Raw genomic sequence first — 126,514 nt, forward strand, 5'->3', positions numbered from 1 at the left:
TGCTTTTCCTTATCTCTCTGGCTGTAGCCACAGTGTGTGTAGATGTTTCTTCAGGCCGATCTGGCTTTGATCCTTTTTGCCTTGAAGAAAAAAAAAGCAATATAAATGTATTCTACTGCTACCTTCATTAAAGGTAGGTAGAATGAAACTCTAAAGGTAACCTTTGCCTTAAGTACTGCAAAACTGCTGAACAGCAAAGTAATGTTCTTAATCAATAACCACTACCAGTGCAGTTCTCTTCAGCTTTGACATCGATTTTTTTTCAGCACTGTCTTTGAATTACTTGCGGCAGCTCTTGTTTACCTTTGAAAAGTTATTTCAACAAAGCGAGAAAGAGAGCCCTAACAAAGAACAGCTTCACGATAATGCCTTTAAGCTCCTTTCAATCTTCCCTTGTCACTTAGGAGCGGGCCAAGGAAGGAAATGTGAGGGAAAACAGAGCAAGGGAGGAGAAAGTGGAAACTCGGTCGGGGACGCAAGAGAGAACAGATCAAGACAGATATGCCACCAGGAACTAAAACCTTTCCAATCTGGCAAAGGGTATTTGTCTGATTTGAGTCAATCTGCCGAGGACGACAGTAGAGGCACAGAGAAAGCCTCTCTCAAGTGTGACCTATTGATCATGCCTTGCAGCACATCCGTAGGTGGGGCTTATATGACCAGTTTAGGCAGAGCGGCAACGACAACCACAAGAGACGCATGGGATCTACCTATGGCAGACAGCTATAGTCAGCAGGGAAACAGCTATGACTTGCAATTACAGTGGTAACCAGTCAGGAGGATTCCAAAGCTGTGAAGGGTGCTCAGAGCGGAGGAAGAGGATGAGGATGAGTGTGCTTCCTTTGGTTCCACATGCAGGCAGCACAACACGGCACAGCACAGCAGCAAGCTGACAGACACTTACAGGATGTAACAGCGGACAGAGAGACACGGAAGCAAGATTTTCCCATGTGGTGCCGCACATCTGCTGTCAGCCTCATTAGTGTTAATGGCATGTATGTGTGCATCAGTATCTGTGATATATTAATATACTGTATGTATTAGATGCACAGATTTTACCTTTATCAGTGTGACAGCAGAGGTTACAGTATTTCATCATATAGCGCTGAATACTAATTCTGTGGGAGCTGCACAGCTTCAGCAGCACATGACAGGATAGATTATTGTTGGTTTAGTAACTCTGAAATAATCTGAAAGGTGTAAGGTGTGACTTACTGTAAGTAAGTACTGTGGTTAATTGCAACCAATTACCAAACTTGCACATTACAAGAACAGTTTCTGAATTGATTAATTAAGTTCTCAAAGTAATGACATTTTCTTTGTAGAGTAAAAAAAAGAGCTGTGAAATGGGAAGTAAATGTGACATCTAAATGAACTGCAACACAAATAAGAGTTTCACACTTCGAACACTTTAAGACTTTCCTCATTTTGTACTAATAGAATTTGCATAATTAATATAAAAAAACAACTCCCATTCTCAACAAACATAATTTTTCGGTCCTCATGACCTATATGGAGGCATCCTGAAATAGTGCAGCTCTACAGCAGCGTTTTTTTTTCGTGGTCACCACATTGAATGTGCTATGTTGGTTACTTATGATACTGCAGCCGATTGGTTAAGTTTAGGAAAAGATCATGATTTTGGTTCAAGTTAGTGTTTCCTCAGCATTTGATGACCTTTGTTGTCATGGTAGCTATGATATTGACATTGTTGATTCGGTTGAAAATCCTAATTTCATAGGGAAATCTAGTCTTGTGATTTACTGACACATTAACATCCTCCTAATGACTAGTTAAATCACTAGTTACATAGTATAGGCTACACCATTGCCCATAAAGTTGGAATAATTTTCTTTTCAGACACATTCTTCTTTTTATTCCTATTTTAAAGGTTAATTGTTATTTAATTTTCACATTGGTATGTTTGGAAGAAATTGATCAATAAAGTTTTGAGAAAAAAATCAAGAATAGATCACGTTGTCACAATCATTTCATGAGAAGAGGAAAAAAGGCCGTTAATTACATGATAATGTCAAGAAATAGCCAAGAAATAACAGTCACAGTAATGTCATATTTTACATAAAGCAGAAAAGATTACACATGTTTCATGCTTTGAATTTTTTGGGAAAGGCCTGAACTTTTCTTGCCATTGTTTTTTTTCTGAGCTATTTCTATACAATCAATTGTTATTTCTCGGTTGTATTTCTTCACACTAATTAACTGTTATTTCTTGGCTATTTGACAATAATTAACGGCCTGTAAATTAAAGGGTCACCAAATATTTTATTCCAATTTTATGGGTAACAGTGTCTTCACGGAGGCAACTATTATCCATTAATTCCTAATAACTCATTGGGCATTATCCCTTACATTTAACTGAATAAAATATAATAATGTTTATAATATATATACTATAGTATATAATATAAAAATATGTGTTTTTAAATGTGCCTGTATTTTTAATCCAGCATGAGTCTGCCATCTAGCAGACTGAGAGATAAGAGCAGCCCAGTCTTAAATTATTGTCCCATCATTTTCCAATAATTGTTGTTATTTATGGCTGGTTTGTCATCATCATTTTAAATGGAGGCTGTTCCAGTTCATGGACATATTTACCTCAGTTCAAGTGAGTCAATTGCACTACAATATAAAGGGGACAATTCTTGGAACAAAATAGTGTTCATGCACATCATGGTTACACCAGACCATCTTCAGATCGTCTCAGTTGTTTCCTGCCATGTCCCCAACAAGCAATAGCTCATTGTTCTGATTTTACAAGAGCTCCAGAGAGAGACCTAAAGATGAGATGTAAAACTACCTGAAACATCTGATACAATCCCAAGAAACCAAACCAGGAAAATAGGATAACATTATTGTAATATCCTAAAAATGATCTTTTTAGATAAGTGCTACTGCTTCTCAACCACTTACATAAGATTTCCTTCAGGTGTTCCACAGCTCCCACCAATACTGTACAGTCTAATCTAATCAGCCCGGAAACATGGAAGTGTCACCTCTCAAGCACATCCTATGATCCATTTCATCCCATCATTAACTCGCTCAGAAGTGAAGCGATGAGTGGACAGCAGTTGATTCTGAGGGTCAGTCTATTCCCCTCTTAATAACCTGTGTCAGAGCTCATATCAGATACAGTGTCATGAGCTCACCCTCTCCACTCTGGCTCATAAAAGATACAATGAATGTAACCTTACCAATCTCACCTAGTTACACACTTCCCCTCATCAAAATGTGTGTATTTTAAATCCCCAGAAGCAATTGTGACATTTATATGGTGAATGCAATTATCAAGTTATTTTGCCACTGGGGAACCTGGTGATGGAGGAGGAGAAAGAAAAGAAAACATGACATGAGCTAAGATCATCTCAGTCTTGAGATGCTTTTGGGGAAAATAAAGGTACCAGGTCAGTACAGGGACTGTGTGGGTGTGTGGAGTTGGCATGGCTTCTCTCACTGTCTGGCACACTAAAACAATATGACAAACTCAATTATGTAACTGCAAAAGATAAAATACTAGAGATGCAATAGTTGGACCAAACGTATTAAAAAATGAATCCACACGGTAATGAGGAGGCAGGAATCACAAAATCATAGGAGTCTGGCACTTCAGGGGCGTGTTATTAGCCGCGGAGAATTAATAATGATTACAATGTTTAATCTGGTAACATGGATTGTACCGAAGAGAAGACAAGGAGAGCAGAGCAGCACCTCAGGTGGAACCGTTGGCATGGGAGCAATTGCACCCACTTTGCCTCAAGGGAAAACCTCCCACCCACACCCCGAAGCAATCTGGTGTGTTTGCTGCCACTGAACTTTACTTGTGTTTTACATGTTGGCGCTTGGTGGAAAGAAAAAAAAACAGAAAAGAAAGAAAAATACTACCAATTCTTCCATTTAAAGAACAGAGTTTATCATACATGAGAATTTGTAACATCATTTTGAGCATTTTTGTGAAAATATTACATTTTGAGAACTTTTGACCGGGTTTGATAATTGTGGGTTAGCGTCACTGTAACATGCCCCTTCTAAGTCTTGCAAGTCTAGATTGATTTACTTTGTGTTGATGATGGATAATGATGACAATCATGACTGATAATGATGGATAATTACATATAATGGAAAAAGATAAACGTTTTGCTGCATTAGTACAAGTACATTTTGGAGAGTGTAGAGTTGGTTTTCATCAAACGCTTATGACTGTAAAAATGTGAATGTGAAGATTTTGATCTTATGACAATGAGCTGAGAAGGGGTTCCTAATTGTGTGGATTATGTGTGAAATTTTAGTACTCAGGAAAGGTGCAGTTGCCCACTTTAAAAAGGAACGATGCAAGATTTTTACCTTAATTAGTTTCAGAGTAATTGTGATGGTTAAATGACTTGTAACAGGGAGAATGGAAGCTCTCTTCCTTCCACCTCTTGGCAAGGTGGAAGGAAGAGGAAGAGGGTCCAACCCGGTGTCCCATATTTAGTCTCGGCAGAACCGCGCCACAAATGCCCCTTAATCTACAATGTCTTTTTTATGACAATTCAGACCACACAAATATACACAAACATGACATATAACATTATCCACCGCTCCATGGATTGCCTTGAAAACAAATGCATATTTTGTTCATAATAATTGTGGAAAAAAACGTGCACGTACTGTTTTTGTATGCACTTGAAGTTCACAAAGTTATTGTCATTGTGAATGGGATGTAGAGTAGCTCTCTGTCTTCAGCGTTGTCATTACAAGCACTGTGTCTTTCCATTGCCGTTGCTGTGGTGGACCTGGCTGTAACAAGGCATGTAGCCTACTACGAGCAGCAGGGTCGGGTTGCCTGGCCTTTATTGTTATGGAAACAATAAAAAGACACGCAGGTAAGATTGCAGAACAGTAAGAGATGGGATTAACAATAATGACCACTCACACAGGAACCAAATGGCAATGTTCTTGGGTTTTGGCTAATCTCTGCTCCTAACACAGGCCTGCTTTGCTCCCGTCATAAATACTACGGCCACTAGAGGTCGTCTAAGAATAAAACAGGTCTACAGGTCATAGTAATAAGCTGCTTCCACAAATGACCTATCGGCTTATTTTTTCCAGCATGGCAGTTACAGGTTTATTTGGCCAACTGCTAATGAGAGACCATAGTACATGTTTCTCTCTCCAATTAGAAAACCATTTCATATTCGGCATCAGGACAGAGTGTATATTCCTTCACCATACAAGATGGTTGAAATGTTTATGCAAATACGCTGTGATTTGTATATGTAATGCATTCTTAAAGCTCTTTGAAATTGTTCTCACCAAATTGATAGGAATGCATGAGGGATGCATTCATGTGTACATGTGAGTGCAGGCACCCTCTTTTCTCATGTTTAAGCATGCAAGAATCACGCTCATACCAATTTCCATACTGATTGTGGTTATAGGTGGAGGACAATCTCACATATTTCTGATTTCTGCAAGATTACTTTCCCAGTGGTGAAAATGAAGCCATGTCGTAATAGCTGAAGTTGTTTTTGTTCCAAAAGGCATTTCGATGGTGTGGTCTGTAACAGATTGAAAGTAAATGTCACATCAGCTTTGCCACAATAGGGGGTCATTTTTATTCTTCTTTGTCTTGTTTGGATTGGATTACAAAATCCAAGAGTGGATTTTTTTCAGTTTGTCTTTAAAAAAGTTGGGAAAAAGATGATACTTGATGCTAAAACATTTACAGTCTCGGTCTTAATGAGTGCATCAGTCTTATAAAGTTTAGATGTTGGACAGCCTCAGAGTCTGAGACAGGTGTTTCTGCACTTGAGGAATTTGAAAAGCGAGAGGAATGTGATGGATCACTGATCGCTTTGTGCACAGTGTCATGAGGAGGGAGTGGTAACCATGGTGATTTTTGCAACAGTATAAGTTGCCACTGGCCTAAAGAGAGTCATCTCTGATCATATATATATATATATATATATATTGATCATATACAAACATGTAAATATGTATGTGCTATAATAATCATGGACCTAACACTGGGGGATAGTGAGTCTAGGGATTTCTCGATTACATGCTGTCATTCCGACATACCACCATTCCGACATATGGTACCACCTTACCACCATTCCGACATTCCACTATTCTGAAATATGGTACCACCATACCACCATACCACCATTCCGACATACCACCATTCCCGCCCAAGTCCCGCCTTCCCCGCCTCTGATTGGCTGGATGAATTCTCCTGCGATTGACGTCATCTCACAACAGTACTGTAGTAAACTAAAATGGACACAACTGAATCACTTAATGTAATCAGATGCCATGGTGTAGTGGTTTGCATTTTCGCCTGTGGTGTGGTGAATCCGAGTTCGATCCCCGCTGGTTTCACATTCCGAAAAATGTAGTTTTTAAATTTATATTCCAAGTTTACATTTTGAGTTTGAGAGAAGTGTTATTGTGCCATTGGTTAGGTTTAGGCAATGAAGAAAGGAGTTGGTTAAAGGGATAGTTCACCCTAGAATGATATTTTTTAAGCTTGTTTGTAGCGGAAGCTTCTCGAAGCTCCTCTTCCTGGTCCGTCCAAATCTCGCGTGATTTGCGCCGGCGTCAGTGCGGTTACTGCGAATCACGCGAGATTTGGACGGACCAGGAAGAGGAGCTTTGAGAAGCTTCCGCTACAAACAAGCTTAAAATATAGACTTATTTAATTTTTTTCGGGACAATTACGCAATTTGGGGCTTCAGCACAAGACGGACATTACATACGAGCAGCATGGAGGTATTTGGATGTTTTTTTGTGTGTGTTTTTTTACGAAGAGCTCTGGTGTCCCTTTACAACCGTTATGGACATGCACTGCTACGCTGAGACCCCCTGTAACTCAGAGAAGGGACGGAGGACTCTGAAACTTCTTCCAGCCCTTAGTCCACATGAGGGTGAGTAGATAATGAGCGAAATATCATTCTAGGGTGAACTATCCCTTTAAGTTTAGTTAAAAGACCAGGTAGAGTGTAGACAGGCCAGATAAGTAGAGAGAGTCCAGGTAGATCTAGGCACTTATCACACTTTGCCGACAGCCTGCGTTTCACAGCCGTTTCACAACCAAAACAAACAACCAATCAGGCGAGAACCCTTCTAGCCAGTCGAAAATGGAGCCCATCTAGCCAGTCAGAGGCGGGAACGGCGGGAAAGGCGGGACTTTCCCGGACCCATCCTACGAAAAAAAATATTGCATACGGTACCACCATACCACGATGCCGACATGCCATCGTCCCACCATTCCGACAAGGCTTTCAATGTAAGGAAATGTGCGTTACTCAACAGGTGACTCCCTTCTTTAAGACATGCTGATAGAGGAATATCCACATTTGGTTATCTGGACTCTCTACTTATCTGGACTTCCTCTATCTATCTGGCCTGTCTAGTCTCTACCTGGTCTTTTTACTAAACTTAACTAACTCCTTCCTTCATTCCCCAAACCCAACCAGTACAAAATGTTTTGGGGAAAAAATATGCTATTAAAGGAATTGTCGGAAAGACAGGTGTTTTTTAAAAAAAAGAAAATAATACCGTCATTCCAACCATAGGAGGCAAGAACTGTCAGAATGATGGGATGTTTGATAGAAAATTAAGTGTTCTATTGGGACAATTAGAGGCCAATGTCGGACTGGTGGGGTGTCGGAATGGCGGTTGCCGGTTGCCCCCCGGATTTCTCACAATGTGAATTTCAAACATGGCGTGATTGTCAATAACAAGTCATGGGCATGATCATCACAAATGTGCTGCCATTGTGAAGGTGAAGATGTGTCTGCATGCATGGATTAAAAATGTTTCAACTTGAGCGAAAGACTTGCGAATCAATCTGTGTGACTGGCTTCATCGCTGCAGAGGTGTCTGAAGCAAAAATAACGCACACAGTCGCAGACATGCTCAATACACTGCTGGAGTTATTGTTATACTTATAACACCTGTACAGTCAACACACTGTCTGTCAGGGGTGAATAAACACAGATTGCAAAAACCCTTGACAGTGTTTTTGCCTTTACTATAAAGCAAGTGATATGGCTTCATGTCTCGTCAGCACTGGTATAATTTAGTTTAAATCTAAATTTCATAGCACTCTTGCTCTACTTGCATCATGAAATCATGACAACTTCCCCACAATAAAAGATGTTCTGAGCCATAAGATGAGCCCAGGATGTTATAATTAAAGAATTATTTCACTGGTGCGACTCCTCAAGTCATAACTCCGTCACATAATCCTTTCATGTTATGAAAATGGATTGTGCTCATTTCACAAAAGATATTTGAAGGCGGTCTCCGCTGATTACTAAAATTACTCAGCAGTTTAACTTAAAAGGAAAAGGTGCTTTGAGACTTAAACGACATAACTCGTGTCTTCCCTTCTCTTTAATCTTTCAAAGATGTTTTTTTTTCCTTTTTTCTCCTTTAATTTACAAGCAAATTACAAACAAAATCATCTTCACACTCATTGAGTTTGTGTCAGCGCTCTGTTCAATATGTCACGCCATGAAGCCTGTGCATTGTTTGTTTAGGAAATGCCAGAGAAGTGGAGGGCCAGTCATTTGTGTTGCTAAATTTAGGCCCTTTCGAAGTCTCACTTCATCAAAGCAAATGCACATCAAAGCAGCCAGCTGTCTAATTCACCTTTTGGAATACATTGCTTCTCTATGACTCTCTTCAGAGATTATTGACACACTATAAAGCTAAGTGTGGACTAGTTCCATAAAGAGCACGTGTGTTTGGTTAATGCCTGACTTTCTTTTAATTGTCTTTATTAAACAAAACAAAAAAAAGCGTGTATGTGGTGTTTTCTCTGTACGGGATGAATCGCTGACGCTGACCTTGAGGCGCAAACAGTCAGTGAGCAAACCTGACTGACTGCAGAGATGTGTATCACATATGGATTTCTGTGAGGCCCTGCAGTCTTATTGGAATGTGAGATCATCCTCACTAAAGAGCATCTGCCTCATCATAACTTAAGGCTTGAGTTCTCATGTGTTAAATCAGATATGGGCTCATGCAGCCAACCCTGAAGTGATCAATGCGAGTCACGTGACGACAGCTTGTGTCTCGCCTCTGCTACACAAAAAAAACTGCAGGATGATTATGTACACATGAATACATTTTAATTTGTGGTGCAAATGTGAAATCATTTTTCTCTATACTTTCACTGGACAAATCCTCTGCGTGGATCATCGCTCACTGCAAACGTATAAACCAGCTCCAGCTCAGATTTCATTCATTATCTGCCTCCCTGAACTCTTAAAAGCTGCACCGATACTCTGTCACGACAAACACAGTCGGAGAAGTTTCGCAGAAAAAGAAACTGTCATTATCAATCACTCTCCTGATGTTACAAAGATCACTTAACTTGTTATTCAACTCATTTATCCACCCTTCACACATGTGAAAAGAGAACAGTGGAAGAGGGGTGTGTGGTGTGTGGCGTCTGGTGTGTGTGGGAAAGTAGGCTAGAATAAAGAGTGTTTTCTCTTTTCAGACTGATGTCAGTCAGGACTACATCACAGTAATTGACCCCTTAAATTAAAACAACATCCGCTTGTGACCACTTGTCATAGGGTGTTTGATAACTTCTCTCTCTTAGAAAAGAAAAAAAAAAAAAAAAAACTTAAAAAGTTTCCCCCATTTCCAAACCAGGGCAGCAGTTTGACTACCCATAACATGAGCTGTAGCCCTAAGCCCACAGTTGGAGTCCCTGCACTGTCCGGACATGTAGTAGCTTTATATTCAGCCTTTGTTTGAAGAAAATAAAAATAAAAAACGTGTGCCAACTCATTTTGAAAGAGCAACAGCTAAGTTCAGAGACAGGGCATTTGTTGAGCAATGATGGAAATATGATCTCTTGATTACAGGGCTGAGCTGCAGACAGTAAAGCTTTGAGTATCTAATGAGATAGATTACATTTTATTTAGTGTATTTTATGATTGTCATCAAAATTATTATTAATATTTCAAGTGCAATACACACAACCACTGATGTGTCGACTGAAAGTGAAATGGTGCAATGTCACCGTGTTTGTTCAAAGTACTAAAATCAGTGTGTGAGTTTGACAGAGGCGGTGACAGTGAGAGCTGTTTTTCTGTGAGGAGGAGCAATCTGTGGGTCTGCAGTCTGATGTTTTGATTGGTGTCACGCTAAATCTTGCAAGTTCCAGTGAGATCAGAAGTTCTGATGTCAGAGGAGTCCGCAGAATAATCTCACTTATTATGTGTGAAAGCCCATCTTCGCCTAATCTTCCTCTGTGACCATTTTCATAACTTGGAGACGTAATCAGACAGATCCACGTGCGCGTGTGTGTGTGTGTGTGTATGATACAGCGCTGTACACATCCATATTTGGTTGAGACTGTAACATTGGCAACCCGGTGAACTAACCAGTTGATGATTTCAAATGCATGTCATGAGGCCATACACAAGCCCAGGAAGCTTTGTCTTGATTAGCATTGCATTAATGTTGTTCATCTCAAGGGTTATTGTACTGACAACACAATAGAAAAAGCTTAGAAAAAAAAAATCTTGATGAGGGCAAAAAAAGACAGAAGATTTTAATATATGAGGAGGACAATCAGGCAAGTGGCAACAGTATACAGTAAGTAAAAGTGACTGAGACTTTTCATTAAATGAAAGTCTGTGAGGCACTGTCACCTCACCTCACAGAAAGAAAGTTCTGGGTTTTGATCACTGGGGACTTTCTGAGTGGAGTTTGCAAGTTCTCCCTGCGTCTGATCTCTCCATGAACTCATGTTCTCCTTGTCCCACAAGATAAGACATGCATGCATGCTGCTCGGAGAATCCAAGCTGTGAATATGAGTGTGTGTTGGACTTGTTTGTCTCTATATGTTTGGGGCCTGTGATAGACTAGTGTACCCACCCTCACACTCTGGGATTGGCTCCAGCCCCCCTGTAGCCCTGCACAGATAAGCAATATAGCGATGGATAGGGATGGATGGATGGATGGATGGATGGATGGATGGATGGGTAGAAAATCTTTGAGAAACAGAAGATGAACTTGATGTTTAGACTTGAAGGACAAATATAGAATATAATGATGTGATTAAGGCAAAAACAATGATCATTGATATCTAATGATAATGAAACTGTGTATGCTGTGTGTATGTGTATATATATATATATATATATATATATGGGGCTAAATGAGCTTAATGTGGTTCATCCTGGCATTAACTACCGTAAAATTAGTCAGAATTACATTTTTATTAACCCATTTTAATCCCATCGGTCAGGAGTACATGGGGTCAACATAAGGCCATGCTATGATGATAACAGTGTAACTAAGGCGTAACAAGAAACAGTTTTAGGCCTGGAGCAGTGCTCACTATCCCGGTACAATGTGGTGCAGTAAAGGAAAAAAAAAAAAAACTTGAGCTCAAAGGCTTTTGTGTCCCTTACATGGCCTGTTGTGCATCACTTCATGTGGTTTTTGTTCTCGACTCACAAGGAAAAGGGTCTAGGGGAGTTTTGGTATAAGGACTTTTCCTTACATGATGACTTGTCGGAGTTCACAGGTGGCTAATTCAGACACCGTGAGTGAACCACAAAAATATTGGTTTTATATAGGCTACATATATACAGTGTATATATAGGGAAATCTTGCCTTTAACTGATAGGTGAGTGGAGAGGGGGAGAATGACATGGAGCAAATAAAAGGGCTGCCCGAGTCAGGATTCGATACAGAGCCGGCTGCAGCAAGGACTATAGCCTCTGTATATGGGGCACCTGCTCTACAAACTGAGCAAAACGATGCCCCATTGGTTTATAATTTGCCAGTGGCATTTAGCCTTGTCTGTCAGAAAGGTTTTCAGATGTCAGGAGGTTTTGGAGGCAGTGGTTTTTCCCACACTGTTTAGCCTGCCATTCAATTATCCCTATAAGGGAAAAAAAATATTGAACTGAAATACTGAACATTTATTTATACAGAGTGAAGCTCTCTAAACAACCCTGTCTTATATGATGTTTTCTGTCCAGCTATACACTGCTGTAGATGTATTTTCTTGGAAGCGTAATCACTGGCTGGATCATGTTCAGAGAAAACACTTTTATTTTGATTGAAAAAATGTTGCACGAATCAGTGGCAGCAAAGTCACCAGGAAGTGGTTGGTTGCAGTGATATCTCAAATATGTCATCTTTTTTCAGTACAGGACCAACAAATGGTGGTGAGCACTGAGACATGACTGATATTGTGGCCCTGTAATAGCTGTTAACATACTAAACGAATGACAGTTACTGTGGAGCTTATTACCAGTGTTTGTTGACTTAACATCAAACTGTGATCGCCGTGCAAAGAATGACCTTTTATGGTGAGATGATTGGAGCAGGAATGAGAAATGGAGATTGGCATAACATTGCAATGGGGGATATTTAATTTTTCCGTTTATTTAGCTGGCATATTGTTTCATGCGCAGATGAGCAGGTACCAGATTTTTCATTATGATAAATCCTGGTAATATGACATGTGTAAGCGGAGGCCCACGACTCGGTGAGTCAAGTGGCATTGGTTGAGGTTGCTCTGATCTTTAAACATGCAAAGGTGACTACGGGCAGAGCAGGGTAAATATTCAGTTTCTGAGTCTGCTTCCAAATGAAGAGGGCATACTCACTTTCCCCCAATCATGCACAGTTAACATTTGGCCAAACATGGCTGCCAGGATAAATACTCCATGGCAGGGCTGTTTGGTCAGGCAGTTTTGACCCATCACATCTCTCCTCTATTTGCTGTTAGATTTTACATCCTCTCAAATACACTCAAAAAACACGGAATGGATACAACAACCATGGCAATATCATATTATTAATGTTTTATTTGTCTTCACATTATATAGCACAGGACTTTTTTTTCCCCCAGAGTCAAAGCAGCAGCATTAGTAAACTCACCAGACGGTGGAAGGGAACAGTTATTCTAATTAAATCCTTGTGATTAAAGAAGAAGAAATTGCTTGGCAGGGAAACAAAGCCAGTGGTTAGAAGGACCCTGCAGCTAAAGTCATAATATCCATCTTTGGAGACCATGTTCAACTTTTGGATTAGAAAATATGTGAGGACCGTTCACCTAGAGTCTTCAGCATATATGGAGCTGCAGGGCTGCTAAGGATTCAGTTGTGCGTTAACCTTGCAGGCTTTAACCTTGGCCCTCCTGTGCCTGTCAGGCCCTGCTCATGATTATGCCACTTTGCTCCTCTTAACACACTCCTCTGCCCTCTAAATGGTAATCACCCACTGCTCACTAGTTCAGGGCAATTTTTGGATGCAGCCCTGTCCGTTCTGCATGCAGCCCATCTCTCTTTCTTCCCCTCTTTCCTTGTGGCCAAAGGGAACCCCGGGGGCTTGTGGGGGAGCCAGTCATGGAGAGCCTGATAAGGTGCAAACTTTGAATAGCATGTGAAACCCTTCTCTTTCTCTCCGGCTGTCTGTTTTTTTCTCTCCCACTACAGTAGGGAGAACCTGCGCAGAGGTCATCCATCACATGTCCCTCTGTATTTGTCCTTTTCCGTACTGAGATTGAGCTGCATGTGTGGTTTGACCGATAACTGAGCTTTTGTAGCAATACTGGGGAGACTTTCTCAACGCATTTTGATTACTGTTTTTTTCTTTTTTCTTTTTTGTCTACCTTGAACGTGAAAATCCAGTTATTTATAGGCTACATTGCATGGTAAGGTTTTCTTGCATCAGGCCATCCAACAGTATCCCTGCATGAGATAATTTTTACCCCCGTCTTTTTATTTTAGCAGCACTAGACAAAGGCTACAGCGGCATGGGTGACAATGATGGGTGGGAAAAATACAGAATATACCAATGGAGAAATGTAATTAATTAACAAGCTTCCAGACATTAACATGGTAGTCACTGACTTGTTGAATAGGAAAATAGTAATCCATGCCCCAATTGACCATATTTCCTTACGTCATCACACAGGGTGGGTAAACAAACCGTATAATTGCTGCGTCCCTGGCTGCAAGCCATACAGACGTCGGGAGTTTGATGAACTGCTTTCCTTTCATTGCTTTCATACTTTCAGTGGAAGAAAATGTGATAGAGAGAAGAGTGTTTATTGGTGTTGTTTTACAACTCTTGGTGAGCAAGGAGTTTGATGCTGAGCTTGAAACATTTTTCTAAACTGCAAAGCGAGTTGTGTAGCAATAGGAGAAGCTACTCTAAAGCTCCTTGAAAAGTTGACTCATGTCACATGTTAACGATTTAAGACCGATTTGTCCTTGACTGACCTTCATTTATACTGCGCACAGACACCTTTAAAGGTGTTCAGAAAAGAAAATCAAATTTGAGCCCACTGTGGGTCTTAACATTAGTGTAATAGCCTAACTCATCTATCAGATGATGGAGCCCAAACTTTGTGCAAAATTCTATCTTCAAGTAAATCCGGGATGGAAGTGGGGTTGTTTTTTTTCCGCATTGGATAATGCAGGCACACAAATTATGCGTCACGCTGCACACGATTCATCAGCCACTGATATTGGATCCGTCATCCGTCAATCCAAACGTCTGAGACACACACACCGAGCTTGGTCTCGCCCTAAACATTGAATATCCCACCGGCTCGATAACGACCAATCAAATTAGTTTTCCTTATTCGGGTAAACTCGTGCGGCAACTCGTGGAAACTCATAGAAGGAGGCGCGACAAACAGGACAAACGGCCATCTCTGAACACCTTTAAAACATATTAACAATTATTAGGCCTACTATTCATGCAACACCAAAAAGTTGGGCAAAAATTCCTTTAAAGTGCCTTTTTTTTTTTGGACTTCTCATCAGTCGCTTCAACAAATTGTTTTGACCCCAAAACTCCTGTGTTTACCTGCGGCTGCTTATAATTGAAAGTTAACACACAGTATGTCCAGAGACTGATTAATGAGAAATGAGTAGCCTATAGAGAGATGGTTTCAGAGGTACAAGAGGGACTGAACACTGATACACGGAGCTGCGTCTGAGTTTTAAGTCTTACCCCACTGTAGTAAAATTGGAGCCATGACCTACATTTCAAACACTTCAGCTGTGAGATTAAGTATTGGTGTACTTCAAAGGAAGTGAAGAATGTGTGGCCTTAGCGCCTTGAGCAATGCACGCTCGTCCACCACGAAGTTGATGCCGATGTGTTTCTATGGGAACAAAATGACACATACTGTAGATGGGTTTATGTTAACCCAAAGAAATTCCTCCTTTTCTGTGACTGCAATCCTCAGATGATAGTTGTTTAAGACAGATTATCACGTCTGTGTGGTCGTTGCCTCTGCGCTGATCCTCATTTTCAATTTGTCCTTCCTTTTAGACTTCCCATGCTTTCACTCAGCCTGGCATCTCATTTACGTTCCCTTCAAATCCCACTCATTCACTGTTCCTGTTTCTCTCTTTCTCCATCCTCCATGCTGGATGACACAATCCTGATCTGAGTTTGGTTTCTAATATAGGGACGTTCGCTCAATGTAAAAACAGATTGAATCGAGGATGGATCGAGTGGGTTTCTCCATGAGAGCTGGTGTAGCGTTGGTGTGCAAGTGTGTGTTTGTGCACACATATGTGGGGGGGGGGGGGTTGTGTGTCATGAAGGTCCACGCTCAGTCAGATCCAGGAATGCTGTCACATCCTATCCTCTTCAACACTGGTCTCTGTGCTCTGTGGGCTAGCATGGTCTATAAGAGATGTAGATATAAATACTACACCGTCTTGGCTACACCTTCTTCTAGTGTCCCGAGGCAGCTGCAGCCTCAACCTACAGTACTCCATTGATCGTAAGAGGCCATTAAAAATGATTTGACTGTTGTTTTAGACAAACAGCATCAATAATCTGAGGGTTAATTCATAGTTCATAAATCACTTGAATGGGTTGGTTTAACCTGGGTTGGTTTAACCTAGAATACAGCACAGTGAAAATCATGCATGCAAGGAATGTACATTTATTTTTTTCAAAATACCTCTATTTAATTGCATCTATTTGTCACTTACAAATCCAGTTTCCCTTTTCACTTTTTGTTTGTGTTTGTATCATTTAATTGTAGCCCAATTTTCCACAGTGGTAAATTAAAATAGTCATTTATTTGCTCTTTCAGGATAAGGCTGGCCTTTTTAATTTGTTTTGCGTATTGTTACCAGTTCTGCATTAGTGCCCCCACCCCCACCCGTGAGCATGGTATGATTGTTGGTGCCACACAGGTTCTCAAACTGCTCATCTCCTGGGATTTTCAGCAGTCCCAAGAGTTTTAACTCAGAGTGGTGCCAAAAATAGCAAGGTGTCTCTGTCCATGGAAAAACCTAGTTGATGAGAGAGAGCAAAGGAGAACGGCCAGACTGGTTGGAGCTGTCAGAAGGGCTACGGTAACTCAGATAACCAAGAACAGAGGAGCATGTCAGGTTCCACTCAAGTCAGGTTCTGTCAACCAAGAACAGAAATATGAGGCTGAAGTGTCACTTAAATCAGACAGTTGAAGACTGGAGAAACATAGCCTGCTCTGATAAATCTCAATCTCTCCTCAGGCACAAAAAAGTGTCAGACTTTTTGCTACAGCAGCTTGAATCCATGGACCCAACCTGCCTTGTGGTCAAGCTGCTGCAGGAGGCATCATGAGTGTCTTCTTAGCATTTTCTTAATATGAGGCTGTCATCATCTGGAACTTTATTTGTGGCTATGATTGGCTTTTTTGATGGCGGTTTGCTGGTGGAGGAATCAACAGCAGTGTATTGCTATTGTGTGTTCTTTGCTGAAGTTGCTACAACTAGATAAGATAGCGGTCGGCAAACTTAATCTCTCGAGGGGGGGGCCTTACTCAGTGTCATGGCGTGTTAGACCATGGGTTAAATTTACGCCGGAATATCCCTTTAAGTCAAATACAACAGGAGTCAAACCAAGAAAAATACAGTAGTGACTCAAGAGTACCCCCATGTTAATATTACTGTAGTATTATCATAATTAGTAGCTGACTCTGAGTCATAGCTTGAATTAAACCATATTTAATTAACGCAGGTCTGTCATTTGAGCTTTATTTTTATTCCTTTTTCTTTTGCTCACCATTGTGAAATTCTTCTTGTTAAATATCTTAGCATCTTTCTCTCTGTATGGTTTTGTGTAAGATCTCTCTCAAAAAGGGGATGAAAGAACCTTGGTTCATGTTGTGGATCAGGGCTGCAGTGTGTCTGTGATTGGACACGTGTTAATTGACCATTTTTAAAAGAACATTGAACATTTATCATCTGTCATTCAAGTGTCAGACTGCTGGAAATCTGCGGCTCACAAGCTATAAACTGTAAACATGCTGAATACTGCTGTCACTCACATTAACACCAGGCTGCCGGGCACAGAGACAGGGAAAAGTGCTGCTTTTCCATCCCCCGCACACACACACAGACACACGGACACACACACACACACACACACACACACGTGCACACTGTACAACAGAGTGAACTCGTGTTTATCTCCCTGCACTCACTCAGAAAAGCAGACACTGCTGCCTCCATCTGGACATCAGTTTGAACTACAGCGTGTAAAAGCAGGGCGGTTTAATGACGGCCAGCTTCCACAGCTCCTCCACATCTTGTATGTCAGGACCTCGACCGTGGCCTCAAAGCACAGGGCGACTTATTTTCTCCACGGGGTCACAATATTTCATGATCCATTCAGCAAAATCTTAATTTGCGAGGTGAAATTGGAAAATCTATCATCATTTTGTTGCTCAAAGTGGTCTCATTTAATTTCATCACCGAGCCCAAGGGCATGTGTGTGTGTATGTGTCTCTTGGATGAAAGTCTGATTGAAGCTTCTCGTGTTTTTTTTTTTTTTTCATTGTTATTTTTAGTGTTTCTCGTGTGTCTGGTGGGTTGTCTTAAAGTCGTGCCACAGCATAAAAGCGTCAGTGTGGGGACTGTTGTGACAGAAACTGTCCTTGTTAAAACTGCAGCATTTATCAGCTTCTGTTGTTGTTTCTCCTGATGCAGTCGTTTGGTTTGTGACTCCTCAGTCCTCACAACTGATAAATGTGTTGTTGTAATACTTTGTTGCATAGCTGAAAGTACACGGAGGTCATGGCCTCTGTATTTTTTCTGTTCTGAGAGTATGGGAGCCTGAAGTGCAGTTTAAACTTTTTAAGTTGCACATAGTGGGTTTTTAAAGGCAGATAGCAAAATCTCCTACACTCAGTGTCCTTATACTTGACCTTCAGTCCATAGAGAATTGCTTTTAAACCTTCTTTTGGAGAATTTGTGGATATAAGAGTTACATGAAAAATAAAAAATTAATAAGCAGAGAAACATTCAAATTCAAAGTAAGTATGGCTCTTATATTCAAACATCCTTGCTGTGATTTTCTGTGAGCAGTTTCGCTAAAGGGATGTTTTTTATTCTCAAACTGTTCTTTATCAATAATCTTTACTGGGTTCTGAAAAGATAGAACTATGATTATGTAAGAACCAAGCAAGATTGGAGAAATCTGAAATATAAATGCCACTTAGCAATAATGTTTTTCATTCTGTCGTATCCTGTTAAACATCTCATGACCTCTCAGATTCATCTTATGAGCCCTTGTGGGTCTTTACAGGGCTGTTTGGGAACCAGTCGTCACTGGTTGATACGCGGTCTGTTTTCCAACTTGAAGCTGCACACAGACTTTGAACAGACTGCTCTTAATGGGCAAACTTTCCCTGGCTGGCGCTCCTGCCAATGACCTAATGCCCTTTGCCATGTTAAACAGTTGGGTAGTCTGTGTTTTCCTTGTGTAACAGAGGAGCTGATACAGCCGTACACATGGAGCTTTCAGCTGTTGCTGCGAGCGGCTAAAATATTATTGAAAATGATTATATAACTGTGAGAATACAGTAGAAAAACCACCCAGGCAAGGGATGGGGTCAGCTCTGTGCACCCTCATCTTTTTTTCCATTTTAATTAGTTTTTTTTACACTGTAAAAAAAAATGTATTCGGTAAAATGAATAGATCTTGTCAGGAAGTCAATGTTTACAAACACTGACCAGAACAAGTTAAATGTATGAACTATTATCAGTGAATTTTCATGAGATTTTTACAGATATTTAATTCTATTCTCAGACTTCTTTATAATAATGACTGGATAAGTTAAACTGTGGCTCAATGTGATCAGTTTTTACAGAGTAAAGTGGATTTTTTTCTTCTTTTCTTTTTTTCCCCCATGCTTCATTGTAAGAAAATATGAAACGATGAAGCTTAAAGTCCTGGAAATGAATCTCATGTAATCCACCCACTTTGGCCACACACCAGATCAGAGCAAACACTCCTTTATCCGAGCCATTTATTAGAGATTCTCTGATAAATGAAATCCTCCTGCTTCATTTGGGGTTGAGCCGCCTCAGCTCTATCCAGCCATTGATTGGGGATGTGCTCAATAATTCATATAATAGCATCGGAAAAGAGCATGCGATTCATCATTAGTCATGTCATTTTGGTGTAAGGCAATGACCCTTGCAGCCATGCCAGCTAAATCATCCTATGACATTATGGATGGGGTCATTTGTAACTGTGTCATGCTATGATTACTCTGTTACAATGGATCCTTCTGACCTTAGTGTGATTCAGTGACTTAAGAGTGTTTGTGCTTTGTGATCATAGAGTCTGGTTTTTATTCATATATTTATTCAGTTTAATGACAGGGGTTTCTTGGCTCAGGATGTCTTCAACAGTTTTGGAGTTAAATGCAAGTGTTCCTGTCCCTCAAACAAACACTAAAGAAGTTACTTTACGAAGGAATAAGTGTACAGTATGCCTTTGGGGGAAATGTGAGATGGGATGTTTTGGGATTTTTGACCCACACACTCTGGCCTTTGTAGATGCACAAAATTACATTACCATCAATGCAGCGTATCAACAATAAATGTAACGTAAGGTGAAGGGGTTACTATTCACACTGAAGCCTTTATTTGAAGATATACTGTGTAAGTCACTTTATATACCTTTTTATAAACAGACATTACAGCTTGTCATAAAGCACAAGTGGCATTAATAACATTTAAGATGACTCCCTATAAACCACTTAGTGGGAGATGGAATTCAGCCATCACTGATTTTATTATTGAGTCCTACTGTCGAGTGTGAAAGTGAGTCTTCTCTGGAATAGAGAAAGCAGCTTTCAAAGTGTTTAAGTGACATTGAAAGATTCATTCCTTCAACATCCTGTGTCCTCTGTCACGTAAACTGTCAAAGGCAGAGTTACACAAGAAGGGAGACATACAGTAATGATATACAATGAGAGGACAACTGTAAACAGATTATCTAAGCAGGACAAATACATAAGCAAACTTTGAGAGGCTGAGTGAGAGAGTGAGTGCACATAAGGGGAAAAACTTCCACCAGCTGTTTTAACATATATTTATATATTCATTTTATTGAATAAGTATATTCTTCTTACAGATTTGCAGATAATTAGTCAGCCCACTTGCCACATCCTGGCTTTTCCCTAAAATTAACAAACTCAGTTTTTGTGATGACTATCAAGGGCACTACTCTTTATAATATCTCATCTATTGCACTGTCTGCCATCATTAGTGTCTGGTGGATGAATAGTACATTTAGATCATAAAGAGACATTTGTATTACAGAGAGTTTGTCCTCTTTTCCAGTTTGATCCAGATCCCTTTCTCCGGTCGCAAAATCAGCTCTCCAACCGGCCGCAGCTCCTCTCGCTTCTGGCATGCTTCGACGTTGAACTTACGCAGAATGGCTGCCAGAATCACCTTCTCCTCCATCAGTGCAAAACGCTGACCTGAGGGGCATCGTAGTGAAACGCACACACAAACACGCACATACAGCATTAATTCTTCACAGATTCAACTGCCCACTCTTAAGAAATTAAATCATGTATAGAAAACAGATCCACAAAAACCACAAAATAAAGCTTCTCCTGCTCTTCTCACCTATGCAGTTGCGGAGTCCGGCAGAGAAGGGGATGTAGGCGTATGGAGGCCGTCCAACCGAGTTCTCCGAAAGAAAACGCTCAGGCCTGAACTCCTCAGGTTCAGGAAAGTATCGTGGGTCACGGTGAAGAGCATAGGTGACGATGATCACATTGGCACCTTTGGGAACCTTGAAACCATCTGAAGGTAAAAACAACTTTGTTAAAAGAAGAAAAATGTAGGATTGTGAATTTCACAGTATAAACTTATGCCAATGACAGACAGATAGGAGATGTCCAAATCTATTGCTCATAACTTGATCATCGTTTTTACTGGTTATAATGATTGTGTAATCGCCAAATTATTTCATATTGTCTGGGAGAAAAGGTTTTTATTGCAATGATATCATACAGAATTTTGCAGAAAATAAAATCCCAGTTGTAATAGAGGTGAATTATATGTTATGTGATGCCTGTGTTTGATTAATGCCATATTCAAGCTGTCTTTGCCTTGAATTCTTGATCAAAGAAGACACTACCTTTATATATTATATAATCCACCAGCAGCTACAGTACCATAGCTCATTTTACTCTTCCTACACATGGACTGATTGAAATGTACGTCTCCCTCTTCACATTGTCGCTGTTCTTATTAATTTGGTAATAAAAATAAAAATAAAAATAAACTCATAGGAAATTGAGGAGGAGCTAAAATAAATGGATTGTGACAAAGAAAACAATTTTTTTAATGAAAAAAAAAACACAGAGGTTGCCTGGCTTTCCTTGGCTTATTGTTGAAGGGGGAAAAAAGAGAAAATACCACTGCCTCAGGGGATTTGCACTCAACAAATGAATGTTTCATTTAAGTGTCATCACTCATCTGCAACTCACTGATATGGCAGTCTTCACGGATGCCGCGAGCGAAGAACGGCACAGAGGGATAGAGTCGCAGGGCTTCTTTGATCACGCACTCCAGGTATCTGAGGTTCTTCAGGTCCTCTGTGTTTATGGGCCGGTCAGATGTACCTTTGCACATTAAACAGGAAATGTTGTGAAGCTACTCAGCAGAGACTATAGATAAACAGAGCAGAGCATATAGATCTTAGATAATACGCCCATTGATAAATTTGAGCTTTGCTTTCCCGCTGATGCACTTTTGCCTATACTGTATGTTCTTGACATATTCATAACATACATGTACTCTCCCACCCACTACACTAGATAAAGTTTGGGCATGCCACATATTGTATTGATAAAGGTCAAGGTCAAGTCTTCTCAGCACTGATCTTTATACTGTAGGTGTTCACTGATTTTGAACATGTGATAAAATACATGCTTCTGTTTTTTGAACCTCAAACTGGTGTTATCGTGGTATCTATTGTTTCTACATGGCCGTGTAGCTCACGTCATGGAAAAATGCATGGCGGCCATGGTAAATCCACACACGGGTGGAAATAATTCAATTACTCCATGTATTTTGGCAAAGATTTTCACAGCTATTATCCCCGTTTAAGCTCCCCTAGACTTGTAAAGAACAAATGAGTCTGAACAAAGATGAGTCAAGGCCTTCGGGCAGAGAAAATAAATGATGTCATGAAAGTGAGAACGCGTGTTGTCATTGGGGGGTAGAGAGACGGGATGTTGCTGTTACCGAACACCTCCTGAAGCTCTTGTTGAACTTTGCTGTGCGCCTCAGGGTGGGAGCCCAGCAGATGTAGAGCCCAGTTCATAGCGGCTGCCGTAGTGTCATGACCCTGCAAAATAAAGACAGCTGAAGTTAAATACAGATTTTTTTTAACTTTAGATCATAAAGTAACTAGATGTTTTAATCACAATATTGTCGTCATCTTGGCATGCTAGCAAACAACCACAAACATCAGATCAAGTGTTGCAGCCGATCTGATGCACAGGTATATGCAGTATAACCACTTAAAATTCATCAATAAAAAATACATTCAGTATACCCACCACAACAAAACTAACCATAGTCTATGTGATACAGGTATGAACGATGTACTGTAGGCTACCCACAAAACCATTAGGATTTCAGTATACCCACTGCAACAAATTAGACTACACCACTAATCAGACACCCAACTACCCTGCAGACCTGAGGTTCACTGCCAAGTGGGATGCTAATTCACCGTGGCTTTATCGCTATAATTAACTCCCTTTTCCATTACAACATTCATCTTGTGATCCACTTCTTGTATGAAATATTGTTTGGTGGAGCTTTATATAACTTTTGAGTTTTGTTCATGGGCACTAACCTCAAACATGAACGTGTCCACTTCCTCCTGAATGTCCTCATGACTCATCTTGTTGCCGTTCTCATCTGTAGTCTTCAGGAGCATGTCCAGAAACACCTGTCTTTTCTTTCTTGTGGCCTGGTCAGAGTCGTTGTCTGACTCAGCAGAGGAAATATTCTCTGCTCTTTCATGTATCACCTGAGATGAAAGGAGGTGGAAATAAATACACAGAGTGTTCACCTAACCAAAACCATTCATTTTCAGGCCGCTGGCTCCATGAAATACTCACTTTGTTTGTGAAGGAGTGTAGGACCTTGAGGGCCTTTTCCTGTTCCTGACCATCACCAAAGTACTTGTATACAAAGTCAGGCCAAAACCAAGGCATCCTCTGTCTGCGGCTGACATAGTCACTCATTCTGAGGACAAAAAAATGAAAACATTTTTAAGTCATTATTCTCCTTATACATAAGTTTTTAAAATACAGACAAAAAAAATGACTTACTTGTACACACTTTTCACATATTCTGACTCAGAGTTGCTCTGAGCGCAAACCTTCTTTCCCATTGCAGTTTCTGAAAAGACATCAGTGCATGAATCCAGAATCTTGCATAAGCCACCCAGCATATTTTATATGCATAAGATGTTAAAAAAAAAATGTTTATCCATACTTGCAGATTTAACATTCATATACTCACCACAGATAATGTCCAGAGCACAGAGGGTGATGTGATTGAAGCAGTTGAATGTACCCTTCCCCGCCTGTTTCTCCAGCTTCTCCACCAGGATCTCCGCCTGCTCGTTCATCACCTCCACGAAGTCTGCCAGGATGGAGAAATGGAAGGTGGGTGTCAGCATCTTCCGCCGCTGACGCCACTTTTGTCCAGTGCTGCTCAAAGGGAGGGAAACGAGTCAAAGTGAGTTTAAGAGTGTGGGGGAACATTTGGGCCCTTGTACTGTACATATTCTTTAAACAAAAACAAACAAAAAAAACCTAATTCATAGAAAATAAGAAATGACAGGAGAAGCAGAAATTACCTTTGCTCTTTTTTAAGAGGAGGAGGATTACAGGTACACACCTAGTAAGAAGACCGGTTCCAAGCCATGGGTGGAGGAAGTTGTATGCATAAGCTTTGTCCATGTGAACGGAGTTATTCAGAATTGTCTATAAAAGACACAAAAGCAGGCAACAATGATTGTATACTGTAAATTCAGGCTTCAAACACAGGCGGAGATGCAACTGTTTTAATGATTAGCAGTAGCAATTGTGCAAAATATATACTGCAGTCCCAGCATCAACAGTGTAGTGAAATGCATTGTAAAGCAAGAAAGTAGCCCCCACTCATTAGACGGAAGTTCTTTTACACATAGTGGGTCTCATTCATGAAACGTGAGTAACACTGTGTGTAGATTTGCACATAAAAGCTCACTCTACTAAAACTCTACTCCGGATTCATGAACGGTGCGGGAAACTCAGATTTGATCGTAAACACGTGTGTAACTTCATGAATGCCAACCCATCGTAAACTAACAACACGCCCCCGGTGATCAGCAATTAGCATAGATCTCCATACATGAATGGCCATATAAGGAGATCCTGACCACCATATTAGGAGGTAGGTGCATCCTGCTCACCTGCGGCCATGACGCAATCAAGGAAAGAGGGAGAGAGAGAAAAAAAGAGAGATCACGTATCAAAGGCCGCGTTCAGACTGCAGGCAAATCTGATTCATATCTGATTCCTTCTCATATCCGATTTTTAGGGCTGACTGTCCACACTGATTTTAGCAAGTGTCCAAATCGCATTTGGCTCTGTTCAGACTGGGCCACATTATTGACCCATCTGACAGGTTGCTGTAGCAACGACGTCGGAGCGGAGGCTCCGCCGTATGTGACAGGCGATGCCTCGCGGACGCAGCGGCTGCAGCACCGGGCAGATCAGCTGCAGCACAGTGATCTGCCCGGTGCTGCAGCCGCACTGCCCCGCTAGTTTCAACCTCAGCCCGCCTGGTGTGTCTGTGTGTGTGTACGTGAGGACGTGTGTACGTGTACCAGAGACTGGTGTGCGTGTGTGTGCAGCCACAGAGACGGGAAACTCCAGCACTCCAGAGCTGGGAGCGCGACGGCAGTCGGCTCCCAGGCAGTTTGCATAAAATAAAAGTAACAAGGAGGAAATTGATATTTAACTGGAGCTCACGGGACCGTACGGGACCTGTAACACAGTGACAGCGCCGCGGAGAGTGACGTCACGGACAGTCAGAACCGATCTGAGTGTTTGGAGCTGTTCAGACTGAGACGCATCTGTCCAAATGAGATCTGAAACTACCTCCTGGAGGTGGTTTCGATCCGTTTTGCAAAAATCGGATTTCATGTGATTTGGGACTGTTCAGACTTAAAAAGAGCCATCCAGTTCCAATCTGGATGGGATAAAAATCGGATTTTTGCTGGCAGTCTGAACGCAGCCTTCATTTTGGGTGAAGTGGAGTCCAGAAAAAATATTTAATTCTCTTCTGTTAGTAGTGGTGTGACTGGGACAGGTCAAAGGCGTGGAGGGAAGAAACAGATTTAGTGAATTAAGTAGGCCTATCCTTGGTTGATTAAAGAACCGTTTAAGAAGTAAAGCCAGAATAGTTCGATATGAAACATGAAAGAAAAAGAAAAAAAAAACACAACTACAGAGCTACAGCAGCGACGGGAGGAGGAGGCTCTTCACAGCCTCAGCTGTAGAGGAACATGGTTGTATCAACACATGAAGTTATATAGGCAGGTTATATTGTTACAGAAGCACCAGCCGTCTGTCACAGCTCCATCCAAACCGGTGCTGACTGGGTGAAGTGTGCGCCCACCGAGCGTGTAGCAACACAAAAAAGTTTTTTTTCCGGTTTTATATCAGATTATTTTCATCATTAGATGGAGCTTTGACGTGTTTGTGCGTGTCCGATCCCTAAAACGTCTCTCTCTCCAAATATTTCTAATTGTTTGTCATGTTTAAATTACGTGTTTCAAAGGCGTCGGCGTATTTTGAACATGAGAGAGAGTAATACGGATTAAAATTGTAATTTTCAACAGTGAGTGAGTTGAAGCAGTATTTATTTGCATTCCTACATTTACACAAGCGCTACACACAGACCGGAGCAGGTGTAGATTTTGTGAGTAGCTACGAAAAAATCAGCACTACTAAAAGATTGATGAATGCGGAAATCCACGTAAATGTGCGCTGCTCAGGGTTTACACACAAATCCGTGCTGCTCACGTTTCATGAATGAGACCCAGTATGTGTTAGGTGGGTGTGGGCAGTTGCTTTACATGTCACTGAGCTGGAAACACATGGTGACCCGTAGATAAGATAAGATACAGGTTACAGAAGATAAAGCATAAAGACATCTTTGAGTACCACATGCAGAATAATTGTATAGCCTACTTGTTGTGAATGTGGAGCTGTAAGTCAACATACCTCAACAGTTTCAGCACTATACAGAATCACAAATGGCACCGGCCCAATCCAGAGTTTAAACATTGTTTGATCTCTGAACTCACGGGTGAAATCCTCAATTTGACGGAAGAAATCTGAAACAAAGAAACAGCTGCAGGTTATATACAGTACACAGTAACAGAGCTTTATCCAATCAGTTAAAGTCAGCCTGTGTTATATTTTTGCACAGTTTGAGTTCTACTGATATTTCATGACTTGTCTGCACATACGCAGTTTAAATCTACTAATGCAGCATCCTCCAGCAGCATGTTGACTACCCTCTTACCTCCTGCATTGGTTTTCAACTGCAAGGCGTTTCCAATGAAGGGGTATGTTGGCGCCAACTCAGGAATAGGCTTCATCTGAAACCACTGATGCAGGTAACCGCTGAGCAGTTTGTAGGTGATGTAGGTCAGGGCAGCAACGAAGACGCTGACTCCAAGTAAAGAAATCATGTTGCCACCAAGTGAAACTGCCATCTTTTCCTTGCAGGCTGTGCACACAGTTCGTCTCTGTGTGTGTTGTAAAGTTACCATTCGCGTTCATTATGTAGTGGCGGTCTAGTATGTGCAAGGTTAACTCCTCCTCTCTGCTGTTAATCCATTGAAAATTTACTAGGGCAAGGGGGATCACTGTGTTTACAGCAGTATCATAATGTAGGCAATGTTATACACTGATTTAGTGGGAAGTACAAATATGGCAGATATAGAATATGAAAGTTTCACTCTTAAAGAGTACCCACTTTGTTAAATATTGGCACAGATTATATAAGAGGATGTTAATGATTTACCATCAGAGCTGACCGGCCCCCAACAAGGCCTTTGTCCGACTTAACCTCACCCTGTCTAGTATTTTTCATGGCACGCTAGACTTTTTAATGAATGACAGCCTTATCCCACATATCATGATTAGGTTTCACCGTTGAAAGCTCTAAAATGATGCAGATAAAAACAGAGGAGTGTTGGCCATATATTAGCTCAGGGGTTCTCAAACCTTTCCATGCCAAGGCTCCCTGAATAACATTAGCTTCTAGCTGGGGACCTCCCTTGCAAACCAGGTCAACACTGCAGTGTATAAAGTCATGAATAATATTTTTGACTGGCAGGCAATTAGAAAAATGAGCATGGCAAATAAGGTTTTGATATGTTACATTATTATCAATTATATTTGATAATAATGATCAAAATATAATTATTATTTTTTTTTGTTATTTGCATTTTTTCTCAGCTTCAATTTCTCCTCCAATTTGCTGAGGACCCCCTAGCACCCTCTGGTGGCCACCTACTTTGAAAACCACTGTATTACATGGGCATGGCTATTTAACCATTTGAATCATAAGTACTAATGTTTAAATAATGATCATCAGTCATCCATAAATTTTACATATTGGTGGTTTTTATTTCATGGTGTAATTAGAAACATATTTATCGGATTGACTTTAGCAGTGAATAAGTAAGTAGTAGTGTAAACACAGTTTCTGGACTTTTTCATTTTTGAGGTCATGGTTAGTTTGACCAGTTACTGTAAATCATTATCTCTTTGACCAAAATAAACATCAGGGCCACTGCTGTTGTTCACACTGAGTACATCTGACTCTATTGGTGGGCATGTTGCTCTCTTTTTTAAAAGCCCTTTTTTATTCTATATTATGTAGCTATAGAAAAACTTGAATTGAACCTGGGAGCTGACCAAGGTATTTCTAAAGTATTGGCTATCCCCCTGCTGCATGTTAGGGTTCACAAAGGTTCATTAAAAGACACTTGTCCCTCATATCCTGCAGAGTCAGTCAGCTTGGTGCCTTGTCAAAGTAACCAAAAAGTGCATCTACTGAACTTAAGTTTCTCTCTTTTAAAAGTTTGGAGAAAAAAATGTTGCTCTCCTGCTATTGGATATTTAACTTAAAACATGGCTGTTAACATTGACCTTTGGCTCCTTAAATATGACTTTGTTTTGAGCTGCAGCTGTGCAGTGTGTATCTTCTTGTATTATCATACTGAGTACAAAGTCCCACTTTCTAGTAATCTTATTGATCAAAGGAAATATTGTACTTCCTTGTTACAACCACTAGATGTCAGAGTGGCACAATATTCAGTCAATCTGAAGTACAAGACACCCATATGTACAGTACATACCGTATACATACATATTATTTGAATTATTTTGATCAATTCAAATTTTATTCACTTCAGCATACAAATTATTACTAAGAATGTGTTGTTGAGACTTCATTTATAATTTACATTAGATTGCGCTTTTGAAAACAGTACTTAAACATGATGCATTTGCATCACTTGGACAGGCAAAGAACTGTACACACTCATACAAACATAAATAGCAGTATACCAGCATCATCAAACTATGGTGGAGCCAAGCCACATGGAGCAGCATGGGAGCTATGAAGGCCACAGATTTCTACTCAGCTGGCACTATATCTTAGACATACTGCCTGAGTATTACTGTAAAAACATACTAAGTTCAGAACAAACACAATAGAAGAACAGAGAGTTCCTTAAATATTATGATTAAGGAATTCATTATTTTTCCAGTTCTACATACAGACAGCAAAACAATCAGTGACTGGTACGTATTCGACTCAACTGATAATTACATAAATAAATATGTAAATATTCCAACTCAAACTTTCAATTGTTATCAATGAAAAACAGTCACTGTGTCAATCGATTAGTCATGCCAAGTGCTATGAGGAGTTTCTGGTGAAAGGCCGGCACCCTCTCCTTGTGGTCATGCCAATCCAGGATACATCTTGAGCGCAACATGCCCCTGCGGAGGAAGAGTGACTGAGACAACTTGTAGTCATGCACATCCTGCAGGAAGATCAGAACCACAGAGTCCCTGCTGGCTTCAATGACTTCATTAAGTGCATGATGGGCTTTAAATCTGGATGTGGAGAGACAAACATAGAGAGCTAATTAACGCTCACCATATTTCAACTGTCCAGCACAGATATAAGCAGTATAATCAATTAAAAATATACTTCACATGACAAAATTGAAAAGAATGTATTAAATAAAGCAGTATATGTTTGATTTACCGTCTACACCAGGGATCTTCGAGAAGAGTTTCAGTGACGACAAACACGATTTTACGGGACACCCTCATATTATCCATGATGGATTCAAGCAGTGGCATCCCAGGAACTCCATCTCGGTCCTCCAAACAAAACCTGCACCTTTTATCCTCTAAGGGCACCATGATCTTTTCCACCCATCTGCTGTCTTCCTCTGCGTGTATAATGTAAGCGTCATATTCAAATTCCCTGCCCTCTTCAACACTGGCGTCACTAAATCCTAACGTGCGATTGATCAGTATGTTCCAATAAAACTGGATCCTCCAACCATGGAACCGGACCAGAAGTGCAGTTACCATCAGCATCATGACAGCTGTGCTGCTCAGTATGTAAAGAGCCTGAAACGGGGTCATGTCTTTGCAAGAGAGAGTGTCAAAGTCCATGATTGAGCGATTGAAGTATGAACGCGGCGTGTTGCACTTATACTGGGTTCTGAGATCTGGCACAGCAGTTGTGTTGGTGTTATTCAACCATGTGACAAACCAAAGGATGCTCTCACATGTGCAGTCCAGTGGATTCTTCTCCATGAGAAGAAGACTGAGGTTGCTCATGGGAACTTTGAACACTTCAGGCCTCACAGATGTGATCAGGTTCTTCTCTAAACGTAAATCCCGCAGTGATGTCAGTTCATCAAACACAGAGTCCTTAAGACTGTTCAGAAGATTGTTTCCGAGGCTTAGTTCACTGAGGTTATGCAAACCTCTGAGACCCTCCTCTGGGATCTCATCCAGTCCATTACTATCCATCAGTAAGGTGCTCAAGTTCTGTACCCTATTGAGGAACAATACTGGCCCACCTGGGTTGGCACTCTTCCACAACCGAGCTAAGTTATTGTGTTGGAGCTTCAGCACCTTCAAATTCACAAGGCCCTCAAATGTATTCTCTCTGATGTTAGCAATGTTGTTGTTACTGAGATCCAGATAGGTGAGGTGGATCAGGGGTTTGAATGGAGAGGGATCCAGATTCGAACCTGTGATATTAATGCTTTTTGCCAAAGTCAGAACCATAAGATTGGGCACGTTTACAAATGTAGTGGGGCTTAGTTTGACTTTCTGGTAGTTGTCACTCATGTACATCACTTGGACCTCACTGAGGCCTTCAAACTCTGCACCAGTGAGAATTTGATTTATAAAATTATGATCAAGAAGGAGAATGGTGAGGTTTTTGAAAACTGAAAAGCTTCCAGGATTAATGTGTGATATATCTGCTCCTCTCAGATCCAGCCGTCTGAGAGGGGATCCTGCGAGTGACACAAAGGTCTGGTCACTGATGTTTCTGAGTGACGTGTAAGTAGTCCAACTCAAATCGAGGTCCTTAAGACTTGTCAAGCCTGTAAACGTGTATTCTGTGATTGCCCGAACTGTTGTATACTGTAACGTTAAACTCTCCAAGGCGCTTAGCGGTTGGAAAGTGTAATCATCGATGATTGGAGTGGCAGAGGTGTGACCTTTCACCAGAGCTTTTGTCATTTCAAGTTCTTTCAAACTTCTCAGTCCCTGAAATGTGTCTTTAGTCAGGTGCTTGAAGTTGTTATTAGCTAAAATGAGCGTCTCAAGTCTGGGCAGCCACTGAAACGAGCCTTTATCTATTTTAGCCATGCCATTCGCAGACAGATCCAGAAATGTTATATTTTCTTCCTGCAGCCCTGTAAAAGTTGTGTTCAAGAGTGTGACCAGATTCATCTTCCGAAGAGATAGTGCCTCAATGGATGTTCCTGACAGCTCCCGGCAGAGTTTGGAAATAACCTGGATGTTCATCTTGCTCCCATCCATGATTAAAGTCTGCAGGCTTGAAATGGGCTTAAGGCAACCAGGCTCCAACTGCAACACAACAAAACAGAAATCTTATATCAAGACAAAAAAGGGAAACAAAACACACAACTGAAACTAAGGTAATACAACACATCTACTGGTTCTCAATTTCATTTCTCATTTCCAGGTTAATTTCTTACCACTCTTAGAGGCAAGTGTGAGAGATTGAGGACTTGAATAAAGGGCGAATGGCTAAGGAAGGAAAAGTCATCTTTCGCCAGAGTGCCGAAGTCATTGGACGCCAGACTGAGGTTCATGAGTCCAGGCAGCTGAGGCTGAGAGCCGAGCTTGGCTGACAGTAGTTTGTTTGTGGAAACATCAAGAGATTTCAGGTTCTGTTAATCATGACACATGAACAAACACAAAATGTAGTGTTATATGCAAGGTTTATCAAACAGAAGGTCCCCATAAGTGATGTGAGATATAGGCTATTGGTTTTTAGGGAAACCTTTACCTGTAGGGCAGAGAAGGGATCTCCTTTAAGCTTAAGCCGATTGCTAGCCATATTCAACCGTGTTAGACTGGTACAGTTGCTCAGATCCTCTTTCTTGAGCAAATGAACTTCGTTGTGTTCAATGATCAGAGTCTGTAGCTGAGGCAGTGTCTGGCATAGACGCTCGTCCAGTTTGGTGATACTGTTGTAACTGACATCGAGGTAGATGAGTCCTGGGTACGGGCTTAGTGACAGAGGGGAAAGCGCCACCAGTCGGTTGTGAGACATATCCAAGCTGGTGATGTTCCTAGGGAGGTTTTGAGGGGTCGCATTGAGGCTGAGGTGGCTGCAGTCGGCTCTGCCATCTTCCACAAAGCAGGACGTCCTCTTCTGGGAGGCTATGCATTGGTACGGGCCGGTCAGAATATAACATATGTAGGAGCCATATTTGCGCTTTTATTTTTGGTGTTTGTACTTGGCGGGTTTTATTGTTGTAACCTCCGTTGACACCGGAAGTGGCGTCACGCGCTTCCGGGTCGCGGGGGTATTTAGGGCCAGGACAATTAGTGCCAGGTGTGCTGGTCGAAGGCATACAGTTTTGACCGTGTCTTTATGTGCTTTCGTGTCCCATCCGCCAAGGAGGTATTGTGTATTTTGTTATAATAAATGTGTGTTTTAGCACAAACCCTCGCCTTGGGCACCTTTTGTTGTTAGCTGCACTAGCACGCGTCCGAACACTGGAGACCAGCAACCGTGCCCCTCTTATAGGGAAAAGAAGGGCACGTACAAAAGTCAAAACTGTATGCCTTCGACCAGCACACCTGGCACTAATTGTCCTGGCCCTAAATACCCCCGCGACCCGGAAGCGCGTGACGCCACTTCCGGTGTCAACGGCGGTTACAACAATAAAACCCGCCAAGTACAAACACCAAAATAAAAGCGCAAATATGGCTCCTACACACCGGGCCCCAAATTGCTTCTGGGAGCAACCAGGGCAATTTATAAACATACATACATAACAGGAGCCATACAACAAGCAAACAGTAATAATCAATATTCAGTCAAAAGCTGTGGTGGCGGGATGGCAACCCGCAGCCCCAATGGCTCCGGTGGCAGACCGGCAGCTCCAGCAGCTTCCGCTGACGACGACCAGCAGCCCCTATGGCCACGGTGCAGACCGGCAGCTCCAGCTCCAACTGCTCTGCGGTGACGACCCGCAGCCCCTATGGCTGCGGGGACGACCCGCAGCTTCACTGCTCCGCGCCGCAGCCGCTCTGTTGCCGCCGCGCCGCTCCACCGCCCCGCTGCGAGTGTAGATCCGCAGCCCCAATAGCTGCGGTGGCAGCCGGCAGCTCCGGCAGCTCCGTTGACGGTGACCCGCAGCCCCTATGGCTACGGCCACGGCAGGCAGCTCCCGCAGCTCTGCTGACGGCCAGCTCTCCACTCGCTCCGCTGGCTCCGACATCCTGCAGCCCCTATGGGCTCCGGTGACGGCAGCGACTGGCTCGGTGGTGTGGCGCGGCTCAGGCCTGATCCCTCGCAACACGAACGGCGTTTGTTCTTCAGTGAAGACAGTTTTGACTTTTGTACGTGCCCTTCTTTTCCCTATAAGAAGGGCACGTACAAAAGTCAAAACTGTCTTCACTGAAGAACAAACGCCGTTCGTGTTGCGAGGGATCAGGCCTGAGCCGCGCCACGCCACCGAGCCAGGTCGCTGCCGTCACCGGAGCCATAGGGGCTGCAGGATGTTGGAGCCAGCGGAGCGAGTGGAGAGCTGGTCGTCAGCAGAGCTGCCTGCCGTGGCCGTAGCCATAGGGGCTGCGGGTCATCGTCAACGGAGCTGCCGGAGCTGCCGGCTGCCACCGCAGCTATTGGGGCTGCGGATCTACACTCGCAGCGGGGCGGTGGAGCGGCGCGGCGGCAACAGAGCGGCTGCGGCGCGGAGCAGTGAAGCTGCGGGTCGTCCCCGCAGCCATAGGGGCTGCGGGTCGTCACCGCGGAGCAGTTGGAGCTGGAGCTGCCGGTCTGCACCGTGGCCATTGGGGCCACCAGCTGAAGCTGCCGTTCATCACGTAGCCATAGGGGCTGCGGGTCGTCGTCAGCGGAAGCTGCTGGAGCTGCCGGTCTGCCACCGGAGCCATTGGGGCTGCGGGTTGCCATCCCGCCACCACAGCTTATTGACTGAATATTGGTTATTACTGTTTGCTTGTTGTATGGCTCCTGTTATGTATGTATGTTTATAAATTGCCCTGGTTGCTCCCAGAAGCAATTTGGGGCCCGGTGTGTAGGAGCCATATTTGCGCTTTTATTTTTGGTGTTTGTACTTGGCGGGTTTTATTGTTGTAACCTCCGTTGACACCGGAAGTGGCGTCACGCGCTTCCGGGTCGCGGGGGTATTTAGGGCCAGGACAATTAGTGCCAGGTGTGCTGGTCGAAGGCATACAGTTTTGACCGTGTCTTTATGTGCTTTCGTGTCCCATCCGCCAAGGAGGTATTGTGTATTTTGTTATAATAAATGTGTGTTTTAGCACAAACCCTCGCCTTGGGCACCTTTTGTTGTTAGCTGCACTAGCACGCGTCCGAACACTGGAGACCAGCAACCGTGCCCCTCTTATAGGGAAAAGAAGGGCACGTACAAAAGTCAAAACTGTCTTCACTGAAGAACAAACGCCGTTCGTGTTGCGAGGGATCAGGCCTGAGCCGCGCCACACCACCGAGCCAGGTCGCTGCCGTCACCGGAGCCATAGGGGCTGCAGGATGTCGGAGCCAGCGGAGCGAGTGGAGAGCTGGCCGTCAGCAGAGCTGCGGGAGCTGCCTGCCGTGGCCGTAGCCATAGGGGCTGCGGGTCACCGTCAACGGAGCTGCCGGAGCTGCCGGCTGCCACCGCAGCTATTGGGGCTGCGGATCTACACTCGCAGCGGGGCGGTGGAGCGGCGCGGCGGCAACAGAGCGGCTGCGGCGCGGAGCAGTGAAGCTGCGGGTCGTCCCCGCAGCCATAGGGGCTGCGGGTCGTCACCGCAGAGCAGTTGGAGCTGGAGCTGCCGGTCTGCACCGTGGCCATAGGGGCTGCTGGTCGTCGTCAGCGGAAGCTGCTGGAGCTGCCGGTCTGCCACCGGAGCCATTGGGGCTGCGGGTTGCCATCCCGCCACCACAGCTTTTGACTGAATATTGATTATTACTGTTTGCTTGTTGTATGGCTCCTGTTATGTATGTATGTTTATAAATTGCCCTGGTTGCTCCCAGAAGCAATTTGGGGCCCGGTGTGTAGGAGCCATATTTGCGCTTTTATTTTTGGTGTTTGTACTTGGCGGGTTTTATTGTTGTAACCTCCGTTGACACCGGAAGTGGCGTCACGCGCTTCCGGGTCGCGGGGGTATTTAGGGCCAGGACAATTAGTGCCAGGTGTGCTGGTCGAAGGCATACAGTTTTGACCGTGTCTTTATGTGCTTTCGTGTCCCATCCGCCAAGGAGGTATTGTGTATTTTGTTATAATAAATGTGTGTTTTAGCACAAACCCTCGCCTTGGGCACCTTTTGTTGTTAGCTGCACTAGCACGCGTCCGAACACTGGAGACCAGCAACCGTGCCCCTCTTATAGGGAAAAGAAGGGCACGTACAACATATGACGATGACCCATGTCAGGAGAAGAGAATGAGCGGAGTACATCGCTTCAGATACCTTTACAAACAGAAAGATAGAATCAAATCTGTGTGAGTCTTGAACTGATGTTTTAGACATGATGGAAAGAACAACATTACATCATGAATATGGAAAACAAGATATCAGATACACTGAGCAGACCTTAAACAATACTAAGACATATTCTTATTTGTACAAGTCCAATATTCACTCCACCCCTTCTGGAAACAAGTTAGGTGACAGTGAAGTGAAACACTTAGTTAAAAACAATGGCTCTCTGTGGGTAGCAACATCATAGTCTGATTCATGCGCCTTTAAAATACAACACTGTCCAGATGTATCATCAATATGCTGCTGAAAAGATCATTACTACATCATCATATCATATTACAACACAGACCTGAACCCATTTAAAAGCTGTCTCCAGAAGTATTTGCTCCAAGGGCATAATAATAATTATGATTAGGTTATTAGGCTACTATAGGGTTGCATGCATGTGCATCCTCATAGCACTCTTACTTAACACTATTTAGAAAATAAAAGCAGAGTTCTTACCAGCACAGAGTTGAAATAAACTCTAGATCCCCAGGAAACACACAGTCTCAGTTGCAGCTCAACCTTATGACACAGCCACTGCAGCAGTAAAACCAAGAAAATAAGGAAATGTGACGGCGCCCGCTCCGGTTTCGTTTCCACATAATGGTTTGGATGTTTGTCATGCAAGAGGAAAAGCAGTATTAGGAAAAGTACTCACATCCTACAAACCATCCTGAAGCCAGTGATGGCGTCCTCGGAGTTATTAAATATGCCCGATGTCTGATGTCACATATACTCTGATCAACATGGCTCCAGACATAGGTGAAGGTTTGGTGACGCGTGGTGTAATAGGCGAGGTCAGACAGTCACAGTTTGGGGCGGACATCTGAATAGGACTGTAACCGAAACCGTAATGCACACTCACTGTTGGTTACGGGTTACGTAAGGGCACATTAATAACAGATAGCCTATGACAAGAGCTCCACCTGAACAAAACTGTAAACGGACGCTTTGAACATTAATATGAGGAGGTCACGTTTGCGCTGTTTTCAATAAACAAACTTTGCGTGATAAAGTTGTGTGTGGGATGATTACCGTAAATATAGAAGTAGGCGTGCAAGACGTTTAGCGCTCAACCAGCAAAACTTTTCTGCGAACACTGTCATTGATTAGATTAAATGCCTGGTGTTGTATTGTTTGTTGTTTGGCTTTTTTTTTTAATTTCCTAAAAGATAAATCCATACTCACGCCTAATGTATGAGCACAATGTATCTTCTGCTGACAAGAACCAGCTTGTCTTCAGCCTGTGATGTCTCAACCACTTGATGAAACAGGTCTGATTTTGCCTTTTACAGTGATCCGTCCTACTGGAGAACAGGTGAAACATAAATTATTTGACCCATTATTTTGTACTGAACTGCAATGACATAGACTTGTCAATATCATATGAGACATTCAGTTTCAAGGTGCTGTGTAGACACAGTTGTGGTGTTGTTGAGTCCTACCTTCAGCCACCGGGTGACACACTTATATTTATTGTCACAAACAGAACTGAGTAGGACTTTGGCACCCAAAGAAAGAATGAGAATTATATCCATGGTTCAGGTTTAGTGGCAGCAGCTGCACTAAACTTCTGCACCTGTGGCTTATGGTTCTGCTAAACAGACTTTGTAACTATTCATATGCAGAAGTAGGGGGTTTCCCCAAAGGACCTGGGTGCTCAGATCCAAGAGAGATTTAGCACAGTAAACCACTAAGAACAGTGTGCATTAGCAAACCTTGAAAGAATATAACACACAAACATAAGTTGCCTGCAAACCACCACACTACATTTAATAGAATCAACATAAGGCTGCTGTGAATTGTCTTTGCAAAAGTATAAGTCGTAGTAAGTTGTGGTTCATATTTATTTGCATAATTACTCTCAAACCTGAAAGCTGCCCACGCCCAGCACAGCCTTTATGCCTCACTTGCTTTTGTTCAGTGGCACTTAAAAAGTTTTGAGGCATTACTCATTTAGTCAAGTTCAGGCAAGGAAAGAATCAGTTCTCTGATCATATGAATTGTTAATGTTTAAGTGGGAATTGTTTTATCACAGTACATATAAACGGTCCTTTTTCACAGGTTAACATGGGATAAATGAAACCTAAGTGACAAGAACACATCCAGGTAAAGTAAACACTAGAGGGCAGTAAAATACTGTTACTGGTCTTGTGCAGCAGTTGCTACAGGCGCATAGTGAATAGTGACTTACAGCTTTTTTTTCTTTTTTTTTTTTTAGGTATTTAGCATTGGATTTTGGCTTTATATGGAGCTTCAAGGGATGCTTGCCTCTCAAGGCTTCACCCAGTCTGAGCCCTGAAGAGCACAATAATAACGAGTCAAGTCAGCTGAGAGTAGAAAAGTATGGGATTTGTGTCTCTGTGTCAAACAGGACACAGAAATAAGACAGTAATAAAACGTAAATGAGATTTTGAGTGAAAATAGAATCTAGCTCTTATGAATCTACTTGATCGCTTTTATCTGTTGACATTATCTGAGGCATCGTCCACAGTTGCGACATCACCTGTTTATAGGCACATTTGTTGTAGGTCATCTTTCTCTGGGTGACTCAGATTAGATGGATGCAACTTGCTCTACCTGGGAAAAAAACAATAGCAAAACAATCCTGTTAACCAGTCTGTTAGCCTTCATTTGGAGCTTCTGTGCAGATTGATTTTTGGCTGTCTAAGAATGTTATTAGTGACAGATCAATTATTTTTGTTTCTATTTTTGACCCTTTTTATTTTAAATTGATGAGGTAGTTGTAAGGTGCATGCATCTTGAATGAAATGCATTTCCCCGAAGGCGTCCATTGCAAGTGAATGGATTGTGGCTAATCTGTCAAAGTGTCAGACTACATATCAGTATTAAACACTAAACACTCAACACTCAGTGCATTACTGAGACGACTGTCCAAACACCAATAAATTTGAAGGTAATGACATGGCTAAATCCATTTTGAAAGGTCAGTTGCAATGTAAAGGCAGAAATATCCTGGGGCTAAATGAATCATCAGCAAAACCTGCACCTCTTCGAGCAAAAAAGCAATTAACGCTTTGTCATTGATTATAGGTGAGATGTGTCATTTCACCGTTGTTAAACATGGATTTGTGATTATTCTTAGAAGTAACTCATCTCTCAGTTCAGACAAACTGCTTGAAACATAAATATTAAAATTGTTCATTATCTGTTGACAGTTCACTCAGAGTGGAATACCCTCAGTGTAGATTTTAAATCTTTAATCATAGCACACTTTGAACAGTGTCTTAATTAGCCTGACATCATCTGTCACGCAACAGGGCGCATCTATCATTCCCTCGTACACCATTAATCCAAACCTGCATTGTGTCAGAGTGCTGCACAAATGAATGTTTCATGTCACTGAAATACAACTTTCACTTTGATAAGAAGTCTGTACTTATCTGCCTTTTTTAAATTTGTTGTTTGTGCTGCATCAGATCCCATCATCCTCAGCGTATAGTGCAAATTATTTCATTTTTTTGTAAACATTCTATGTAACTAATTGTTGTATTGTGTCTGAAACAGGTCTCTCTTGAGACACTGTGTCTCAATAAGATTACCTGTATAAATAAAGGTTAAATAAAATAAAAATAAATAACTTGCAAACACTTGCTAACAGTATTTTCCAGGTCCCTTGTCCACTTCCCTAGATTGATTATGTGGAGATTTATAGAGGACACTGACCCTACAGTGAACCTTCATCACAGCATGTTTTCTCTCTCTAGTAACTGGAATAATGCTGTGGCTGAGGATGACTGTGCAGCATGTCTTTGTTTTTTTTCTAATTCTACAATATGCAAAGCAGAAAATGTTGCATTGCCCTGAGGAAATTAACACTGAAATTCTAAGCACTTTCCCACCTCCTCCCTCTCCACAGTTATACAGAAAAACAAACACATACACCTTCACATCCACTCTTTCCCCCTCTTTATCCTTCCCTTTAGATTAATAGAGCAGGTCCTTCCTGGGGTAGACCTCAGGCCACCTGATTGGTTTAGTCCTGTGCTGTGCTAAGCCCATGGCAGCTTACAGGGCTTTGTGCCAATGACTGGACAGCTGAAGATCTGTAAAAATGTGGAGAGAGTTACCTACATGGCCAAGTTAATAATGTGTTTAAAAAAAACACACACAACAGAGAGAAGATTCAGGGGTTTTGTGCACTGCTATAGCAAAAGCTACATGGAGCAGAGAGGGCCGTGATGAGAACCAGAGCAAATGATGCAGCAGGGAATCGGTGCTGCTCCGTTCTGCTAAATCATTAGGTGCACTGTCAAGAGCTCAGGAGGGGAAGGAGGCAAACACAGACATGAGAGCTGAAAGGAATCAGGTGCAGATCACATTTTCTTAGGTGAATTATTTTGTAGAAAAGGGATTAAAGGGAAAGACAAACACTACTTCTGTGGACTGAGCATGATTTTACACTTAAATGTAGCACGAGCCAGTGCGTATCATGCGTGCGTGTGATTGAATGCGTTCATGCAAGAGGGATAACTGGTAGTGGTGGGGGGGAGGCAGCAGCTTCATCAGTGGGAGTGTGTGTGTGTTTGTGAGTGTGTGTGTGCCACATTCTTCATCCTACCGGCTCCGGGTAAATCTCCTCTCCCTCTTTTGCAGACTGAACCTCTGGAGTGGAGGAACGCTTCAAAACAAAGGGTGAGTTTGCCCTCATGGCTCTTCACTGCTCTACATAGTGGATGTTAGCCCGCGTTATGTAATCATGTGCATTAAATCACTCTGTGTTCACCTCCCTTCACTACACACATATGCTCACATTTCTGTGCTCGTTAGTTTATCTGTTTATTTGCCCTACAAAGATCATTAAGTGTGGCAAATGGGAGTGAGTTATGGTCAGAGAGCAGTGCACCATCATCATTATACGATGTGCTCGGCAAATTTTTATCTACTGTATGTGCAGCTTGAGTGAGAGAAACAAAACGTGGAGCATTAAAAGCAGAAGAATGTTTTTTAAAGTCTTTGTTTGCTTGACTTTGCACTGGCATTTTAAGTGTGGGGGGTGGGAGAGGGGGTAAATCCCCTATTTCATCTTCATGTGTGGCTGGTGAAGATGTAGCAGGAAAAAATAGGATCGCTGTGGGATGAAGAGATAAAGGGCAGGCAGAGATGTGAAAGAGCGAAAGGGTAATGTACATACAAGGAGAGGTGCAGGCAGCAGCAGTAATGTTGTAGCATGTTCTTCCTGCCCTCTGCAGAAAAAAAGACACTGCAGTATATACAGCCCCCCTCCCCAGTTTGCTGACCAATGATGTTTGGAGGTCAGACTCCCAGCTCTGCTACTGGTGTCTGCCACTGACACACAGCTTGTCCATGACCACGGCGGCTATCACACCTCACAGGGAAAGGGAGGGGCCCCGCTGGTGAGAAGCAATGGATGTGCATTTTGATTTTCAATCACATGCTGGAGGGAATACAGAGCAGAAACACTGATGTATTAAGCTCAGTGTTCCTTATCACAGTCAGTTTGCCCTTCAGTAACGACTTGAACACACTTACGACATGCATGACTCCATCATATGTCACACTGCACAGAAGATGAGCAGTGTTTGATACAGAGATGTAGCATAGAAAATTATATATGTCCTTGCATTTATATGGTATACAGTATTATTATACTGTATATATGTGTATATATTGAGGATTAACATTAGCTGATGGTATGTGCGTCTCATCACTGGCTAGTGCTCACTTAGTGCTGACTCAGGTCTCTTCTCACTTGAAGTGGTCCCCAGGGCTGACAGAACATCAATACTGAACTGGAATCAGCAACATGGATCTACAACTGTGCCATTAACTCTCTGCAGTGCAGCTCAGAAAAATGCACTGAGAGACAATACGACGTGTAGGACAGCCCGGTACTGCTTGACTTGTGATGTGACAGACAGGATAAGACACCTTTGAGGTTTGGAGACATCATTTTTTATCATTACTGATTATTTTATGATCGCTGCGGTCAGGGTCCAAAGAGAGGCTTGAGAAATTCTGGATTACGCAACAGCTCTGTTCTAGTTCCCAGCAAGTTCTTAGAAATATATTCATCCTTTGCTGGTAAGCAAAGCAAGATAAGAGAATAAAAGGGCAAACATAATATAAGAGATAATAGAAGAGTTTTTTTTTATTTTTCAATGAAATAAAACTGATAATATTCATCTTCTTAAATATATTTTAGATTTTAAGGATACATTAGGAGATCTAAAAGTGTAGTTTGCTCTCACTCTCTGACCTGTCCCCCCACGGGTTTTGATTTTCTGTGTGGAGCCGAGACTGCTGGGATTTGACCATGTGCTAAAAGGTGTGAGACAAGTGGCCCTTTCAGAGGGAGATTACACCTTTCTAGCAGCAGGCTGAGTGCATGAAAGGCAGGCTGAGCTTTGTGCCAGCACCTTAAGCTTTGGCCACAATAATCTGGCAGTGCCAACAATCCAGCCTGTCAGTGATAGTTAACAGATGGGACTCCATGCCGTCGGGATTTAAAAAGCCATGTGGATGGAGGCAGCATTGAAGGTGTAATTGCATCTTTCAGAATACAATAAATAAAAATAGAAAAGGGTCCAATTCCAGCAGAACTGTTCTAAGTTGAGTTACGGAAATCACATTAGCTGTCCTTTGTCATCCTCTTTCAGGACTGTCATTAATCTCCAGGAAAGGTCACACAGCTGGCAGCAGACTGTGACTATTGTCTCATAATTCGAATGTGCTGGGAGGAATAACGGCATAATACAATGGATGATTTGTATCCTCAACCAAACAAACAAAGAAACACACTAAAAGTAGATATGAGCAAAAATATCCCATTCAACGTTTTGTATTTGATAGGATTTAGTTAATTGGTGAGTGTGACTCGGTCTCGGCTTAAAAATAAATAAATTAACATTTTCTGCTTTGTTCACTTCCCTGTAATAAGTTCATCCCCTTTGGCTAAATACACAAATATTTCTGTGGGTCATGTGGTCAGAACTGATTTAGCGATTTAGGTCCCGTTTGATGGTGCAGCGCTGTTACCAAAGAAGGAAGAGGGAGATCCAGGGGTCACATTCCTCATCCCAAAAAAATTCTGAGCCTCAACAGATTCCTCGGCCCCAAAGACAAGAAATGATATTCTACTGTCCATTACAGTTATTTCAATTTCCTGTTATATGTTTGTGCTAAACTTGTCCTCGCTGACAGCTGAAATGTGAAGTATGACAATGGCTTGACGGCTGTGATGGCTACAGTTTAGTGACTTTTACAGTTTGTTTTCTCTCCTGCTGCTGCACTTTTAGAGGAGTAAAGAAGTAAACAGAGCAGTTTTGTGTTTTTCACCACGGCTCCTTTAAAACTAAATTATTCTTCTCTGGACAAAGAGATCTTCCTGGCAGTCAGCTGCCTGTTCATTCTTTCATTCAGATTCCTAAACCCATTAAAAATTGTGCACTGTTGTCTGCAAAATTGTGTACCAGTATTGTTGTATGTTTGGTCTGGACTAATCTCCTCCCGTTGGCTCCTAATGAATGTCCCCGCGCTCTCCCCTCTGGCAATGCAGGTTTGATAGGATTAATTGAGCCATTACTTAATTACAGGCCCGAGAAGAAGCTGAAAATCTTTGAAGAGGATTTACAGCTTTACCAATAAATCAAGGACTGAATTCTGAGGCAGTTTTTTTTTTTTTTCATAAATACTTTCCACTAACAGGCTCATTAGCAAGTAGATGAAGGAAAGAGCTGGTAATGCTGTAGATTCTGTCAACTCTGCAGGAGCGGCCCCAACTGGTTTCCCCACTGCTGATATGGAACATCACAATAATCGCTCAGTTGTAGTATGTGAACAAAAAAAAAAGGGAAAAGTGCTGTGTTGAATTACAAAAGCATTTGTTAATCTTAGACAACATGAATTTCTAATGATTGGCATATGGGAATGAGTCTTGTCAAGCAATACAGAATAGAAAACTTGAATTGAAGCATACACCACGGCCATGTTCAACATTTCAATGTGACAAATGCATAACATTTAGATATACGGGTGTACATTTGTATGCACTCTACATGTAAAACACGTAAGAGCAACAAATATAGGCAAATGCTGTGGGTGAGCGCTTTAGAAAAATGTATTATCTGTTTTACATGCTGACATGTCAGGCTAAAGCGTGTTTTAGCTTTTACTGTAAAATGTGAATTGCTCTAAACATTCATTTTACCAAATTATGTAAAAAATAATATACCGGTAGGCTATATATGTTGGCTTCAATAAGGTTGATGATCTGGTTTGCTGACTAATAGGTTGATGCACGTTCTGGGGTAGATGATCTCCACATTGCCCCCTACTGGCTGGTAGCACCATAACATGAAATTTTATAGATGGAATATGTTTCCAAAACAGACAAACAAACTAAGTAAAACAGAGATACAATAATAGAAATTGACACTGGTACTATACATTTATACAAGTCACAGAATTTGATTTGATAGCACAGACTTAGCTAAACTGGCTGAGAGTGCTCATACCTGAACACCCCAGGTGTGACATACACAGTCACAGTCTGTCAAAACCAGCCAGGCATCGTCTGTTCCCTGCAGGGTGAACAATCTATCCAGCAGGATACAGACATCACCGTGTTGTTATTATTTCATGTTTGCTTGTGTTTTGGTTTGTTTGCTAGTGTCTCTAGATGGGTGGGATACAGGTGTGAAAAATGTGTAATATGGGTGAATAATCTGAATCCTATAGCCTAGGTAAAATCAAGGCCAGGATAAGAAGAATTCATGGTTTCAGCTGTGACCTTTTGATAGCTTATATTTAATAATGCCACAAAACACTTTTTTGCAGGCGCCTTGCATTTGCAACATGCATTTGCATTATCAGTTCCAAGCATAGATTTCTTTATCTTTTTATTTTTAACGAATTTCAATGTTTCATCTTGCCATCTAATGCAAAATACAAGTGAATTAAAAATGACCAAGATACAGTAAGTTTAAATTTGCAACATATTTCGATGCAACCAAAATCTACCAACATTTGCATCATGTTATACAATCTACCACATAAGTCCTGTATTAAAACCCTCTTCTGAGTTAATTTCAATTATATCTGACAGATTCAACTTATTATTTCTATGTGTAGCTGCACTGTAGTTTGTAGCTCATGTGTTAATCACCTGTATTGTCACACCTTCAAACCCTCACAGACTTCTCTCCCTAGCTGAGCATGTGTGCATTTCCTCAGTTATTAAACACTTGATTGTGTGAACTTGAGAGGTTCAGAGACCACGTGAATACTCACCATGAGCCAGCTGGCATTTCTACAAGATGACTGGCATCTCATTCTCTTGGAGATGCCCTTCTACACAGTCATGGAGCTGCTCACTATTTTTTCTTTTTTTTTGCCTCTGTCTACACTGTGTCTATGTTACATTTAGTCCAATGTTCCTTCCTGCTCTTCTGAGGGGGCAGACGTGGCATCAACATCCAGCTATGCAACATTTCATCAGACACAACACCACTTACCAGTCCACTTAGCAGCCAAACAGCTCAGCCACAGTGAAGTGTACTGAGGTGGATGTGAAGTGTAGAGTAATGTTAGAAATGTGTTCTAGTTGAGAGTCTGTCTATCAGATATTGTGTTTGGTAGAAACACGTGGCACACATGAAGAGGTATGTTACGTAACAGACAAAAAATAATCTGCCCTCCCTTCATGGCCTGATAAGGAAAAGGAGAGTGGTGGGTGACTGCTAGGGTACACAAAACTCACCCAAGCTTTATCTGAACATAAATGTCTGTACAAAAATAGTTATTAATCATAGAGATGTTGAAATATTTTACTGAATCAAAAGCCTAGACCTGTTGAAGCTACAGCAAAAGTCAGATCATTTGTCCTCTGTAACTACTGAACTGTAACAAATTTAATCGCATCCAAAAGTCCCCAAGACAATTAATTAATTAATTTTATATATATTTTTTGGGCTTTTTTTTGCCTTTTAATGACAGCATAGTTCAAAGAGAGACAGGAAATGGGAGGCAGAGGGGGGTGGGGGTGGGGGGGTGACACGCAGGATAGGGCCGCTCGGCGCAGGATTCGAACCGGGGTCGCCTGCTGTGTGGACCATAGCCTCAACACATGGGGACCAACTAAGCTAAACACCGCCCCAAGACAGTTCATTTAAAACCAGAAACGACAACTTCATGTTGATATGTGTAAAAGTTGAATATGATGACAAAAACAATATAGGTATTCATTGTTACCTCCAACTCTTTCAATTTTGGATTCAAATTACAGTAATTCAATAACCGAAATTACTGATCCAATCCAATAATCCGGTCTTTTCTTTTTCTTTTCCAAAGCAACCATACAGTCATTTTTTTGTTGTTGCTATTTATTCATTTATTTTTCATCTATTCATTTATTTTCTGACTACCTGGGGCAGACAGATTTGGGTTAGGGATCGAACATGCATGCACACATACAGAATATATGAGAGAAAAAAGACAGTAAAAAAGGAGAGATAGATTGTTGAAACTATATTTGAAGTTAAAGCAGAATTAAGCGATACGGTCGTTTTGGCTAACTTCTCGTCAGCCGATGGAGTTAGCAGCCCCCGCCCTCGTCATGGATCAATTGGTCCTCGTCCCTATGTCACCACATTCACGCGCATCCCTTGGCTGCACACACAGCCCTTTATGCCGTTCTCTCTCCTCATTGGATAAAGGTTGTAGGATACAAGGAAAGTTTTCTCCTCGGCTTACAGCAGAGCAGAGTGACTGACAGACCCGTGTTTCGGACCAAACACTCTATAAAAGTGATTCCCGTCGGAAGATATAACTATCTAAGACTTATATTAACACAAATATTCCGCTTACTTCCGCTTTAACGCAACACAGATTTCATTCATATTAGAATAGCAGTGTAAATGCATCCTTGTGTCCAAGCTGCTGTTCTAATTACAGTGTTGGACTGTGTTGCTCTGAACTTCCCCTGACTGCTGGACAGCTGCTGACTCCTCATTTGAGAGGAGAGAAACAGCACAGTCTGCCTCACACACCGTGCCATGCAGATGTGCTGAACTTGTAATATTGTCACAGATTCTAGAGCAACTGCCTCTGTCAGCTTGACATGGCTGTAAAAGAGAAAAAAGTGTCTGCTCTTCTATATGAAGATGTCAAACACCTGACTCACAGAAATACTGTGTGGAAGTGTTACAGTATGTTGGGTATAAGTGTTGTAATCCTATTTATTCCTAGAGACCAAGTTGTTTTAACTATTATGCACTTCAAGGAAACATGGAGGAACATTTCTCAATGGGACTTGTTTTAATTTGTCAGTCAAATATATTACACCAATGCTGACTGTTTTGATCAATACCAACTCTGTGAAAAATGTACAGCCATGTGTGAGAAATGATAATGCTCTGAGGCTGTTGCTACGAGTGGCCATTTACAAACAAGGATCCATGTTATCATAGAAAATATTAATTAGTGCAGCTTTAAAGACTTGGCAAGCACTTCTGGCAGACTGCAGATAGAATCTGGCAACCAAATCAACATCAACTTTGTTGACTATTTTAGAGGAACTAGTCAGCAAATGTATTTGTAAAGCTAAATTACGCCTCTCTTCTTGCCTCTAGTGTCATGCCAAACTTTTTCAGTAATATGAATTACTATATAATGCAAAATATTAAAGACTGTATGAGAATATTACCTTTATGATGACACCTTATGCCAAATACCCCATAGAGAGATGATATACACAGTGATACGCAGTAGGGCTGTCATTCATTATGAGGATTGCCAGTCTCGACTCTTGCAAAACTACATCTAAATTTCAATAAATTGAAACGAGCAGAATAAAAAAATAAATGCACTCTTGTGTGGTTCGTGCATTTTATTCCACACACCTAACCCTGAAGCAGAAAGTGTTTTTCTGTCATAATACGCACTGTCATGCAGTCACAATTCACATGAGGTGATCACGTCAACATGGGCTGACAAAATGATGATGTCAACTTGCGTAAGCTAAAATTTAGCCTATGACTCCCAACAGTGTCTTTCTTCTCTTATCCTCTGTGTCCTTCACGTTGCACTTTGTCATTCCTTTATTCTTCATCTCCTCTCGTCAACCTGTTTTTTTTTCTAAGTCCTGTTGTGTCAGCCTCTCCCTAGCATCTGTCATAACACTGCAGTGCCAGCAGTGACATTGGCATTTTCACTGGGCAATGTTCACTCTTTCTGATTGATATAGCACAGTAGGAAGCCAGAGGCCAGGGTGAGTGTTGGGTCAGATGTAGTGTGATTTGTATTTTGGTGTTTGAGTAATGGTTGGTTGACAGATTACGGGGGTTTTGTCCTCATCTCCATTGTCAGCATAATGTTGGCACAGGCCCATGGACGTGTGATTAACAGTGACTGATGAATAGAAAATTAGACTTTTAAAGCAAGAAAAAAACACTGTTAACATGAAAGTACAAGCTTACAAGAATAAACTAGAGGCATAAAGGTCAGCAGGCACTTTCCTCAGTGACACTGCTAAACGGAGAAATGATGCCGGGCTCTACATCAGCAGCCGTCTCCTCACTCCGATTTACCCCGGCATTTCACCTGGTCAGCTCTCAGACATCAAAGCCAGTGAGCAATGTAACCAGAAGTGGCATGATGTCATTGCCGGACAATGTCCTCATGCACTCATATGCCGTCCCCTCATTCAGCACCACCGTATTACTTTAACATTAGCCAGACGAGCGAATCTCGGTATCAGCTGTTCCAAATGTGGATCTCTTTGGAAAGCGGCAGTGGAAAGATGTGAGAGAGTGCCACTGCTCAGATAAAAGAGTTATTTTCTCACAAGATCCATGTGCCAGCCTGTGCTCCTGTATTGGGGGGGGGGGGGCTATTCTAAGAGAGGCTGTTATAGGATGTGCTCTTGGTATATGTGAAGGTTTGGACATTAGATAATTGCAGACATGATGTGAATTAAGACTTCGGCCATAAAAGCATGACACATGGCTGATGACGTCACGCCCTCCAAGATAAGGTTCATGTTGCTATCCAAACAGGGAAATACTACTAAAGGAAGCATTATTATATATTTGCATTTGGATTAAAGTCTGGCACGCCCAGAAAATACCTGTGTTGACAGTGGTTTTGTTGACCTTACTCTTATCTGAGGCCAGCTTTTGGATTGCAGTCACGTCATCACTTGACACCGCTAAATGAATATTGCACACTGGTGGGCACCTCCACTACTACCAGTGCTTAAAGCCCACTGCTGGCTATCAGAGTGGGGTTGGTGAAGATTCCTGTGACTATATGTAGATACACAATCCAAGAGACATTGCTAGCCTTGCCCTGTCCTAAGCTCCGCCCCTTAGTATGTCTGCACCTGTATCACCAACGGACCAGCACATACCAGACATAATGTATCGTCATCATCTTCCCTGGGCCCCGTCAGAATGGATTGCTAAGAGCATGTCTGCGGGATGGCATACCACCTATAAAAAGGCACCTACTTGACAACAGTAAGATTCAGGAGGGGGCCGCCTATACTGCCGCATAAGAGCTGGCGATAAAAGAGCGAACACATGCATGCCCAAGTGCACGCTCACACAAAACCACGTAGGCTACACACAATAATACACACTCACAGATGTAGCCTTGTTGACACCTCACAAAGGTCAGCTATCAATAACGGTCTAAATTTGTACACCTTTAATGTTGACAGAGGAAAAGGTCCTTTATGCATGTGTTAACGACAAAATCACACTGCAGCTCTAACACTTTTCATGAGATATTTGTTTTAAGGTAACTTAAGGTTATTTATTAGATGGAATGTTATAGTGTAAGGTCTGTCTATACACAGTAAGATATGTAAAAATAAAAAACAATGGGGAAACCCTACTTTTGATTAAATCTAACTGCATGGATGCATATATTAAGCAGGCTATTTTTTATTATGTGCGAGTAGTTCAGTTTTAGGATTAATATACAGCAGTGTGAGCTATATGCTCTTGTTTATTTGATGGCTTAACATCATAATAAAGCTGTGAGCAGCTGGAAACATTTATTCAAAACCGATTGTATTCTACAGAGAAGCACATGCATTCCTGTGGTGGCAGGTTAAAGAGACATATTTTGCCCTTTCGTGTCTGTTTCCATATCAAGTCACTAGACCATCTATAACAGCCCTCTAAATATTTAAAGAATTCATGGGCAGTAGGGCTTTTAGGGTTCACATTTTCACCCCAGGCCTGTGGATCCATGTGTCTGATGCTGCACTGAGGCTTCATGTTTGATGCACTGTAGTAGATACACAAGATAGTTTTTGTTCTGAACCTGTTGATTTAGCTGCTTGTTGCAAAAGAGGCTGCTAATTTTATTTCTCTAAAACAAAAGCAATAGGTGCTAAAAAGGCCATGTTTTCAGGTTACGAGATACCTAGCATTGACTATAAAGGACTGCTATCCAGTCTGTAAATAATTGAACGGTTTAGTGTGTGTGTGTGTGGGTGGGTGGGTGGGAGGGAGGGTGGTTGTGTGTGTGTGTGTGTGTGTGTGTGTGTGTGTGTGTGTGTGTGTGTGTGTGTGTGTGTGTGTGTGTGTGTGTGTGTGTGTGTGATGGAGACACACACACACACACAGGGGGAGAATTCCACAGTTAAGCCATCAAAAATCAAGACACACTTCAGCAGCTCTGCATAATGAAGACAGAGTTAAAACAAATACAGTTTTGTTTCAGGGCAACACTCAGAGACATAAAACCATAATTCATCGTCTTGTGTTTATCCAGCAAGGGCAGCAGACCTCACAGCAAAAATGTCGGCTTTAATTTGAAATGCCATGTGTTAAGACCGGCACCATGCCAGGTCTGATATAAATGCACACCTATCAGAGTTCAACTTCAGCCCTGCAATATTAACACCGAAACATTTGCCATGCGCTGCAGCACAATAATTAATGATTTGCAGAAACTAACTGGAGAAACTCATTTACCCAAAATGCTTTGTAATCCTCTATAAACTTTACACCTGGGAACAAATAAAAGGTAGTGTATGTCATGTTGTCCATGCTCTCACAAAATCTATATCTGTGATAATGTCAATGACAACATCTCTATTCAGTGTTATTTTTGTACTCCCTTGGTATTAGGCTATGTGTATCCTATAAAGAAAATGTGTATTTTGTTTTGCTGTAGCCTATTAATACAGGTATTTTCAAATCGTCAAATTCTTCACAAGTATTTGTAACTCTATCCCTAAAACACAAGTTAGCCCTTCCTTTAACTGTCCTGTATTTCTTCAAGGATGTCAAGCTACTTGTCATTTATTAATAGCGCCGCGTTCCCCTTGAAACAGTTTGATGACAACCTGATGTACTGCCAAGGAAACAAGGCTGGATTACCATCCGGCAATCCGGGTCAGCCGCCAAGCTGCCCAGAAACCCCAGGGGTCCCAGAAGCCTCTTGTCCTCTGGGTCTTCATCATTTACTTACTCACAAAATTGTTAGAAATTTGGACCCCTGAAAGAGAATATAAAATGTGACAGGCCCCTCCATCCTTCATTTTGGCTCTGATCTGGTCACATTTGTTATAATGTGGTGTGATATCAACTGGCTCTTTTTTCCCTTTAAAGGACAAGATAGTAATCCTTCAGAGAGGTGTAAACCAGAAATCGATCAGTGCAACTGGCAGTTTGATAACAGATTAAATATTCAGTAGCCTACATAATAGTGCCAAAACGTGAATAACTTCAAATATTTGCTACATTATAAAAAACCCAAGGATGCAATTATCATAGTAGCCTAAACTGAATTTCTGGCAAGTAAGCCTACCCCTGAGGGAAATGATGAAACTGCAGTGTAAAGTGGAGGTCAATGGGGGGCCACCAATTTATTTATTTTTTTATAACTAATTTGTTTTGCCCTGGGAGTTAATGTGGCCAAGAGGAGAGTTATAAATTTGGACATAATTGAGTTTGTGTTGCCATGCGTGCCCACTCTTGGTGGTGGGCTCTGTAAATAGCCTACTAGTTGTCTGGCCATTTTCTATCCAGGAAATGATAAGTAGGCAAGTAGCCTACAATGATGTTATACGTAGCCTACTGTATTTAGACACAAACAAACAAATCTAAAATAGCCGAATGTGTCTCACAACTACTTTTCAACTTCATGTGTGTTATATCTTCTGGAGACATACCTACATCAAAACACACAGCTGGATCAATTCATTATGTTTTTCTAATATAATGTGTGAACTGACCCAGGGTGAGCTCAGGCTGTAGCGTGTTTCTCCTGCAGATAAGAGATTAAAGTGGCACTTTCCTGGTAGCGGTGAGCTGCTGTTGTATGGTAGTAGCCCAACAACTGTGTGTGTGTCCTCTGTGTGAGCAGTACTGATTGAACCGCGGGCGTTGCCATGGCTACACGACGACCCAATGAGAAGCTCGCGGTGGACTGTTGCTGAATGAAAATAACAGAGGCCATTTTGCGCACGAAGCTACGGCATCATTCAACAATAATAAGAAAAAAAAACGGAAACGGGAGGCAGGTTCAGCCCATTTCTGGATAGACGCGAGTGTTTTTTTTTTTTTTTTAAGAGCCAGCGGCGCGGTGCGTTGCGGTGCGACGAGACGAGGGGCGCTTGTCGTCAAGAGGGAGGGGGATACAAAAAAAAAGGCATGCGGTAACTAATTGTGCCGCCGCCGCTTCGTCACTACTTCTTCTCTCCTTCTCTTCCCCTGGAGGTTTACGTTGTGAGGTAAGGAGGAGACACAGCAGGAGGTGGGGGTTCGCTTCACTGACTGACTGACCCCCAAGGGAGATAGATAGATAGAGAGGGAGGGAGGGAGGGAGGGAGTTGCCTTCAGTTAGCTGACTGACTGACCGACAGCGGCGGCAACATCCATGCGCGTCGAGAAGCAGGTGTACGGTTTCATCACAGGGACACGGCGGCGCTAGCTTCCCAAGACGTTGTTGTGGCTCGCAGCGTTTTGTGTGCAGTGAGTGCATGTGTTTGTATGTGTGTGTGTGTTACTTTTTCGCTCTTGGACCTCTGTCTTTTCCTCTTTCACATGGATGGAAGAGGCTGGTTATCCTTGTGTTGCGGAATTAAGCAGCAGTGGTTTTAAGAAGGTAGGTACTGTAGGCACAGCAATGTTGTTGTTGTTAAGGGGGTTGCTAAAAGAAGCTCTGTCTGTCTCTCTATCTATCTGTGTGTGTTTCCCTCTCGCACCGCTTTTAGCAGCTGCTGCAGCGGACCTGACCCGCTGCTCAGCTCTCTCAGCTCAGCTCACTTTCGTGTAGTGAGGAGGTAAACAGGCTATTTTAAGTGTGAGTGTGTGTGTGTGTGTGTGTGTGTGTGTGTGTGTTTTAAGAGCGTTACAAGCAACAATGACCCCCATCGTGTACAGTACAGTATAGGCTACAGTAGTTGTAATCGCTCAGCAAATGAATCAGCTCATCCGGCGGGATGCGGTAAGGTCGCCTGTGTGTGTTTCCTCTAAAGTGCATACCAGTGGATGGTGGCTGCTGCTGCTACTGCTGCTGCTTCTGCTGCTGCTGCTTCTTGTGCATTAAAGAGGGATGCGGTCGGTCAGTCAGGGCTGGGGCTGATGTGATGATGTTAAACACTGAAACCACGGGTATTTTGTGTTTAATGTTTAATGATCAGCGTTAGTTGTGTGTAGACCGTCAGCGTACGAGAAATGTGTACAGTATAACACCCTGCATCATCATATTAATGGACGTGAATTGAGATATCCATGTTTAACCTAGATCTCAAAATGCTTGGGATAATCTCTATTGTTAGCTCCCATTAGTGCCAGAAATGCATTTACAGTACAGTAAGCTATGTCTGGTCTATAGAGCAGCCTTTTTTTTTTAACCCCCAGTGTCTCTTTGAGTTTTGCTTAGTGCCTTGTGGAGCTACTTTATTGTTACTAACACTAGTAATCCCACAATACAATGGTGTATTTGTGAAGACCAGTGGTCAGGCTGAGTGTAAAGTCAATATTGAGGTGCAGGTTTTCCTCATTCCTGCCGATGCTTGTTGCGTTCACCTGCCATCAAAGGTCTAAAAATCAAGCCATTGTCTCATCATCCAGGGCTTGTATGAAAATCCAAGTGAGTGCTGGGAGTTCAGTGGTACTGCAGTAGCATTTTATGTAACCCCCTGGTGTCTTCTCCAGCTGCATATCATAGTACAGTAATACAGTAAGGAAGAGTAAGCGTATATGTTTCTTTGGTGCCACCTGCTAGCTGATAGGAAAGGATGATGTAATGAGGAAAAGAAAAAAAACAAAACAAAAGGCCAGCAGCAACGGTTGGTATCTGTACGATGCATTTGAATGCTCACTGAACAGGGAGAATGGGGAGGTGTCTAGGATGCACAAAGTGTAATACTATCACTCCGGGAACCTCATACCACTCCCACTGTGGCCTACCTGGCCTGTGAGTGTGTGTGTGTGTGTGTGCTGTAGGCTTTCCTGGTCTGTGATATTGATGTAGTATTTTATTGCATGCTTGTCACTCAGGGGAGGGGGAGGAAGCGACACAGCAGGCAGCAAAATGACAAGCAACAGTTGGCTGCTATCTATCTCACGAGGGGCTGCTGCACCAATAAACAGCCTCTCATAGGGGCTTAAATATACACACTTAATGGGCGATCATAGCATTTTGACTTGATTGATGACCGATGAGCCAGAAAGTATGTCTCTGTTAGCGTTAACTCGGTTGCACCTGCCAGTTTAGAGTTACGGAGAGAGACAGCTTGTGTATGTGTGTGTACATGCATGTTTCAGTGAGACAGGCCGAAGGAGGGAGAGTGAGAAGAGGAAAGAGGATCAAGGCAGGCCATCAGGGAAAAGGAGAATGTGATACATTTTGCTCTGAAAGTACAGAGTGTAACGGGGGGTTATACTCTCATAGTTGACTTTCTTCCTCCCTCGCAGTCTTTTATCTCTTTCACACACACACACAAACACACACACATTCCTTTTAATTTTCCTTTGTCTTTTATTTCCTTGTTTTTTTGTGCCTCCTCTTTCCTCATTGTCCCTCCGCTGCCTTCTTGCTCCTTTATCTCCCCCTCTCTCTCTCCTCTTCTTCAGAGGCTGATGTCATGGCTCAAGTGGTGTGTGAAAAGCTTGCCTAATTCTTAGTCTAGCTGATAATAGGGGCCGCCTGCAGGACATGCTTGCACCCGGAGCTTTCTCAATGACCCAATCCTAGAGCTTACCATGCTGTTTGTGACTGTTACCAAAACTGCTCAACTTTTTTCTTTTAAACCTAAAATGCTGAACCAGTTCCCCTTTCTGAGGTAATTCATTTGTTTTTGGCAGTGGGAAACTGTCGGGATGATCAATGAGTCTTGGTTACTGAACCAGTTTTAAGCCTAGGATGTCACAGTGATGCTCTATGTATCTGTAAAGGAATGAAATAATTGTGAAAAGCTGATCACCGTAGTAATGTAGTAGCAAAAACACAACACGACACAGGGGCATACAGATGCATTTGTTTTCATCAAGTGTGATGAAATAAATGTTACATTGGCAGCAGAGGCAGAAAAGCTTCAGTGCCTTTCATTGTAATTGTTTTCTACAAAGAGATGAATGCCCTGGACCTTTAAAGAATCACCAATGACTTTTTTATCAATACAGTAGCTACTAGAGGTTTTAATGCTTGGCTATCTTAAATCTCTAAATAATCAATTTGGTAAAGTTTATGTAGTACAGATTGAATTTTCCCCATTTATCCTGGCATCTAAAGACAAATTCAGTCCAGTCAGTTTTGATCGATCAACTCCATTGGCTAAAATAAGAAGCACTAGTTTATCAGAGCACTAAAAAAAGGCAGAATTTATAAACAGTCTTTAAGTCGTTGAGGATCGGGATATACTTTAAACAGATTAGCAACACTACACAGAGGAATTAAGTCGTCTCATCCTGCTCAGCTTGTAGAAAGAAGACTAGACGGCTGCCTTTAGAACATGTTTAGGTTGGAAATGTACTTGAGATGATGTTTGCTGGCTCCTTGTACTGGCAGATCATGGATATCGGTTAAACACAAATCATCATTACAGTTCATTTCAAATATAAACCTCATTTTTGCACCACAACAGTTTTTTTTTTTACAATGTTATTTAGTTCATCATTGCACATGAAAAAAGTCAAGCAAAATACTATGTTACATCCTGTTAGGTGTCCATTACAACTCAAAAACGGATATTTTAAAACTGATGTAAAGTATTTAGCAAACTAAGCTTTATAATTTACTGTACGTCCTCTGCAAAGAGTAAGATGTTTCTGTTTGGCATGCGAAGAATGAGATTATGTTTAGCAGGTTTTATATGTTGCTTCTGTTTAAAAAAAACATTGAAACAAACAAACAAAAAACTGTTCACCGCATGAATCATATATAAATTTGAGATCCTAGCAAGTAAATCTCTGCACAGAGCAGCAATACTTTGGCACTGTGCCTCTTGAGCAATGTAATTTTGGATGCATTTTTCCCTTTTTTGATCTGTTCCCAGGTTTAAGTGTTTTCCAGTAAGTGACACTTACTAACGTGTACATGAGCAGCTCCTCTGCTTTTTATATCCCGCCACTTACTTAACTAGAAATGGCAGGACCTTGCCGAAGCTGATAATGAATTAGGTGTTGAAACTGTACGGGTGAGACCATGTCGACGCGGCCACTGTCGTCCAGAGTAGCTCATAGGTCAAAGTGTCAGTGCGTTTGAGTGTGAGTGTGTGTCACTTGCTGTAAAAATAGTTTGCTCGGGTAGTTTAATGAGATCATTCCCAAGCTGATGTTGTGTCATGATGGGTTTTAATTGTTTAATATAAATCAGTCCTTTTCATGCACAACTTTGGTAGGAGAGGCTCGTCGTCACGGTTTAGATACATGAGGGATATGATCTGAAGTTTAAAACTTACATCCATCAAATGTCAGAAAGTTTGGGTCAGTGTTTGTTCAGATGGTGATGGAGCACTTGTTGGTCACATCTTATGTAAAGTCTCAAAGGGGTTAAAGGTTTAATGTCTGAAGCAACTAAATTCATATGCCTCAGCCCTCCATTACTTTATTGGTCCCCTGATACTTCCCTGATTTTGGCCTCCAAGGTTACATCAGTAGCACCTGTCACTCGTCAGATTTTCACCATACTTCACTGATCCTTGGCACGTGACCAGAAAGTTTCTGGGGGCCAGTTGCTGTTTGATCATGTCTGCTGACACACTGATCACTGTAGTGCACTCTGGAAACACCAAGGCCTGAAGCTGGCGTGTTTGGTGGTGGTGGTTGGGGGTGGGGGGGGGGGTGGGAGAATGCATAGTTGTCGGAGGAGTGCTACTTATCATCATCGGAGCCATCTGTGCCTTTGTAGATGGGATTTTTGCATTACCACTTCATCATGAGCATGATGAAAGCCTGCACAGATAGTGTTGATCCAGGGCAACTCCACTAAAGTCCATCAATGCTTGATTTAATAGTTGACAACAGGTTGACACTTGGCTGACACTGTCCAAAAGTTTACTGTTTTATATTTACATTTAAAGCACCACACTGTAGTTGACATGTTTTTACATCCATGTAAAGAAGATCTATGACAATACTACTGACTGCTACTAAAAGAAAGGCAGTGACTTCAGTAGATGTCGCTTCATTGTTTAATAGAATAAAACACAAATTAGGCAACGTCAGTGCTTGTAATCATCGTACTTTGAATTGTTTTGGCTATCTGTTTCTGTTGGGGCAAGTAAGCCACCTTATCAGCATTCACATGCCACTACTGCAGCTGCAGAGCCATGAGTTAATGAATTTCCTTTTGTAGTGGCTGCTGAAGGCTTCCTGCGCTGTACCTCGCGGTAATTTGTTAGTTGCAGATTTTTGTGCCTGTTTTGTTTATTGTCAAGTGCGGGTTTGAAAGGGGGGAGGTGGAAGTGGTTCAAATAGCATATTGCACAGTAGCTGCCTGGTTGGTTTTAGGTATCCAGTCTCTAAATATGAGATGCTAATAGCAGTAGTTACATCATCATTCTGGGAATAGCAGGGAGTCTGGGGTCTAGAGGTGCTTCTGGCTGACCTCTCTCCTGTGTATATTCAGACCTGTGTGTGTATGTGTGTGGTCATTTCCAAATATACATTCCCATATGAATTACACAGCAGTAAGATTATTAATGACACAGGTGAGTGGACGTATAATTAGGCTGTATATATTTTCAGCACATCTACGTGCACACGGTTTGTTTGTGATTTTTTAAAAAGGGGGAAGGGGCACCGTTTGTGTCTCTCCCTGTGTATGTGTGTACATCACTGTGCAACACTTCTTGACAGGCAATCAAAGTGTCAGCAACAGAAAGTGAAAGAAAATCTCATGTGAGAGGAATTTGACACTCCTGTCAGTTTCCGCGTGGAGTAGCCCACTTTACATAGTCCCACACTGATGACATTGGCTACTGCATGACATTAAAGCCCGGGAGGAAAGATGGACATGTGGAGGCTCTGTAACATCCCATTTAACAATACATAACTCATCGAAGGTGTACATTACCTGGTGTAACTGTGGCATAGCACCACCATATGTGTATGACTGGCTTGTATGTACAGTACGGGAATGTGCGTGTAGAAATAGCCTGTCTTTGCGTGCATGAGTGTGCATACTACATGGTATGCATGCATGCAAACTTGTGAGTGTGGTAAAATAGAGATAGTCAGCCCTGTCACTTAGCCCCCACCCGTCCACACTGGGGGGTAACTTTCCAGTCTCATAGATGAGCATGCCTGCGTCTGAAAATAGCCGTATCTGATCACTGCTTCACCCAAACAGGGAACTCTCTTTCCCTGTCACTCCCTCTCTTCGGCTCTCTAACTTTCTCCTCATTCTGTTGTCTCTGTGCTTCCCAGGCATTAGACGGGGGAAGATCTGGGAATAAGGCTTGACCGGGAGGAGAGACTTACCCTGACCAGAGAGCAGAGGAACAGAAGAAGGGAGAGAGAGGGAGAGAGAGAGAGGAAGGAAGAAAAGGTGCACAGAGCTCACCTACACCTGACTCTTCTTAGCAAGTCTCCAGGCTTTTGATTTTATGACGGTAAGAGTTACAATTTTTATGCTTGATGGACTGTTGCACCTGCACTGGTTGAGAGGACTGGCTTTTAGGATTAAATGTCACAGGAGAATAGTAAACACTGTATTTTCATGCCCAAGCTTAGGAGAACATTAATTTATTACATTCCTGTTTTTTACAAGAGCCCATATATCCTTACCACAAATTTGTTATTCCACAAGACAATATTCAGCGTAGTTCAATATATTTATATGTGATTTATTTTGAAGTGTTGCGCTAATGTCACACACACACAGATCTCACATTGCTGTTTACTGATTTGTGACGCATCTATATTTACTTGCTGTGAACACATCAATGCTTTAAAGAGAAAGCAAATTAGAAGAGGCCTGAATAGTTTTTACAGCCCAAACACTGAAAAGGGAATTGTATTTATCTGTTCTGCCAGCACCCACAATTATACACCCAGAGTGGAATTTCAGTCTTTTGTGATGGTGGACAGCGTAAACGGTGTCAAATAAAAACAGTGGTTTCGACCACGGTCACCTCAGAAATAGCATCAGCAAATAGCTTAGATTACTGTTTTGAGGATTTAAAGGTTTTTATGCATCGACACCCTGCAGATTTATTGTGGCCTCAGTGAAAAGAATGTCTGAGTCCCATTAATTAAAGGGGAACATTTAACATTAAAATTATACACACAGCACACATACCATCAAAATTCACCAGCTGAACTTTATCCTATGTTTTTTTTTTATTTTTTAATCTCAATAAATTAAAAGCTCCAATTCAGTCCTTAAAACTCCTCCAGTCCCCCTTTTTTCTTCACCTCCTTATCTTCCCATAATTTTGCCCCAGAATCTCATTTTTCTCCCTCTCTCTCTTTTACATACTTCCGTCTCCCGTTACACCCTTTTTTTCGTGGTCTCCTCTTTCCCACTCAACAAAAGCCATGTACCAATCCCTCCATTAGGACCGGTCTCAGAGGTGTTGAGGAATGTCACCTTGACCCCTTGGGTACACAGTAAGGGGTGGTTCCCAGCCTTGGTTCGTAGCTCAGTTCGTTTGGTTCCCCTTTCCCTCGCACCTGACATACCAAGTTCCCTGTAAAGGTCACGGTTTACACCCCATTTTTTTCATGGTTAATGTGGCATTATTAATAGATGCAAACATTAAATCTAATCCCACTAAAACTATATCTGTTCGCAGAACTCTCTAGGCCTCTTGTAAAACTTAGTATTCAGTCACAAGCTTTATCATTTGGGACAGAGATGGTCTGATTGCTCAGTTCAACTTGTATCACCTGTAATGTAGGTCTAGGAAGTAGTTTAATGCTGGACAGAGACCAAAATATGTTATATATATTTTTTAATTTGCATGTCAAATGAAAGTATGAAAGTGTTTTGATGGGTGTGTGCTGAGAAAATCAGGGAACCTAACAGCACCTTTCAACAGTGTGAAAGCATTAATTCCTTTGTGACTGTCACTCTGCCGTGACCGTCCTCTTCCTCATTCCTTCCCGATACGGGGGCATTTGTCCAAAAGCTGATGTACAAAAGGACAAAGACATTCAAAGGCTGCCTTTAGGCTCTTGAATTTCAGTCTCATGTGTAATACTTTCAGTAAACAAGCATCGGTCTCGCTCTGACCTGCACAGTATCTTTTGAAGATAGATTTATTTATATATAACAATATTCAACAATGTGTTGGTTTATTATCACTTGTCACAATGTTCTTCTTAATTTACATCAGCAGTGTTGTGTTATTTAATTATATGGATAAAATGGAAATAGATGCAATTGTGCATTGAACTTAATAGGACATTGGGGTCCAATCAAATCTACAAAGCTGCTATATCTGAATCTCATGTTCCTTCTGTGAAACTAATAATGACATAACCTTTTAGCTCTGTGACGTTTACTATTTATTTCTAACCTTATGTTGTGTGGGAACTCAAAAATGTTGAAATTATTGTATTTCCTCCGTGGCACCTGGAGAACACAGATAGATTTCCCCAAGGCTCAGGACCACCTTAGAGGGTAAAAGGTCTTGTCTAATGGCAGTAAATATAGCACCCCTGCTAATCAAGTCCCTCTTATCTTCATGCTCGACACTTAACACTGGTACCTGGGGAATCCAGACTATGTATGGGGAATGTAATCTTAGTCACGGCTGATAGCCACTCCACTCTAGTGTATGTCTTGCTACAAATGTGCAAACATCCAAAATCTTTTCTTTTTTTCCCCTCCTAAATAAAGTGTAAAAATGAGATATGAGCAAGTAATTTTCTCTCCAAGATTTCAAATCTTACAGAGCATGAGTTTAATGTTGGGAAACTACTGTGTGTACACGGCCTCCTTTTTGTCTTGTATTAGTCGGGGAGCCACAGGCTCAAAAATGGGTTGAACCTGACATCGTCCGTTATACTTTTTATTTGTGTTTTTTCTGTTAAATTTGACACTAAGGAACAATAATTGAGGGGTCTGCTCTGCCGGAAATATCGCGAAAAAAAATTGTGGCCATTTCACTGTATGCACCCTTTATTTTTCGACAGGAAATTGTAAAAAATGATTTTTTTCTTCAAATCCTCAGTAGCCTGGGTAGGCTGTCAATGAATGCATTTCAGATACACAGAACACATGTGGTGACAACATCCACTGAAAAAATAACTCTTAAAACACATTTCTACATGATTTTGTATCAATTTTATGGAAAAAAATTAGGCGTTTTCTCACTTTTTCCCAATATTTTCATCTTTACTTCATTGGCAATCAACTATGGGTCCAGGTTATGACATCAGTCAATGTGTCATTATTTTCAGCAAACAGTATACTCATTCCAGTGAAAAAATTATAAAAATCCAACCAAAATCATTGGTTTTATGATAATTTCACTACTAGCTGGCGATCAACAGGCTCAGAGCCTCAATAGAATTTTAGGCTAGGCCTACTCTCGATATTCCAAAAGACATACTGGATGTTTAGCATCATGGTACACTCACAAACACCAGCTTAGTATTTGAATGAGTTTGAAACAACCAACAGTTACCAGTGTTTCTAGTTTAGCTGTTAGTTGAAATTCAACTCCCGTGGGAAACCCCCTAAAAAAAGTAGTTGGGGTACCTGTAACCAGACTTTCAAAAATTCCGAAAATTTTATTTTGGCCTTAAGTAAGTTGTGAGGGGTCAAACTAGGGGTTTTTCACGATTCTGAGTTGATTGCAAGCATTAGCTTTTCATCCAAAACACTCCTTGGTGTGAAAAAAAAAAAACAGCCACACCCACTTTTCCTGTTCATCGGAAAGGAACAACCCCCTCCCCCCACCAATAGAATGTATTAGAAGTTATTCCTTAGCATGGCACAGGTTGTCTTTAATGTCACATATACTCAATATAATATAACTTACATTCAACCCCTTTTTCTTGGTAGGACCCTCCGGGATTTTACAATGTTTTAATTGCAACTATTAACGCAAATTCAACCAGTCCTCATGTATTCTCTTCCGCCACGCAATTTATCACCACAACCTCTCTGTAAATTTGCTATCATAGACCACTGTGGCTAATTATGGTCACAGGAATTAATGATGTGATGTTGTCAATAGCTATGTGATTTTCTTTTTTGAATTAATAATAATTTGTAATTATTGTTTTCATATATTAAGCTATTATGCGGATTGGGAGTGTGAGAGAGAAAAAAAACACTGGGTGCACACCAGATTTCACATACCAGTAAAAGCTGAAATGCACACACACACACACCCTTCTCACTGCTGGGTATACATGTAAATTAAAAAGTTGCTTTATTGGTTTGTTTTTTTATTATTTGCCATGGTAAATAGGCCTAAATGTTGCTTAGTGGTAGTTAGTTGGTTGACAATATACAACTTTTTACGTCTGATACATTAATATTATCTAAATCTTTTTTGAAGAACTTGATGTTTTTCATGCCACTACATTAAAGCAGAAGTGAGCGATCCGGTCGTTTTGGCCAATGCTGCGTTCCAGGCAGGCTTTTGAAACCGTAAATTACAGCTTCAAGTCACAACTTACGACTTTGTAGCGTTCCAGGCAACCCACTCGCGTTTTTCCGACCTGTTTTACCTGTGAAAGTCACTATAACGGCCACTCGTAACTTCCGACCCGTGAACTCGTACCAGATCGAACTGGTACGACTTCACAGGTCGGAAAAACACAAGTTACGAGCTGCCTTGAACGCACCGTAACAGTCCTCGTCCCTACGTCACCACATTCACGGCTGCACACACAGCCCTGCATGCCGTTCTCTCTCCTCATTGGATAAAAACTGTAGGATACGAGAAAAGTTTTCTCCTGGGCTCAGAGCAGAGCAGAGTGACTGACAGACCCGTGTTTCGGTCCAAACACTCTATGTAAGTGATTGCTGTCGGAAGATTTAACTATTTAAGACTTATATTAACACAAATATATCACTTACTTCTGCTTTAATAACATGCATAAGAAACCTATTGTCAACTTAGCTTAATTGTTAGTTGACACAGGTACAGGTTCCTTCCAAACATTTAACTCATTGAGTGCCAACCACGTAATTTTACGTTTTTCGTTCCCATGTGTTGTGTGCCAAAAAACTAATTTTACGTGCCCTCTAGGAGACAAAACGCGTGCTAAAGTGCCCTCATGGCAGCCAAAACATGTGCTAAAGTGCCCACTAGGAGCCAAAACGTGTGCTAAAGTGTCCTCTTGGGAGCCAAAAACGCACACTGAAGTGCCCTCTAGGAGCCAAAACGTGTGCTAAAGTGCCCTCTAGGAGCCAAAACATGTGCTAAAGTGCCCTCTAGGAGCCAAAACGTGTGCTTAAGTGCCCTCTAGGAGCCAAAACGTGTGCTAAAGTGCCCTCTTGGGAGCCAAAAATGCACACTTAAGTGCCCTCTAGGAGCCAAAACGCGTGCTTAAGTGCCCTCATGGCAGCCAAAACGTGTGCTCAAGTACCCTCTAGGAGCCAAAACGCGTGCTAAAGTGCCCTTATGGCAGCCAAAGCATGTGCTAAAGTGCCCTCATGGGGGTCAAAACATGCTAAAGTGCCCTCATGGGGGCCAAAAACGCACACTTAAGTGCCCTCTAGGAGCCAAAACGCACACTTAAGTGCCCTCATGGCAGCCAAAACGTGTGCTCAAGTACCCTCTAGGAGCCAAAACGCGTGCTAAAGTGCCCTTATGGCAGCCAAAACATGTGCTAAAGTGCCCTCTAGGAGCCAAAACGTGTGCTGAAGTGTCCTTTTGGGAGCCAAAACGTGTGTTAAAGTGCCCTCATAGGGGGCAAAACGTGTGCTAAAGTGCCCTCTAGGAGCCAAAACGTGTGTTAAAGTGCCCTCATAGGGGGCAAAACGTGTGCTAAAGTGCCCTCTAGGAGCCAAAACGTGTGCTAAAGTGCCTTCTTCAGTGGTGAGGACGCGCTATTATGTGCCCTTTTTTTTCCTTTTCGCCCCTGCCCTTGTGCACGCCACTGCTCCAGCAGCTCGGAGCTGAAACAGGAAGCTCTCAGCCGACAGTCCTGCCCGGTCTTCATCTGGAGCAACACCGTGTCCTCCCGCGGTAAAATGTGATGGTCTCTGGGTCAAAGCAGGCCGGCACCACCGACCCGTACCACAGAAGGACCGCGACCACCGGTGGGACCGGTGTTCCCGACCTGCTTTGGCCGAGAGACCATCACATTCTGCGTTGAGAGGCTGTGACACGGCACGGTGCATCTGTGTTATTGTTGTTTATTTTTAACACCATTTTAACATCACCTTATTTTAATAATAATAATATCTTTATCTGGAATCACAATAAGGTTTCACCAGCTTTATCATATCTGATATTCTCATTTTGCTTGAAGGCATCATTAATGAAAGAACGTAGTTAATATTATTTTCATTCATTATATTCATATTTTATTTTTATTGAGAAGATTGTATGCTAGCTGTTCAAAATCATATTCCTGTTCTGGACATGTGTGCTGCTCATATGTCAGGAGTCAATGTTGCTCTTTACTGGATTGCCAGCCCCAGGTGTTTTACAGTTGTTCTACCTGGCATGTCACTGTTTACATTACAAAATTCAAAAGGGGTTCTGGAGATATCTGTACAGTGCTCAACATACATCAGCACACATGTTATGAGTTTTTAACTCATAACATTAAAGTAAGGTTAATAACATTACTTAGATTACAAAATATTTAGCACTCTATTAGTTGATGCAAAGATGTATACACCCCACAACAAAAGCTGGTACCTGACAGCACTATGTGTTTTTTGTGTCCTCTCTTCATTTCTGGCAAACTTGTTTCAGTTTTTGCTGGTATGTGAAATCCAGTGCATGTCCAGTGTCTTTTCTCTTTCATTCACTTGCTACCGATCCATGTAATAAATTACATTTAGCCTATTGTAATTTTTTAATAAATTTTGCGACATTGCAAAATCCTGGAGGGTCTGTATAATGTCCTACAAAGAAAAAAGGGTAGAATATAAGTTATATTATATTGAGTATTTAGTAGTGATATGTGACAGACAACCTGTGCCATGCTAAGGAATAACTTCTAATACATTCTATTGGTGGGGGGAGGGGGTTGTTCCTTTCCGATGAACAGGAAAGGTGGGTGTGGCTGTTTTTTTTTTTTTTACACCAAGGAGTGTTTTGGATGAAAAGCTAATGCTTGCAATCAACTCAGAATCGTGAAAAACCCCTAGTTTGACCCCTCACAACTTACTTAAGGCCAAATTAAAAATTTCGGAATTTTTGAAAGTCTGGTTACAGGTACCCCAACTACTTTTTTTAGGGGGTTTCCCACGGGAGTTGAATTTCAACTAACAGCTAAACTAGAAACACTGGTAACTGTTGGTTGTTTCAAACTCATTCAAATACTCAGCTGGTGTTTGTGAGTGTACCATGATGCTAAACATCCAGTATGTCTTTTGGAATATCGAGAGTAGGCCTAGCCTAAAATTCTATTAACATGCTCTGAGCCTGTTGATCGCCAGCTAGTAGTGAAATTATCATAAAACCAATGATTTTGGTTGGATTTTTATAATTTTTTCACTGGAATGAGTATACTGTTTGCTGAAAATAATGACACATTGACTGATGTCATAACCTGGACCCATAGTTGATTGCCAATGAAGTAAAGATGAAAATATTGGGAAAAAGTGAGAAAACGCCTAATTTTTTTCCATAAAATTGATACAAAATCATGTAGAAATGTGTTTTAAGAGTTATTTTTTCAGTGGATGTTGTCACCACATGTGTTCTGTGTATCTGAAATGCATTAATTGACAGCCTACCCAGGCTACTGAGGATTTGAAGAAAAAAATCATTTTTTACAATTTCCTGTAGAAAAATAAAGGGTGCATACAGTGAAATGGCCACAATTTTTTTTCGCGATATTTCCGGCAGAGCAGACCCCTCAATTATTGTTCCTTAGTGTCAAATTTAACAGAAAAAACACAAATAAAAAGTATAACGGACGATGTCAGGTTCAACCCATTTCCTTGAGCTTTTGAGCCTGTGGCTCCCCGACTATATAGTGTTTATAAAGAATTTAGCTGAAAGAGCAGGGTCTATATTTGTTTCTTTCCACTGTTACTGCTCCACCATCCTCCCTCATTCTTTATACAGCCGGGCAGTGTTTACTATCCCAGGATCTGAAAAACCTTATGTCCTAATTTCTGCATTCTCCCAAAAGACCCCCCCCCCCCCCTAACATTAGGGTCTCTAACAACACATTGGTGCCACATAGGAGAAGGAGAGATGAAACAGTGGCAGCAATGGAGGTGCTGTTTACTGGTGATGCTGTGTGTCCCCAGACGGCTTAAGCCAGACAGATTACATAACACAACACACTGATAATGGCTTCCTATGTCATTATTTTAGCATTCATCGATCATATTCCTCTTTCATAATCTCTCCCTCTCTCTGTAATCTATTTTTCTTTCTGTGTTCATCTTTTCATTTGCATTTTTATTTAATTCTTGTCTGTGCTCCTTCTTTTTCTAATTTTTTCTCTCCCTCTCTTCCTCTCCTCAGAACACAATACAGTAAATGCATCCTCAGCTCCTCGGTATAGAAATGGTCAGATAACAAACCCACGAATTGTCACATCCAGTTCATTCTTCCTCCCTCATAGCCCCGACTCGGTAGCGGGGCTTGTGTTGCATAATTGCATTAGTGCTCTCAGGCCAATGGCTCTGCTCGTTAGTGGGGTTGTGATGCAATCTGCAGAACACACGGGCCTCTGTTGTTTGCAGTACAGACAGTGAGTGGGCACGCAGGGTCAGTGTATTGACCTCCCCTATCCATTCATACAGCCAGAGGGGGGTCTGCTAATGAGTGGCAAGGTTGAACAAACAAGGCTGATAAGAGAGACTTTGTTGGAAATGGCTGTTGTTCAACTAGTGGCAGTAATGTGGTGGTAGAACACTTACATGGAGCTGATAGAAAAGACCTGCATCTTTCAGTCTCTCTGAATGTGTTAAAATCCTGATGTGTGCTGTGTTTGTTTTTAAATTTGGCTGAATATTTAACATGCTCTTATTGCTCAGGGTCATTGTTTTATATAAATGTAAATGCATCCAACAAAGCTGCTTTAAAATCAGTGTAGTCATGACAGTACACTGAATGTAAGAAGGCTAAGTTGTTGTTTTACAATGTTTTCAGCTTTATGGCAAGTTACCCAAGTGGTAATGATACACAATAGCCCTTAAACACACCTCGCTGCGAATTGGAATGAAATTTCTTTTTCATTTTTGCTGAGTAATGAGACCACATTAAATGTGATGCCACTACTTAACACAGAAAAGAGCTTGGTTGCAGATTTTGCTTGTTTAGCAACACAATTAAACAAATAAAGACGATTATATGGTCGGACTACACAACGCACCAACTCTCAGTCTATGTGGAGCTACTGCAGCCTTGATAAAAAAAAATCAAAATAGCCTCATTATTTATTAATCTATGATCAAGATGCATCGGCTCACTCTTACTGCACCACTGCCCCCCAGTAGACACTGGCTAACTGTCAGGCCAATATCAATTCATTAACTTGTTCAAAAAGAAAGTTTGGAAATGGGAGACAACAAGTGACAAGTTGTCTTTGCAGCAGCTGATGTAATGCTCCACTGCTGAGGGACCCACGGGGTGCACTGACACTTATCAAGTTTCCTCTGCTTGAAGTGACTTTAAGTTAAGAGTCAAGACTGTCAGTGCTTCAGTGACTTACTGTGATTCAGAAATCTAATGAAAACTCTTGGGACATAGTTGTAATTTACCAAAGTTCACTCCAGAGCTATAGACGGCCAAACCCACGGTCCTCCTCCTGTGTTATAGCGCTGAGCTATCTGCTGTTGAAATGTTTACTTGTTTGGCTGGTGTCTAACATGAATACTTGAAACACTAGAAATACTTCAAGCTGTAAAATACCGTATCCACTTAAAGCACAATGGGCAATGGCTTACAGCTAGACTCTTATTTTGATTCCCAAGCCATTTCTATTTTTTTTTTCTCATCACAACCCCAGCATGCCCCACATTTCTACCACAAAAATGCACCACTAAAATAACTTGGCTCCTATTCAGTAATTAAGGATTGAAGCAATTCTAAATTCTGCCTTTTTTGGAGGGGTCACTCTCGCTGTCAGCTGGTTTTAAGGCTCGCTATGTCTCGACTGAGATTTATGTTGGATCTCCAGGGACATTTTGTTGCCTCGTTGAAACAGGATTTGTTCTCTACACTAAGATTTTTAGAGATTGCTCTGCTTTGTGCTTCACTTTTATCCGCATCAAATTCCTGCTTCCAAGCTTGTATCTAATGTTGACTTGACTGCACTGAGGATGATACATGATGATACACATATGATTGTCCTGTAATATTTTTGCCAGAGTGTTTTTTTTTAACCTTTTTTAAGCTTGTAACAGCTGACAATCTTGTCATTTATAGGAGCAGCTGAATAGAATCTATCCAATGACTTTTTGGTGTGGTCTTTAAATAGATTTGCTAAGGAGCTTAATCTGTTGACATCCTGTGGGTATGTCTCAGTCTGAGTGACCACTCCAGGGTTGGGACCCTTGAGGCCGTAGTCGGCTTATCTCCAATGACTGTTCACTCTCTCCTGCTGTCTTTACACATGCATTTAGAAATTAAACTAGCTATAATTAAAATGATGACCTTAAAAAAACTCTTTGTTTTTCATGACGTTCAGTATAAATGTGATGAGTTATTTTGCATTTTATGAAATTACTTACGTAATAATTGATCTATTCGTATTCGGTTGTATTCATTCACGGGATGATGCATTTTGTCAAGGTGTATTTATTTATTTAGTACACATGGTTGCTGGAGTCTCATGACAGATACAGGTGCACTATGTCATAAGTGTCTTGTACAATATGCATGCTCCTGGTATCTCTCCCTTGTCTCATAAATGAGACAAGCTATGTGCAGAGGAAGATTTGCAAGGGGAGGAGAAATAGCTTCATAAATTAGATTTGAGAAGAGTCTTTGTTCACTGTGTTTTGGGAGATTAATATTTGGCAGACCTTGAGGAATTTTTGGGTCAATTTGATCAGGGGGCAAATAAACTACTAGGCTTAAATAAAGGAATAAAAAATAATGCAATAGTTGAGTTGTGTTCTTGTTAAACCCTCCTGCCAAAGTCAACGACGACTAAAATACAAATGAGCAGTTTGTTACTGCGTTGTTCCACACAGAAATTAGACACATGGACGACATGTCTGTCAAAATAACAAGGGGAATACCTGAGTACAAAGGGAGTAAAGTTAGTAAAAGAAGCTTAGACAAAGTAGTTCAGAGCATTTCCATTGGTTGATGCCATCCTGCAGGGTACGACGGAGGTTTGATGAGCTTATAAATAATATAAACTATAATCCACAGTCCTGTACATCATTTGAAAAGGTTATGTGAAAGTCATAAATACTTATTTGGACAGTTGTTTTATTTATTTTTTTCATGTTTTCATTGCTATAGTTTTTGGTCGTGGAAACACGGTGACACATTTATTTTCAGACCCTTGTTTTGTCTATGCCACGGCAGACAGCCAGTGAGTAATGCCAACCCTGCTCTTTGAGGACATGTTTGTGTTTTTCTTTCCTTCCTTTTGTTTGTTTCCTTTCTTTTGATAATCATACTGTCCCTGTTATTCTTTAGCCGTTCTGTTACGTTGTTTGTTTTTTGTTGTCTCAGCTAAATGAAATATTTTTTTAATAAGGGCAAAGATAGTGGAATCTTCCCACTCTCAAATGTTTTAATCTCAGTCTCTAGAGGTGTTGATTAAACCCAACTTCATCATCAAAGTCTCCACTTGAATTTTATTAGGTGATTTAAATAGCAAACTCAAATGACGCATGAGAATTCCCACATTTTTTTGCTGTGATTCATCGATTTTCTTCTAAGTTAAAAATGTTGTCAACAGATAAACAGTCACATGTTGTTGAGGAGAGGAAACCGGTCATGCCGTGATGAGCTCAAATCAGCAATAAGCACAGGAACATGCACTTTTCATAACTGCTTCAACAGTGTCTTATGTTTCTAAATGTTTGCGGTGCAAACCCCATTAGTCCACCGATACAAACCAAATGGGTCCCAGTTGGTCACTCAACAGACTAATGAGATGTGATGGGCTCGTGGTGTTGGACCTCACGGCTTTCTGCGGCTTATAGCTCCGACTTGTGTATTTGCAGTCCCATAGCTATTACGTTCAGTAATTATACACACCAGTCTCCAGAGTGGCCTACCAATGCCTAAATTACAGTCGGCGGATAAACCACGGTAAAGTAAGGATATAAAATGATTCGAAAGAAACTGCTCTGGCCAGAGAAACTAGGACAAGGATTGAAAACAACATCGGAGAAAACAAGGTCTTTTTGTTTATTATCAATTCATTTGTCGAGTTAATTCAAAATTCATTTCTGGGAATTGACATTTAAGTTCATTCATTAGATTAGAAATGATAAGATAGCAAGTGTTTTGATCTGACAACATTCATTCCCACCTCTTCCCTTGTAAGTATTACATTAAGCCTTTTCGTTCTGGGGAAGCTCTCACTGAATATTAATGGAAACATTTGGTGCCTCTCCAGATTAAACAGCGATCTGCATGCTGTAATGCACACGCTGCTAATGATCTGATTCAGTATCTGAAAGCTTGAAAAGGTCTTATGTGGAATGATAGGCAGAGTTCTTGAGAGGTGTAGAGCCTGGTGCGTTTTCTTCCTGGGTCCAGCCATAACATTACACCATGGCCACAGCTGCTGTGTCGCCGCTGATCTGTCCCCAAGAAACATGATCCTGTTTATAATCTGACCATCATTTGGACGCCGACAGCCCGCGACGCCAGACCCATGATTTACCCCAATGCATGTGTGTGTGTGTTTCTCACAGATAGATTTACGAGGGCATACTGTATGAGGGTAAGGACTGGGTCTTGACTCTTGAGGGACTGAAAGTATCCCATGATACATGGCTCGACTTCCTCCTCACCAGAACAGCCTCTGTATTGAACCACTTAGATGTTGGCAACAAAGTAGATGTACATCCAGGATTTATTACTAATAAAAATGATAATAATCAATGTATGAGGGTTGTATACAGTGTATTTTGTCTGAGAGAAAAGGGAGAAACTCTTTTCTGTAACATTTGTATTGCTCACATTACTTCTGTGGCAGTGTATGTAATGGCTAATAAGTACCTTTGCAAGTAATTTACAATTGAGCAGCAATTAGAAAGGACATTATTGAGAAGGTGATTAAATACATTATATTAAGATCCTTTAAGGCTTCAAGCTTTAATCAGAAGTCTTGGTTAATGCACTGTAGCTCTAAACTGTGAAATGATGCTCTTGTGATATGTTTAAATAAAAGTAAAACATCACTGACAAGAAATATTTTTTTAACTACCCCATAGAGACGTCTTCTCTGGCTGCCCAGTGGCTCACCTGGTATAGCACATACCATAAAGGCTTAGTCATAACCGCAGTGGCCGGGGCTTTCAATCTGAATCGAGCTTGTTAAACTGGCAGCATGGTCAAATAAATGTTAAACTATGTATATAACTCTGGTGTGGAAGTACATACTCATGCGACACATCTCTGTAAAGTTAAGATTCGATTGATGCTGTCCAATCATAACAGCAGGTACAATCATGTATAGGCTAATTTTACAGGAATGCTCCGGGGTTAATGTTACGCCATCCATCTAGCGCCACTCATCACTATAGCCAACTGCCAAGGCAGTTTACACATTCATGTTACAATATGGCTGCATACCATCTCCAAAATAAGCCTGTGTAAAAGATAACCACAATTATCAGGACTTGTACTTGTCAAAGTGCAGTTATAAGTTATCATCATAGCCTCTCAACAGATATTTGATTGTCAAGATCAGAAGCTGTAGAAATGCTGAAATTCCCAATAGGAATTAACTCACATTATAACACAACTTCTGTATCCAGTGAGGATCCTAACTTATTAGTGATATCAAAACACAAAATGTATTAACATAGACTTTATATCTAATGTAATACCTCTTTCAAACATAATCAGTTACAAGACAGTTTATTTGTATTTTATTCTCCTGTGCTTGTGTGAGAGTATTTTATTTTAGTCTTCTCTTAAAATTAAACAACCTGTTATTCAGTATTAATAGTTGTCAGGTTGTTATTCTCTTGGATTAAAGTCATAAAATTGTGGCCAAATAGTCATATTTTCACTGTTTGGGTTAAGACAATATACAAGAATCTATTATTTTGTGTCTAGAAAATACTGAAATCTCCCCAGTAAGTAAGATGTTTTATATCAAATACTTCTGGAGCCTTCACCACTCATATTGTAGCAGCATGTGTATGTCATAGTTATTTACATACCAGACATGTATGATCCCTGCTGTAGCCACTGTAGGCTGTCACTTGTAGTATCTGTCACACACGCTAAGTCCCACGATGACACACATGTGCACGCATTCACACCAGGATGCAACAGTCTGTGCTTTGCCTTGGGCTTTTAGTGTGTGCCGCTATCGTATAAATCACACACCCTACCCTAGTTCTCAGAAAAAGGTCTCCATATAGCAGGAGACAAGTATCACATATGGGTACAGTTAAGTAAACATGGCATTTTGTGTCATTTATCAGTGCCATTTATGTTATTTATGTTTCAAATATGTGCCGTAAAGAATTTGCAAAGGTCATTAAGGCTCTCACTCAGCTGGAAGAAATTATGTTCCCACATTTGGGCTTCATGGGTTTTGGTTTTGGCTTTGACGTAAACATGTTTTTTGAGCATGACAAGCAGTATGCGTTGATATAAATTGTTTTTTTTGCTGCATAGTAAGTCATAAGTAAAAGGGAAAGTGTGTAAGTGACAGACTGTACAGGCCCCTAACAGCTCTGATGAGGAGATCTCTGTTCTTGAAGCTTGTATCCTTTTCATCACAGGCAGCCGAAGTATATATCTGTTCGGGACAAACATTTTACATGTCAGTCTGTATCTGTGTCATTTGTTAGAGCAGTTTCATAATCTTTCTGATTCTTTTTTTCATAAATATCTGCTGGTCATGTTTATTTATTAGTCTTTACAACTGGTTCAAGTTAGGGCTAAGTTTGTCTAGGTAGGAGGCAGTCTTTGATATAACATGTGCACACATTTGGCAAAAAAAGATAGAAAAAAACAACAGCAGGGTGCTATGCTATTTAAGCCACGTAATGAAAATGATTTGCCGTTTCAGTTCCCGTCACACTTGACACTGACTGAACAAATCATAGACCTGCCGATTCAGAAGTCTGCCGCCAGGCTCATGCCACTTTACCGTCCGGGGTTCTTCAGAAGCACAGTTACTGTAATGATTCAGTCCGTTTATCAGATGTTTGTCACATTTCATCCTCCTAGGATGTCTGCACCTTGGCCTGTTGATTTTCTCAACATGGGGGGGAAAAATGAAATGTGTGAAAGCTGAGCTGACTTGCAGTCACTTGCAGTATGTCAGCATACAGCACTCCTGCTCCTAAACACCATTAATCTCTCCTGACTCTCCCTGCACAGAGAGACCTTGGCTCTTGGGCAGCAGGAAACTCTCTGTGATTTAATTTTAATGCAACAAATTTAAACTTGACGTAATTTTGTGTAAATTCAATAACTCGGTTATTTATTGTTGTGGCTTCAGGAAGATCATTTTGTAAATGTAAATCATTTGGAGAGACCGTATGTTTTGTAGTGTGAAAAATACACTTTATTTTTTGTCTGAAAGGTTTTTGTATTTTTTTTTGTATTGTAGGAAAGTGTGTTTCCCTGCAGTGGATCAGTAAGAAGTGCTCTTCAATATGAATACAGGTATGTGCACACACAAACCATATCTGACATTGCTGTGGGGTGAGGTTCATCCATCCAGACCAGGTCCATTTTTACCATCTCTTTGGCAAAGTGGAATATATCGGCTGTCAGTATTTGTTTATCCACTGACCAGAAAACTATTGTCTACATTTAATACATCAAAATAAAGAGTCAATATGTTCAGGCATTTCAGGCCACCTCGCTATTTTAAAAGCTGCTATGTGTGCTACTTTCCCTCTGCCACAGGCATGAGTCTGTAACTCTAACCCTGACCCTGTTTCACCATTTTGGTGCCGGTCCATTTTGGGCCTCAGTTATTGTGACTAAAAGCATCATTGAGTATCGTAAGGTTGTCACTTTTAACCACAGTGACGTATCCCACCTTCAATACTTTTCCAAAGCTCTGTCTTGAACCTGGCTGTCGTCCCAAGCTGTAGTGTATTTCAGCCGGACAATCAATAAGAAGCTATCTGTCTTCAAGCCTTCTGCACACACTCCACTCACCAGCACTGCCAGTGGCTGCTTCATCCCTACTGGTTGTTTGCCTGTGTTTAATATAGAGTACAACACAAAAATAGCTCTGTATGTTGTTGATGTTGAAAATACCTCATGACTAAGAATTACACCAAATTGATTTGAGGGAGAAAATAAAACACACTTGACCCACAGATTTGAAACAGCCTGTGCAGTAATAACCAGAAGCTTGAATTGCAAGTAACTTATCTACGTATTTGCAGCTTTTCACCACATTTTACAATGAAAAATAATTGGTGTAATTATAGGACATCGTCTTGTTGCACAGTTGAGTTCGTCGGTTCAAGTGTTTAAAAATTGTGTCAGCACAGATTTTTTTAGGCAAACTGACATACTACAAATATATGCGCTAATTGTTGTCAATAATCATGCTAAAGCCAGTATAAATCTTATGATTCCAATTTCCTTTAAACCAATGCATCTAGGACTTGCTCTAATGCTCTAGTTCCTGTTGTCTTGATCACACAGAATCTGACAGAAATATCTTTCAGAAAATATCAATTTTATCATCCTTCTCCTAATTTCTATGAGCTGCCACCCAGTCTGTAAAACTCAGGCTCTTTGAATGCATGTGCTTTGCTGTCACTTGTTTGGGTTGTGTCTCTGGCCGGATGCATTTGTGTTTGTTGAGTGTGTTTGTGTTATATGCATGTGCATGTGCTGCTGCTGCTGCTGCTGCTGCTTCTACCTCTATGATCCAACCCTGCCCGGCTGTGATTCCTCAGATAGCGGAGGATACGCTACCAAAAGCGTGGCCTTGTCACTCATACTCTCTCCCGTGAAGAGGGTCCAGAGCTCACCAAATCTAGCCACAGGTACTAACACTCACAAACACACAACCAATTAACACAAGAAGAGTGAACTAAGTATAAAAAAATCAGACCACTTAAAGAAGTGACTAGGCTGAACTGCACAAGGTAAGTCTTTAAAAAAAAGTGGCTTGTTGTTTTCCAGAATCATCAACCTGATATGGCTTTGGGCATATTTGAAATACTTTCAAATATTCTGTGGCTCTCTCAGTATGCTTATGCAATGTTTGACTGCAAGATGCTATTTTCTTTTCTAATCAGTTCATTGTTTAATTCTTTTATTTCCTTTGGTGGAGCCTCTTCCGTCTTGAGCTTGTTTTGCTTCCTAAATCAGTCATAAGTCATACCATACCCACTGGTTGTTGATGCTAATCTTCCTTCCCTCTGACAGCTCTCATATGTCATGCTCTCACTCTGCTTCTTACCATCATCTCCCCCCTTCATCTGCAGTTTATTCTACGTTTCCTGCTGCTTAAGTGTTTTTAGTCACTGTTTTTCCTGGCTCTGTTTCCTTTTTGTTCTGTGACTGTTTCTCCCCCTGTCAGGATTGATTGGTCAGATGTAACACAGTTCCCTTGACCCTAAGGTTTCGGAGACACGGAAATATACTTGGATGGGCTTGTGCATTCACTAGAATGGCAGCGCTCTGCTTGATTCCTTCTGATCAGTGGTTCAGATTTTCCCAAGCATATCTGCTGTAGAGCTGCAGCATGTATGAGCTCCTTCATCCTAGTTCTTTTCACAAATGATTTGAAATTATAAATTAAATCAATATTAATAACCAACAAGCTTTTTGCAGTGCTCAGTTGACTCTATATTTTTTGGGCTTCCAGTGGTAGCTGTACCCAGCTGCTTTTTCCTTTCCTGCTGCTGTGCCTGCACCTTGTCAGCACCCAGGTTAACAGCTGCACCCATGTAGGCATCCTGGCACTGTCAGCTTCCTTTTTACAACAAGAGGGCACCGCCTGAAAGCTGATGAGCTGCTCTCACGTAGAACACAGTTAGGAGCTTAGAGGACCCAACACTGTAGACTAAAGAACTGAAGCAGGGTTCCCACCATTCCTTGATGTCCTTAAAGGGGACATATTATGGAAATATCACTTTTTTAAAGCTCTTTAACATATATTTGGGTGTTTGTCTTGCCTTTCGGCCCCCAAAATGTCCATGATTTTACGAGCTGTTCCCTCAGTTGTCTTCCAGTGATGTAACTAGGACTCGGATTTGCATAATACCACCCCTACCTAGGACTGGTAGAAGGGGCGGGGCAAGCAGTAGTTAATTTGCATTTAAAGGGACAGGCACTGAAATCAGCCGTTCTGAACAGGGCTATTTTGAGAGGGTGAAAGAGAGCTGTGATGTTTGATCCTTGGGGTATTTTGACCAAAGCATGTCACAGACATGTCTTTAAGACACCGGGGAACTATTTTAATTTGTGGAAAGGGGACATAATATGTCTCCTTTAAAAAGTTTGTGTATTTGAGAAAAAAATAGTTTTTAAAACTTGACACTAATGGACATAGGTCAAGGAAAGTATTTTGATTCATAAATTCTGTGCAAAATTAAAGCTGTAAGTTTTTTCTGATATAGTTTTTACCTTAATGTTACAAACAAGCTAAGTGATGGCGTCTGTGCTGCCCTCACTATCGACACATTCAAGCATCTCTCACTTTTTTCATTGTTGTTTAGGAGCTTCTGTACAGCTTACCAGTCCATATTATAAAAATTGTCAGATCCGTGTCTTTCCAAGAAACTGGGCCTTGAAATTGATGTCTTTAAAAGGTGTGGGAACCCTGCTGGAGGTTTCAGGGCATATTATTGTGTTTGTGTTTTAGCCAACCAAACCAGCCATGAGGATTCAGTGACAGAGGTGGGTTTGGTCTTCTTCAGCAAAAAACAAAAAACAGATAGCCAAACCCCTCAAGAATGCACAGTAATTGTTCTGCTGTGCTGATATTAATTGTCATGTTTAATAATCTCCTCTGGAGGATCACATCCTGTCTCCGTCATGGGAGTAAAGTCATGTTTCATCAAGCAGTTTGCATGGAAAGCAGTCAGCGCTTATAATAATAATGGAGCCAGTTGTCAACTGCAGTATGCCTACTCTAGTACTGCTGTTGGAGTTGTCAGTTTATTATAAGCATTAGTGTTGTTTTCCATCCTAGAAACTTGACAGGAGCACTTGAGATGATTAGAGTTGTTGTTGTAAAAACCTGCTGAAGCAACACAGTAGTTTTTAGTGAATGCTAGATTGTTACAAGATGAAGTTGTTGTTGGACTTCTAACCAAAGTATTTGTGGATGCTATCATGTTACACCAGCTGGAGATGTTGTGCATCAGTTCAGGATAAAACATCTGATCCTTAAAAACTGTTGTGTCAGTCCTGTGCTTTCTCTCTTCAGTCTGTCCTCAGATGTGTCTGCTCCTTAATTTCCATTATCGAGTCCTTGTGTTTGTCAGACTAAACATTCTCATAAGCATTTTTTGGAGTGACAGGATATTGTGTAACTTCTTGAGATGTAATCCTGCTTTGTAGTGTTGACATTTGCACGGATAAATATGACCACACATCCACTCACTTTGCTTATTTTTGCTGTGTGTTCTCTCGTTCCTCAGGGAGTGATTCTCACTCGTCAGACTTGGGTAAGTTCCTGTGCCTTTTTTCGGTGGTGACTGTTGACATAGATAGCACATGACAAAAGAGTCTGTGATACACCCCATAGGAGGCCATAAAAGTTAATCAAACACACTGTGGTGGCTGATGTTAATTAGATTAAAATCATCTTCAGATTCTTGGCGGTCCCGCAGTGCAACAGATGGCCTTAAGAATGGAGACGCCAGCAACTCGTCTCTTGCTGCCAAAGGCTTCCGCAGCGTCAGACCCAACCTGCAGGACAAGAAGTCACCAACCCAGGTGAAATGTCTCATGCACTATGACACATGTTAATGCTTTTTTTTTTTTTTTACCGCTTACAGAAACAATCATGCTTTGTGATAAAAAGTTATTGATACTTGATGATTTGTAGTATCAAGCTTTTTTACTGATGATTTCTTTGTCAATGTTGTTTGAACTTGTTTTGGCTGCTGCTTTCTAATTGGCAAAAAAAAAGGATACCAATCACGTGCCGCTGCCCCCCCCTAGGAGGGACAGTTTCCAGTTCTCACCCACTGGCGCTAACCCACCAGACTATAGCTCCCTCGTAGCCCTGGCTAACGACTCTGGCGCTGGAATGCTAACATTCACTCAGAAAGAGAGGGCATTTTTAAAAGAGTCCTACACTATTAATAGCACATCTTCTTACTCCTACTCAGAGACCAGTGCAAACACAGTCCAAGAGCACACCGTTTCAAACGATATCAGCAACTGTAGTGCATCGGCCACCACTAATGACCAGGCTCAGGGGCGCAAAGTGTCTTCCCTCAAAATAACCCCCGTCACCATCCCTGACCCTCCTGATCACCTCAACTCCTACCTTGATCCCCAACCTAAAAGCCAGACCACAAGCTCCTCCCCTCCACCCGCTTTCCCACCCCCACAGAAGGGTCGCACTCTCTCGCACCCGTCAACGCAGACAGCCTCGCTTTCTGTCCACCTGAGCCCAGAGAATCAGAAAAATCCAGAGCCTCAACTTCCAAATCCTGCAGCGGAGCTCAAGGTCCCAGTTCAAACCCCAAACCAGAGCCCGCATCCAGCTGCAGCCCAGGTGGAGACGTCAAAGGCTCCTCCCGCAATTCCACCGAGACCATCCCCTGCAGAACTGTTGGTACATAACTGAAGGAGCAATGACTGTGTGTGCACTGTAAGGTTGTAATAAGACAACATCACTGGGTTTTTTTTGTTTTTTTCTCTTGGTGACACACCGACTGCAATGCAAATAGCTTTACGCTTAACTAAATGCAGCCAGGATGTGCTAGATGGAGAGAACAGAGGTTCTTCTGCTCCAGATGTTCCTTGGAAAAGAGACATGGGTGTTTCTGGTGCACGTCATGTTCTGCTTGTGTGTGTTAGATTGTTTAATCTTGGTGCTGCCATGCATCCAACCAAACTAACTGGGATTCATTCTACATACCGTACATGTATGTGTGAATGTGTATGTGTCATAACGGTTTCATTTAATGTATACCAGTGTTTCTGTCTGTATAATTTGCTGCCATCAACAGAGTTTGAACTAACAGAGCATCTTCAATTCACAGCGATTATCTTTTTTTTTTGAGAAGACGATGCCACAGACTCATGACACCTGGTTTCCCCCCACCGACAACACTTCACCTTGTGTCAGGCTCACGTGTTGCATCCACACATCCTCTGTGACAATGTGGCTAATGAATGATATCACTAAGAGCTCTCCTCCTTTCCTTCTCTTCCAATCAACTCCCTCTCCCCTCCAACACCAGGGGCATTCGTCCCCCGACCCCTCGGCACAGCGCTCCCGCTACCGCAGCCGCAGCTCAGAGTCACTCGACTGTCTGTCAGGCTTAATGCCCAAGACCTTATCACCCACACCCACCCCGTATGTTCCCAGCGTGAGCGGGCCGAGCTTCGCCACGTTCAGCGGCGCAAGCTTCGGCGGCTGCGCGTCGCCCTCACCCTCCCCGGTGACGGTGTCCGCTCTCAGCCACTACTCGTCCTCCACGGCGGGTCTGCTGGACGAGCTGCAGATCGGTCTGGACTCGTCGCCTGGCGCCTCACCCACGCCGTCGCCCACCCTCAGCCACGTTTCTACCTACACATCCACTGCCGGCCCTGACGATGTGCTAACAACTTCTGCGGCCTCCACCGCTGCAGCAGCCACTGTCACTAACGTAATTATCGCAACAAGTCACCGCTGTAACACACATCATTACCAAAAAAAAACAAAAACAAATGGTCCCCTCCCTCTTCCCCCCAACTGACCTTGGATGGCTGAACCAAACCTGGATGGCTGAAGTGTGATTACTACCAAGTCTTACCTTCCACTAACCATCAACTGCAACCTTCCTATCCACAACCACAGTTAAATTCAGCCTCACTATATCCTCTTTATTCATGTCGATCTGTCTGTACTCATCAGAGCTCCGTGTCTGTTTGTGCTTGTCTATGTCTCTCTTTGTTATGCCTATTCTGCAGTCCGGTGCAATTACACCGTCTCTTGAGGCCAGTTCATATCAAAAATTCATGACAAGAAATTTTTGCAGAGAGGTTGCAGCAGGGTGAAGTGGCCTTTTTGGAAGTTGTTGGCCTCGAGTTGTTGCCATCTTGAAAGACATGGACCTGTCCACTGGGAGTTGGAGGCTGAACCCATTATGTTTCCTGTCATATCATACTGTATCATAATGCCCCGAGTGTAGACGTACTGTATAGAAGTCTGACAATAAATGTGGTATCAGCGTGCATGTGCAACTTGTCTTCCCAGTTATACAAGACTGGCATTGAAACTGAATTTCTGTTTTTGTCGGGACTGCACGATTTAGTCTGACTTAGTCTCCTTCTTAGCCAGGTAATTAGCTGGGTGTCTGTCATGTCAATCAAAGTTGCGTTGCGTTGTCATTGTTCACTCCAAGACTCGCAGCCGTCAAGCCAAACCTCTTCTTCAGCTTCAGCCTTTCATCCATGTGGTGAAGTGAGAAAGTGCATTTTATGTGCGTGTCGTTCCACCACAGTTTCCTTTCTCAACCTCAGTCCCACCTACAGATGTGTTGATTGCTCTCGTTGCTATTTCGGCATGTGTCACACAAGCGAGCAGACTTTGGAAATGTTCAGTTGAATTTAAGAGTGAGCCAGTGATTCAGAGATCTTACACTATAGTGCGTTCTTTGGTCTTCATCTTCAACTCCTCTCTGCTTGTTACAGTAGCTGTTATTTCTCTATGCTCAAGCACTAAAGTCAGAAATAGTCCGTTGCTTTATCATGAGTTGATCAGTTTTGAAGTGACTGCGTTTGTTTTTTTTTGTGCTGTCTTGAATCTTTGATCTGAACACGGAGGCCTTGAAAATGAAAATCTGTTTTTATCCAGATGAAATCACATGTCCCTGTGTCATGTTGAATGGAAGCGCATATCTCCAGCAGAGCCTCCCATTATAACTACGCCCTGCTTGCTGTCTTGTTTATGTTCCAACTAATTTATAATGAAATGTATCTGAATATGAAAGTTGTCTATGTTTTACTGTTCCTGTTTTAATCTCTGTTGTTCCGTTTTTATAGCAAAGTGATTCAACAAGTCCCCCCCCTCCCCCCTAACTAACTCCTTCCTATGAATCACATCAGATGCAGTATCTGTCTACACGTACACCCACTCCAATATCAGACCTGGCTCTTCTACCGTCTTATTGCTACCCATGTTTGTAGCAATAAGATGACTAATATTTCTTTTTACATTTACACTCAGTTTTTTTTAGAGAACAATCAACAATTGTGCACTATTGTACACTTTGCTGCCAGTTGTGATTGGTAGTCTTACGGCCTCTTGTTTCTTGCTTGTGGGTCACTCTTAGGGTCAGGTCCTCTCTCACGCTATGAATGGAAGCACCAGCCATCCACAGAGACCCCTCTCTCCCCCGTCTTATCCTCCTCCCCCCGCCTCACTCCACACTGGGCTCCCGAGGCAGAGCAGGAGCTCGGGTGAGTCACTCTCCTTTTGTCTCTTTTCGCCCATAAGAGATGCTTCACATCATACAAATGCATGATTAGGGAAGTGATAACACTGCATTGCAAATCACCAGTGAATGAAGTGCTCAGAATTTCAAGAATGTGTAAATCTTATGAAGCAGCACGCAAGGAATATTTGTTAATTAAACTCACAGTGTTAGCTTTGAAATGATTTTGTCAAATCTTATTCTATCATCATTGATCCCTATTAATTTAGGAGTTTATGGGTTTTTAGAGAGCAGATGGTATTTACAGTGGCACGCTATGTGAGATTTACCCATATCCATTAGCAAGAGACAGAATTAAATCATCTCTGTTTGTCTCTCCTCTTCACTTATGTATCTAGAAGGCAGCGAGTGTGTCACCAGAGAATCTGTGGTGTCAGGCCACACCAGCGTTTGCAGCACCGTGCCCATCGCCCGCTTCTCAGAAGAGGAAAAGAAGGTCTCTGTCATTAAAGCGCCTCATTACGAAGGCATCGGCCCCGTGGACGAGTCTGGCATCCCCATCGCCATCCGCACGGTGAGGTCACACACACACACACTTCAACTAAAACTGACTCGGGTAGGCGCTGCTTTGGGACAGAGGGGTGTCTTTGACCCATTACCGTTGTCTTGATATGTGACCAGGCTCATGAAAGGGGATTACTCTCTGCTGTCAGCAGCTTTTGAGCCCATATTAAAAGCCCTTTCTCTCACTCGCACATCTCAGTATATCTTTTACTCTCTCCTCCTCCGTGTGCTAGTTATAAAGATGAGCTCGGACAAGGTCTTTGCTCTCCTACTGCAAGGTCCTTGATGCCTACTTGTCAAAGCGTGTGTGTCTGTGTGTTATCTCTGTTAAGGCTGTTTGTGTATTAACACTTCACACGGTTATCCATTTCTTGTTGAGCGGCATTTAAAGGCTGACGCTCTGAACTACAGGATGAAGCAGGAAGAATGAGGGATAGGCAATAAAAGCAAAGCGAAAAGGTGAAAGGGGGGAAGAAAGGCAGGAAAGGATAAAAACAGATGCTCCTTATTGTGAGCAGACAAACATTTTTGTGGCCACTCTGTTTGGTAACCGTGGAGAGTGAAGTGGTAATTGGACTGTGCCAGTGCTTCATGCACAGTCACACACACTCCACTGTGGAGGCAAAATACCTCCTCTCTGACCAGAATCCAGACACTGTTTAGTGCTACTGAATAAAGAGCGGATTAAGTCTCTTTGCCATTTGATAGCTCTTTTTTGAAGTGGCTATTAGATCTATACTGTATACACAAAGACGCACATTCCAGGGTTTCTCCAGGATTTTCCAGGCACAGCACCCGAGCTCCCTTTTTTTTTGTTGCAACAACACGGCTTCGTCTACGCTATGAAACCAAATCTCCTGAATTGATTTCTGAAAATAAGCACACTCAAACGCCACACACATTCGCACAATGGATGCGGTGTAGAAGCTGAACAAGTGACTGATAGTATTGTTGTGTTTTTCCAGAGCTATGACGGCCAGATGTTTGGATATTACAGTGATTTATAGACCGTGTATGTTCAAAAGCTGAATAGGCAATATTCAAATTTTGAGAACGATGAGAAAACTTTCTTTGTTGCTGGGAAGCAGTGAAAATGTCAAACTCACTGTAGACTAGAGTATAAAAACATGTAAATGATTAAAAAGGCCGACATCTGATTTTCTGTCTGAAGTCAAGGAAACAAAATTGACGTTGAGGCATCATCAGGAGAGAGATTTAAAACCAAGTTATTGCCTTTTTTGTGTCTCTCATGAGCATGCATGAATGAGAAGAAATGGATAAACAGGTAGAAGAAATAGAAAGATATGGACCTGACAAGACCTCCACCCACACCTGCTTCACCTGCACTGTTCGATCCCCTAACAAGGAGGAGGAGGAAGAGATAAACAAATTTGACCCCCATCATCCATTCTTGTGTTTCATTTTAACACAAATCCTACTATAAAATGGTTTTGCCTGTTACTACAGTCCTTGAGTTAACAGTTAAATGTGGTTTTATATGATGAGTGAGGTTGAGTGGGTACATTTATATGAACATCCCAGAGGCTGAAATAGTTCTTTGAAACGTTTTCTAGTTTCACAACAGAAAAGAGGAAATATATTGATTGATATAAAGACTAAATGACTTAGTTTTTCAGCATGCCTATATTTAGCATAAGACAAGAGATGAATGTGTAAAACAACAACACAGGATTAAAACTTTATTTTACTAGAATGTGAATCCACCTTGCACACTTGTGATGCCAATGATTCTTGAATGTTTTTATGCTAAATTAATACCAACAAATGTCCTTTCTCATGTCATCTTTAAGTATTTAACTGAACAACCTTGATGAACAATGTATGTAGACAATATATTATACAGAATGTTATACAGGTTATTTTTTCATCAATAATTCATCTAGTTCTCAGTTTAAATCTCTTGATGTGAAAAAAGGCTGAGGGTGTGTTTTCCTCTGCTCTGTTGTTGTTTTGTATAAAACAGTGGGAGCACTTGCCAGTTCCTAACTTAAGTTATCCAGTTGCACGCAGCATTTCACGGCACTTAAATCTTTACGATCTTTTCTCTCTCCGCAGACGGTGGACAGGCCTAAGGATTGGTATAAAACTATGTTCAAACAGATCCACAAGGTTCACAAAGCAGGTAAGTCTGCGCCGTATCAGTGCCGAGCAGCAGCAGCTCATTGTTTGTTGTGATTTGATTGTCGCATTATGAGGCAAATTGGTCATGCATGCATGCTGCTAGTACGCGCGCGCGTGTATGTGTGTGTGTGTATCTGTGTGTATTTCTGTGGGTTTTAGCAAAGCGGTTCTTGTTATACTGAAAGACCTCGAAGAACCTCAGAGCCAGAACTCATTAGATGCGAGCAAGAGAGTCTGGAGAGGAGGAGGTAATTGAGAGAAACCTCTAATAGACACAGAGCTGTCCTGGGAAATCTGCTCTAATTTTGTGGCCTTGACAGAATCACACAGTCGGTACAAGGCTTGTTTGTTCTAAGCTGCTCAGGCTGTTTCTACTGCAGCACACACACACACACACATACATATACAGTACAGAAGCTATTTCATGATGATGTGAGCCTCAAAAACATCCGCAGGCTCGTGATGGTCTATTTGATGTGTCTCAGAATTCCCGAAACTCCCTGAATATTCACATCTTCTTGTGGATTTACTGTACTAAGCAATGCTCCCGTCCCACACAACACAATCTCTCTGTCCTTTGAGTGTCTTCTATTATAGTACTGAAATATTTTTCTGAAAACTTGTGTAGCTTCTTTGTTTGCAGAAAACAGCAGCTTTGGTCAGATTGAGATGCTGCTGTTGTGTGGTACCGTTTCCCTCCCTAAAAAGACACAAAGACATAACAGTTGTTGGAAAGCAGCTGAGCTTGTTGTACATGAACAGAGGGAGGTGGATTGTGCTGCTCGGGTGCTTTTGATACTTTCCTCTGTGAAAAATGGCCACTATTGGAAATTACTTTGTAACTGACTGTATTTCAGCTGACTGAAGCTGCTGAGGAGGAGACTACACACTTACACCTCAACACTGTGTCTGTGCATGTATCCCAATCAGGTTGTATTTCCTTTCCTCCACAGATGACGACTATTCCGATACATACAATGCAACATATGCTGTCATTAACAACGGTGAGACCGGCTTCATGTCTAACACGAGTCATTTCCTCCTGAGTCCATCCGTCCCCTTCTTTGGCTTATTACTTCTCTGTCCTGTCCCACAACAGACGACTACAGCCTGTCATCCACCGCCACCATGGCCCACCCACCTCCCCGCACACACACGTACAGGCCGCTGTCCAAGAGCCCCTCGGACAACGGAGGGCACCTGGGGCCTCGGGAGCCGTCCCCATCCCCTGTACCTCCACCGCCTCCGCCCATGCCATCCCTCCTGCAGCTGAGGGCCAGAGATAGCGACCGGGACAAAGACTCCCCAGACATGTAGGGAGAACTCTTTTTTTTTTAATTATTATATGTCGTCAATCAATCAACACAAAATGATGTGGTTTCCAGCTTAGTTTGTCATCTGTAATAACTCAAAGAAATGTACATTAACTCTTTCTTTTTCAATATTATCTACCACAGTTTGTGTTTGATTTAAATTTTAGCAGTATCCAAATATTATATATTTAGTTTATTAACAGTTTATTAATGTCAAACCATCTTTTTATGACCCCAAGTTCTTTCTCAACTATGTCCAGAAGGTGCCTCAGATCTTTACCAGAGCAAAATAAATGTGTGTCATCAGCAAACAAAACAAAATGTAATAGCTTGGACACATTACAGATATCATTAATGTATACAGTAATAAGTAACTTTGGACCCAGCACAGAACCTTGTGGGACCCCACATGTAACATTTTTCATCATTTAGTTATTGTTGTCTATTATCTAGATATTTAGCCATGAATATGCTATGCCCCTGAGGATTTGTTGTCAGTGGTGTCAAAATGCCTTTTGTTAGTCTATGAAAACACCTATTGTGTATTCCTTTTTGGGGTTTATTCAAAATAAGTATTCAACAAAAATTGTGTCTGATATGTGTTTTGTTTTTTCCTGCACCAGGAATGAATGGGGTCCTCCTGACAGGAAAGTGGATACACGAAAGTACCGCGCGGAGCCCAAGAGTATTTTTGAATACGAGCCCGGGAAGTCCTCTATTCTGGAGCATGAAAGACCAGTGAGTATTCTTAAAATATGCTCTTGTACCTAATTATAATAGATTCTGATATTTCGCTGTCAGAATACAGTGACAGATTGCTGGTCATTATCACTTTACTGCCTTCCTTCATGTTTGATTAACCTGTGAGGCCTGCAGGAACTAAATCTGTACTCAGCTCAGGCTGTAAAAATGATTTTATATAACACTCGGCAGCCGTGATACCCGCTTCCCTTGCTGGTTTCACACAAACATCTTGAAGGAATATTGAAATTACTGTGACAGTGAAATGATTCTGTGCCTTTTTTTTTTTTTTGGAAGTAAGATTTCAAAGGAAAAGTCAAAAGGAGCTAGAGAAAAGAACAATAACACATTAAACAACTTGACACTATTGAGATACAAATGATTGAGAAACACATCTCCCTTCCTAACTAGTTATTATAGTCTTTGTAGATATGAATACATTTTTTGTGTGGACTAGTTTCTGTCAGAGACTATGTGGGCATTTAAAAAGGAAATGTTCCTGCTGCCGCATCCTCCAGTGACTGTACTGTACTCGCTGTTCACTCGGTGTACTCGATGAGTGGCGAAGCAGACAGCAGAGATAATTACTGTGAAGAGGGGAGGGTTAGAAATAATAGACATGAGGCATCTGAAAGAGAAGGATGGCATAATGGAGAATGCGTTCTAGAGTGAAAAGAAAAGCTTTTTGTAAAGGTCTCACAGATGTTTAATGTGATGACTGCAGCGAATGCTCTCAGGGCAATAACGTATGAGTCAGAGCCTGATAGACAGAGGCAATAAAATGAGAAAACTGTAGGAAGTAGAAGTGAACCCACGCGGGCTAATCTGCAGTCTGAGATTTCTGATGTATGTTGTGTTTTTTTCCCCACTCTCCAAGGTAATTAAAAAAAAAAAAGATGTTGCGGTCCAAAATGGCAATTATAAGCCATATAGGAAATAACCGACACCGTGTTTCTTTACTGTTGGTGCCTACACAGCAATCATGTGACTGGCAGTCCATGCTCAAGGCCTCTTTTTTTTATTTTTTTTAGAGGGTGACTCATTTGCCTCAAAGCTGAATTCTCTTTTTAGCGAGAGAGATGTAGCACCAAAAAACACCTACATAACAGCTCCTGGCAGTGTTTCATTTGGCATGAAAAATTCTGTCTGTGTGGGGTTGGGGTTAGAAAGAGCAGACAGAGTAGTAAAGCACTGCATCATCTCTCCAGTTAAAATAAGAGAGCATGAAGAAAACTCTGCACGCTAAAGTGTGCAAATGGAAACAAATGGCTTAGTCGAAGTTTAAACAAGAATCGAGTAGATGATTAACTCGTTGCACAGTGGGAGCCGGTGTTTTGGCTTACCTGCCTGTTTCTGTATGTATGTATGTAAATACAGTTTATTGCAGGTTGATTTGATATGCAAGTGTCCTCTGTGTTGGTTACAAAGAAAGCTGAGTGTTGAAATCCTTCATATGACATCAACAGAGATGAACTTCTGCTTCCCTCAAAGCAATTTGTCTAAAATTGACTGCAGGGTATTTGGATGCCTTATCATATCAGTTCTTAACTCCAAGGGAAATATTTGCACGTCTGCCCTTATGAGACTTGATGTGGATTTAGGAGTTAAAAAAAAAAAAAAAACAGAAATATTCTTATTTAGAAATATAAACTGGTTAGTGATTTATGATGCACCCTTTACTTGACGTTTCACATGTTTCCCCAGGAGCCGACAGACAGTCAGGACTCACAACAGATAAAAAAGCAACAACACTGTCTGCATAACTCTGTGTTATGATAAAGAAAATATTTGACTATGATACCATCCTGCTCGCACTAGTGCAGAAGTGAAACCTGACGCCATATTAGTCCTCCCTTACGTCTTTTCCTAACAGTTCTGTAATATGTGCTTCCTTCCTCTTCTTCAGTGTAATGAGCTCTTCTGGTGGAAAAAAAAAAAGCCTTTCACTGTGGGTGTGGAATACAGGATTTACTGTGCCATCCACTGAGCCTGCACTGAGGTGTAGGTGATAAAGTTTGGTGTTAAATATATAATGATCAAAGTAGCATGCTGATTTTAATTCTCTCTTACCTGTCCTTGGCAGCAGTAATGGGATATTGTCCCAGGGATTTGCAGCCTTGTCTTTTTTTTTTTAATGCAACTGAAATTAATGAGCATCAATTCAAAAGGAGCCGAGATGCTTAAATTATCTGCCTCTTCAATTGCCTAGAGTGGCAAGTGTCAGTGCATATTAGATTATTGGGCTTATGCAATTTTAATTTCTTTGTGATAACACGGCACTATGGCACACAGGCCGCCATCCAATCAGAGCCTCTCATTAGTATCTGTCAGCAGTAAATGGGTTTTTGCATCATCACTTTTTTGTCCCCATTAGCCAGTGGAAAAATCTTCATCCTGGTTCATCCTGTGCCCATCTCCCTGTGCCACCTTTGCCCATTCCTAACCATGAGGTCCATGTCTCTCTTTGTGTGTGTGACTTCTTTCCACACTTGCTTTCTTTCTGTCTTTTCTTCTGCCTCCTCTCTCTGTCACTGTTGTGCTTTTCCCAGACCTATGATGACATAGATTTAGAGAACGAGCCTTGGTATAAGTTCTTTTCCGAGCTGGAGTTTGGGCGGCCGGTAAGTCAGGGCCATAGCTTCTCCCTCAACCACAATCCTGCCATAGGCATACACCCACTTGGTCCACCCCACCCATGATTCTTTTTTATTTTTATTTTTTTAACGTGTCTCCACCAATAGACCGGGTGGGGCTAGTTGTTTGGGCATGTGGTACTTGTTGGGTGCTGTGACTACCCCTCCCCTACCCCCCACCCTTGTGACAGGCTGTGTTATGTCTTTGCGTTGCTGGGTTCTTTGGTCTGGTGGCTAGCAGGCAGGCAGGCACTGAAAAAGTTTTTGCACACAAACCTCGACATTTTTATTTGAGTTGGTTCATTTATTGCAAATGTCAAATTATCAATGGAAGTAGGTTAAGAAGCAGTGTGCTCCAGATGCTTAAAGGACCTAATTTATGTCTGGTAGAACCGCACTGACCAACCAGTCAGTCAGTCAACATTGATAAATATGAAGAAGGATGAGTCTTATATTGATTAAATATTGTCCTTTTGTTCTGCTGAGCAATCTAAGTCTCTTCAGCATCTCGTGCACACGCTTACATGTGTATCAATTAATCAGCTTTTTATTCAGCCTGTTTATTATCCTGTGATTTATTCACTACTGCTAGTATTTTGTTTACCTTTACTATGGAGGAATGCTCTGTACACACACAAGCCAAATGCCCTTAGTGCCCTCTGCTGGATGCAGGTGGTAATAGCGTCCTGGTGGCTCAGGGCAGGGATTGCCTCTAGCCGCAGATCTGGCATCAAATTACCCCCAACCTGACTGATTTACAATGTGTCATGAGGATCGCCTCCGTCCATGCCAGAGCATGACACGAGGTGATGACTGGGCTTATTCAAAATGTTCAGGTGCAAATGTCACATGTGGAGCTGACATGACTCCGTGTCCTCTGGAGTCATGTCGGGCCGCGCGTTGAGGTTTCTACCTGCAATATTCTGAATGTTTCACAGCACGGAATAAGCCTTTAGAGTGTAGACGGTTTCCCTCCATGCACTGCTCGGTCCAGCAGGGACCGAATCTCACAGTATGTTCAGTGTGTGAGTGTTTATTGAGGTGACAAGTCACACATTTTGTCTGAGTGAACAATAGTTTATGTGCACTAGTAAAGCAGCACTAAATCACAGCGTTTGACAGTGCAACTCACTGCACTCTCAAATAAACACAACACCGCAGCTTGTGCTTCACTGGGCTTCCTGCTTTACAGCTTGCTGTCACACTCTGCATGTGTGTGTGGTACACGAGCACATTAATGTGTGTGTGTGTGTGTGTGTGTGTGTGTGTGTGAGTGTGTGTGTGATATAAAGGGTAATGTAGTAGGATAGTTTATTTTTGGCTTTGTCTCCTCATAGTATGATTATGATTTGTAGAGTTTTGCCTAGAAATAAAACATTGACCGAAGGCGTTAGATTGTGCGTACGAACGAGCGTGTTGATGTGCAGGTGTGTGCTTGTGCTTGTAAGTGAAAAGTGTGTAGATTGTGTGCACATGTGTGCATTGTACCTGCATTCACATGTGCAGACTTTGTGAACTAGTCCATCTCTGGTGACTCAGATTCTCTAACGGGTGTCACTCTCTCCACATGTTTCTTGTTTGTTTGTTTGTTTGTTTTTTTTGGTTTCTCCCCCATGATGTCACCACTGCTTCTCCTCCTTCACCTCATCTTCACCTTCCTCCTACTCCTCCTCCTCCTCCTCTCCTCCTCCTCTTCCTGCTCACTACCGCTGCTTGGGGCTCAAGCCTCCTAAAAAACGGCTGGATTATAATCCAGACATCTCCGCTCGCCAGCGCATCGAGGTAATCTCACATTCATGAGTGTCACAGTGGTGTTTTTTTTTTTTTTTAATCTCACAATTTCTAACCAATCGTAGAAAGCAAACTTTATGCTGTTAAGTAAAATGTAAGATGCTTAAAGTGAGTGTAGTGTGTGTGTGTGTGTGTGTGTGTGTGTAGTGCCAATGCAGCAATGTGGCATCCACCATCCACTGCAGGATGAGTGTGATGTTTCTCATAAAAGCTTTGAAATGTTTTTTATACATGCATTTTTTTTTTTTTTTGGCTCGGACTTGTATGAAGATCTGCTGGTTGTACTGTTCAGAAAGAAAATATGTAGATTTTATTTTGAGCTCAAAACATAATTCACTTCCCAACATTGCTGTGCGACTGCATTCGATGATTCCTCCGGCAGACCTTTTGCCTTAAAAGGTATTGAGCATCCTTTACCACTAAGACCCATTCCGGCTGATCCATGCCAGGTTTTGCAGGGCAACATTTTGCCCCCTGAGCTCGACTCATAACATCCTTTGCTAGATCACCTTTGCCATCATCCTCCAGAGCAGCAAGAGAGAGAGCAGATATTTATCTTCAGCGATCGCACCGGTAGGCCTCTTCACAGTCAGGTGTGCCATGTGGAACCAGCATCCATCGCACCTTACGCTGGGGGAGTGTTTTGAGTGTAGCACAGCAACAACCGCATGCAGGCTGTGCATTGTGAGCTGCTCTGCCCCAAGTCTTTGTTCGTGCGGAGCTCACTTTTCTCTTTTGTTGTCTGCCCTATTTCAGACATCCCTGCACATCGCTCCTGCTGACAAGGCTCCGGAGAGACCTGCGAGGTAACCTCTGTTTCTTTTATTTTCCTCCGCATCAACTCCATCCACCCCCTCCCCCATCCTCTCTCCACAGCAGTGGCCCTTGTTGTGATTCAGCACTGAATCACAACTGTGCTCTCTCTTGCCCCGGCTCTGGTGCAAATAGCCTCTGTGGCTGCTATTAGTGATGGTTTGCAAGGATTAGTGTTCGTCTTTATTTGCTTTTGTCACTAAAGGCAGGCTACTTTGCAACTCCCTCTCTGCAAGCCAGAATAAATTAACCCAGCACATCTATTGATTCTGCCCTTCACCTCCTATCCTTCCCTCAACCCCCCCTCTTCCTCTTCTCATCCTGCTCCTTTCATCAATGGCCTGCTTATTCAGTCGCATTCTCCTCGGTGAACAGAAAGGGCAGAAATGGGATGTGATGAATAGGCCATGCAATTCATGTAAGTGACATTCAGTGTGTTTGCGCTGACTTTTTCACTTAAAGTCACGGCGACTCCTTTGTACCCTTTAAGAATAGTGTCATTTCAGCAGGATGAACTCAGATGTAAAATTTCATTAAATTTACATAATACCAAGACTTTTTGACGTTGAAGAAAAACCAGAGTCTTGGCCGTCGTTAACAGTAGATGTAAATAGTAGATGTACATGCAGTAGTTCACGGTTCACCTGCTCATAATTTTTTGACAGCAAACCTGAATGTCACTTATGACGCAGACTCTAGGGCACTCTGTTCTTTTTAAAATCATACTTAAAAACTGTAAAACTAAACTATATATGTGAGCACAGGGAGAAGGAAGGGGGAGACAAATAATGGTCTGAAACCAGCTGACACAAAGCAGAATGCAAATACAATGCGGTTACACTTTATATATACTGTATATAGTATATATGGTGTTCTGACTTTGTTACAGCGCTGCCAGCGACTACAGGAAGAGACGGAAGTCGGAGCCGTCAAGTTCCCAAGTCAACGCTCAGTCTCAGAGCAGATCTGTAATTTCCCCTAAACCAGTGGATGCCTACAGACCCAGCAGCAGCCTGAAGAAGCCTGTCATTCGTTCCTCACCATCCTCACCCTCCAGAGCCAAAGGTAAACACACACACACACACACACACACAAATGCCTTCTAGTCACTTGATATTTTTTTGCTCTATTTTTGTCTATTTTTCTCTCATCCCCTGTTCCCCCCAGACTGTCATATACGTGGACTTTGCTTACCACATTGCGAGAAAATTTAAGATTTGTTGTCATTCCTTGTGTTTTCTTCACACTATAATGTCACTTTGCCGTGGTCATAAGTTTCCTTGAACGGTGTTGGCGGAAGTCAGAAGAAAAATCACCACATCTTCTTTTTTCCATCATATTTTCTCTTCTATTTCGTCTCCCTCTCCCCAGCTCCTCCATCTTTTTTTTGCTGGGTATTATTTCTTAACCTGCTTTCCTCCTTCTTCTCTCTCACCACGCTGCTCTCTGTGGGACATCTGAAAGGTGGGGACGCATGCAACATGTATTCAAACAGTTTGACCTCCCCAGGTCCTCATCAGCGCCCCTGTCTGCCCCCTGTCCCCTCTGACCCCGACCATTGCCAGGAGGAGGAGGATGAGAGCCAGGACGGCAGCTCCTCCTCCAAGCAGTCCGTCTGCTGTAAGAACAGCTGGCCGACCAAACGGCAGGACGCAGCGAGGTGGAGCGGGGCAGACGAGGTGCCGCGCTCCCCCGCCAAGCTCAAGTCACGCAGCTGCGATGACTTGCTCAGCGACGGGCATTCAGGGTCAGGCGGGCGCAACGCCACGCGCTCAGAAAGCGCCGGGTCGCTGGTGTGCGATGGGAATCCCTCAGGTTCAGCCGGATCCGCTTCCACTCGCTCGCTGCCGAGACTCCACCGGCGGCGGGCGCACGATTCACCGGGCTTTCTCCAGCTCTATCGCAAAATGCACCAGATCGACCGAGCTCAACTCATCCCATCTGAGGTCATCCGCTCGGTCCGCGCACGCATCCTAGAGCTGGAGCGCCAACCTCACCTGCACCGGCATCGCCTCTCTCCCTGGACGCCGTCTTGGGGTATGGAGGTGCCGCGCGATATGGTGCCAAACCGCATTTCTGAATACGAGCGCCTGATTCAGAAGTCTAAGTCCATGCCCAACCTGGGCGATAGCGAGATGCCTTCAGGCACCACCACTCCTGGTGGCTCGTCGTCTCGAGCCAGCAGCGGTGGTGGTGGCACGCCCTGTTTTCCAAAACGGCGTTTTTCCATAGAATCTTTACTTGAGGAAGACAATAACGGCAACAACGGAGCAGTACCTCACTCCATGGATCACTTGCATCGACCTCGTAGCCCCCCTGAGGGCCAGCCACGTGGCCCGGAGCCTGGCCACGGGCGGCCCTTCCCCGCTCCCCCCATCCGCCAAGGCCAACTAGCCAACCCAGAATACTCCGACAGCGAACAAGACGCTGTCGCCTCAGACCTCAGTGACTTCATCCAGGTGGAGGGCTCCTCATTTTGCAGTGAGAGCGACTTTGACCATTGCTCACTGACCTCCTCTGAGAGCCTGTACGGCTCGTCCACCCTCCACCACCACCACCACCTCCGTCACCACCACCACCACCACCACCACCACCATCCTGGGCATCAGAATCTGGGCCAGAGCCAGGGCTACCAACACCGCCACCTCATCAGCACCTGCAAAGGCCGCTGCCCGGCCTCTTACACGCGCTTCACGACTATGCTCCGCCACGAGAGGGAGCGAGCGCGGCAGGAGCACCAGAGACCGTCGCAGCAGAGCCGCAGCGGCAGCAACTCGCAAATCCAGAGCTCACAGTCCCAGCAAGCGATGTCCAAGCTGGCCTTCCTGGTCAGCCCAGTGCCTTTCCGCAGGAAAAAGGGCTCACCACCTACCTCCAGAAAAATCAGCGGCGGTGGAGGTCGAGGCAGCAGACCTAAGTCCAAACAGGCCATTTACGAAGCACTAGACGCAGCCTTGAGAGACATATATGAGCACATCCAAGCAGAGAGAGGCCACAGGGTCACGAGGCCGCCCGACGACAGCATCCTGAGGAGAATACTGGCCGAGCTGCTGCCAAACGTGCCTGAGCGGAGCTCCTCGCTGCGGGGGAGGAGGGGCTGTTGGCACGGGGGTCACTCCTCTGCGTCTTTATACCCAGATGGAAGCCCCACTGGATACGCCTCGTACAGAGAGGAAACCTCCACACCACAGTTACAGTCACCACGGCTACAGTCACCAATCAGTGCCTGTTACGGACGCCACTCGGACACCTCAAACAATAATGAATATGGAGAGGAGCAGGGCAATGGAAATGGTCTCTGTTACTCAGGTGGAGATAAAACACATATCACACCTCAAGTATGTGCATGTACATGTTGTGGTGTAGCCACTCATACCTACACAGTCTGTCCTTTTATATGAACATACTATACCAAAATATGCATCCACATACATTTACTGTCTCTTTCAGTTTTGCCTGCACCCATGGCCTTATTCCCCCTTGTTGCTCAGCCAATACACCCATCACTGTGCTGTTCTATATATTCATATGACCCTCAGTAAGACCTGGTGGCCATAAATTCTCAGATAAAACTTTATTCTTTCATTTAGTCCTGCTCATGTTTCCCATCAGTGGTCTGCCAGGAGGAGAATGAGGGGATGGGAGTTTCTGGAAAGCTCCTGAGTCGAAGCTTGTTCAGAAGATGTTAAGTTTGAGGGACAGTACTTAAATGCTGAGCGAAACAATAACAAAATACAAACAATCAGGTGCAAGTCAGAAAAAATGGAGCCTTCTCATGCTACTAAAATATGATACTTAGACACTTAGAAAACAGGAGGCCTGTTCTTTGCAAATTAGGTAAAAAAAAAATATATATATATATATATATAGTATATATATATATATTTGAGAATTTATGGCATGCTAGACTTATTGGAGTAAATTAATGTGAATATTCCTCTGTTTGACTTTTGTCCTCGTTGTATTTGTCCATTTAGCAGGTTGATTTCTGGAGCCATCCTCTTGTCCTACAATCATTTTCTTTTACCTCAAGCCAAACGTTTGCTTTTCTGTTTGTTAATGATTTTATTTTACATTTGTTTCTTGGGGCTGTATTCTCCTTTGTTGAAGGATTGCATGTGTCTCTTTGTGTCGTATTGTTGGAAAAGTCCAGTCATTTTGTTTTTTCCCTATTGAAATGGAAATAAAACACACTGATTTGTTTTTGGACCCAAGCTTTCATTCCCTCATTTACCTGTTGGAATGGCATCATCATCATCACTGTACCAGTAGTACTTTCCCTTTGTTTTGTACCGTGAGCATGCACGACACGTGGCATGGATGTGGTTACTACGGTAACTCCTGTGACCCTTGTCATGTGTCTCTACCGATCACAGACCAGGATGTCTCCAGAAGTTATTCCACCATGGATGGACGCCACACACCCCAGAGTAGAAGGCCTACTCCCGATAGAGAGGTACAACACTGAAGCTGGTTGCTTTTAGTCTCAGCACCAGCCTGCATCACAAACTACATTAGCATAAGATGGATAAATGTTCAGTATGTGTTTCTAGTTCATGATTTCTTTCTATGACAATCATAAATAACGTTTTATTAGCTTCCACTCGAACTTGAATGAGGTGTAATGAATAATTGAAGCTCAACAGTACAATAGTTTCTTTTATCTTTAGCTTCACAGTCCCACAGCACAATCACATTTTATCACAAACATTAAAAAGCTTGTCTGTTATGTTGTGTTATAGCTGGTAATGGCTGCCGGCTTTCTCTCTCTCACTCTCATCTCCTAGGTCTCCCATAAACAGATGACACAACTTATTCTGTTCTCTCTCCTCCATCAGAAACAGCCAGCAAGAGCCATTTATGATTTTAAGGCACAAACAGCTAAGTGAGTAGATAAAGCCGCTGCGCACGCACAGCAAAATGAAGCTCGTCTGCATGAATGTCTTAACAGCACATCAACACGCCTCCACTCACTGCTTTCAATGTTATTATTTCAGATTGTTAAGCGTTTCTTGCATACATTATCTTTTGCTTTTTTAAAACAGCTTCATCTTCATTTATCTTAAAACCAAAGCTTTGACTGATTTATTTATTTTTTTTAAACATATGCATGAGTTGAGTTCTTTGTGCTGGATCTCACTTTGTTGTGGCTTTTTTGGCTGATATTCTGAAGCGATGCTTTTTAATGAACATAGCTCTGCTCGTTCAGCTCACATCTTCCTCATGCCCGCGCAGTGGGACAGACATGCATGCAAAGATACTTTAATGACATGACTGTGTCACAGGGAGCTGACATTTAAAAAGGGTGATGCGGTCAACATCATCAGGCAGATAGACAACAATTGGTACGAAGGAGAGCACCGTGGACGGGTGGGGATATTCCCCATATCGTACGTAGAGGTAAATGTACCTTTGTACCTAGTTGTGTTACAATATATCAGGTTTGTCTCGTTCCCCCTTCACTCACATACTCATTTACACCTTCATGCACAAGCAGAAGATGCCGTCCACAGAGAAGCAGCAGCCGATCCGTCCTCCTCCGCCAGCACACGTCAGAGAGATTGGAGAGGGGGTGGCACGATACAACTTCAATGCTGACACCAATGTGGAGCTGTCTCTCAGAAAGGTAATGGCTGCATGCAACATAATATACTTAATATACTGTGCGCTACCACTACACATGATTGTCTGTCCACAATTTAGGTACTTAGAGGTTCTATACGCTGTTTTATGTGGTTGTAGATGAGCAAGTAGTCTAATGTATATGCTTGGGGATGTGTCTATCTGCGTGGGGATGTGTGTATCTGCGTATGTGTGTAGGGTGAGAAAGTGATTGTGATAAGGCAGGTGGATCAGAACTGGTATGAGGGGAAGATCCCAGACACAACCAAACAGGGCATCTTTCCAGTGTCCTACGTCGACATCGTCAAGCGCTCTCCGTCCAAGAGCTCAGCCCACCACATAGATCCACATGGTCACCCTGGCATAAGGACCCCAAGCAGCACACCTGTGAAGGTAGGGGAATCACTACAACTCGAACACACAGCACAATCCAACACAACAAAACAATACAAGACAGAGAGACACATTTTAATCAATTATTTTGTTTTAAATCGAAAGCTATTAAACTATTGTTGAATCGCTTTATTGTATATGTTTTATATTTAGAAGTAGTGAATGTTAAATAACATGTACTCACTCATGTAAGTACATTCCTAATTCTGCACAATGGAGTAAATACTGTCCTGTGTAACTGTTTGTTACAGTTAAATAGTCAAACACACACAAGACACACGCTCTACCTCTCTGTTACAGTTTTATAAATCACACTCTGTTCCTTCCTCTTCATTTTATCTTCATGGAGCCTTTCTACCATCTACCTCCACCCTCCACCACCCGTGACCTTCCCTCCTCCCCTCACCCCCCGTTGAGAAGGCTTGACCTGCTAGCTGTCACCGACGAGTGGCTGTCCCTCACAATGGTCCCATCGGCGTCCACTCCACCTCACTCCATCGCCGTCACCCCTTTACCGCCAACACCTCCCCCTCTTCCACCCGACCTCACATTTTTACAAAGGGCTCAGGAGCGTAGGACGCCCTCGCCCTCACCTGCACCCTCACCCGCACCGACACAAAGAGGCCTGGCTCTGCTTCCCCAGACATTTTCCAGAACTCCACCTCTTAAAGAAGGGAGACTCGGTGTAGGTCACGCCCCGCCTGCTCTGCCTCTTTCCTTCCCTCCTTCTCCTGTTCCTTCTCCTCCTCCTCCCGCCACTCATTTTTCACTCACCTCTTCACCATGTGACTCTTCTCTGCGAGACAACAGCAGCTGGGAGTTCATTGAAACGCCACAAAAGCTACGCAATGCTAAGCCAGAGTTTTTTTCCTGCACAGCACCAGAGCCAATTAAATCACCCACACAAACTCCACAGTCGCACAGGCCGACTGCACCGGTAAACAAAAGCCACAAACCCCCCGACATCGAGCTGCAAGTAAAAGATCCTTATGACGATCTGTTAACTATGATCCTGGATGGTTCAACCAGTGCGGAAAATGTTGACTTTTCGAGGTGGTCTCCGATAGATTCCCCACCAGCTCCGCTAACCCACGAAACCCAGAGCAGTTTAAAGCTAAAAGCAGAGGAGCCGAATCAGACAGAATGGGAAACCCAAGTGCCCACTCCAGCCGGCCAACCAGCAGGCGACGTTCGGTTAGAGGTGCAGTTTCACAAGCCAATGACGATGGAGCCGCTGTCCATCACCTGGGGAGAGCAGCCAGAGACTCTGAACGATGACGAAGCGGTGGAGTTTGAAATGCCGCTGTCTGTCGAAGGGAAAGGATTTACTGAGTTGTTCATAGAGGAAGAGGATGACGATTTAGAGGAGAAAGAGGAGGACATTAGAGTTTTATCTGACAGACTCAGTCCACAGGTAGAGCATGGTGTGAGCTGCGTCTGCTGAGGGACATGGAGGAAAATGTTTCTGACAGCAGGAAAAATACATTACTTTTACATTCTCTGACAAAAGTTCAGACAAAAACGTCATTGATTTACTCAAGATTTATTAAAAGGGAAACTTAATTTATTAAAGGGACAACAAGGAGTTTTGGAAAGCGAAGTGTTTTCACACTACATTTCCCATGAGCCTCCGCGTGTACGGTGAAATTCTTGGACCGGCGCAAGACGGACGAAAGTGAAAGCATTTGCCAAGAATGTTTTAAATAATAATGACAAAATAACGATAAAGACAAAACGTTATATTTATCGAAAATGGACCCATTAACAAGTGTGGGTAACGTAGATTCATCCACATTAATATGAGACTTTTTTATAACCAAATACAAACTCCTCGTTGTCCCTTTAAATCTATGTTTCCTGGTTAAAATTAATTCTCTTTTTGTTTGTTGTTACTGTCCACAGCAGTGAGTGTGACTTGATACAGATTGAACACAAAGTGTGTAACATAGAAGTGGGTCAACAGAAACATGTTTAAGGTTCTTAATGTAGTTAAATGGCTTATTTACTAATGGGTTCCTAATTGGGTTCATGGGATTAATGACAACTCTAGTTACTTGATTTATTACAACCAGGGGAGACCTAATAGACTAATGGTTGGGACACGTACTACATGGAAAACTGGGACGCTAAAAATGGGACAAATTCGACATATTTCCCAGGATTCCTCAGGAGAGTATTTTTCGATGCTGCATCTAAAATCTTTTCCTCCACGTCTCCTCTGGGCTTCAGCATCAGGATTGAATCAAATCTCAAGTGTTTCAGCTTCAGTGTTGACGTGTGTGTCATTGCCTCCGTAGGCCGACGTCTCTCCCTCCGCCCTGACGTGGCTTTCTCACCCCGGCCTCTCCTCACCCTCCCTCCCACCTCCTCTGACCTCCACACCACCTCCCCCTGCTTCTTCTCTGTCCTCCCCCTCCTCTGTTCCTCCTCCTCCTCCCCCTCCACCTCCTCCTCCTCCTCCTCCTCTTCCACCTTCATCTTCTTCCTCACGCCCTCAACAGCACTATCAGCACACCGCCCCTCCATCTCCCCCTTGCTCCCCTCGGCCCCCGTCCCTTCCCCTCCTCTCGACGTCGCCCCTACATCCGGCCTCCCCCCCTCCTCCACCTGCCTCACCACCTCCTCCCCTCCTCTCCTCTCAGCCCTCCCCCCCAAACGTCCTCCCACAGCGTTCAGTCTCCCAGCCGTCGGGCGCACCCTCTCGTCCGTTCTCGTCCTGCCCAAACTCGGAGTCGCCCACTTCCTTCCCCACTCAGTCTCCCCCTGAACCCCCCTCCCCTCCTCACCCCATCACTAGTACTCGCTCTCCCCCAACTCCCCCCACTGTACCCCATGCAGGACATAGATCCTCCAAGGTGAAGGTAAAGCTGCAATGTGGAGATGACATTGGCATTGATGTTGGTCGTGTTTGTGGTGACAAAAACCTGATAACGCTCTTCGTTGTCTGAGAAGCTGTGATCGGCTTTTTCTGATACTTTTATTGACTTAATTATTAATCAAGAATATATTTACGAGTGTATTGGTATTGAAATAATGATTAGTTGCAACCCTAACCAAGACACTAACATGAACTGCTCTGTGATGATATATGGCCAGCAGGGAATATACTAGAGTTAAAGGGATAGTTCAACATTTTGGCGGTGCATGTTGTTTTGAGATCCGTGGGGCAGAGATACAATGGAGGTGAACTGGTTTCCCTCATCAAACTCATCAAATACACGATCCAACAACTCCAAAACGCTCTGGTGGAGAAGTTGTGACCTGCACATTCACCACGCTATGAAATAATCATGTAACATTACGAGACAGAGTTGTTTTAGAGGCGAATGCGTAGCCGGAACTACTTTCCAGACATGACTGCTGGGCGGAGTGATTTTAAAACAAGTAGTTCTGAGTATTTGTTTCGTCCGTCGTAATGTTACATGATTATTTCATAGCGTGGTGAATGTGCAGGTAACAACTTGTCGTAGTGTTTTGGAGTTGTTGGATTATGTATTTGATGAGTTTGATAAGGGACAGGGGACCTCTGCCCCATGGATCTCAGAACAACATACACCGATAATTCAAGGTAATGAACCTACTGCTTTGACTGTAGGGATTATGGCAATAGGTGAATTTGCCAAAATGTTGATCTATCCCTTTAATGTGTGTTGTTGGCGTTGGTTGTACTGTTGTGTGTGTCCAGGAGGATTTTCATTGGCATCCGTGTGTTGATGGATGATGTTTTTACGGCATGTCATCAGCCCGCAGTGCTTGTGCTCGGCTCATAGTTAAAAGTCGCTGACCTGGTCGCTGTTGAAGATTATAGGTGTGTTGCTTCTGGTCTTTCTGCCTGTTAAGCAGGATCCAGTTGTTGGTGGTAAACCTCCTCGTAGCCCCATCTTGTCCCGGAGGTCCTATCTGTCATCCGTTAGAGGTCGAAGGGTAGGGGGGCATGTCTTCATTCAACCATGCTCTTGCAGTAATTCATGTCTCTGTGCAGGGAGGAAGTCTTTAGAGATAACCATGATCAGCTCATACTCTGTAACATGCATGTTAAAGACAGTGTAAGTTTCCACAGCTGAAAAGGAGAAATCGTAGAGTCTCTGACTGAGATCATCTGTGTTTCTGTTCATAATCCTTAAACTCTAAACTAAAGACCCACAAATACCACATGCTGATTTACAGTCTGTTTGTGTTTCTCTCTCTCTCTGACTCAGCGATTAGTACAGGATGCCCTCCACGGTGGAGGAGACCCGTAAGTGATATCTATCATTAATACCATGATTTTCCTCAGGGGTAATGTGAAGTGTGTAAGCACTGAGTGGATTTAAATCAGTATTTATGTTGCCAAAGAATATAGAGAAGCAAAACATTTGTAATAAAGAGTCCTGGATGTCAGTTCACAATCTGTTTGTTTTTCCTTCACACAGATACCAGGCCTTGTACAACTACATGCCTCGCAACGAGGACGAGCTGGAGCTGAGGGAGGGAGACGTTGTTGACGTGATGGAGAAGTGTGACGATGGCTGGTTTGTTGGTAAGAAAACACTCGAACATATTGTGTGGGTTGTTTTTGTCAACCAAAAGTATTTATGAAAGGGTTTTTTTGACACTTTAAAGTGGTTGATGACTAATGTACTTTTACACAAGCTGGTTTTTAATTGTAGGGTTTTCTAATGGAGAATGTCTGCAGGTGTAGTTGGCTCTGGTGCAGAAGTATTGTGCAGGTTTCTACAGAGACCACTAGATGGCAGTGTGGCACCACCACATCCTGTATGTGTTGACATGACTGACTGACGATGACAGCATGATCTCTCACAGCTGAACCGTTTCAGTTTGATGACCCTGAGACTCTTGTCCATCCTAACCTTTGCATTCTTCTACAGAAAGACGTTCGCCTTTAAATAACATTTCCAAGTGTCTCAGCTTGACTTTGACCTCCAGGGTTGGCTGATTCCCACACTGCAGTGAGCTCGAGCGACTGCCAGGTTTTCAGCCGAGCGTTTCAGCCTCCCTTTATTTCTCTCTTTTGTTCCTGCAGGGACCTCGCGAAGGAGCAAGTTGTTTGGAACCTTCCCAGGAAACTACGTGAAGCAGCTATAATGATGATTCCAGACTCCGCCCCCCCATGGTCCCGCCCCTTTCCATGACACATCCATCGCCCTTCAGCACAGCACCTGCAGGACACCACCACCACCGCCACAGCCACCACCACAACCACCCCCCCCTAAAACAGCGGTCCACTTTGCGTGTTGCGTGCGGCTCGTGGGCTCCACACAGACAGAACATTTAGCTCTAACTAGCCATCTTTAATGGAAGACTTCTATAAAATAATGTTGTTTTTTTAAACTTTATCTTTTTATCCTTATTTTTCTATCATGGAGAACCCAAACTTCAGTGACCTTTAACTTTTGACAGTGATGGAATGATAAAGGAACTTTGCAAACACTCGTTGATAGTGAACAGTGCAAGGCAGCGATGCTTTTTCTCTGTTTCAGCTGATTAAGGGCAGTAAGATCACCACCGTCACCTCTTTCTTGTATTTTCCATCAGTATCTCCAACTTTAAAAACAAAAAAACAACAAAAAAAAACAAACACTTGTTACATTTCATTTCAGTGTTCAATTACAAATATTCGCAAAGACATTCGGTGCAGAGAGAGTTGCACAAACAGTATTGTGTCATCAGGCCTGTTGTATGAACTGTGTCGTATGTCAGGTTAAAGGAGTTTCTTCCCATAGTTACATGTGGAACAGACTGTGCATGTATCAATGTTATGTGTGTTACCCAATGTATTGATCGGTCGGTAAGAATTTAGGGATATTATGACTTCATTATTAAGCTGTTATCTCAAACATTGCAAAGGAAAAAGTGGAAATAATAGTATTGACGCTGTTCTACTCGCTGTCTGAACCCGATAACATTAGATTTAAAGTATAAGATTAGAAAACACAAATATTTTCAACGTGTTCTTCTTCATTCTTCACACTAGGATTGATGCACTTTAACAAAAGATTTTAACACAAATTTGTGTTTGTTTTATTTCAGATTTCACTTCAGATTTTGTACACTAGTGGTTGCTATGACTTCGGGGCTCTTGGGGGATATTGATCATGCGTGGGAAGTATATGCAAAAAGGTTATCGACCTTTTTTAGGTATTATATTTATTAGAGGACAAACGTCGGGGCAGACCATGTGATAAGATTATTTGAGGAAGGATGGAACAACAACTTGCTTTTTAACATGTTCTAACAGCGGCAAACTCACATTTGAATGGATTGTTATTTTATTGTCATTGTACGGAGAAAGTGCCGAGACTGAGTAATGGATGGGCTGCATTGAATTAATATACCAGGTGTCATGTTGTTTTATGTTGATTTAATTTAAGTCGGACACAATATGAGACGGGATTCGATCAAAAGACTTCAGTCGTGTAACTGCAGTTTCTCCACTTGACTTTGTTGGCTTCTTTTAACCCTGTTGTCAGAGTGAATAGGTAGTGTGTCACTGTTCATGTGTCTAAATACTATTTGAAATTATCGGCAATTTCCATCATAGCGTGTCATGCTCAGTGAATATGATCTTTGTTGTTTTTGTTTGTTTGTTTCTCTCACAGAAGATGAACAGTGACAGCAAATCAAATGTTAAAGCACCTTAAAAGTATATTTTGTTTTATCATTCATTGTCCTCCATGTCACCCCCACCCCCCCGCCCATTATCCACTATTTCAGATGGTGTGAGAACACTTTGTGTATGCGCGTGTGTGTGTGTCTGTGGTGTTTTTGTAAGCCTTTTGTATGAGAGCTGTAAAATGGCCAACATCCACTTGCTTTATAAAGTCGGCTTTTTCTCACCCACCATCACATTTGGTTTCCTCTCCTTCTTTCTTCACGTTACTCATCATCAGTGGTGCTAATCTCCACTCACACTTTTTTTTTTCTTTTTTTCTTTTTTTTCTGGACAGCTGTTATCGTAGCCAGGCACACAGGTCTTTGTTTTCTCTCTCTCTCTCTCCAGTTATTTGTTGTTTTAGGAGTCAGTGACGTATTTAAACTGAAGTTACTGTAGGTAGATTGAGTAGAGTTGGTGATTGCTGCCTTACATCCAACTCACTTATTTTATAGCCATGTATACTGTATGTAAACTCCTCTTCTGTGATGCAAAAAAAAAAAATCATTTATGCATTATGTAGTCTAGAAAACATCAGGAAGGTGTATGGCAGTGTGCAAAAACTCTAAGCCTTTGATACAATAGGAACAGATTTGGAACAAAGACATTAAATTGGCTCCTGATATGTTTATACATGCAATTGAAAAAATGTAAATCTTATATGTTATTCATGTTAATATAAAATTCAATGCACACTCTTGGACCTAAGTATTTCTACAATATCTTAGCATTTGTTGGATGATTTTATGGGGCTGTATTGCTAATAAAATCCAGCTGGTAGATGAAATATTTCCATTTTCTTTTCTCCTTTCAGCTGAAAAGATAAGAAAACTGTTTGCTGATGACTGAAAAGGAAGTCACGTGACATTTAAAGGTACCCTGAAGTGTTTTTGACCTCTATATCCTACCACTTTTTTTCACACACTCACACAAAGTTGGTGAGGGGATCGTATCAATTAAAGGCTGGAAGCTGGAAATCTTGCTTTTGCTGACCTCCAGTGGATAAAAAGAACAAAGCTGGTTTTAAACAGTATAAAGTTTCCTTACTGTCAACAAATCCCAGAAAAGAGCAGCAATTTATGTTATTATAATATATCTCTTTCTAACTTTCAAAGTATTATCAGTCTGAAATAACCTTATATGTGTTGTATATCCTTGACAATAGGTCACAGATCCATCACTTCTTTTCTCATTTCTAAACATTTTTTCCGAGTCATTGTGCTCTGTATAGTTTTTTGGCAAAAGTCACACAAACAGTGGTAAAAAGTATGTTAACACTTTTGTGAGCTGTGGGTATGTTTATAAAATATCACCACACTTATTACTTCTCATCTTCCAGAGTCGACTCTGTAATCTGTGACATCACTGGTGGGCATGGTTACAGGATAAACTGCCGCTCATCAATCACTGACTTAGCCTTAAAAGTCTGTATATCAGATATAACTATTAATAGGTATTATATAATATAATTATGATATATGAATGATTAATAATTGAATTATGATTCCACTGAAATATAAATTAGTCTGTGTCATGTAAAATTTGTGATCTTAAATGACCTTACAGTATAACAAAATGTCTCTTTAGAGGGTTAATCAGCTACAACACTGCATGTGTGCTTTTTATTCAGGAGAAATAGAACAAATGTGAAGTTAATTCAATCATACTGTTTTGTGTTTCTACTCTGAGAGAGACATTTTGGCGTATGAGCATATCATCGTCAACTTCCCTGATTTATCAATGCCTTACATTGCCATGGTGACCACTGAAACAAAACCATGATGCTGGTAAATGTTGAAGCAATTAAATTGCACAGAATAGGATTTTTTTTAGCTGTATGCAGATGATGGATCTTGTGGTGCAGTTTTGATTTAAACTCTTTAATCTGGCACTTTGTTTTTTTTGCCTGTTGAAATCTTGCCGTACTCAGAGCCAGAGCTTGTCACTGCTCACTGAGATTAACATGCCTTACTCACAGTGTTTTTTGACAGTGATGTATGGTAGAACTATAAAATCCACTGGGTGTTTTTCATAATTTTGGGATATTCTGCAGACATGAAGGAAAAGTAGAAGCAGAAAGGAGAAAGGGTTGGAAGAAAACACTAATAATATAAACAAAGAGCTTTTCTTGTGTAGGCTTGTTGAGGATGAAGAACAATGTGTGGCAGATCCAGTTTGTGGCATAAACAAAGAGAACGACATGTGATGTGTTGAAAGGTCGGACTCGAAATGAAACTGTATTGTTAACAAACTCAGAAGTGGGGAGTCCTGGTTCCCATCCAGATCAATAGTGGCTGGAATGTGCTAGTGGGACCTCCAAGGCCTCGGAGCGGAGCGGAGCCTCCAGACCAAATAAGGACAGGAGCAGCAGGACCCGTCAACCAGAGAGAGAGAGACAGAGACAGAGGGGAGACCAGCCAGACTCCGAGCTGCCCGGGGATGAGAGGAGGAGGAGGAGGAGGGGGCTGCATGGTTTACATCCTCATTCTGTCCACAAGTGTCCACATACCTACTCGGTGTGATGAAGTGTGTGTGTGTGTGTGTGTGTGTGTGTGTGTGTGTGTGTGTGGGCCAAAACTGGTTGTGGCAGGGTTCTTATAGATCCTTAAAAAGTCTTAAAAGGCATTGAATTCATTAATCTAAAAACAAGGCATTAATTGGCATTAAAATGTCTTAAATCAATCTTTCAAACGTATTAAAAATGTTAACACTTGTGTTCATTGTGAAGTCGGTCTTAAATTTAATTTCAAGTGGCTTTAAAAACGTGTTAAAAAGTCTTAAATTTAACTTGGTTTACGCTGTAGGAACCCTGTGTGGGTATAAGTAAAGTTTGAGTTGCACCTGATTTAAGAGACAATTACGCACTGGTTTCTATTTATAGAGAGAGAGAGAGAGAGAGAGAGGTATGAAAAAGAAATAAGAAGAGAGAAAAAAGAAAAGGGCTTCACAAGAAGTTGGAAAACTGGCGAGTGAGCAAGTGCTGGTGGTGGGATACAAACAGAAGAGTCAGGTCCCAAAATCTGACAAATTACTTCACTGCTGGGGTGGGGTCTGTCCACTCTCCTCCCCCTACAGCCCCCCCACCACCACCACCACCACCACACTCCTCCCCCAGCGTGTGTTCAAATTCTCCATCACTTTCATAGTGCCTTGCTCTTTCACTGTGCTCCCCGCAGCGTGCAGCTCACTGCCCCGTGCTGTTGTTATCTAACAGCGGCAGGAGACTTTTTTTTTTAAAGGGTCATGCCACTCAATGTCGTGCTCAACGGCCCGGCCCCCTGGGGGTTTCGCCTGATGGGAGGAAAGGACTTCAACCAGCCCCTGACCATCTCCAGGGTGAGTGAGTGAGTGAGTGGAAGAAAGTTTCAGTTTGCAGAATCAGTTTTTTGGGTTTTCCTCTCAATCAAAACAAACCATCTAATGATGCTTTCCTTTCCTTTCCTGGCACATTTTTACAGTGTTCTGGGCAAAAACAGGGGATTGTTTCACTCTGTTTATAATGTTTTAACCTGAGCCAAATGTCAAACAGTGTAAATAGGAATGTGATTTTTAAACTGTTGTGTTTTAAACAGTGCAGAGGCATTAGTCTTGGGTTCGGCTTCAACATTTGAGCTCTCCAGGAGGGTTCATTCGAGAAAGAGTCTGTGGCATGAGGTCTGCACCTGTGCCACAGTAAATGCAAGGGGCTTAGATACAAATAGCAACTTACATTGTACTCTGACATATGCACACACACACACATACGGCTGTTTCACTGAAGGGATTTCAGACTGGCAAATTTAGGAGCATGGAAAATACCCCCTAAAAGTGCACTGCATTACTGCAGAGCATGTAAATCAATTCAGTTTAAACAACCTGGTAAGAAAACATGGCACCTGGAAAAGACAGAGGAACAGGATGGTGGAGTTTTCCAGATGCAGGATGAACTTTATCTGTTTGGACAAAGTGGTTTAATTCAGGGAATTCACACTGACAGCTGAGGCATGGCTGAGTCAGAACAACGGATTTGTGTGTAATGATGATGTTGTAGGCTCTGTTGTGATGTTTCTATTATAACAGAGCAGCTGTTCAGGAGATAGTGAACCTCGGCTTTAGGGTCAACACGCAGCATCACGTAACAAATCATCCTCGTAAAGTGACAGCTACAGGTGGAGCGGAGAGATGACACATTACGCAATGGATAAGGAATTAAACCCTCAGTGTAGTTCAGTGAAGAAAACTTTACAAACACAGATACAGATTCTTACTTAAAAAAAAAGAAGAGAGAGCAGACGGTTTGAAGGAGTTGTGGCTGCAGATTGAGATGAAGTGGATCAGGATTTATCTTCATCTGAGAATAAAAAGGATAATTTCCTGGAACTGATATGGCATTTCCTGTTGATAGGAAATGTGGCCAAACAACTGGATCAAATGTAACTACAAAACTGAAGATACCAGTAAGACTTTAGACCATTTAAAGGACCAGTGTGACAATTTGAGAGATATTTTTTTTAATTCACCTTTCTTTGCAATATAAGAAAACTGACATCAAGCTTGTGGTAAAAGTTTCTGTTTACCGACACAAATACTGAATCTTCTCATCAAACGATGTTAAAACAATCCCAAAACTCTGTTAACATCACAACAGTACGTGCTTTAAATGATTTCCTCTTCTGTTTTCTTCACTTTTTTTTTCTAAGGACGACAACAAGTTTCATTATTTCTAGTTGTGGCATTATTATCATCACACTTCCAAATGGACACATGGCTCCATCAAGACTAATTAAATTCACAGGAAGACAATCCTAATGGTGGAGTAAATAAAACCAAAAATACCAAATATGAAATTAAATTAAAATGAGGGAGAGAGTGATAAATAAACAGAGGAAATAATTACACACAAAAATAATATAGACACAAATGTGCCTCAAGATGCATAAATAGCATCATTAGGATTGTATTGCAATAACAGCTGCAGTAGCACCGAAAGATTTCCTTTTCCTATTTTCACTTTCATAATTGATATTTGCCTATCATTTATAACTCTTCAGCAGTGAACATCCTGCATATGAACGCTGACGTCTTCATCAGTGTTTGGCCTCATTTGCGAGCCGTGTCCCCAGAGTCCTGGATCAGATGTGGGGAGATCCAGTGATCCCGCTCTGTTGGGGTTATGTGCGTCTATATTTAGGGGAAGATCTCAGGAAGTAACTGTCTAAAAGCACAGTCAGTTAAAAGCTCCGACCAGCGGCTCTGTCCTATAACCTAACACCTGTTGTGTTAGCGGACACTCGGCGGCTCCACATGAGAACAGTGATGAGAGAGGGCTGGACTGGATGAGGAAGGAGAGGAGTGGAAAAAAGAGTGGCAGAGATGAATCAGTTAGAGTAAACTATACATGAGCTGTGGTACAAGAAGCATGTGCTAGAATGTGCTGGTAATAGAGACGTGCATTAAAGAAAAGACTCTGATATAGCCGAGGAACAGTCTGTGTTGCGTTCAGTGTCTAATGTGACAAATGGACGGGATTGTTTCTGCAGCAAAGCCACAGACTTTCATTCAGGCACAGTGAATCGACAGTGTCTCCCTCCACTGCCATTTTTGGTCAGGAACATCCTCCTCTCTCTATGACCCGAGCCAGTGTTCCCAGCTGGTCGAGGAAAGTAAACACAAGTGATTATCATCTTTTTTTTTCTCCAGCAGACAGCAGCAGCCTTAAAGGGACACTCCATAAAAAAACATGCACTTCAGGATCGGTTTAAGTGATCCTCGAGTCACGGGAGCATTACAGTACTGAGACTGTGAAAGCAGATGTATAGTTTCTTCTGTGCTTCTGGAGGAGCTGAGAAAATAACCCTGGTGATGTCATCATGGTCATTTTGGGTCAAGTGTGGAGACTACAAATTCAAGTCTGCAGTAGGCTAAATTAAATACTTAAGTGAGGTTTCTATCCAAATTTGATTCAAATTTGAACTGAATCTTGAGAAAATTTGCTTAAGAAAATGAGAATTAATGTGCATTTTCTTTCACCACCCTCACACTGCTATCACTATTTTTGTCATTTGTTGTCATTTCCTACATCATCATTTATTTGCCCAGGCTTTTAGTGATACACCATCCTTTAAAAGCAGCATTTTAAATTTCCTCTTTTTTTTATGTGGCCAGTTGTGAACACAATGTTGACACTTTTTCTTCAAAGTAGGAATGGATGCTGACATGTTAGCAAATTGTTGACGGTGAGAACATGCAGCAAAGATAGGCTAGAAATACATCTTCATTCACTCAGAGTTGTGTTTCTAGGCACTCGGCGACTGTAAGTCCAATATTCATTCTAATTTTAACTCTGTTTGGTCTTCACAAGCTCCTTGGGGGAAACGTCTTATCTTTAGCAGCAGCCATATGTTCTACCAGTCACTTAATTAATCAGGCTGCTGTCTGGTGCTAGATATTGCGCATACTTTAGGGTTTGTTACAGCTTTTTCTTTTTAGTATATCAAGTATGTAAAGTGAAGTTAAACCTGCTTTAAAACCAAAACAATGAGCTAAAAGACCCTAAAATGCGCCTGTATAGTTAAAGGGAGCTGTAGAGTTTGGTGATGGTTTTCTGTGGGTTTAGCACAGTGAATAACCCATTTCACTTTATCACAGTCATCTAATCCACTGTTACTATATAAATTATATGAATAATGATGTGTACAATACCAAATAACGGGAGTACAATGTTTTTAATGCAAGATTAGCAAACATGTATATATAGCATGTTTGTTTTTCTAATATTTTGTGGACAGTTATCACTGTAACTGAATTCTCTCTCTTTTTTAAATTATAAGCGTATTGAAATATACTAGAAAATTGTACTGGAGTACCATTAGAGAAAATAATTCAGCTTTCATGTTCTTTCTTCAGTTTTCACAAGGAGGCAAAGGAAGAAAAAAGGAAAAAGTGCAGAAAACAAAGGCAGGAGGTTGTAGCGAAAGGACAGAACAAAGCAAAACAAAGAAATAGAGAGAAAGAAATAAGCAAAACATCACATGATGGTCATCGTTTGAACAAAGACAGCTGTTTGACAAGACAACTGAGCTGCTGCAGCTAAAAGAAAGAATCCAATAAAAAGTTGTGCATGGATTCAGGTATCAGACATCAGAGCGGTAGAACATGCAGTCAGGCAAATGCTCCGCTGTAATTTACTGCTCCCTCTTTGGCAGCATGAGGCATCCCCTCAGCACTTTCATCCACTGTTATTTATAGGCAGATGACCTAATTCAAGTTTCAGTGTAACATCCCAGTGTAGCAAAGTTTCCTATGTCCCGTAATGCAATATGGCTGAGCATAGGTCATGCCCTGTGTAAGTGTCTAAGTGGGAATGTTGGGTTTGGTTGGAAGCTGCCTCCTGAGGTATTCCCTCTGACCTTGATGGCTTGTCTGGGAGTCCTTATTCATCCTGATCACTTCCTGGCCGGTACAGCACATATTCCATCTGGATGCTGTCATTTAGTGGGAAGCTGCACGTGTTTATTTTATCTCCATGACGGGGGGACGGACGGTTTATATGCATGCATACCAACCAGGGCAATGTCTTTCATGTGTAACAGAAACACTCCTGTTGCATCTAAGAACAGGCCTGTGTTTTTGCAGAATACATCTGGTGGAAGAAAAAAAAGAAAAGAAAAATGAACAAAAAAGAGAGAGAGAGATTTAGGCTATTTAGAGGAGTCTGTGTTTTTATGTTTTGTATTCAGGCCAGGTGAGGACGAACAAAGAGAAACATGAACAAGGGGCCTCACTGTTGGGTATTGTACTAAGAGACGACGCGCCAGTGATGGAGAGCAGACCTTAAGTTTTCACGAAGCTGCACCATCTGCAGATAGTGAGCTGTTTGAATGGGTTGGATAAGAAACAGTAGGAAAGGCTGTTTTCTGTTTTCTGGCTGAGCAGATGAGAAGACATCCCTCCAGGATTCACTATGAAATGTAAAAAAAAAAAGTCCAACTAAGAAAAGTAAATTTCTTAATCTATTCACAGTTTACAGTATTGATCTCTTATATTAACTTAAAAGAACAATATTAGAAGAAGAATTTAACACTGAGTTTCCCATATGCTATTATTAGGAAAGTGAACTTAGAATACATTTATCCTCAGACTCAGTACAGTGGCTCAGACAGGTCACAATACAGTTAAAAAGCTACAACACAAATGCAAAAGCCACAGACACAATGAGAAACATAAACCGCATCCATGTTGTGGCTTTTGCCTTTAAGTTGATGTTGCTGTTGTGTTGGCCTGTCAGGGCTACAGATCCTCCTCCTTACCATACTTGAAATTAACAATTTGTTTCCAGCCGATACTGGGTTGTTACAGGTTTCTGAAACACAGATTGAATGTTGCGGTCACAGCACAGCAACGTTTAGAGTAACCACACATCATATTTACTTCAATAAAAATAGCATTTTTGTCTGACTTAACTGCTTCAATGGAAATACACAAAAAAAGCCTCTAGCATTACAACTGATTGATTATATACATTTGTTCTTGAAAAGGGTAAGTACGGTATTTGGGTGTTGTGACTTACAGGGTGTTCAGGTTTAAAATGCTCAAGTTGTGTACAAACATAGTTTTTCATACATTATAGCTGCAAATCTTTTTAACTTTAATTTGAAGAAGAAAAACAGTTGTTTGTTGTTGTTTGCTGGTTGAATATGTAACATATTCAACCTTTCCTGCCCTTTGACCTGGCTGGCTGGTCTTGAACTTCTCATGACCTCAGTGGAGCTGTCAGATGACTCTTATTTGACTCTTAAAGGCTTATTTTTGTTTGTGGATGGAACTCAAAATATAATTATACTGAAATTACTTATTCATTGGTTTATTTTTTCTGAAGATAAAACACCAAATTCATATTTAGGAGTTAGATAAAAATGGGAAATAAAAACAAACAAAGAGAATTAGCTAAAAGTCCTTCAGGTTTCCTAACGTGCTGCCAGGTGACAAGTTAAAGAGGAAACAACATAAAGTCTCTTATAAAGTGTTGATATAGGATCTCTAGAGGTGCTGTAGGGATAAACACCATTCCTTTATAATGTATTATGTTGCTTTTAAATGTGATGTGGTGACAGTTAAAGCCACAGAACAAGAGTCACAACATTTTCACATGCATTAAATCATTCAGTGGTTCCTCATGTTGTGTATAGAGCCATGAGTCAGGTTATCAGGTCAGGTCATCTTTTAAAAACCAACTTTTGAAAAAATACACATTTAACCCCTTAGACACCTAGTGTTGCACTTATTTTTGCAGGGCATTTACTGTAATTTCTTGGTTTAGTATAAACCATGAGCCACAGGATTTCCCTTTTATTTTACTTTTCATTAGTTGTGTCATTTGTCTGCCCCTGTTCTCTCTTCTGTTCCTGTACAAGCACCTTGTAACTATGTTAACAAAGGTGCTGTATAAAGTAAAATAAGATATATAACGTTTATTATTAAATTATCATGCAGCTGTAATGTTTACCCTCTTTATCTGGTTCATCGTTTGTCACCATCTCATGGTGACATGTCAGACCAGTCGTTAGTCGTTGTTTAGGCAAGGCAAGGCAAGGCAGTTTTATTTGTATAGCCCGTTTTTACAAACAGTTTGTCTCAAAGGGCTTTACATGGCATCATAACAACATCCTCTGCCCTTAGACCCTCACATCTACTGAGGAAAAACTCAATGGAAAACCCTTTTAGGGAAAAATCAGAGAAACCTCAGGGTGAGCAACAGAGGAGGGATCCCTCACCCGGGACGGACAGACGTGCAATAGATGTTGTTACAGACAAGAAAACAGTTTATGTTTATAAACAGAGAATATGGGAAACATGGAAATGTTAACAACAGCTGGAGAAGGAAGCTTCTGGTAGGCAAGGGAGACAGGGAGAGCAGGCCAGCTTAATGGGAGGACTGGATGGCAGACTGGTTCATGGGAGGGGAGCGCATGCAGGCCGGTTTAACAGCAGGGGAAAAGGGGGGGTAGGGGGGCGATGCAGGCGGCAGTTGGCGAGGGGAGTTTACACCTTTGCTCTGCTCTCCTGCAGATCACCCCTGGCAGTAAGGCCGCCCTCGCCAACTTGTGCGCCGGCGACGTCATCGTGGCCATCGAGGGAGTCCCCGCTGCAGACATGCTGCACTGTGAGGCCCAGAACAAGATAAAGGAGTCCTTCAGTCAGCTCTCTCTCACCGTTGAAAGGTTGTATGAAGAAGACACACAACAGAAAACACAAACAGGTGTTGAACACAATGAAATTTAACACATGCGGCTGTGCAATAATGACAGTGTTTACGAAAGTTACTGTGCTGTTTTTGGTCTGGCACCTGTTGATTCGAGTCTAAGTTACATTTGAAACCCAATGTTATAGTGTTGTATTGGATTACATCTTCTTTTACTGTGTCCATCAGGTCACATCTTTGTGTCTGCAGCTGTGTCCAGACACACAATGAACATCTTCACACAAAACCTATGTTTAAATGTTGCTTTTTTCCCCCTCGTTTTATCTGAATTGTTATTTTATTTCTTTAATTTTTAAATCCTTATAAGGCAAAAAATCATCCATGAAATCAGCCAATCATCTCACAATGGTTTGGATTTTTTCTTTGGACCTCTTACAGCGGTTTCCCCTCCTAATAGAAACCACAGTTTTTCTCTTGTGTATTAAAACAAGACTTCTTAGTACATTATTGTTTAGTGCTTACCGAAAATGATGCAAGTCTTGTGCTGCAAATGTCAGTGAAACCTTTAAGGGTTTTTTTTTTTTACTTCCTCCATCTGCTCTTAGTTTAATCCTTCTGCAGCTGTGAGCATGCTCCTGCATTTTCTTTTGTGGATTTTACAACAGGACAATATAATATTCAACGACACTTTAAAAAACCAAGTGACTTTGCTATGACTTATGAATTTGGCTCCATTCAGATGCTTTTTTTTTCAGTTTGAATTTGCTTGTGAAATTGTAAAATGGGAACCAGTGGTAAGACCAGACATGTCAGCATTAGTTCAAACCTCAGTCCTGATGTTTTTATAGGTTTGGATTACAGACTCAAACACGCACACACACACATACACACACACACACACATACAGAAGAGTTATTGAACAGTCAGTCCATCAGTCATGTTGCGATGACCTTCTGACCAGGATCTGTTTTTTAACCCCCAGGAATGAGTCCAGACTGTGGTCGCCTCGTGTTGTGGAGGAGGGCAGAGCTCACCCATTTAAAATCAACCTAGAAGCAGAACAACAGGTTTGTGTGACAGAGTCTGAAGAATGCATTCACATTTATTTTAGCCTCACATTGTCTCACTGCTGTTCTTGTTCCCTTTGCTGTCTGTTCAGGAGTTGAAACCTATTGGCACCGCTCACAACCGGAAAGCTCAACCATTTGTTGCTGCAGCAAACATCGATGACAAGCGCCAGGTGGTCAGCACGGCCTACAATACTCCGATAGGCCTTTACTCCTCAGGCAACATCCAGGACGCCATGGAGGGCCAGATCCGAGGCATCATCCCTCAGAAGCCTGCGAGGTGACTGATCGCAGCAGTCCAGTTAAAAGCCTGGCACCACACAAACTAACTAACACTATAAGTGTGTGAGTTGTTTAGCCCGACCTCTGCAGTGCACATCCATCCATCTGTTTCTGGTACCAGGTAACATTTGTTATCTTGGCAGCTAATGCACAGACAGACGTATTTAATGGGAATAGCGACAGGTTATACAATAATTTTACCATAGTGGCCATCATCTCAATTAGCAAGTCACACGATGGGCAGCAGTAACAATGTAAGAATGTGAATTGCATCAAAAACATAAAAAAAAACCCCACATATTTCTAATAATAACATAAAATGAGTAATTAGAAAAAAAGAAAGATACAAAACACTTAAACATGCAGGTTCAGGCGATTATAATGCACAACAATCAATAATACTATATTGCAAATATGGTGTTGCACATGAATAAAGAGCAGTGTGAGATCAATAACATTTTGGCTGCTAAATTTAAATTCAAACCCCTCAAACAGTAAATTATTCCTATTGGCTGTCTTACAACAGTATTTCCTCCTGTCTTGGTAGATCCATGTTCATCTGAGCATGCATAACTCATCCCTGCACATTTCATTCTTGGCTTACACTGTAAATCATGACAACACACCATAAAGCATCCCATCAACCTCAGCTTAAAGCTAAAAGACATGCAAAAATCGAATGACCATGCTAACTGCTAACGTTGCTCACATGTAAAATGTTAATATTCCATGTTGCGTAATAATTTTTCTCATTAATAATAAGTTAATTGTCTATGAAAAGTACCCTTCAGGCCAAACAACAAAAATACAATTTCTCAGATATAGCTGTGACGCTTGTTCCCTCTTTGATTCCTGTTCCCCTCCAGTTCTGGTTACATTTACTTTAGCCCACCTGTTCTTTACATGACTCACCTCTTGAAGGCCACTTCATCACCCCGTTGGTCTGAAGGTGTCAGCTGAATAGCTTAATGCACCGCAGTGTGTCAGCCTTCAGCCTTCCCATGCAGTCATGTGGATTTCATTAGGCTACCTGATATATGGTGTGTCACACTGAGAATATACAGTATTACCACAGCTCACAGGAATGAATCTTTCCATGGCTTAAACCACAACTTCTGAATAAGACATAAATCACGTCAGACCTGGGCCGTGGCAGCTGATGCAACGCAGACTCTCTGCTAGTTTCAGCTGATTTACATGGACCTTGTAATGTATTCACACAGCCGCTATTATCAGCAGACTATATGAAATCATTTTAGACCAGAACATGATTATGATAGAAGCTATTACAATGTGCATGAAAAGAGCATAAATCTCAACTAAAACTGTTCATTAATCAACATCTTTTCTACGTGGTCTAGTCCATGAAGTTCACTTAAAACTGCAATGTATCATTTCTGCCACTAGCAGGAGGCAATCCCCTCTTACTGTAAATGAAATTAAGTGGTAACAAGGTATTGTGTGTGTGTATGTGTGTGCATTGCTCAGCCCCAGGACTCTGACCAGCATCGAGGACTCTGATGTGTACCGGATGTTACTGAAAGACCAGGAGGAGCCCCAGGAGCCTCGACAGTCTGGCTCCTTCAGAGCCCTGCAGGACTTTATTGACAGTGATGGTGAGCTCTTCCTCTTCCTCCAGGACAATATACAGTATTTCCTCCACTACACAAAAACATCTCACATGTTGAAATCATTCGGTATAGCAGAGGAGGTTGACAGTCTGAAATAGTTGTATGTTTTAAATGGTATGAAGATGCAATATTTCAGTTTAAAGACATAGAAACAGATGTTTTACATTTATTTATTTTATGCTCTTGCTCAGCTTATTCTTCAAGGGCTGTTTTGTGCTGGGTAAAAGAAAAAAAAATCCAATAGCACTATGGTTTTGATAATAAGCCTAACTTTTGTTTGTCTTTTCTCTGAGCTTTCCTCGTCAGTTTGTAGTGGACGGGGTTTAGTTGGAAACCTGTTATTTCACATTCGCCAATCAGATATGGTAACTTTTAAAACCCCTTGTAGCAACCTAAAAAAAAAAAACATGCCCAGTTCAAGTCCAAGTTTAACTCCTTCCCTGCTGTACAAAGGAGGTAAACTTATCCCCACCTTTACTGCTGCAATATTTACACAGTTTACATTAATATCATTATCCATAATGAGCGTTTTAGGCACATAGTGATGATAATACTTCTGTGTTTTTGGCTTTTCTTGTAATTGAGTATTTCTACACTGTGCTGCTGCTACTTTTCCATATGTAAAAGATCACATTTCCTCTTCCATCAGTGATTAAATATGAACACATCACACTCACACAGTCTAGAAAAAGCAGAGTGGGAGTGTGTTTAATGTTTAATAAATGAACATAGAAGGAATTAATATTCAATACAATGGCTTTAAAACAAGTTTGTATTGCTACAGCAATTTTATCTTCATGAAATGTGTCAGGAATTTAAATGTACTGAAGGATACAATATTTTTTTTTAATATCTACACAGTTCTGGGGTTCACTGTCCTGCACAAAAACAGCTGGACATGTAAACAGGAAGAACCAGGGATTGAACCAGCAACCCTACGACCAGTGTGCAGTATCTCTGCTGCTCATTTTATGTACTACAAGTGCTCAAAAATTGTATTCATAGTAATTCAGGGAACAAAGATAAAACCACAGATGACATAACATTAGCTTGCGGATTATATATGCTTTGGCACTGACACACTCATATCTTGCATAGTTAAAAGCCACACAATATGTCATTATGACACACCATGTGTTCCCCTCATTATGCATGGAGAGACGCGCAAGAGCTGCACAACACGTCGTTACAAAACCACTCGTGTTTTTCTTTCATTCATTGAGAAGTAAAAAATGTGTCAGACACAGAGCTGGGTAAGGCTTACAGCCTGAAAGGAGGTGTCATGTAGGATTCAAGTGTCCCTGCCTCCTGTCTCTAGAGTGTTTTGTTTGTATTCATCTGCCCTAATCATGTATGAGTACAGAGTTGTCTCGTTGAGTGGTTTCTCTCCCATGTGGGCAGGCACTCGTCCCATTGTGACCAGGACAGTAAAGGCCCCCACGACCAAACCAGCTCCACCCACAGGAAACCTGCAGAAGCTGCCCGTCTGTGACAAGTGTGGGAATGGGATTGTGTGAGTAAAAATAGAGCAAATCATCTGTGATTCACATTCAGACCCAGCGTGAATCAATCCAGACAAAGGATGAGAGAAAATTACTCCAACAATGTAGTCTACGTACTACAACAGCACTGTAAGCAATGTAAAGCTTGTATAAACATGAATTACCATTTGAACATACTGTACTCTGCATGACTGGGACATGTTAGACAAAGAAAAGTTATCAAACATAAAATTATCTGCCTTTACATAAACAATTTATTCATGAAATGTATAGATTGGAAACATAAAGCTAAACTGAAAACAACAACAACAACAAAGTGTTATAAAAGCTAATGTAAGCGCATCATTGTGTTAAAAAATCCATCATTATTGCAACTTTTGTTTTAGGTCAAAGGAGACATTTGAGAAAGTTGAAGACTGTTTGAAATTGATTTCGGATACCCTTTTAATTTACAGGCCACTAATTACATGGTAATGTCAAGAAATAGCCCCAAAAAAACAAAAAAAAAAAAACAATTAATTGAGTAGTAATGTCAAGAAAAAGCATAGAAATAACAGTCAATTTCATAGTAATGTCATGTTTTTCAAAAAGGCAAAAGATTACATAACACATGCTTTTCCTGCTTTGAATTTTTAGTTAAGGCCAGAATTTTTCTCCACCAAGTCCTTGCAATTGACCGTTATTTCTGGGCTATGCAATCAGTTGTTATTTTCTGGCTATATTTCTCGACATTACTATGAAATTGACCTTAATATCTAGGCTATTTCTCGACATTATGATGCAATTAATTGTTATTTTTTGGCAATTTCTTGACATTATCACATAATTAGTGGCCTGTAAATTAAGGGTTACCCATTCATCTAAGTGTCTTTGATTCTTAAATTTAGTATTTGTGTATTAGTTTTCTGTGATCAGGCATGGCTAAACATGCAACGCTGCACATTTCTGCTCACACCAAACAATGATGCTCAATGCGGTCAAAGGTAAATTGACCCCTGCTCAAACTGGTGTTTAAGTTTTATTGTGAAGTTGTCAGTAGTTTTACTGATTTGGTCCGTCCAGTGTTTTTTTTTTTTTCGGCTGCTTATTGGTGGTTCACATAACTTTTTGTTCTTCTTCTGTCTCTGTTTTTCATGATACAGCGGGACGGTGGTGAAAGCACGGGATAAATATCGTCACCCCGGCTGCTTTGTGTGCTCTGACTGTGACGTCAACCTCAAACAAAGGGGTTATTTCTTCGTGGAGGGGCAGCTGTACTGTGAGACTCACGCTCGGGCCAGGATGAGACCACCAGAGGGACATGACCTAATCACAACTTATACATCTGAATAGATCCCCCCTCCTCCTGAGCGCAAGACCCCAAGCACTTACACATGGCAGGCACATACACAAACAGACACACACTTCGGCACACACTCCTACGTCCTACGTCTGTTTAAGCGATCATCTGCACTTTGAAGTTGTCTGTGTGCAATCATATTTCAGCAAGAATATGCTTTTCTCTGTACATAACTGTATGCTGTGTTTACCTGGAAACCACTAACACGTTGCAGGTGATAACTGAACAGTCGTGTTGTTTGAAGAGCTCAGCAGAAGAGACAGCAGCCACTTTATTTCTTGCCAGTTTCTCACAGTTTGATGTCTTTCCAATAAAGACGCTCTGTTCATAGTCTATGACGATGTGTACTTGTTGTCTTGGGGTGATACTGCTGCGAGTTTTGCTATTACTGCTTCCAGCTTTAGCATAAAAAGTTGGTTACTTACCAGTGTAGAAGAGAGTTCATTATCAAAGTGAGTTCATTATACAATTTCTAATCTTATCATTTTCCAATACCCTGTTGCTGTACTGTCCAGTCTGTCCTGAAGAAGTGCTGTATGCCACCATTACCTTTCTCTGGCACCATTTGTCCAAAGATATGAGTGCATTCCCATCAGCTCCAGCTCTACGGATCTTCAGTACCAATCACCAAATTAGCCTGCTAATGCTAACACAATAAACTAAGATGGGAACATGTTAGTCACAGTTCTTCCTGAATGGAAGTGTGTTAGCATTGTTATTGTGAAGCTTATAGATGTTAGCATCTGGCTCTCCAGATACTTTCCAGGACCATCACTGTTTAGGCATTTTTGTTGTTGTTGACACTGTTAAACTGAGAACCAAACACTACATGATGGTTTGCACATGAAAGCAACATAACAGAGTGGCTAAGTTGCACAATACAATTGATACAACTAATATAATGATTTAAAGGAGACACATTATGCCCCTTTTCCACAAATTAAAATAGTTCCCTGGTGTCTGTGACATGCTGTGGTCAAAATACCCAAAGGATCAAATATCACAGCTCTTTTCATCCACTCAAAACAGCCCTGTTCAGAATGGCTGGTTTCAGATCCTGTCCCTTTAAATGCAAATCAACCACTGCTTGCCCCGCCCCTTCTACCGGTCCCAGGTAGGGGTGTTATGCAAATTCAAGTCCTAGTTACATCACTCGAGGAAAACTGAGGGAACAGGTCATAAAACCACGTGGATTTCAACCTAGGGAGCCTGCACATTACAGATTTTTTCTCGCATTTTGGGGGCCGGAAGGCAAGAGAAACACCCAAATATAATATTAAAGAGCCTTCAGAAAGTGATATTTCCAGAATATGTCCCCTTTAAAAACAAGACTTACTGTATAGTGGCCAATAAATAGTGTAATGTTTACAGTAGCTTCCTTCTCACTGTTGATAATACTTGGAGCAGCCATCTTGGATTGGGAGTTCAGGGTATCCGAGAATATAAAAGCACAGCCTCACAGTGCTGCAGCATGACTGTGTAGACTGTTTAGTCTTGTTCAGTGTGAGATGTTCACCTACTAGAGTGATGTTGACATTTCACTAGCTTTGACAGAGATGTGCTTGTATTTGTTTGTCAAGTTCAGTTGCACAAGCTACAAACAGAGGCCGTTCATTTGGCCATATAAAGACTTATCCTGGCTGAAATGTGTGCTTTGAACATCCTGAAATTACAAGTAGCCTACATTTTATGCTGCGGGGGTCATTTGTGAAGTTTCCAAAGGATGTATACCACAACAACCTATGACTGTTAGTCTTTTTCACAGAGGACATTCTGACAGCAGGATAAACATGCATTTATACTAAAATCAATAAGTGCAGAGGCATCAGTTTTCAGTTTACTGTAAAATTTAAATAGGACCGACCCTTAATGTCATTACAACAGCTATGCTATGAAAAAAAGTATTTCATACTGGGGTAGACTTTTAGATGAACTGTTACCTTATTCTTCCTATAAAATGCTCCCAAAATACTTCAAACAACACACATACAAAAATAGCTAAAAGCAAATCAGTTTTCTTATGCTGGCTTCAAGGGCCTTGCACATGCACACAGGTGATTTCACTTAGTGTGGCTGATTGGACCAGCGTGACTGTGCCAGCCAGCCCTCCACCTGGGCTGCAGTCTAATCAGCACCACAAGTGAAAACACCTGTGTGGGTGTGCTTCATCTGCTGCAAACTCTGAGAGCGAGTAGGCCTACACACACACAGTAAGCCTGGGTATATTTGGCATTTTTGGTTGAGCAACTGCTAGTGATTTGTGCAACCTCAAAAGATTTTTAAACAGGTCACTTTCACTGAGTGAGTAAATACAGCTAGCTAAATGCGTGTGTGGAGTGTGTATGTGTGTGTGGTGATTCATTCGTTTTTTTTAAAGGAAGCAACAATATTTCCTGCCAGCTGGCACGCCAAGATACCACACACAGCAATGTATTTGATCAACAGGACAAAAGTTTCTGAACATTGGTGCTCTGGTGAAGTGCAATAGTGTCAAGGTTATGAGATAAGAGAGAGCACTGGCTGATGTAATACAACTCCCTGGTATCACCGTTATTGATTTGGTCGCTTTTAGCAAAAGACAGCTACTTTACAACAGCATTTGACAGAGGGTGCTGTCATTGTTTTTGTCCCCTGTTAAAATACAATATTGATTAGAATCCATTAAACAATTAGAGAAATTAATTTAAATTCAAGCTACATAACGTAATAGTTCCGCTCCTAATAATTGTTGGCTTCATCATTCGCCATTCGATAACTTTAATTAAACAGTGCACATAGAAAGGGCAGCGGGGATAAAATGTTGCCGCTACAGTTACATAACTGTCTGTTTAGGCTGAGGATAAAGCACAAGTCGATAATTACACACACACACACACACACACACACACACACAAATACACTTATGTTTCTCAGAACTGCACAATTTTATTTTAAATTCCAGTTTTCAGTATGTATCTGTTATATGTCATGATACAGTCATTGAAAAACATTGCATCAGGGCACAATACAACCGTGAATCAGCAGTGAAGTGTCAGAAACAGAAAATCCATACGATATTATCATACAGATATGAAAAATGACACTCCTACTAGTTACCATATGAGTCTCCAGTGACCAGTTCTCCAACATTAGGGACAGACAATCCAAGAACAATGTTAAATCAATACTGTAATTAATTCAGTCTACTGTGCATATCACACTGAGGGAGGGGTAAGATCCTGTTGAGACACTGGAGGGAGCTACAGTATCGTTCTTCAGCTCTTTCAACATCTCACATGACAACAGAAAAAAACAGTGCAGTCAATCTGAGGTACTGAGTTGCATGTTTTGAGGTTAGGAGATGTCTACTGTCTATATACAGCATAGCCTACTGGTGTGTGTGTGTGTGTGTATATTCAACTGTAACACTGCATATATATATAATATCAATAATATAATTTTGACTCCTTATGAGTCTCTTTTCATATGTATTGTTGTAATATGTAAAAAACAAAATGGATAAACATGACAAATTCCCTTCTTGGGTTTTAGCTGGTAAATCTGCTTTGATTTAAAAAAAAAAAAAAAAAAAAAAGAGTAAAGAAACAAACTTAGTGTTTGGTAATACAAAGGGTATTCCATAACAATGCAGTTTTCCCAAAGCTTTTCACCTCTTGTTTTGGTATGATCCACTCTCATTAACCCTTTTGTTTTCCAGGGGCTGACTTTAGGTGGCCGAAAAAATGAACCTAACGTGAACGCTGATACTGCTCTACGTCTGCTGCATCTGTGAGTAAGCTACTGTTTTCAAACATGTTAGCTACAACTTGCTGAAATGACATTATAAAACTGAAGCCAATAAATGTTGAGTTATATTGCTTCATACATGAAGTGATAGCTAATGAATTCAGCGTTAGTGAATCTGTAGAAACTGTATGTTTAATAACAATGCCCCTGCTAAATGACCACGAGCCTCCATTAGCCATCACTGATTAATAAGCTGCCACACTGTGTTTCACAACTGGCACTTAATTATTTTACAATAGAAATACAATTAAACAACCAAATCAATATTCACTCCATATATGAAATGTCATTAATTAAATATTAATACATGGAGTATGGATAGAACGCCAAGAGAGAGTCGTGCAGAGAGGCTTAAGTGCTTTTTCCTATGAAAGGCAAAAGAGAGGACCATCAGCATAGGAGGGTAAATTGAATTAGTTTCAAAACTATTGTTCATTTTACTTGATTAGTAAGTATCCTCCCGAGGGCACATTTTGTGACAGCAGCAGCTGCTCGGACAGTTAAAGAAACAATTATTGATTTAGTGCTGAATGCACCATTGAATAGCTTACTAAAAATGGAGATGCAGAGCTAATATCCCAGTCCCTCGGCTCCTCACGTACACACAAAGTAAATCAGTGAGGACCTGGTCAACAGGAAGGGCTCTTCAAAACCTGAGCGCCGGTGTAATCACTGTAAAAGCAAATAGTGGTAATTAGGATGCTCGCTGCAAACAAAGACAAGTGGGGGAAGGGGAGGAACTCTGTAGAATAAGCCCGTTTCTGCTGAAACCATAATGCAAACACACAAAAGATCGTATAGATTGTAACAGTCAGAGCATTTGGCACAATGAATGTCAAGGCTGAAACAAAGTCAAATATCGATATGTTTAATATTTACTTCACATGTTGGTATACCTCCATGCTCTATGTTATGGATTCATGTGTATTTTTCTTTTATTTGCTCTATAGCTTGTAGTACATTTTACCACCAGTGCTTCTACACTTGACTGTCGATTGAAAAGTTATCTTACATTATGTAACAAAGTTATACTGTATTACATTGAAGCAGACTGTTATGTGTGCTCTTATGGCATGTAAGCCAGGCTTATGTAATACAATATATCACATGACCCCTATGAGGCTCAGTACAAGACCTGTCTTTATACATCTGAATGCTGACAGTTATCACGCTCCCCTCCTTCATCACCGCACAGACATTTCCAGTGTCAGGATGTTGCAGATGATGTGCATCTCTCATGCAAGACCCAGTTTTGTTTTCTGTTTCCAAGGAATCAATATTTAACACATGGAATCAGAGATAAATGCCGTTGCATTCATTTGTCAAACATCTTCGCTGACTGACAGCTCCTTTTGACGTCAGTCCATATTCAGGTTTTGACGGCACTCCAGGTTTTAGTCCAGCAAAGCGCTCACAGTAAACACTCAGCTTTTAAAACAAGTTTAATTAAAATTAATTGACTAACTTAATTATTTAGTTGTTTTTTTCAAATGTATCAATTGTGCAAAATGTCAAGGTTAACTATATATATATCTTCAACTATGATAATAATATAATAATAGTGTAATAAATCACACAGGTGCAACTTGCATTACAGATAAGTTACTGCATAATTTCACTAACGAAACACCCACAATACATCCTGTATGGGACTACAATCTTTGTTTGGTTTGTTCATGAGGTTATACACTGTATGAAGACTGGCACACTTTGATGTATCAAATGTCCTTACATCCTTTGCCAAAATGCTATATTCCTAGTTAATATAAGCAGATATTACTTTCCTAAACATGTGTATAGTAATAATATAAATGTATCTCTGAATTAGGTTTTCAATTTGTGAGATGAGATTGTTCTAAAAAAGCAGCAACAACGCAGCATAATGCTGCCCTCTTGCAGTTATGTATAGATCCCAGAACATACTGAGATATACACTGTGAAGCTAAACAACATGCACAAGAAAAGTATTCAGGCTTCGTCATAGTTTGTGAAGCATTTTACGGTGGTAGCGAACATGTGGCTGACGTCCGCGCTGCCGGGTCAAAGCCGGAAATATTCGGCATGGGCCTGTG

The 126,514-nt window shown here is 41.8% G+C and overlaps 4 protein-coding genes across 4 annotated transcripts; 2 read left to right on the plus strand and 2 right to left on the minus strand.

Annotated features, from left to right (window-relative positions):
* Positions 1-20,384: 20,384 nt before the first annotated feature.
* cyp4v2a (cytochrome P450, family 4, subfamily V, member 2a) lies at positions 20,385-27,150 on the minus strand. Its single transcript, XM_085783238.1, has 11 exons — positions 26,916-27,150; positions 26,612-26,724; positions 24,237-24,322; positions 23,856-24,046; positions 23,663-23,732; positions 23,450-23,576; positions 23,182-23,358; positions 22,563-22,665; positions 21,803-21,937; positions 20,934-21,113; positions 20,385-20,782 (listed from the first exon to the last, which is right to left on the minus strand). Exons 1-11 carry the CDS (start codon positions 27,106-27,108, stop codon positions 20,613-20,615), a joined length of 1,545 nt encoding a protein of 514 aa, XP_085639364.1. The 5' UTR covers positions 27,109-27,150; the 3' UTR covers positions 20,385-20,612.
* A 1,715-nt stretch (positions 27,151-28,865) lies between these two features.
* Positions 28,866-32,391, minus strand: tlr3 (toll-like receptor 3). The gene is made up of 4 exons (XM_085782938.1): positions 31,983-32,391; positions 31,669-31,863; positions 29,682-31,537; positions 28,866-29,527 (listed from the first exon to the last, which is right to left on the minus strand). Exons 1-4 carry the CDS (start codon positions 32,247-32,249, stop codon positions 29,296-29,298), a joined length of 2,550 nt encoding a protein of 849 aa, XP_085639064.1. The 5' UTR covers positions 32,250-32,391; the 3' UTR covers positions 28,866-29,295.
* Positions 32,392-58,574: 26,183 nt separating this feature from the next.
* On the plus strand, positions 58,575-104,849 carry sorbs2a (sorbin and SH3 domain containing 2a). The gene is made up of 29 exons (XM_085783247.1): positions 58,575-58,757; positions 74,023-74,078; positions 75,338-75,427; positions 78,035-78,061; positions 78,208-78,332; positions 78,529-79,182; positions 79,814-80,221; positions 81,890-82,016; positions 82,390-82,565; positions 84,632-84,698; positions 85,651-85,701; positions 85,797-86,010; positions 86,634-86,748; positions 89,301-89,372; positions 91,110-91,166; positions 91,932-91,981; positions 92,878-93,053; positions 93,453-95,297; positions 96,365-96,444; positions 96,776-96,873; positions 97,274-97,388; positions 97,486-97,614; positions 97,809-98,003; positions 98,353-99,417; positions 100,301-100,864; positions 101,847-101,927; positions 102,203-102,240; positions 102,416-102,522; positions 103,027-104,849. Exons 2-29 carry the CDS (start codon positions 74,069-74,071, stop codon positions 103,086-103,088), a joined length of 6,798 nt encoding a protein of 2,265 aa, XP_085639373.1. The 5' UTR covers positions 58,575-58,757; positions 74,023-74,068; the 3' UTR covers positions 103,089-104,849.
* Positions 104,850-107,807: 2,958 nt separating this feature from the next.
* LOC146992025 (PDZ and LIM domain protein 3-like) lies at positions 107,808-120,991 on the plus strand. The gene is made up of 7 exons (XM_085783258.1): positions 107,808-107,991; positions 114,703-114,854; positions 115,818-115,902; positions 115,995-116,182; positions 117,673-117,800; positions 119,217-119,328; positions 120,460-120,991. Exons 1-7 carry the CDS (start codon positions 107,899-107,901, stop codon positions 120,647-120,649), a joined length of 948 nt encoding a protein of 315 aa, XP_085639384.1. The 5' UTR covers positions 107,808-107,898; the 3' UTR covers positions 120,650-120,991.
* Positions 120,992-126,514: the final 5,523 nt, after the last annotated feature.

The sequence above is a fragment of the Trachurus japonicus genome, chromosome 1, assembly GCF_045865225.1.
Source record: "Trachurus japonicus isolate A0001 chromosome 1, Traja_1.0".
Lineage (NCBI taxonomy): Eukaryota > Metazoa > Chordata > Actinopteri > Carangiformes > Carangidae > Trachurus > Trachurus japonicus.

What these genes read in the sequence shown, in the direction of transcription:
- cyp4v2a (XM_085783238.1), bottom strand. Translation starts at nt 27,108, where the DNA reads ATGGCAGTTTCACTTGGTGGCAACATGATTTCTTTACTTGGAGTCAGC. An exon ending in TACACTCCTTCACAAACAAA is followed by an intron (nt 23,359 to 23,449) that starts GTGAGTATTTCA and finishes CTTTCATCTCAG; the next exon opens with GTGATACATGAAAGAGCAGA. An exon ending in CCGTGAAGACTGCCATATCA is followed by an intron (nt 21,114 to 21,802) that starts GTGAGTTGCAGA and finishes TTTTACCTTCAG; the next exon opens with ATGGTTTCAAGGTTCCCAAA.
- tlr3 (XM_085782938.1), bottom strand. Translation starts at nt 32,249, where the DNA reads ATGTCTCACAACCGACTGGTGGCGCTTTCCCCTCTGTCACTAAGCCCG. An exon ending in ATCCCTTCTCTGCCCTACAG is followed by an intron (nt 31,864 to 31,982) that starts GTAAAGGTTTCC and finishes CATGATTAACAG; the next exon opens with AACCTGAAATCTCTTGATGT. An exon ending in GAAGATCCCTGGTGTAGACG is followed by an intron (nt 29,528 to 29,681) that starts GTAAATCAAACA and finishes CTCCACATCCAG; the next exon opens with ATTTAAAGCCCATCATGCAC.
- sorbs2a (XM_085783247.1), top strand. An exon ending in GGCCTACTCCCGATAGAGAG is followed by an intron (nt 96,445 to 96,775) that starts GTACAACACTGA and finishes CTCATCTCCTAG; the next exon opens with GTCTCCCATAAACAGATGAC. An exon ending in CAAGCAGCACACCTGTGAAG is followed by an intron (nt 98,004 to 98,352) that starts GTAGGGGAATCA and finishes ATCTTCATGGAG; the next exon opens with CCTTTCTACCATCTACCTCC.
- LOC146992025 (XM_085783258.1), top strand. Translation starts at nt 107,899, where the DNA reads ATGCCACTCAATGTCGTGCTCAACGGCCCGGCCCCCTGGGGGTTTCGC. An exon ending in AGCCCCTGACCATCTCCAGG is followed by an intron (nt 107,992 to 114,702) that starts GTGAGTGAGTGA and finishes GCTCTCCTGCAG; the next exon opens with ATCACCCCTGGCAGTAAGGC. An exon ending in ACCTAGAAGCAGAACAACAG is followed by an intron (nt 115,903 to 115,994) that starts GTTTGTGTGACA and finishes CTGTCTGTTCAG; the next exon opens with GAGTTGAAACCTATTGGCAC.